This window comes from Pantherophis guttatus, chromosome 5, assembly GCF_059756535.1.
Source record: "Pantherophis guttatus breed Tessera chromosome 5, ASM5975653v1, whole genome shotgun sequence".
Taxonomy (NCBI): domain Eukaryota; kingdom Metazoa; phylum Chordata; class Lepidosauria; order Squamata; family Colubridae; genus Pantherophis; species Pantherophis guttatus.
In genome coordinates this window covers 4,029,722-4,173,900 of record NC_142067.1, presented here as the reverse complement: position 1 = coordinate 4,173,900, position 144,179 = coordinate 4,029,722, and the positions used below count along the sequence as shown (strand labels likewise).

Below are 144,179 nucleotides of genomic sequence, written 5' to 3'. Positions count from 1 at the left end.
ACACTGAGTTGTTGTAGTCTTTTACTTTTAGAAATAAGTAAAGCAAAGTCCAAAAACAATCCAAGTCATACACAGATAAGACAAGAGTTAAAAGATCAATTCAGGGATATTTCAAGTACAAAGTCTTCTTACCAGTTGTAATCATACACAATAAAACAGTTCTTCTTGAGTTTCAAAACAGGAACAAGTTCAATATCAAAACATTCAATAAATAGTAGAAAGCAACATGTAGCTATGATCAAACAGTGATTATGCAGAGAGATCAGGTACAGAGTTACAGCAAGTAAGCAGATAAAATGGTGTAGTATCCACACAATCCATGATCCTGACTTCCCTTAAGTACATTGGCTACAGAGGTTAGCCAATCAGGATACATGATGATGCAATACAGTCTTAAAGCAATATAATACCTTTCTGACTGCAAACATACATTGTTGGTTTATATATTGCCTGACCAACTAGTTAGACAAATAACCATTTCCTAACACAAACTACAACCCAAAACCCACTTATTTATCGCAAAGTGCCAACACGGCAATTTAACCTGAATAATGAGGTTGTCAGCATTCTGATGCTGCCATAAAAAGGAGGAGACGAGGCTTGACTTTTCCCCTACTTATTTTCTCTGTAGATAATATCCCCTAGGAGATGGGATGGGAGGTGGGGCATTCCTGTGGGCTGAGATCAGAAGGTGGGGAGACTGACTTGGAAGATGGCCAATGAGAAGATGAGAATTGGGGAACGGAAAGGGAAGGGTTTGGGGTTCAGAGGGTTAGTATCGGCTACGACAAAGTCGGGGCCAGATCTGTCGTACTCAATAAATGGAATATTTCAGCAAAGATTAATTGTTCGGGAGTGCAATTTATTTGAGATGACATCGAAACCTGACAGGGGTTTTACTACCTAAAATAATGATAAACAAGGCAGAGTTCAGCTAATTGTTCTAAGAAAAACGTGTTAAATGCACTTTTATGCTTTTGTAATATCATTTCTCTCTTTCCCCACCTCTCTCTCTTTCCCTCCCTCTCTCTCTCTCTCCCCCCTGTGGGAGAAATGCGATGGGCTGGGGCAACGATGCCCTAAGATGCCCATAGAGAGGGCTCTTGAGTGCCACCTCTGCCACACGTGCCATAAGTTCGCCACCACTGGCCTAGGATCATGGGATCCCCTTCTGCAACCTTCTAACAAGGAAGGTCAATGCTTTGACAGTAGGGTACAGTATTACCTAGCTGTAAGGAAAGGACAGGAGACCACCAGGAAATCATGAAGTTCGACGTTTGAGATGTTTAACTTCGGGGCATGTTCAAAATCCCAAATAGAGTCTGAAAATCATGTATACAACTTCAATTTTCAACCTCTCGCAACCGGCACCTGTAGGCAAAAGAAGGATTGAACAGACAGTCTTTGGTTCATTCCTTAAATGAAGAGCCTTGGTAGTACAGTGGTCTAAGGCACCCTGTTATTAAGCTGGTTATTAAGACCAGCTGCCTGCAATTACTGCGAGTTCAATTCTCACCAGGCTCAAGGTTGACTCAGCCTTCCATCCTTTCTAAGGTAGGTAAATTGAGGACCCAGATTGTGGGGGCAATAAGCTGACTTTGTATAAATATACAAAAGGATGAAGGCTATTACTTAACGCATTGTAAGCCGCCCTGAGTCTCCGGAGAAGGGCGGCATATAAATCAAATTTTTTTAAAAAAATGCTTCCTGGCTAATTCATAGTTCTTTGCCCTGAGAATTGCTGTCATGGGTCAATTCATAAATTCTTTTTTTTTTTTAATATATTCTTCGTTAAGTATTTTATCTTTACAGACATAGTTGTTTTTTTTTAAAAGAAATCTTTATAGGTAGTCTCCGACCACGATTGAGCCTAAAATTCCATTGCTAAGCGAGTCAGTTACTAAGTGAGTCGTGCTCCATTTTACGACCTTTTGCCATGTGGTCATTAAGCCAATCCGGCTTTCCCCATTGACTTGCTTGTCAGAAATCGGCTGGGAAGGTCGCAAACGGTGAACATGTGGCCGCGGGCACGCAAGCAAGGGTCGTAAGTGTGATGAAACAGCCATGAGTCTTTTTTTCCCCAGTGCCGTCGTAATTTCAAATGGTCACTAAACGAATAGTTGGTCCATCTGTACTGTGAATCCTTTCTCTGCCCTATTTTACTTCTGATTGTGGCCACCAGAGGGCGCTCTGTCCCTAGAATAATATTTTGGCTTAATTTTTATTTTTTTTTACAAAGAAGATAATGGAATTCTTATCAACAAACAAGCCCAGCGGGAAAGTACTTTAATTTTAGTGGGAATTATTTCATGGAGTGTTTGCACTTTAGAGTTGTGAAACAGAGGAGAAGAGGAGGGGGAAGCAGGCGATCTCATATTTACTTAATGGACGGGGCATGTTTCTCTTATCTTCTCTTTTTCTCATCCGCTGCTTGCAGCCTCCCCAGGGTCCTACGATCCCCATTTGTGTCCTTTCCAAAAAAGCAAAAGAAGCCAGTTTCGCTTAACGACGGTCCGATTGGGGTCGGCAAAAATACAGGGAAAGGAAAACATGGAGATGTTTTCGTGAAAATGTCTATCTACTACGTTCCTCAATTCTTCTGCCGCGGCGAGAGAAGTTGAATCAAAGAGAGAAGGGAGCGGGAGGCTAAAACGTATGAAGAACGGTTGCAGGAATTGGGTATATGTCTAGTCCAGGGGTCTAGTGTACAGGGGACGCGGTGGCTCAGTGGCTAAGATGCTGAGTTTGTCGATCGAAAAGGTCGGCAGTTCGGCGGTTCGAATCCCTGGTGCCGCGTAATGGGGTGAGCTCCCATGACTTGTCCCAGCTTCTGCCAACCTAGCAGTTCGAAAGCAGGTAAAAAAACGCAAGTAGAAAAATAGGGACCACCTTTGGTGGGAAGGGAACAGCGTTCCGTGCGCCTTTGGCGTTGAATCATGCCAGCCACATGACCATGGAGAGGTCTTTGGACAGTGCTGACTCTTCGGCTTTGAAACGGAAATGAGCACCGCCCCCTAGAGTCGGGAACGAGTAGCACCTATGTGCGAGGGGAACCTTTACCTTTTCCTTAGTCCAGGGGTGTCAAACTGGATTTCTTCAAGGGCAGTGTAGATGTCCTCCACGGGCTACCCGCGGAGGGGAGACAGACGCCTCCTGCAGCACTCTGTCGGCCAAAATGGGGCACGGGGGGCCGCGTGTCCCCATTTTCAGCCTGGATGGCCTCTTGCAATACCCTGCTGGCCAAAATGGGGTGCATATGCCCTCCCCATGCCAACTCCTGCCCCATTTTGGCCAGTAGGGTGATGCAGGAGGTCATCCAGGCTGAAAATGGGGCACAGGGGAGCCTCGTGCAGCCCCCGCATGCCCCATTTTTACTAGCAGAGGCACTTGGGGGGGCAGTCCTTTGCTATTTCCGGGTTGGCCCTGGCGGCCAGATCTAAGCATCCCATGGGCCTAATACAGCCTTGAGTTTGACACGCCTGGTGTAGTCAACAAAGAGGATTAGGAGCCTGGAGGCTAAAACATATGAAGAACGGTTGCAGGAACTGGGTATGTCTAATGAAAAGAAGGACTAGGGGGGACATGATAGCAGTCTTCCAAAATTTGAGCGGTTGCCACAAAGAAGAGAGGCTCAACTTATTTTCCAAACGGCAGGAGAAGAAGCAAAGGATGGAAACTAAGTAAGGAGAGAAGCAACCTAGGAAAGAGCCTGTAGTACAGTGGACTAAAGCACTGTTATTAACATCTGCTGCCTGCAATTACTGTAAGTTCGAATCTCACCAGGCTCAAGGTTGACTCAGCCTTCCATCCTTTCTAAGGTGGGTAAATTGAGGACCCAGTTTGTGGGGGCAATAAGCTGACTTTGTATAAAATATACAAAAGTATGAAGGCTATTGCTTAGCGCATTGTAAGCCGCCCTGAGTCTCCGGAGAAGGGCGGCATATAAATTAAAGCAAAATAATAATAATAATAATAATAATAATAATAATAATAATAATAATAATAATAACAACAACAACAACAATAATAATAATAATAATAATAATAATAATAATTTATAATAATAACTCGAGCTGCTGAGCTATTAACCAGCCTCAAAGGCTGTGAATCTCACTAAAGATTAACCAATAAATAATAATAATAATAATAATAATAATAATAATAATAATAATAATAATAGTAGTAGTAGTAGTAGTAGTAGAGGAAATTCCTGCTAATGAGAACAATTAATCTAAAACTAAATTAAAACTATTTCCCTCCAGAAGTTTTGGGTGCTCCAATACTGGAGGCTTTTAAGAAGAAATTGGACGAGCGTTTGTCCGGAATGGTATGAGAATTCCTGCTTAAGCAGGGGGTTGGACTAGAAGACCTCCAAGCTCCCTTCCGACTCTTGTTATTCTGTTAATTAATCACTGATGATGTTAATCAGCACTGCAGATGTTACCTATTTTAGGTCATCTGCAAGGAAACTGGCACGAGCCTGGTGGCGCAGCAGACTAATAGCCTGTTTTTAACAATCAGCTGCCTGCAATTTACTGCTGGTTCGAATCTCTCCAAGGCTCAAGGTTGACTCAGCCTTCCATCCTTTCTAAGGTGGGTAAAATGAGGACCCAGATTGTGGAGGCAATAAGCTGACTTTGTATAAAATATGCAAAAAGTATGAAGGCTATTGCTTAACGCATTGTAAGCCACCCTGAGTCTCCGGAGAAGGGCGGCATATAAATCAAATTTTTTTTTAAAAAAAAAAGGAAGGAAGGAAGGAAGTAGGGAGGGAGGGAAGGAGGGAAGGAAGGAAGGGAAAGAGACTACAAGGAAGGAAGGAAGACACATTGTAAGGGCGGCTTAAAGCATTGTAAGCCGCCCTGAGGCTCCGGAGAAGGGCGGCATATAAATCAAATTTTAAAAAAAAGAAACAACAAGCAAGTTCAGAGAGCAGCAAGCAGTCCTCATGTCAACCCTGAGCTACAAATATTCTCTTTTATTAGTTCATTAACCAGTGGAACAGCTTGCCACCAGAAGTTGTGGGTGCTCCATCACTGGAAGCTTTTAAAAAGAGACTGGATAATCATTTGTTAGGTTTGGTATAGGGCAGTGATGGCTAACCTTTTTGCCGTCGCGTGCCAAAAGGGGGGGGAAGCATGGGGGGGGTCGAGCGCGCACGTGTCCACACCCATAATTCAATGCGCCCTGCCCTGTACGACCCCGCTTTTGGCACACGATGGCACGGTGGGTCCGGTAGGCCCATTTCTTTGCCCTCCCCAGGCTCCAGAGGCTTTCTAGGAGCCTGGGGAGGGCAAAAACAGCCTTCCCCACTCCCCTGGAGGCCAGAAACGGCCCGTTTCCAGACTTCCAGTGGGCCCAAAAGGCCCAAAAATCAGCTGGCCAGCGCACACCTGCGGGCTGGAGCTGAGCTAGGGCAATGCTCGCGTGCCCCCAGATATGGCTCCGTGTGCCATCTGCGGCACGCGTGCCATAGGTTCGCGGTCACAGGTATAGGGTGTCCTGCTTAAACAGGGGGTTGGACTAGATGACCTCCAAGTTCCCTTTCCAACTTTTGTGATTCCGTTAAGGGGAGGTTACAGACTTGGAAGGCAGAAGACGTAACTTCTTTCGGGGGGGGGGAAGGCACATTCACAAATATTTGGGTTTTTTTTTCCCCCAGGAAGAACATTCCAGATTTCCCTCCCTGACTTCAAAGAGAATTCCAGCCTTAAATAGCCAAGCTGATTCCTCTGTTGACATCCTGGGTGCCTTTTTACAAGCCTCTTTGATGGATGGATGGTGACCTTTGTCGACCTTTTGAGATCTTCCCAAAGCCTGGTTCCCATTGACCAGCTGATAACCCTGGTCAAGAGTCAAGACAGCTAAAAGAAGAACCCTTCAAACCCAACTGCTAAATTATAGTCCAGCGGCTGCAACGTTGGCTATTTATTTCCCTTCCGTCACGTTCCTTGTTCGAAGACAAGGCAACTGGGTTTTATCAGGATTCCTTAGGCCGTTCTTCCCACCATAAATGCCAAGAAATGAAATTATTCTACGCCATCAAAGCAGGGAGTTTGACGTCCGTGTGCAAATATGGGTAAAAAGACAAGTCGCCTAGAAAAAAAAAACAGGATATTTTTCATGCCCGCCATCCAGGGGTGAAATCCAGCAGGTTCTGACAGGTTTCTGGAGAACCGGTAAGCGGAAATTTTGAGTAGTTCGGAGAAGCGGCAAATTGCCACCTCTGGCTGTTCCCAGAGTGGGGTGGGAATGGGGATTTTGCAAGATCCTTCCCCCAGGAGTGAGGTGGGAATGGAGATTTTGCAATATCCTTCCCCCAGGAGTGGGGAGGGAATGGGGATTTTGCAGTATCCTTCCCCTGGAGTGGGGTGGGAATGGAGATTTTGCAGTAACCTTACCCTGCCACGCCCACCAAGCCACACCCACAGAACCAGTAGTAAAAAAAAATTGGATTTCTCCACTGCCAGTGAGGTGGGTTGCATTGAGAGAGACTGCCTGGTCACACCCAGTTTTCATGCCTAGGCTAGACTAGAACTCACCATCACCTGGTGATTGGACCAAACTCACTCTGTCAGCTTTCATATCTAAGGCAGGACTAGAACTCACCATCACCTGATGATTGGCCCAAACTCACCCTGTCAGCTTTCATGCCTAAGGCAGGACTAGAACTCACTGTCACCTGGTGATTGGCCCAAACCCACCCTGTCAGCTTTCATGTCTAAGGCGGGACTAGGACTCACTGTCACCTGGTGATTGGCCCAAACCCACCCTGTCAGCTTTCATGCTTAAGGCAGGACTAGAACTCACTGTCACCTGGTGATTGGACCAAACCCATCCAGCCAGCTTTCATGCCTAAGGCGGGACTAGAACTCACTGTCACCTGGTGATTGGCCCAAACCCACCCTGTCAGCTTTCATGCCTAAGGCAGGACTAGAACTCACTGTCACCTGGTGATTGGACCAAACCCACCCAGCCAGCTTTCATGTCTAAGGCGGGACTAGAACTCACCGTCACCTGATGATTGGCCCAAACTCACCCTGTCAGCTTTCATGCCTAAGGCAGGACTAGAACTCACTGTCACCTGGTGATTGGCCCAAACTCACCCACCCAAGCTTTCATAACTAAAGTAGGACTAGAACTCTCCATCTCCTGGTTTCTAACGGTGCTTTAGCCACTATATGTCTTTGCTGGACATTTTTTGACAATTTTTCAACTCTTGGCAAAGAAGGAAAGAGTGCAAGTCCAGCTTTTGTCTTCTCTTTTGGCTCAGAATCCATTTTTGCTTCTCACTTAACAGCCGCTCTATCCTGCCCATCCCTTTTTCTTGGGTTGCAAAACAAACAAACAAAGAAAGAATCTGTGGCTTATCCAAGCCAGCATCTCACGGGTTTCCTTTACTGCCAAACTAAATGAATCCTCTTAAAGCAGGGGTCTCCAACCTTGGCAACTTTAAGCCTGGAGGACTTCAACTCCCAGAATTCCCCAGCCAGCCATGAATGATAGAGTTCGAAGAAACCAGAAGGGTCATCTGAGTCAGGGGTCTCCAACCTCGGCAACTTTAAGCCTGGCGGACTTCAACTCCCAGAATTCCCCAGCCAGCCATGAATGATAGAGTTGGAAGAGACCAGAAGGGTCATCTAAGTCAGAGGTCTCCAACCTTGGCAACTTTAAGCCTGGAGAACTTCAACTCCCAGAATTCCCCAGCCAGCCATGAATGATAGAGTTCGAAGAAACCAGAAGGGTCATCTAAGTCAGGGGTCTCCAACCTTGGCAACTTTAAGCCTGGCGGACTTCAACTCCCAGAATTCCCCAGCCAGCCATGAATGATAGAGTTGGAAGAGACCAGAAGGGTCATCTAAGTCAGAGGTCTCCAACCTTGGCAACTTTAAGCCTGGAGGACTTCAACTCCCAGAATTCCCCGGCCAGCCATGAATGATAGAGTTGGAAGAGACCAGAAGGGTCATTTAAGTCAGGGGTCTCCAACCTTGGCAACTTTAAGCCTGGCGGACTTCAACTCCCAGAATTCCCCAGCCAGCCATGAATAATAGAGTTGGAAGAGACCAGAAGGGTCATCTAAGTCAGGGGTCTCCAACCTTGGCAACTTTAAGCCTGGAGGACTTCAACTCCCAGAATTCCCCAGCCAGCCATGAATAATAGAGTTGGAAGAGACCAGAAGGGTCATCTAAGTCAGAGGTCTCCAACCTTGGCAACTTTAAGCCTGGAGGACTTCAACTCCCAGAATTCCCCAGCCAGCCATGAATAATAGAGTTGGAAGAGACCAGAAGGGTCATCTAAGTCAGAGGTCTCCAACCTTGGCAACTTTAAGCCTGGAGGACTTCAACTCCCAGAATTCCCCAGCCAGCCATGAATAATAGAGTTGGAAGAGACCAGAAGGGTCATCTAAGTCAGGGGTCTCCAACCTTGGCAACTTTAAGACCTGTGGTATGATAAGACTCTATCATTCATGGCTGGCTGGGGAATTCTGGGAGTTGAAGTCCACGGGTCTTAAAGTTGCCAAGGTTGGAGACCCCTGTCTTAAAGGACCCCCAGGGATTACAGGCTGAACCCCCCACTAAGCAGAATAGGAGGAAATCCAGGAGGGAAACTTTAGCCTCTCGACTGCAGTTAAGTTTCCATCATGCTAGTTTTCCTTTCTTTTCACACATGGCAGAGAGAAAGTGGGAGGGTGCTGAGTTAGTCCATCGTTTTGATAACCTGAAAGACAGAATGCAGAGAAGCAGTAAATAATGTCCCTTTGAGCAGGATTTGTGCAAACTGTGCCATGTGTGTATCTGACTCTAACTTTTGTGAGACCTCCCGCAACATGGAGAGAGAGAGAAAGAGAGAGGAGAGGGGAAGGAGAGGGGAGGGAGGGAGGAAGGAGGGAGGAAGGGAGAAGAAAGGAAATAAATTAAGGGAGGGAGGAAGGAAGGAGGGAGGGAGAAGAAAGGAAATAAATTAAGGGAGGGAGGAAGGGAGGAAGGAAGGAAGGAAGGAAGGAAGGAAGGAAGGAAGGAAGGAAGGAAGGAAGGAAGGAAGGAAGGAAGGAAGGAAGGAAGGAAAGGTGTTAGGGAAAGAAAAAGAAGGTAAGAGAGAGAGAGCAAGGAAAAGACAGAGATAGAGAAAAAGAGAAATAAAAAGAAGAGAGAGAGAATGGAAGGAAGGACAGATGGAAAGAAGAAAGGAAAGAAAAACAAAGAAAGAAAAAGGAAGAAAGGAAGAAAAGAAAAGAAGGAAAAGAAGAAAGAAGAAAAAAGTTAGGGAAAGAGAGAAACAAAATCAGAGAGAGAAAGAGCAAGGGAAAGAGACAGAGCTAGAGAAAAAGAGAAAGGAAAAGAAAAAGAAGAGAGAGGGAACGGAAGGATGGAAAGAAGAAAGGGAAGAAAAACAGAGAAAAAAGAGAGAGAAAGAGAAAGAAAGGAAAGGAAGGAAGGAAAGAAAGAAAAGAAAGAAAAAAGTTTTAGGGAAAGAGTGAAAGAAAGTAAGGAAGGGAAAGAGACAGAGAAAGAGACAGAGAAAAAGAAGAGAGAGAGAATGGAAGGATGGAAAGAAGAAAGGGAAGAAAAACAGAGAGAAAAAAGAGAGAGAAAGAGAAAGAAAGGAAAGAAAGGAAGGAAAGAAAGAAAAGAAAGAAAAAAGTGTTAGGGAAAGAAACAAAGTCAGAGAGAAAGAGCAAGGGAAAGAGACAGAACTAGAGAAAAAGAGAAAGAGAAAAAGAAAAAGAAGAGAGAGGGAACAGAAGGATGGAAAGAAGAAAGGAAAGAAAGACAGAAAGAAAAAGAGAGAGAAAGAGAAAGAAAGAAAGAAAAGAAAGAAAGAAAAGAAAGAAAAGAAAGAAAGAAAAGAAAGAAAAAAGTTTTAGGGAAAGAGTGAAAGAAAGTAAGGGAGGGAAAGAGCAAGGGAAAGAGACAGACAGAGAAAAAGAAGAGAGAGAGAGAATGGAAGGATAGAAAGAAGAAAGGAAAGAAAAACAGAGAGAAAAGAGAGAAAAAGAGAAAGAAAGGAAAGAAAGGAAGGAAAGAAAGAAAAGAAAGAAAAAAGTGTTAGGGAAAGAGTGAAAGAAAGTAAGGGAGAGAAAGAGCAAGGGAAAGAGACAGAGAAAAAGAAGAGAGAAAGGAAGGAAGGACGGAAGGAAGGAAGAAAAGAAGGAAAAGAAAAACAGAAGGAAGAAAAGAAAAAAAGAAAAGAAAGAGAAAAACCAACCCACAGAGATTTATTCAAAATACAGGAATTTCAGGCGTGCCACTTGGAGGAGCTCTCTAGCCCAGCTGCACCCCAGGCCAAAAATGGCTGGAGGTTCAGGAACTTTTCCAGAAAGGCTCAGGGTGGCTGGCTATGGCCAGTCTGCACACACACACACACACATCTTTTGGGGGGTTTTAAGGCGGTTTCCGCATTACCAAACCCCCTCGTGAGTCAAGGGGCCGGTTCCTGGAAACTCCAGCTGCAAACCTCTTCAAAACAGGCCCCGTGGGACGGAGGGAGAGAGAGAGAGAAAGAAAGAGAGCGGAGAGAGAAGGAAAAGGAGCCAGGGTTTAAGGGTAACGTTACTCCATCCATCCCCACCCGTCTTATGTAACTCCTGTCTTTGTGGTGGTGGCAGCAGCAGCAGCAGAGATCCAGTTGCAGCTGGAAAGACTTAACAACATGCCGGAAGGGAAGGATTGTCTCAACTGCAACTAAGCTGACCAGCTTTAGGAGAATAACTTTCCGCTCGCCACTTTTATTCCCCGTCCCTTCCACCTCCTTTGAAAAGCCCTCCTTGTTACTTGAGCTGATAATCCAAGACTTTATTTTTGCAAATAAAGAAAAAAGGAAATATACGTGTCCCAGGATAGAATAGAATAGAATAGAATAGAATAGAATAGAATAGAATAGAATAGAATAGAATAGAAGGAGGAGGAGAAGAAAGAAGAAGGAATAGAATAGAATAGAATAGAATAGAATAGAATAGAATAGAATAGAATAGAATAGAAGGAGGAGGAGAAGAAAGAAGAAGGAATAGAATAGAATAGAATAGAATAGAATAGAATAGAATAGAATAGAATAGAAGGAGGAGGAGAAGAAAGAAGAAGGAATAGAATAGAATAGAATAGAATAGAATAGAATAGAATAGAATAGAATAGAATAGAATAGAAGGAGGAGGAGAAGAAAGAAGAAGGAATAGAATAGAATAGAATAGAATAGAATAGAATAGAATAGAATAGAATAGAATAGAATAGAATAGAAGGAGGAGGAGAAGAAAGAAGAAGGAATAGAATAGAATAGAATAGAGTAGAGTAGAATAGAATAGAAGAATGGAAGGGAAGGGAAGAGAAGAGAATACAGGAAGAGAATACAGAATGAATAGAGTAGAGTAGAGTAGAATAGAATAGAATAGAATAGAATAGAATAGAATAGAATAGAATAGAATAGAATAGAATAGAATAACAAGAGTTGGAAGGGACCTTGGAGGTCTTCTAGTCCAACCCTCTGCCCAGGCAGGAAACCCTACACCACTTCAGACAAAAGGTTATCCAAAACTTCCAATGTTGGAGCATTCACAACTTCTGGTGGCAAGTTGTTCCACTGATGAATTGTTCTCACTGTCTGGAAATTTCTCCTCAGTTTTAGGTTGCTTCTCTCCTTGTTGAGTTTCCATCCGTTGCTTCTTCTCCTGCCCTCAGGTGCTTTGGAGAAGAGCTTGACTCCCTCTTCTTTGGGGCAGCCCCTGAGATATTGGAACAGTGCTATCCTGTCTCCCCTGGTCCTTCTTTTCATTAAACTAGACATACCCAGTTCCTGCAACCGTTCTTCATATGTTTTAGCCTCCAGTCCCCTCATCCTTTTTGTTGCTCTTCTCTGCACTCTTTCCAGAGTCTCCACATCTTTTTTACATCGTGGCAACCAAAACTGAATGCAGGATAATGTTGCAGGATCCAATCTGAGCTGGTCCCTGAGACCAAAGCTTTTATTCTTCCGAGCTTTCAGGCTTGTGTTGGAACTCATCTTCAGAAAACATCACTCCCTCCAGAATGTGTGAACTGGGTTGTTCTACTACGTGTTGCATTTATATGGTGCCTGGTTGTGTGTAGCTTTTAACTGATATGATAACAGTCTTCCAATATTTGAGGGGTGGCTACAAAAAAGAAGGGGTCAAGCTCTTCTCCAAAGCCCCTGAAGGCAGTCAAGAAATAATAAATAATAAATAAATAATAAATAAATAAATAAATAAGAAGCAATGGGTGGAAACTAATCAAGGAGAGAAGCAACTTAGAACTAAGGAGAAATTTTTGATTTTTATGTTAAAAGATGTAAGGGAGTTAGAATTAAGCTAGATAGAATTTTGATTGATAATTGGATATAAAAAATGAGTAGAGTTTATTTGGAAATTAAGGTTTTGGTGATACAATAGACTGGTTTAGAATAAGATGTTAGAATTTGTGTTAAAAATTTGAGTTTTGATTTTTAATTTTAAAAGATGTAACGGGGAAATTGGGAATAGAGCTTGTTAAAGGAACGTAAGCGATTGTACCTACTGGATCTATGACCGGATCAAGACTTCGTTCTTAAAAGATTTATTTTATGTTTATGTTTGGAAAAAACAATAAAAAATATTTTTCAAAAAAAAAAAAAAGAACTAAGGAGAAATTTCCTGATAGTGAGAACAATTAATCTTTGGAACTGCTTGCCACCAGAAGTCGTGGGTGCTCCAACACTGGAAGTTTTTAAGAAGAGATTGGACAACCATTTGTCTGAAATTGTACAGGTAGTCCTCGACTTACAACAATTCATTTAGTGACCATTTGAAGTAACCAGAGCACTGAAACACGTGACTTACGACCCTTTTTCATACTTACGACTGACCGTTGCAGCATGCCCATGGTCACATGATCCAAATTCAAACTCTTGACAACTGACACATATTTACGACAGGTTGCAATGTCCTAGGGTCATGCGATTCCCTTTTGCGACCTTCTCACAAGCAAAGTCAACAGCGAAGAAGCCAGATTCACTTAACAAACCGTGTTACTAATTTAAGAACGGCAGCGATTCGCTTAACAAAGGTGGCGAGAAAAGTCGGAAAATGGGGCAAAAGAAATGTCTCACTTAACAACATAAATTGTGGGGCTCCGTTGCGGTCATAGGTTGAGGACTACCTATATAGGGTCTCCTGCTTGAACAGGGGGTTGGACTAGAAGACCTCCAAGGTCCCTTCCAATTCTGTTATTCTGTGAATTAGTGGACATACTTACTTAGTGACAGACAAAGTGCCTAGTGCACGTACTCTGGAGAGAGAGAGAGAAAAGTTCCTTGAAGATGGGCTCCAGCAATGGTGAAATCCAAATTTTTTTACTACCGGTTCTGTGGGCGTGGCTTGGTGGGCATGGCGTGGCTTGGTGGGCGTGGCAGGAGAAGGATACTGCAAATCCCCATTCCCTCCCCACTCCTGGGGGAAGGATATTGCAAAATCTCCATTCTCACCCCACTCTAGGGCCAGCCAGAGGTGGTATTTGCCAGTTCTCCGAACTGCTCAAAATTTCCGCTACCAGTTCGCCAGAACCTGCTGGATTTCACTCCTGGGCTCCAGCCCCAAAACCTGAAAGAATAAACCTTTGGTCCCAGTGAGCAAGCCAGATTGGATCCTGCAAGATTTGTTTTTTCTCTGGCTTTCTTTTTTTTTTTTAAATGATTTTTTTAAAAAATAAATAAATAAAAATGAATGTTTATTATTTCTTGCCATGATGTTATCTGTTTTGGAGGCCCAAGGAATTGGGCTGTTCAGCATCATGAAAACATGTGAACAGAATGTCCTACTGCCACTCCTTATTCCAGATGTTGTCTAGCCTTCTTCTGCTTTCTCTCCAAATCCTTCACCCCTGCATGTCTCATCTTCTGTATGGAGATACTCCATCATCCAGGTCACGGTGGACTCCAGGGTGCACTGAAGAAGCTTCTTGGATGAGATACGAAACATTTTCAAAATAGCAAATAGCATTTAGACTTATATACTGCTTCGCCGTGCTTTCCAGCCCTCTCTCAGCGGTTTACAGAGTCAGCCTGTTGCCCCCAACAATCTGGGTCCTCATTTTGCCGAACTTGGAAAGATGGAAGGTTTGAGCTGGTCAGGATCGAACTCCTGGCTGTGGGAAGAGTTTGTCTGCAATTCTGTATTCTAACCACTATGCCACCACGGCTCCCTCCCTCCCTCCGTCCCTCCCTGCCTTCCTTCTCAATAGCACTTATATACCGCTTCAATAGCTCAATATACCGCTTCACAATGTTTTACAGCCTTCTCTAAGAAGTTTACAGAGTAAGCTTCTTGCCCCCAACAATATGGGTCCTCATTTTACTGATTCTAACCACTGTGCCACCAAAGCTCCTTCCTTCCTTCCTTCCTTCCTTCCTTCCTTCCTTCCTTCCTTCCTTCCTTCCTTCCTTCCTTCCTTTCTTCCTTTCTTTCTTTCTTTTGTAAGGAAATAGTTATACTGAAATAATAGAATTAGTAGAAACTTGTTAATTGTTTCCTGCAACATATATGTATTACTCTTTCTTTCTTTCTTTCTTTCTTTCTTTCTTTCTTTCTTTCTTTCTTTCTTTTGTAAGGAAATAGATATACTGAAATACTAGAATTAGTAGAAACTTGTTAATTGTTTCCTGCAACGTATATGTATTTTTCTTTCTTTCTTTCTTTCTTTCTTTCTTTCTTTCTTTCTTTCTTTCTTTCTTTTGTAAGGAAATAGATATACTGAAATAATAGAATTAGTAGAAACTTGTTAATTGTTTCCTGCAACGTATATGTATTTTTCTTTCTTTCTTTCTTTCTTTCTTTCTTTCTTTCTTTCTTTCTTTCTTTCTTTCTTTTGTAAGGAAATAGATATACTGAAATACTAGAATTAGTAGAAACTTGTTAATTGTTTCCTGCAACATATATGTATTACTCTTTCTTTCTTTCTTTCTTTTTTTCTTTCTTTCTTTCTTTTGTAAGGAAATAGATATACTGAAATACTAGAATTAGTAGAAACTTGTTAATTGTTTCCTGCAACAAAGATGTATTACACTTTCTTTCTTTCTTTCTTTCTTTCTTTCTTTCTTTCTTTCTTTCTTTCTTTCTTTCTTTCTTTCCTCCCTCCCTCCCTCCCTCCCTCCCTCCCTCCCTCCCTCCCTGTTTACAATATCAGCCTATTTCCCCCAATAATCTGGGTCCTCGTTTTACCGACCTCGGAAGGATGGAAGGCTGTGTCAACCTTGAGCCAGGTCAGGATCGAACTGCTGGCATTGGGCAGAGTTTGCTTGCAATACTGCACTCTAACCACTGCACCACCAGTGGTCCTCAGATATCCTGAACCCATACCACAAAGGGCTTTAAAAGTAATAGCCAACACCTTGAATTGGACCCCAAATCAAACTGGCAACCCATGCAGACGGCATACAAAACCGCTTTTCACGTGCCACCGAAAGGGGCCTCCAGAACTCTCTTCAAGGGCAGCCCCACGCAGAGCGCATTGCAGTAATCTCAGTCAATGATTTTGGAGGGTTTACCATTCAAAAAAAATATACATTACAGTTAAAACACTGAAAGCATTCTAAAATAATAAAAACATCCGAAATAAATATACATAACAGCTGAGATCATTGGACATTGGAGGGGGTGGGGTACTAAACTTGTTGTTTATCTCACGCAGGCCCCGCTGGGAGAGTGAAGGGAGAGGGGCCGGATGTCAGCGCTGCAACGCTGGCATAGAGAGCAGAGGAGAGAGAGAGATAAGCTCTGAACTTTTGCCTGCTAAATCCCTTTGAAGTCGGGTTGTCGTGGAAATGAGGAGGGAGGGGGACATTCCTGGGAAATGACGAGAAAAAGAAGTCTGAAGAATGACTTGGAAGATAGCCAATGAGAAGCAGAGATTTGGGGATCGGAAAGGGAGGGATTGGGGGGCAAGAGGTCAGTCTTGTCCACATCGAGTCATGATCCGGTGGCTGTGCTCAATTAAAGAAAAGATTTCCTTAAAGATCGGCAGTTTGGAAATTCATTTATTTTTGAGATAGCATCGAAGTCTGACAGAGCCATTGGCCAGTTACCCGACTTACAACCGTTCATTTAGTGACCATTCAAATGGCACTGAAAAAAGGGACTTATGACTAACTTATCAATGGCAATGATTGACTTAACAACTATGGGAAGAAAGTTCGTAAAGAAGAACAAGACCCACTTAATGCCGGTCTTGCTTAACAGCGTAAATTTTGGGCCTCAACTGTGGTCGTAAGTGGAGGACTACCTCTATTTACTAATGAAAGTTACCCATGGGCTCTATTTGGATGGGCGATGGCAGAGATCCTGAATGAGGAAGATCAAATAGCAGCGATCGACTGTAATCAAACGGGAAGAAGAATCGACGTCCCTTTTGCTGTGGGAATTTGCTCAGCGTGACTCAGCGCGCAAGAGCTTAAAGCCGAAGAAAAATGTGGCACATGCCAGGAACGTGTATCGTTGCGTGATTATGCAAGGTGGAAAAACACCTTGGCTTTTTCAGTTTTGGAAATTCAACCTGGGGTTCCTTTTACTGCCTGCTTAATTTGCTCAGCTAAGAGAAGGAAGTATCCGCTGAGGAAAAGGTGAGAACGGGGCACTCAAATTTCCAGGGCAAAAAAAAAAAAAAAACATTTCAGTAGGACATTGTGTGGTATTGAGTTACTTTCCTCTTTCATGGGTTTTGGATGGTCAAAGATGGTAAGGAAGGGATTGGAGTTGGATATTCTTTGGTTTCGGTCTGACAGGCAGAAATTCAACAGATGCAGCTAGGCACTGTCAGGTTGCTGTTCTGCCCAGATGGACTCTGCCAGAGAGCAAAGGTGCAGTATATTATCATATATCATATCATATCCATAACATAGAATGGAATGGAATGGAATGGAATGGAATGGAGTAGAATAGGAATAAGAATAAGAATACGAATTAGAATAGAATAGAATAGAATAGAATAGAATAGAATAGAATAGGAATTAGATTAGAATAGAATAGAATAAAATGGAATGGAATAGGAATAAGAATTAGAATAGAATAGAATAAAATAGGAATAAGAATTAGAATGGAATGGAATGGAATGGAATGGAATAGAATAGAATAGAATAGAATAGAATAGAATAGAATAGAATAGAATAGAATAGAATAGAATAGAATAGAATAGAATAGCAGAATGGAAGGGAAGGGAAGGGAAGGGAAGGGAAGGGAAGGGAAGGGAAGAGAATACAGGAAGAGAATACAGAATGAATAGAGTAGAGTGGAGTGGAGTGGAGTGGAGTGGAATGGAATGGAATGGAATGGAATGGAATGGAATGGAATGGAATAGGAATTAGATTAGAATAGAATAGAATACAATGGAATGGAATAGGAATAAGAATTAGAATGGAATGGAATGGAATAGAATAGGAATAAGAATAAGAATGAGAATAGAATAAAATAGGAATAAGAATTAGAATAGAATAGAATAGAATAGAATAGAATAGAATAGGAATTAGATTAGAATAGAATAGAATACAATGGAATGGAATAGGAATAAGAATTAGAATGGAATGGAATGGAATGGAATAGAATAGGAATAAGAATTAGAATAGAATAAAATAGGAATAAGAATTAGAATAGAATAGAATAGAATAGAATAGAATAGGAATTAGAATAGAATAGAATAGAATACAATGGAATGGAATAGGAATAAGAATAAGAATTAGAATGGAATGGAATGGAATAGAATAGGAATAAGAATGAGAATAGAATAAAATAGGAATAAGAATTAGAATAGAATAGAATAGAATAGAATAGAATAGAATAGAATAGAATAGAATAGGAATTAGATTACAATAGAATAGAATACAATGGAATGGAATAGGAATAAGAATTAGAATGGAATGGAATGGAATAGAATAGGAATAAGAATTAGAATAGAATAGAATAGAATAGAATAGAATAGAATAGAATAGAATAGAATAGAATAGGAATTAGATTAGAATAGAATAGAATACAATGGAATGGAATAGGAATAGGAATAAGAATTAGAATGGAATGGAATGGAATGGAATGGAATGGAATGGAAAAGAATAGAATAGGAATAAGAATTAGAATAGAATGGAATGGAATGGAATAGAATAGGAATAGGAATAAGAATTAGAATAGAATAGAATAGAATAGGAATTAGATTAGAATAGAATAGGAATTAGATTAGAATAGAATAGAATACAATGGAATGGAATAGGAATAAGAATTAGAATAGAATGGAATGGAATGGAATAGAATAGAATAGGAACACAACACAACACAACACAACATCAAAATAAAGTAATGTAATGTAATATGTTATATTATTAGATTACATCACATTAGATTAGATTACATTATATTAGATCAGTGGTAGGTTGCTACCAGTTTGCACCCGATCAGGCAAACCAGTAGCAGCAGTGGTGGGGGGCTCCGCCCACCCGCTCGGACGCTTCTGCGCACGTGAGCGAACCTGTAGCGACGAGATTTGAAACCAGCCCCTGGATTAGATATATCATAAAATAATTAAAATAAAGTAATGTAATGTAGTATTATATATAATATAGTAATATTACGATTTATATTGTTTTATCTAGTTGCCTAGTACGATTTATGTTGATGCTGTCACTAAGTGTTGTATCTTATGATTTATGATGAATGTATTTTTATGATGACTATGATCATGATTTATCACTTATATCTTTTATGTACACTGAGAGCTTATGCACTGAAGACAAATTCCTTGTGTGTCCAGTCACACTTGGCCAATAAAGAATTCTATTCTATTCTATTCTATTCTATTCTATTCTATTCTATTCTATTCTATTCTATTCTATTCTAGTCTAGTCTAGTCTAGTCTAGTCTAGTCTATTCCTATTTCTATCCTATCCTATCCTATTCCTATTCCTATTCCTATTCCTATTCCTATTCTATCCTATCCTATCCTATCCTATCCAATCCTATCCTATCCTATTTCTATTTCTATCTTATCCAATTTATTCTATTCTATTCTATTCTATTCTATTCTATTCTATTCTATTCTATTCTATTCTATTCTATTCTATTCTATTCTATTCTTTGCCCTGAGTCTCCGGAGAGGGGCGGCATATAAATTTAATAAATAATAGTCTATTTTATCCTATCCCATCCCATCCCATCCCATCCCATCTCATTCCAGTCTACAGTATATTCTACAATTAGATTACATTACATTACATTACATTATTGTGACTATTCTATTTTATTATTCTGTTTTATTTTACTTATTGTATGTTATTTTACATTTCTATTTTATTTTACTATTTTATTGTATTTTTCCTATTTCTTTTTTTGTTGTAGGCTCCCAGACTCATTTGCTCTGCTTTAAAGTTTCTTCCTTGCTCCCATAAAGAGAGAAAAGAAGAGCAATGAGATAAGTGAGGAGGGGTTTGGAGAGGGCATCTGAACCAACCCTGGCTTTCATTGGAGTAGGCATGGGGGAGTGAATCGGTTCCCATTTCAGCAATTTGGTTTGGAACCAATTAAATTAAATTTGATTTGAAATGATTGTATTTGATTGGAACTGATTCAGTCTGGGAATGCAAATCACATGCTCCCATGTCTAATTTGATTAGGAGCATGGATGGCTCTGTGTGTTTACAGACCATCTGACAGATAAGTGTTCTTCAAATTTCTTTTCTTTCTTTCTTTTCTTTCTTTCTCTTTTTTCATCTCTATCATCTATCATCTATCTATCTATCTCTTATCTATGTTGCTAGCTAGCTATATCATCTATCTATGTCTATCATCTTTATCCTCTATCATCTCTCTTTCTCCCTCCCTCCCTCTCTCTCTCTCTCGCTTGCTATCTAGTTATCTATCATCTATCTATCTATCTATCTATCTATCTATCTATCTATCTATCTATCTGCAACCCAACAAGACAGACACAGACTTCAGAGGATCATTAGAACTGCAGAAAAACCATGGCTACCAACCTGCCTTCCATTGAGGACCTGTATACTGCACGAGTCAAAAAGAGGGCTGAGAAAATATCTACAGACCCCTCGCATCCTGGACATGAACTGTTTCAACTCCTACCCTCAAAATGACGCTATAGAGCACTGCACCCCAGAACAACTAGGCACAAGGACAGTTTTTTCCCCAACGTCATCACTCTGCTAAACGAATAATTCCCTCAACACTGTCAAGCTATTTACTAAGTCTGCACTACTATTAATCTTCTCATCGTTCCCACCACCCATCTCCTCCCACTTATGACTGCATGACTGTAACTTTGTTGCTTGGATCCTTAGGATTTATATTGATACTGTTTCCGGATTGCTTATTTGTAACCTATGACTATCATTAAGTGTTGTACCTTATGATTCTTGACGAATGTATCTTTTCTTTTATGTACACTGAGAGCATATGCACCATTGACAAATTCCTTGTGTGTCCAATCACACTTGGCCAATAAAGAATTCTATTCTATTCTATTCTATTCTATTCTATTCTATTCTATTCTATTCTATTCTATTCTATTCTTTTCTATTCTATTCTACTCTACTCTACTCTACTCTACTCTACTCTACTCTACTCTACTCTACTCTACTCTACTCCATTCCATTCCATTCTATATTTTCTATTCTATTCTATTCTATTCTATTCTATTCTATTCTATTCTATTCTATTCTATTCTATTCTATTCCCCTCCCCTATTCCAATCCAATCCAATCCAATCCAATCCAATCCAATCCAATCCAATCCAATCCAATCCATCTTTATCTATCTATCTATCTATCTATCTATCTATCTATCTATCTATCTATCTTATCTATCTATCTATCTATCTATCTATCTTATCTTATCTATGTATCTACCTAGCTAGCCAGCTATATCACCTATGTCTCTTATCATCTTTATCCTCTATCATCTCTCTCTCTCTCTCTCTCTCTCTCATATTATCTAACTATCTAGCTATTTGATTTCTACAGCCACCCATCTCGGCCAACGACTCTGAGCAGTTTACAATTCAAAAAATACGTTGCAATTAAAACACTAAAAACATTTCCAAACAACAGTTCATATCTCTAACCCTTCGTCCCATGTTTTTTGTTTTTGTTTTTTTTAAAAATCTGGGCAGGCTCAGAATGTGAGTCGCCATTTTCCTCCCAAAGTATTCAGCTGACTGCCCAGCCTTATCCTTCTTCCCTTCGCAAATGTGACACCCTGGAATGTCCTGCCTCGGACAGCTGCAAAAATTTATCGATGTCCGGTTTCCCTCCCTTGTGAAAAAAGGCAGTTCAGGAACAACTCGCTGACTTGATTCGGTTCTCCAGTGGGTGCAGAGGGCACACAATGCTTGCTTATTCCCTGTAGTTTGTGGCTTTGTGGTTTTGTGTTTGCGTGTGTGTATGTGTGTGTGCGGGGTGGAGGGGGGGCTAATTCAACCTGGATGGTTAGCACGTGATTTCAGGTAAACTGCAGATCTGCAAAACAGGTAAATTTGGTAGCCAAGTTCATTCATTCGTTCGTTCATTCATTCATTCATTCATTCATTCATTCATTCATTCATTCATTCATTCATTCATTCATTTATTTATTTATTTATTTATTTATTTATTTATTTATTTATTTATTTATTTATTTATTTGATTTATATGCCGTTCTTCTCCGGAGACTCATTCATTGTATGAATGTGGCTTGAAATCATAGGCATGTCCTCAGGCAGAGTCAAGAGGGGGGCTGCCCTCTGCGATCGGAGCCCCTTCCCTAAGACGGCATGTTTAAAAGGGGGTGGGGCTTCAGCTGCCATCTTGACTTTTTTGACACATACCCACCCCCACACAAAAATATTCCCAGTAGTGGGATTCAATAATTTAGAGTTGCCAGGTGTCCACTATTTGAGCGGACAGTCTGCTTTTTTCACATTATGTTCACTATTTTTTTTCACAAAATAGTGGACATTTTTTTTTATTCAAAATTTTTATGATGAAATGGTACGTAAGCTGTACAGTCAAAGAGAATAAGGATAGGAGAATCGCGTTTTGTCTTTTTTTTCATAAGTTAGAATGAGACCAAGATTGAATATCCATTGAACTCGATTCTCCGAAAAAATTAATGAGGAGATTAAAATAAAAATATATTATAAAATGATGTACAGTTCACATTTTTAAAATGTATCGTAGCTTGTGTCGACTGACCTAAAATGGCGTCGAGTGATGAGAGTGACAGCGGCGAGATTTCGAATTCTTTAAAACGAAAGAGAGGAATGTGCAAATAGACCGAAGACTGGGAAGCTACTTTTGCATGGATTACCAACAACGAAACCGACAGAACAAATACGACGGCCTACTGTAAATTGTTTGTAAGAAAATATATAATTTAATTGTAATTTTTTTTTTTTACTACTTAACACACACACACACACACACACACACTTGTCCGCTATTTTTTGGAAGCAGACCTGGCAACCCTAAATAATTTAACAAACGGTTCTCTATCCTAATGACCGGCTGGGTGGGCATGGCCATGGTGAGCATGGCCAGGGGGTGTGATGGACAGCACTTGGCCTCCTGCACCCCCCTAGGAGCAAAAACAGGCCATTAGCAAGGACCGCCTCCCCCGTGCCCCATTTTGGGCCTAGTAGGCCTCCCGGCAGCCTTCTGGGAGCAAAAACGGGCCACAGTGGGATTCCTGGAAGGGGTGGGCGGGCCCAGCCAGCAATTTAATAACCGATTCACCCGAACCGGCTGAATCCCACCACTGGATGGTCCTAACGAAAGCATAATTCTGTGCTGACTCTTGTTGAGGGTTTCTCCGTCTCAGAACCTTTAAGATGTATAGACTTCAACTCCCAGAATTCCTCAGCCAACCATGGGGGATGGGGATCATGTGTGTGTGTGTGGGCTTTATTTAATTTTATTTATTTATATCCCGCCTTTATTGTTTTTCCAAATAACTCAAGGCAGTGAACATATCCAACACACACTTTCCTCCTCCTCTTTTAGTCTCCTGTGTCACCCAGCTGGCTTTCGTGGCTAAGGTGGGACTAGAACTCACAATCTCCTAGTGCTTGGCCCAAAGTCACCCAGCTGGATTTCATATCTAAGGTGGGACTAGAACTCACAGTCTCCTAATGATTGGCCCAAAGTCACCCAGCTGGCTTTCATATATAAGGTGGGACTAGAACTCACAGTCTCCTGGTGATTGGCCCAAAGTCACCCAGCTGGCTTTAACAGCTAAGGCGGGACTAGAACTCACAGTCTCCTAGTGATTGGCCCAAAGTCACCCAGCTGGCTTTCATGCCTAAGGTGGAACTAGAACTCACAGTCTCCTGGTGATTGGCCCAAAGTCACCCAGCTGGCTTTCACAGCTAAGGCGGGACTAGAACTCACAGTCTCCTAGTGATTGGCCCAAAGTCACCCAGCTGGCTTTCATGCCTAAGGTGGAACTAGAACTCACAGTCTCCTGGTGATTGGCCCAAAGTCACCCAGCTAGCTTTCATGCCTAAAGCAGGACTAGAACTCACCGTCTCCTGGTGATGGGCCCAAAGTCACCCAGTCAGCTTTCATGCCTAACATGGGACTAGAACTCACAGTCTCCTGGTGATTGGCCCAAAGTCACCCAGCTGGCTTTCAGACCTAAGGCGGGACTAGAACTCACAGTCTCCTGGTGATTGGCCCAAAGTCACCCAGCTGGCTTTCATGCCTAAGGCGGAACTAGAACTCACAGTCTCCTGGTGATTGGCCCAAAGTCACCCAGCTGGCTTTCATGGCTAAGGCGGGACTAGAACTCACAGTCTCCTAATGATTGGCCCAAAGTCACCCAGCTGGCTTTCATGCCTAAGGCGGGACTAGAACTCACCGTCTCCTGCTTTCTATCCAGGTGCCCTAACAACTAGGCGAGGCAAGGGTTGTTTGTTTTCATCTTGTCATATAACTGAATTAAATGAATAAGTGACGTGTGATGCGAAGCCAGACAACTGGCGTTTAGTTAAGCAATCGGAGGTCACGTTTCTCCTTGACAAAACACAAGGCACCCCAAGAGTGAACGGGTGTGTGATGTTGCAGCATGGATGGGGAGGTGGACACACAATTCGCACAACCACAGAGGTCTCTACCGGCCCCGCCGATGCCGGACGAGAGGCATCAAAGCCTAACGTCGCAGCCAGTTCCGCCAGTTTTCAGAAAGGGGTTTCCCGCAACGGAAGAATGGATGGTGAAATTGACAAGCCTTCGCAGCGATGGCAAAATGGACCGTTTTAATTAAAGAGAAGAATTTATCTAGCTTTGTTTCCATTTGGAAATCATTTCTGGACTTTGTTCTTATTACTGAACAAAAAAAACCCCCAAAACTTTGGTTTTAGGTTTCGGCAATTAGAATGATTAAAATGTGTTCTTGCAAACGTTTCATTACCCAATTAGGTAACATTATCAATGCTAGATGGGAGTGGAATTTTTTGCTCTGTTTATATACGAGTGGCTTGCTTGCAGAGAACAACACCCCATTCTTTTCTAAACACTGATGATGTTATCTAGTTGGGTAATTAAATGTCTGTAGGAAAACTACCAGGCCCGGACAATCATATTTAGAAACGTAAAAGCAAAAAGTTGAGGTGACAACTTTCTTGTATTCTACTGCACTGAAAACATCCGAAATCACTGTTTTTATTTCCTTTCCTCCTTATGCTTTCTTGCATCCTTCCTTCCTCCCTCGTTCCCCATCTCCCTTTCTTTCTGTTGTTATTCCTTCCTTCCTCTCCTTCTATATCCCTTCCTTCTCCCTTCTCCTTCCTTCCTCCCTCCCTCCCTCCCTCCCTCTCTCTCTCTCTCTCTCCTTCCTTCCTTCTTTTTTTCTTTCTTTCTTTCTTTCTTTCTTCTTTCTTTCTTTCTTTCTTTCTTTCTTTCTTTCTTTCTTTCTTTCTTCTTCCCTTTCCCTCTCTCCTTCCTCCTCCTCTCCTCTCTCCTTTACTTTCCTCTCCTCTCCTCCCCTTCCCTTGCCTGCAGAAATTGTGAATGCTCCAACACTGGAAAATTTTAAGAAGATGTTGGATAACCCTTTGTCTGAAGTGGTGCAGGGTTTCCTGCCTGGGCAGGGGGTTGGACTAGAAGACCTCCAAGGTCCCTTCCAACTCTGTTATTCTATTCTATTCTATTCTATTCTATTCTATTCTATTCTATTCTATTCTATTCTATTCTATTCTTTTCTTCTTCTATTCTATTCTTTTATTTTTTTCTTCTATTCTATTCTATTTTATTTTCCCATTCTATTCTATTCTATTCTATTCTATTCTATTCTATTCTATTCTATTCTATTCTATTCTATTCCCCTCCCCTCTTCTTTCTCCTTTCCTTTCTCCTTTCCTCTCCGCTCCCCTCCTCTCTTTCCTTCTCAATTTTCGTTTGTGTTTGTACTTTAACTTACCATAAATTTAATATAACCTTAAAACAAAGAGAAACAGCTGCCTTTGTGAAACCACCTTAAAGAGCAAAAGAACCATTTTCAGCTTTGGCCCTAGCCTTAAAATCAGACAACCTCGAACCCCAAAACTTCGAATGCAAGTTTCGGGGGGGGGGTGTCACACAAACCAGAGTCGTGTTTGGGATTAAGGCGCACTCATCTTCCCGCGGTTGTCCCAAATGTGCACAAGCGAGACGGCTTGGCAAACAAAGCCGAGCTTTGTCTGCAAGATCCCCATTCTGTCTGGAGTGAGGCTGACATGTTCTCCACCTCCGCCGGAGGTCACATTTTGTCTGCGCCCCGAGAACCGCCGGTCCTTATATGGGGGAGGAATCTTAACTTGGAACACATCCCGTTTGTTTTGGAAATACGTCCCTCTGTGGCATCTCCCGGCTGTGCGCTGCTTCCTGTGGGGAAGTCCTTTGACCGTGGAAGAGGTCACATCTGGAAAAACACGACTAGACAATGATGATGGGAAGGCAGGGGACAAATTTGCAGAGTAAAAAAAAAATGTCAGGAAGGAGCTAGCTCTGTTTGGCACAATCTCCTCTTTTATCCTAGCAGGAGAATTTGGGAATAACCAGAGGCCCGTTGACATTAAACAAAGGTGATTAGGGGACTGGAGGCTAAAACATACGAAGAACGGTTGCAGGAATTGGGTATGTCTAGTTTAATGAAATAGGGACGCATGTGGCTCAGTGGCTAAGACGCTGAGCTTGTCGATCGAAAGGTCGGCAGTTCGGTGGTTCGAATCCCTAGTGCTGCGTAACGGGGTGAGCTCCCGTTACCTGTCCCAGCTTCTGCCAACCTAGCAGTTCGAAAGCACGTAAAAAATGCAAGTAGAGAAATAGGGACCACCTTTGGTGGGAAGGGAACAGCGTTCCGTGCGCCTTTGGCGTTGAGTCATGCCGGCCATATGACCACGGAGATTTCTTCGGGCAGCGCTGGTTCTTCGGCTTTGAAACGGGGATGAGCACCGTCCCCTAGAGTCGGGAACGACTAGCACATAGGTGCGAGGGGAACCTTTATCTTTACGTAGTTTAATGAAAAGGAGGACTAGGGGTGACATGATAGCCATCTTTCAATATTTGAGGGGCTGCCACAAAGGAGAAAGAGTCAAGCTATTCTCCAAAGCCCCTGAAGGCAGGACAAGAAGCAACAGCTGGAAACTAATCAAGGAGAGAAGCAATCTAGAACTAAGGAGAAATTTCCTGACAGTGAGAACAATTAACCAGTGGAACTACTTGCCACCAGAAGTCGTGGGTGCTCCAACATTGGAGGTTTTTAAGAAGGGATTGGACAGCCATTCATCCAGAATGGTAGAGGGTTTCCTGCTTGAAAAGGGGTTGGACTAGAAGACCTCGATGGTCACTTCTAACTCTCTTATTCTGTTAGTTATTCTATTATTATTTTATTCTGTTAAGGTCAGATTTTGGGGCTGAAATGAAAACCCAGCCCAGCAGAGTTAGATGTAAGACTTTTCAAACATCAGGGATATCTGAATTTACTTTTTCTTCTTGCTGGAACCAAGCTATGGATCTAGGACCATCAAAAGTGTTAAGGATATTGTTGTTGTGTTACCAACCAGCAGAGTAAATGCCCAAGGAAACGTTGCTGAGAGCAATGAATAAGAGTTGTGCAAACTGGTTTATCAAAAGTTTACTTTATAGTGAAAAAACAGTCTCATAGTCTTTAAACAAATTCCAAATCTTTGCCATTTAAATCAGTCCGAAGTTACAGATATCTTCTTACCAAACAAACAGTGGTTGGTTAGAATAACAAACTCACTCTGGTTCACAAACCACGATGGTAGCAGATCCATCCAACGATGATTAGCAGAATGATAGCAACTCCTCACACAATGGTAGCATATCATCAAACTGAATACGTTACAGTACCTTACTTAAATACATTCACAACCTGTGATTATCTAATGACAGCATGACTCAGCATTACAATGAATCAGCAGAAAAACTTTAAAGTCACACAATACATATTCATATTAAAGTCACAGAACACATATATTGCCTGGACAACTTGTTAGGCTCAAACCATATCCGAACAAAAAGACTCGATCAGGCCCACAGAAAGTCTCAGTTACCTTGTGGGGTCCCCAAACAACCCCAACATCACCTGGATGGTGGAAGCAACTGGCTGCTATCAGTGTCTATGGAGATTCTCCATCATCCAGGACATGATTGTCTCAAAGCTGGACTTTTTCTGTTTTTTTCTTTGAAGACGTTTCACTTCTCATCCAAGAAGCTTCTTCAGCTCTGACTGGATGACAGGAATGGAAGGATATAAATCCAGTATCAATCCTTCCCTTCCCCACCATCCAGTCAGAGCTGAAGAAGCTTCTTGGATGAGAAGCGAAACGTCTTCAGAAGAAAAACCAGAAAATCCACTTGCCTCTCGAAGCTACAAAGATCCTAAGCTACAAACTATGATTTATAAACCAGGATAGCTTGGTAAAGACAGCAGACCAAGACATATGGCAAACCGAGAATATATGCAGTCTTCAACTTACCGACGGTGGTTTCATAACCATTGGAAATGACCAGCAAATTTTAAAAAGCTACTTAGAACCCCATCCTCGCAGTTATGACGGTCACAAACACACAGACGTACACCTATGCCCCACAAATCCCATGATCGCATTCTGAGCACTGGGCAAACAGCTCACATTTACGACAAGTGGCAGCGTTCCATGGGAACGTGACTTGGATTTGCAATTAAATCCCTCCGGTGGGATTCATTTACTTATTTGTTTGTCCTTCCTTTCTTCAGTATTAAAGTCTAATCCCATTAACTCGGGGAGATTGCTTAAGGCTTTGCTAGTTTTTACAGAACAACAGAATTGGGAGGGACCTTAGAGGTCTTCTAGTCCAACCCCCTGCTCAGGCAGGAAACCCTACACCACTTCAGACAGATGTTTGTCCAATCTCTTCTTAAAAACCTCCAGTGACGAAGCACCCTCAACTTCTGGTGGCAAGTTGTTCCACTGGTTAATTCTTCTCACTTGTCAGGAAATTTCTCCTTAATTCCAGGTTGCTTCTCTCCTTGATTAGTTTCCACCCTTTGCTTCTTGTCCTGCTCTCAGGTGCTTTGGAGAATAGCTTGACTCCCTCTTCTTTGGGGCAGCCCCTGAGATTGGAAGACTGCTATCATGTCTCCCCTAGTCTTTCTTTTCATTAAACTAGACATACCCAATTTCTTTAATCGTTCTTTATAGTTACCACCAAATTCCAAAATCTGTATTTGTTTCTTTCTCTCTGCATTTCTTTAACTATATTAGAAATACATGTGGTCTTCAACTTACAATCATTCCTTTAATGACCGTTCAAAGTTAGCACAGCACTGAAAAAAGTGACTTATGACCGTTTTTCACACTTATGACGGTTGCAGCATCCTGGGGGGGCATCCCGCGATCGCTTTTTGTAATCTTCCCAGCTAGTTTCCAACAAGCAAAATCAGAGGCAGGGGAATCGGATTCGCTTAATAAGGGTGGCAAAAAAAGGTTGTAAAACGGAGCAAAACTTACTTAACAACTGCCTTGGTGAGCAATGGAAATGTTGGGCTCAGTCAGGAGTGAAATCCAGCAGGTTCTGACAGATTCTGGAGAACCGGTAGTGGAAATTTTGAGCAGTTCGGAGAACCGGCAAATACCACCTCTGGCTGGCTGCTGAGTGGGGTGGGAATGGAGATTTTGCAATATCCTTCCCCCTGGAGTTGGGTGGGAATGGAGATTTTGCAATATCCTTCCCCCAGGAGTCGGGTGGGAATGGGGATTTTGCAATATCCTTCCCCCAGGAGTTGGGTGGGCATGGAGATTTTGCAGTATCCTTCCCCTGCCAGGATAGTAAAAAAATTTGGATTTCACCACTGGGCTCAGTCATAAGTCGAGGACTGCCCAAAGATGGGAGATGCAGAATGGCACAGTCTCTCTGTTAACATTAAACACGACGTCTAAGGAACCTATTAAAAACCATGTAAAATGATTCTTTTCATGGTGTCACACAATTGTGACTTAGCTCAAAGTCTGTAGAGATTCTCCGTCATCCAGGTAACGGTTGTCCCAAAAGATGCTTTTTTCAGAAGGCAACTGGGCTTTCTTTTGAAGACCTTTCGCTTCTCCTCCAAGAAGCTTCTTCAACTCTGACTACATTCCCCACCATCCTGCCAGAGTTGAAGAAGCTTCTAGGAGGAGAAGCGAAACGTCTTCAAAAGAAAAACAAGAAAGTCCAGAAAAAAAGCACCTCGGGGCAATTGTGACTTCTGAATCCTGTCTTCCTTAGTTCCTGAGGATACTTTACGCTCAAGAGATGGAAACCTGAGTTCAGGGGTGAGCTGTTGGGAGTTCGCAGGGGTTCGGGAGAACCTCTAGCTAAGATTCTGTGCAGTTCGTGGGAACCCCTAAATCCCACTCATGGTTGGCCCTGCCCACCCCACCCCTCCCAGGAGTCCCCACGCGGCCCGTTTTGGATGCAGGTAAGTGCAGAGTGCACATGGAGACTCGGGGAGGGCGTTTACTGGAAGTTTGGGAAACGAGCCTATTTCCAGCCTCTAGAGGGCCTCCGGAGCCTGGGGAGGCCGTTTTCACCCTCCCGGAGGCTTAGGAAAAACCTCCAGAGCCTGGGGAGGGCAAAAATGCCCCCCCCCATGGTGCAGGAGGCCGGCAAGGCCACACACACCCAGCAACCAGGCAGAGAAACCCTTGATAAAATTTTTGAAGCCCATCCCTGCCTGAGTTCCCTTGAACTCCTGCTCCAGTGGTGGGTTTCAAAATTTTTTACTACTGGTTCTGTGGGCGTGGCTTGGTGGGCGTGGCATGGGAAGGATACTGTAAAATCTCCATTCCCTCCCAACTCCAGGGGAAGGATACTGCAAAATCCCCATTCTCTCCCCACTCCTGGGGGAAGGATACTGCAAAATCCCCATTCCCTCCCCACTCCAGGGGAAGGATATTGCAAAATCCCCATTCCCTCCCCACTCCAGGGGAAAGATACTGCAAAATCCCCATTCCCTCCTCACTCCAGGGGAAGGATACTGCAAAATCCCCATTCCCTCCCCACTCCAGGGGAAGGATACTGTAAAATCTCCATTCCCTCCCCAATCCAGGGGAAGGATACTGTAAAATCTCCATTCCCACCCCACTCCAGGGGAAGGATACTGCAAAATCCCCATTTCCTCCCGATCAGCTGGGACTTGAGAGGCAGAGAATAGATGGGGGCGGGGCCAGTCAGAATTTTTACTACCGGTTCTCCGAACTACTCAAAATTTCCGCTACCGGTTCTCCAGAACTGGTCAGAACCTGCTGAAACCCACCTCTGCCCTGCTCCCCAAAACCCCCCTCCAGCTTTAATAAAAAAAATAGAAGGATACCCTAGATCAGAGGCCTTCAAACATGGCAGCTTTAAGACTTGTGGACTTCAACTCCCAGAATTCTCCAGAGAATTCTGGGAGTTGAAGTCCACAAGTCTTAAAGCTGCCAAGTTTGAAGACCTCTGCCCTAGATTAAAATGTGTGGATGGGTTAATATATGTTGACTGAGTTCTAATCCCCAACATTTTTAGCCCTGCCTCTCGAACTCTCTACCCTGAGTCAGCCTGTTCCAGCTTTCTCCCGTCTAAAAGTCAAAAAGTTAATGGACTGTGTGAGTTAAAAATATACTTGAGGGGGGGGAGGGAAACAGTGACCTGTAATATATTGCCAAGAGCTCTGCTGAATTTTTGGCACTCAGTGCCAGCCGTGAGTGAAGTGCCAAGTAAGGTCCTGGGTGAGCATAAATACCGGTCAAATAAATATTTTCCTCCCATCCATCCATCCATCCATCTCTATCTTCCATCATCTATCTATCTATCTATCATCCATCCATCCATCCATCCATCCATCCATCCATCCATCCATCCATCTATCTATCTATCTATCTATCCAATCATCCATCTCTATCTTCCATCATCTACCTATCTATCTGTCTGTCTATCTATCTATCTATCTATCTATCTATCTATCTATCTATCATCTATCTATCTATCATCTATCCAATCATCCATCTCTATCTTCCATCATCTATCTATCTATCTGTCTATCTATCTATTTATCTATCTATCATCTATCTATCTATCTATCTATCTATCTATCTATCTATCCAATCATCCATCTCTATCTTCCATCATCTACCTATCTGTCTATCTGTCTGTCTGTCTGTCTATCTATCTATCTATCTATCTATCTATCTATCCATCCATCCATCCATCCATCCATCCATCCATCCATCCATCTATCCATCTCTTCTATCTATCTATCTATCTATCTATCTATCTATCTATCTATCTATCTATCCATCCATCCATCCATCCATCCATCCATCCATCCATCCATCCATCTCTATCTTCCATCATCTATCTATCTATCAGTTGGCAGTTCGATTCTCAATGGCTCAAGGTTGACTCAGCCTTCCATCCTTCCAAGGTCGGTAAAATGAGGACCCAGAGTGTTGGTGGCAATAGGCCGACTCTATAAACCGCTTAGAGAGGGCACTGTGAAGCAATATATACCATAAGTCTAAGGGCTATTGCTGTTGCTACAAGAGTGCTACTACCCCTATTTTCACTATTGTCTACATCAGTGGTGGGTTGCTCCCGGTTCGGTCCGGTTCTTGCAAACCGGTAGTAAAAGCGGCAGGAGGCTCCGCCCACCTGCGCGGACATCATCATGGGCGATCTGTGCTTGCGCAGAAGGGTGTGCTCCCGTTGCAAACTGATAGTAAAGGTAAGTAGAACCTACTCTTGGTCTACATCCCATTCGGTTCCTCCTCCAGGTCATGTCCTGGTCCTTCTCCAGTTCAGATGCTGAGTTCGGATTAGAAGACGGGATCATGAACCAAAATATTTCCAACCGAAGCCAAAATACCGTTGACCTAACCTTGATAATGAACTCCAGGGAACTTTGAAAATGCAGTTTATTGAAGCAGAAGAAAAAGAGAATTTTCACAGGGTTTGAAAACACGGGCTTCTCAAATGAGGTTGCCCTTCCATAAACCTTTAGTCATTTATTCACTAGGCAAGGTTATGGAGTTTAATTTTTTTTAATTTTTTTTTAATCTAGCAAAGTTCCCAGAGAAAAATCAGATACAGGTAGTCCTCGTGTTACGACCACAATCGAGCCCATGTTGCAGAGGTGGGCTTCAGAAGGTTCTGACCAGTTCTGGAGAACCGGTAGCGGAAATTTTGAGTAGTTTGGCGAACCGGTAGTAAAAATTCTGACTGGCCCCACCCCCATCTATTCTCTACCTCCCAAATCCCAGCTGATCGGGAGGAAATGGGGATTTTGCAGTAGCCTTCCCCCGGTGTGGGGTGGGAATGGAGATTTTACAGTATCCTTCCCCTGGAGTGGGGTGGGAATGGAGATTTTACAGTATCTTTCCCCTGCCACACCCACCAAGCCACGCCCATAGAACCGGTAGTAAAAAAATTGGAAACCCACCACTGCCATGTTGCTAAAGTGAAACATTTGTTAAACGAGTTTGCCCCTTTTTAACTAAGCTTTTCTTGCCGGAGTTAGGTAAATTGTAAGTGTTCATACTATAGTACAGTGATGGCTAAGCTTTTTGCCGTCGCGTGCCAAAAGTGGGGGGAGCGCGGGGAGGGTGTCATATGCGCGTGTGCCCATACCCATAATTCAATGTACACACACCCCCGCGCATGTGCACACGACACCCCCCTCTCCGCGCTGCCCCCACTTTTGGCAGGCGATGACACTATAGGCCTGTTTTTTGCCCTCCCCAGGCTCCAAGAAAGCCTCTGGAGGCTGAAAACGGCCCGTTTGCCAACTTCCGGTGAGACCGGAAGTCTCGTTTTTCGCCCTCCCTGGGCTCCAGAAACTTTCTAGGAGCCTGGGGAGGGTAAAAACAGGCCTTCTCCCCCCCCACCAGAGGCCCTTCAAAGGCCGGAAACGGCCCGTTTGCTGACTTCCGGTGGGCCCGGAAGGCCCGAAAATCAGATGTGCGTGCCGGAGCTGAGCTAGAGTAATGCTCGTGTGCCCATCGATATGGATCCGCGTGCCACCTGTGTCACGCGTGCCATAGGTTCGCCATCACGGCTATAGTATGTGAACCAGCCCAGTCACTGCATTCACACAACATGATTAACCTGGTTATTCGAATCCTACATTTTCTGGGTTCGTGTAACACACTGAAATGTCATCTAATGAAATGGGTTGGGTTCTCACAATGTGGTAAAGTTAAACGATTAAAAAAAAACCCCAAAGCTAACCAAGTTTAGCATGTGTGAATGCATCCACAAAGATATATATTAACTTTAACTGAGTTAAAATTAACATGCGGTGGGAAGAGTGGGGACATAATTTTAGGGAAACTCGGAGGCTGTCTCCAAATGAAGCCTGCTCTTTGCTTGCAGCCAGTTCAGGTTTCATATTTTGCTTTTTGACTGTTTTTTTTTCTTCTTCTCCTCATAATGACCTGATTTAAATTGCATTTCTTTGCTGTGTAACCTCATCGGATCTCTGTTAGTACAACAGAGTTTGCAACTCCTTTTCCCTCAAGCCTGCAAGGAATTGTCTCCTTTGGCCAAAAGACAATATTCCATGGAATGATAAAAGGTTGCAGCTGGAACAAAGAAGCTGACTCAGAGAATACACACAACACACACAACCGAAACATGGGTAGCTCTGTTTCTCACTGCAATATGCTCCTAATTATAACCACGCTGAAGCATAGGTCTCCTGAAAAAATTAGATTTAATTTTGTAACTGCGCTTACATTTGCTGCAAAAGAAAAAAAAAGCTTTTTCTTTCTTTCTTTCTTTCTTTCTTTCTTTCTTTCTTTCTTTCTTTCTTTCTTTCTCTTTCCTGCCTTCTTTCCTTCTTTCTTTCTTTTCTTTTTCTTTTTCATTATTTCCTCCCTCCCTCCCTTCTTTTCTTTCTTTCTTTTTTCTTCTTTTTCTTTCCTCACACCCACTCTCCTTTCCCCGTCCCTTCCTTTCTTTCTCTTTTCTTTCTATATTTTCTTTCTCTCTCTCTTCCTTCTTTCTGTTTCTTTCTTTCTTCTTTCCTCCCACCATCCCTTCCCCTTCCTTCCCTCCTTCCTTCCTTTCTTTCTTTCCTTCTCTTTCTTTCTGTTTTTCTCTTTCTCTTTTTTTTTCTCTTTCTTTCTTTTCTCCCACCCACACTCCCTCCCCCTTCCTTTCTTCCTCTTTCCTTTCTTTCTTTCCCTTTCTTTCTTTCTTCTTTCTTTTTCTTTCCTTCCACCCTCCCTTCCCCTTCCTTCCTTCCTTTTTCTTTCTTTCTTCTTTCCTCCCACCCTCCCTTCCCCTTCCTTCCTTCCCTCCTTCCTTTCTTTCTTTCTGTTTCTTTCTTTCTTTTTCTCTTTCTTTCTTTTTCCTCCCACTCACACTCCCTCCCCCTTCCTTCCTTCCTTCTTTCCTCTTTCCTTTCTTTCTTTGTTTTTCTTTTTCTTTCCTCCCACTCTCCCTTCCCCTTCCTTCCTTCCTTTTTCTTTCTTTCTCTTTCTCTTTCTTTCTTTCTTTTTCTTCACTTTTGTCTTTTGTTCTTTGCTCTCTTCTGTTTATTCTATTCATTTTTTGTTAGTTTTTATATTCATTGTAAAGCTTTTCATAAAAGTTTATTTTTATATTTCAAAAGTTGAGGACTACCTGTACACACAAAGACAACCATTGCAACATCCCTACGGTCAAAATTCAAGTGCTTGGCAACTGATCGGCATTTATAACTTTCCCAACCAGATCCCGACAACCAAAATCAATGAAGCTGGGTTTGCTAAACGACCGCGTGATTCATTTGGGATTCATTCATTTAGCATCTGCAGTTATTTGCTTAACTAGCACAACAAAAAAGGTTGCAAAATCAGGCATGACTCACTTAATCACCACTTTGCTTAAACAATGGCGATTCTGGCCCCAATTCTGATCGTAAGTCGAGGACTCTCTGTATCTGTGCCGAATTTTCCCTGAAAAATGTGAATTGGGGCTGCTATTGGATTTAATCCAGTCAGTCTTAAATCTCTAAAACTTTATTGTTCATGCACACAAAAATATACAGCTGGTCCTCGACTTATGACCATAACTGAGCCCAAAATGTATGTTTTTCCCTGAATTTTCCCTGAAAAATGTGAATTGGGGCTGTTATTGGATTTAATCCAGTCAGTCTTAAGTCTGTAAAACTTTATTGTTCATGCACACAAAAATATACAGCTGGTCCTCGACTTATGACCATAACTGAGCCCAAAATGTATGTTTTTCCCTGAATTTTCCCTGAAAAATGTGAATTGGGGCTGTTATTGGATTTAATCCAGTCAGTCTTAAGTCTCTAAAACTTTGTTGTTGATGCACACAAAAATATACAGCTGGTCCTCGACTTATGACCATAACTGAGCCCAAAATGTATGTTTTTCCCTGAATTTTCGCTGAAAAATGTGAATTGGGGCTGTTATTGGATTTAATCCAGCCAGTCTTAAGTCTCTAAAACTTTATTGTTCATGCACACAAAAATAGACAGCTGATCCTTGACTTACGACCACAACTGAGCCCAAAATCTATGTTGTTAAGTGAAACATTTGTTTTTCAGAAGGTCACAGGACTCCTGAACACAGCAACCATCGTAAGTGTGAGTTTGTTGTCGAGCATCCCAATGTAAATCATGTGATAAATGTGAAAAATTATCATAAGTCACTATTTTCAATGCCATTGTCATTCGAACGGTCACTAAATGAATTGTGGTGTGTCAAGGACTACCTATATATGCACATAAATATGCAGCCTTTACCCAGGACAAATGACTGACTTATTCACCAGGCACATGGAAAAATGCTCAGTTAATTAAGCATATAATTAAATGCGGTCATTGTTAAGGTTAGAGTTATCCAGTAGCCTCTAGGCTTTGATGCACAATAGTGGCGTCAATTTTTCCAAAGCCGGAAAAAAAATCAATGTTGTAACATGTGACATAATGGATCTGAAATCTCAGCTTTGAACTCTTTTATCATTCCAGCATTTTTAAAAAAAACTCCAAAACAACGTTATCGGTTTATAGCAAAGTCAAACAAAGGGAATAGAGATAATAATCCTCAATTTACAAGTTCAAAGTTACAGCTTTAGAAGGGAATTTTCGGTGGAAATGACATAATTCCTTTCTTCCCATATTCATTTGAAATAGCAAATCCGTTAACCAATTGACTATTTTTCCAACTTCCGCAAAAAGTTTATATAGGTCATAAGTCCTCCATTTATGACCACAACGGAGCCCAAAATTTTCCGCTTTAAGGAGGTTCTGTCCCATTTTATGACCTTTTTTGACATCCTTTGTTAAGTAAATCACTGTACTTGTTAAGTTAGTAGCACTGTTATTAAGTGAATCCGGCTTCCTCATTGACTTCGCTTCGTCCGAAGGTCGCAAAAAGGGATCATATGACCCCCAGGACAATAAAACCATCATAAATATGAGTCAGTTGCCAAGTGTCTGAATTTTGATCACGGATGCTGCAACCGTCATGTAAAAAAAAACGGTACCAAGTCACTATTTTCAGTGCTGTTTTAACTTCGGTCACTAAATGAACTGTCGTAAGTTGAGGACTGCCTGTAAGGGATTTGTCTGGCTTTTATGAAAGTATTTATGGCTCGATCCCTGATCAAAGAGCTCAGTTGTGCCATCGTTGGGAGTTGTGCCACCTTCACAATCCGCTCTTCCGTTGGGGGTATTTTTCCATCTATTTTGGGAGGGGGTGGTGTGTGGTTTTGTGAGTTGCCTCAGTGTGTCACCAGGGAGACAGACTATAAACTTTGGGTGGGGCGCGCCTCCGATTGTGCAAGGGGTGAGGTCAAAAGGCTGGGTTTGATTGTGATAATCGGTGCTGCTGACTAATGCAGCGTGGTGGAAATTTCGTTTTCTGGTGTCAGCTTATCAACGGTGGCTCGGCTGGCCGATCCGGCAGAGGCGTCTTCACAGTTATGGCGTTGCTATATTCGCTGCAGTCATGCTACACAACAAAACATCACGTCCCGCACTAGGAGAACGAAGCTGCTTTCAACTCTGTGCAACCCTTGGACTCTGCTCCCATTATGTTATATTATTTTATTTATTTTATTATTGTATTGTATTGGCTTGGCTTGGCTTGGCTTGGCTTGGCTTGGCTTGGCTTGCATGTGTTGTGTTGTGTTGTGTTGTGTTGTGTTGTGTTGTATTGTATTGTATTGTATTGTATTGTATTGTATTGTATTGTATTGTATTGTATTGTATTGTATTGTATTGTATTGTATTGTATTGTATTGTATTGTATTGTATTGTATGGCTTGGCTTGGCTTGGCTTGGCTTGGCTTGGCTTGGCTTGGCTTGGCTTGGCTTGGCTTGGCTTGGCTTGGCCTGGCCTGGCCTGGCCTGGCCTGGCCTGGCCTGGCCTGGCCTGGCCTGGCTTGGCTTCCATTTTTTGTATTGTATTGTATTGTATTGTATTGTATTGTATTGTATTGTATTGGCTTGGCTTGGCTTGGCTTGGCTTGGCTTGGCTTGGCTTGGCTTGGCTTGGCTTGGCTTGGCTTGGCTTGGCTTCCATTTTTTGTATTGTATTGTATTGTATTGTATTGTATTGGCTTGGCTTGGCTTGGCTTGGCTTGGCTTGGCTTGGCTTGGCTTGGCTTGGCTTGGCTTGGCTTGGCTTGGCTTGGCTTGGCTTGGCTTGGCTTGGCTTGGCTTGCATTTTTTGTGTTGTGTTGTGTTGTGTTGTGTTGTGTTTTATTGTATTGTATTGTATTGTATGGCTTGGCTTGGCCTGGCCTGGCTTCCATTTTTTGTATTGTATTGTATTGTATTGGCTTGGCTTGGCTTGGCTTCCATTTTTTGTATTGTATTGTATTATATTGTATTGTATTGTATTGTACTGTACTCTATTCTATTCTATTCTATTCTATTCTATTGACTTGCTTGGTTTGGTTTGGTTTGGCTTGCATTTTTTTTATTGCATTGCATTGCATTGGTATTTGTATTGTACTGTATTGTATTGTATTGTATCAGTATTGTATTAGTATTATATCCATATTTGTATTGCGTCGAAGAATTGCGTAGCAGCTGTCCAAATAAAGTCAGAGAGACTGACACAAAACTTGCAGTTTTATGAAAATGAATATATTTAACATTTACATTTACAGCAGACAAGCTAGTCAGAAGCATAGGAACATCATGAGGTAAATCAAAAAACATACAAAGAAGAAAAAGGCGGGAAAAAAGGAAACGCCCCCTTTACACCCACAGCAACCAATCATAGCGAAGATTGCCTCATGCAGGAGCCGCCACTCTCCAATCAATCAACTGCAACTATGTATTCTGGTCCATTGTTATACTTTACTCTCCCAGCTACTAAATTAAATATCTTTAACACATTGTTTGGTATTGTATCAATATCCCGCCTTTTTTTATATAAATAACCCAAAGCGCCAAACATACTTAATACTCCTTCCTCCTCCTATTTTCCCCACAACAACAATCCTGCGAGGTAGATTGGGCTGAGAAAGAGGTACTGATCCCAGGTCACCCAGCCGGCTTTCCTGTGGAACTAGAACTCACCGTCTCCCGGTGATTGGTTCAGATGGCTTTCATGCCAAAGGCAGGACTGGCACTAGACCTCACCGTCTCCCGGCGATTGGTTCAGGCGGCTTTCATGCCAAAGGCAGGACTGGCACTAGAACTCACCGTCTCCCAATCGATTGGTTCAGGCGGCTTTCATGCCAAAGGCAGGACTGGCACTAGAACTCACCATCTCCCAATCGATTGGTTCAGGCGGCTTTCATGCCAAAGGCAGGACTGGCACTGGAACTCACTGTCTCCCGGCGATTGGTTCAGGCGGCTTTCATGCCAAAGGCAGGACTGGCACTGGAACTCACTGTCTCCCGGCGATTGGTTCAGGCGGCTTTCTTTTTTTTTTTTTTATAAATAATTTTTATTGAATATAAATATTAAAAAAGACATAACATATACACAACGAACATTTATACAACATATACACAAAAAGAATATAATTTCTTCTTAAGCATTTTTTCAGAGTGACGTTCTACAATTCTACTTATAATATATTCCTTCACCTTTCTGTAATCTAATAATATTTTTATTACATATATATGTATCAATCGGTAATATATCCCCTATATTTTTTGTGTATTTCTAATTTTTAACCAATTATACCAACTATTCCATATTTTATAATAGTCTGATTCTTCAGGACTGGCACTAGAACTCACCGTCTCCCAATCGATTGGTTCAGGTGGCTTTCATGCCAAAGACAGGACTGGCACTGGAACTCACTGTCTCCCGGCGATTGGTTCAGGCGGCTTTCATGCCAAAGGCAGGACTGGCACTAGAACTCACCATCTCCCAATCGATTGGTTCAGGCGGCTTTCATGCCAAAGGCAGGACTGGCACTGGAACTCACCGTCTCCCGGCGATTGGTTCAGGCGGCTTTCATGCCAAAGGCAGGACTGGGACTAGAACTCACCGTCTCCCGGCGATTGGTTCAGGCGGCTTTCATGCCAAAGGCAGGACTGGCACTAGAACTCACCGTTTCCCAATCGATTGGTTCAGGTGGCTTTCATGCCAAAGGCAGGACTGGCACTAGAACTCACCGTCTCCCGGCGATTGGTTCAGGCGGCTTTCATGCCAAAGGCAGGACTGGCACTAGAACTCACCGTCTCCCAATCGATTGGTTCAGGTGGCTTTCATGCCAAAGGCAGGACTGGCACTAGAACTCACCGTCTCCCGGCGATTGGTTCAGATGCTTTCATGCCAAAGGCAGGATTAGTACTAGAACTCACCGTCTCCCAATCGATTGGTTCAGGTGGCTTTCATGCCAAAGGCAGGACTGGCACTAGAACTCACCGTCTCCCAATCGATTGGTTCAGGCGGCTTTCATGCCAAAAGCAGGACTGGCACTAGAACTCACCATCTCCTGGTGATTGGCCCAAAGTCACCCAGCTATACAAAGGCTTGACATGTTTTTTTTATTTTTAATGGTAATTCTTTTTTTTTTTTATCAAATTTCATTGCTAAGTTAAAAATATAGAAAATAATTTAAAAAACAAAATAAGAAAGAGAGAGAGAGAGAAAGAGAAAGAGAAAGAGAGAGAGAAAAGCATTAAGAACAATGGCTTTTGATTATCTTCGGGGTGGTAGATTCCTAAAACAAACAACAATCTTTTGCCTTGGTGTTTTCTATCATTACGAAATCATTCTAATCCTCAGAGCTTAAAAATCAAAGTTTCATTTTCCCCCCCTAGCTTCTTGCAAAAAGTCCTGAAGCAGTTTCCAAGTAGAAGGAAAAAAAGGAGATTATTTTATTTCCCTGTAATGAAATTAGTCGATTTCGCCATCCCCTTTGCAAGCCACTCTTCCATTGTGGGAATCAACCTATCTTTCCATCCTCGTACACTTAAGTTCCTCGCTGCCGTTCAACATTTATAATAACAAAAAAGTTCCAATTTTGTGTTTTCCATGTTGCAGGAACCCAACTTGAAACCAAAGCAACGGAACCGCACATTTTGGAAACGTGACTCACCACTGCATTCAAACCTGGTTAGACTCTTCCCACGTTTGAGATTCCGCAATCTCCAATTTAAATTAATCCTCCATCTCAAGCTGGCTAATCCCCAAACCTAAATTATGTAAACGCAATTGCTACGCTCAGATAATAGATATGCTCAGATAATCCAAACCTTTTAACAGGGAAGGTGGATTATCTGGTTCACACCACATGCGATGACTTCTCCGCTTACCCAAGGCAATAGGATTGCTTGCTAGCTAATCTCCCTTTTCGTCTAGTTATGTTGTGTGAAATCAAAACTTTTGGGGAGGTGGGGTTGGAGTTGGAGACAGCTGAGTAAACATTTCCTTCTTAGGTAATGCTCCAGAGTTACAGGTATGACAGACCCACAGAGTTGTAAGGGATCTTGGAGGTCTTCTAGTCCAACCCTTGGTGGCGCAGCAGACTAAGTTAAGTAACACCAGCTGCCTGCAATTACTGCAAGTTCGAATCTCACCAGGCTCAAGGTTGACTCAGCCTTCCATCCTTCCGAGGTAGGTAAAATGAGGACCCGGATTGTGGGGGCAATAAGCTGACTTTGTATAAAAAAGAACACCACTTGGGGGGGGGGCGAAAGCCCTACTAATACCTGTATACCCTACTACAGGTATACAGATATACAGGTATAATACCTGTATACCCTACTACAGGTATATACAAAAGTATGAAGGCTATTGCTTAACGCATTGTAAGTCGCCCTGAGTCTCCGGAGAAGGGCGGCATATAAATCGAACCAATAAATACAATAAATGAACCTCCCGCTCAGGCAGGAAACCCGATACCACTTCCGACCGGCAACTGAGCCCAAAATGTATGTTGCTGAGCAAGACGGTTGTTAAGTGGGTTTTGTTGCCCCGTGTTACGGCCTTCTCTTGCCGCAGTTCTTAAGTGAATCACCGCAGTCATTAAGGCGGTTGTTAAGGGAATCCGGCTTTCCCCATTGACTTTGCTTGTCAGAAAGGGGACCGTCATAAATAGGAATCAGTTGCCAAGCGTCTGAATTTGGATCACGTGACTGTGGGGAATGGTGCAACGGTTGTTAAGTGTGAAAAAAGTCACTTTTTTTCAATGCTGGGGTCACTTCGAATGGTCGTTAAATGAATTGTTGTAAGTCGAGGACTGCCTGTAAGTGTTCCTTTACCTCAGAAACTTTTAAGGTATTGGATTTAAATTCCCAGAATTCCCTAGCCAGACATGTTGTTCTGAGGGATTCTGGGAGTTGAAGTCCACAAATCGAACAGTGACTCACTGCTCTAGAAAGCTGAAACAAAGATTCTGGATCAGAGAACTCAGTTTAAATCAGATTTCGCCTCCTGTTCCTGTTGCTAAAGGAAGCAGCTAATTTTAGGATTCATCTGTCTCCACTCCAATCCCCCCCCCACTATTCCCCAAAAGTCAGATCTGGGACCGAGGAGTAGTGCGCACTCTGCACATGCTCTGAGTTGAGGCCATCCTGCCCTGTTCTACAGCCTGTGAAGCCAGGGAGCAGAGTGCACTCTGCACATGCTCTGGGCTGAACCCCTCCTTCCCCGTTGTGGAGCCTGCCAAGCCAGGGAGCAGAATGCACTCTGCACATGCTCTGGGCTGAACCCTTTTCCCCGTTCTGGAGCCTGCCAAGCCAGGGAGCAGAGTGCACTCTGCACATGCTCTGGGCTGAACCCCTCCTTCCCCGTTCTGAAGTCTGCCAAGCCAGGGAGCAGAATGCACTCTGCACATGCTCTGGGCTGAACCCTTTTCCCCATTCTGAAGTCTGCCAAGCCAGGGAGCAGAATGCACTCTGCACATGCTCTGGGCTGAACCCTTTTCCCCGTTCTGAAGTCTGCCAAGCCAGGGAGCAGAATGCACTCTGCACATGCTCTGGGCTGAACCCCTCCTTCCCCATTCTGAAGTCTGCCAAGCCAGGGAGCAGAATGCACTCTGCACATGCTCTGGGCTGAACCCCTCCTTCCCCATTCTGAAGTCTGCCAAGCCAGGGAGCAGAATGCACTCTGCACATGCTCTGGGCTGAACCCCTCCTTCCCCATTCTGAAGTCTGCCAAGCCAGGGAGCAGAATGCACTCTGCACATGCTCTGGGCTGAACCCTTTTCCCCATTCTGAAGTCTGCCAAGCCAGGGAGCAGAATGCACTCTGCACATGCTCTGGGCTGAACCCCTCCTTCCCCGTTCTGGAGCCTGCCAAGCCAGGGAGCAGAGTGCACTCTGCACATGCTCTGGGCTGAACCCCTCCTTCCCCATTCTGAAGTCTGCCAAGCCAGGGAGCAGAATGCACTCTGCACATGCTCTGGGCTGAACCCTTTTCCCCATTCTGAAGTCTGCCAAGCCAGGGAGCAGAATGCACTCTGCACATGCTCTGGGCTGAACCCCTCCTTCCCCGTTCTGGAGCCTGCCAAGCCAGGGAGCAGAGTGCACTCTGCACATGCTTGGATCTGAGCCCACCAGTGCACTCTGCACATGCTCACTGCATCCTGCAGTGCTGGAGTCTACCATACCAGCTGTGGTTCAGGGGTAGCAGGACTGAATAACCCTTCAGCTATGGGGCTTCAAATAAACCCAGAATCATTGTTTTCCCCTCTCCTCCCCCCCCATCCTCCATCCCCCACCTCCCCCCAAAAAACTTCCCAAACTTTCTTCCAAGCTGGAGGAAGAGCCCAGCGGTGCCTCCCTCCCTCCCTCCCCGCCTTCCCCTTCCAGATGTTCCTCCCTTCCCTTCCCCCGGGCTGGAAAAAAAAAGTTGCATTCTCTCCCCCTCCCCTCCCTGCCAAGACCCCTCCCCTCTCCCCTCCCCAGAAGCAGGAGGAGGAGGAGGGGGCGGCCCCTCTCGTGCACGCGCCCAGCGGAGCCGCGCCCTCCCTCCTTCCTTCCTTCCTTCCTTCCCACGCCGGGGGTGGCAGTGGACAGCCTGGGAAAAAGGGAGGAGGAGGAGGAGGGGGCGTCTCAGGAGGGGCGGGGCAGGGAGCGCGCCCCCGACGCGCGTGCCCGACGAGCCGGAGTTTGCGCGCTGGCGGGCGGAGCGCTTTAAAAGCCCAGCGCGCCTCCGATGATCGTCCAGCTGCTTCTTCTTCTCCTCCTCCGCTGGGCGAGAGAGGCTCGCTCCCGCCGCCTCTCCGAGCGAGGGCAGCCGGCTGGCGAGGTGAGTTCCAGCGATGCCCGGCGGGGAAGCCCTTTTTGGAAGCAAGCCGGGGAGGGAAGGGTAGACGGGACGGGCTCTGCTCTCCTCGTCTCCCCGGTGGGTGGGTGGGTGGGTGGGCGAGGGCGGCTGGCTGGCCCCTCTCTCTGCAGCTCGGCCTCCCCCCCCCTTCCCGGGACTTGCTTTCGGCTGGAGAGAGAGAGAAAAGGGGTGGGGGGGGAGAAAGGGGTGGGGGGGCGCTTTGGGTTGAATTTTGCACGGGGCATCGGGGGTGGTGGTGGGGGGTTTGCGCTGAGTTTTGCACGGGGCATCCAGAGGGGTTGTGAGGCTGACTTTTGCACGGGGCATCGATGGGGGGGGGTTGCGCTGACTTGCATGGGGCATCCTGGGGTGGGGTTGCGCTGATTTTTTGCACATTGAGGAGGGAAGTTTCGCTGACTTTTGCACGGGGCATCCAGAGGGGGTTGTGAGGCTGACTTTTGTACGAGGCATCGATTGGGGGGGGGGTTGCGCTGACTTTTGCACGGAGCATGGGAGTGGGGGGTGGAGGTTGCGCTGACTTGCATGGGGCATCCTGCGGTGGGGTTGCGCTGATTTTTGCACGGGGCATCCAGAGGGGGTTGTGAGGCTGACTTTTGTACGAGGCATCGATTGGGGGGGGTTGCGCTGACTTTTGCACGGAGCATGGGAGTGGGGGTGGAGGTTGCGCTGACTTGCATGGGGCATCCTGGGGTGGGGTTGCGCTGAGTTTTGCACGGGGCATCCAGAGGGGTTGTGAGGCTGACTTTTGCACGGGGCATCGATGGGGCGGGGGTTGCGCTGACTTTTGCATGGAACATGGGGGGGGGTGGAGGTTGCGCTGACTTGCATGGGGCATCCTGGGGTAGGGTTGCGCTGATTTTTTGCACGGTGTTGAATTGGGGGGCGTTGCGCTGACTTCTGCACATTGAGGAGGGAAGTTCCGCTGACTTTTGCACGGGGCATCCAGAGGGGGTTGTTAGGCTGACTTTTGCACGAAGCATCGATGGCGGGTTTGCGCTGACTTTTGCACCTCGAGGGGGGAGGTTGCGCTGACTTTTGCACGGACCATCGGGGGGCGGGGGTGTTGCGCTGAGTTTTGCACGGGGCATTCAGAGGGGTTGTTAGGCTGACTTTTGCACGGGGCATTGGGGGGGGGGTTGCGCTGACTTTTGCACTTCGAGGGGGGAGGTTGCGCTGACTTTTGCACGGGGCATCCAGAAGGGGTGTTCCGCTGACTTTTGCACGGGGCATCCCGAGGTGTGGTTGCGCTGATTCTTTGCACGGTGTTGCATCGACTGGGGAGGGGCGGCGGGTTGCCCTGAGTTTTTTGCACATCGAGGAGGGGGGAGGTTGCGCTGAGTTTTGCACTGGGTATCCAGGACAGATGTTCTGAGTTTTGCGCGTGGCATAGAGGGGGCTCCCCCAACCAATCTCCTTGTATGTGTGTGCACTGACAATCAAGATTTGAAATTGGGGTGGTTTGGGGCCGCCAGGGGTGCATCCCCCTCTTTTCTGCCATGGGGGTGGGGGGAAGGACTCCAGCACAGACTTTCTGCAACTTTGGAGCCCCCCGCCCCCCCGCATCGGACCTCCGTGGCTGAATGGGACCTATGGAAGGAGTTTCCATGCGAGTCTAGAGAAAAGAAAGATTTGGGGTGGGGGCATGATAGCATCTTCCAGTATTTGAGGGGCTTCCCCAAAGAAGAAGGGGTCAAAATATTCTCCAAAGCCCCTGAAGGCAGGACAAGAAGCAACGGATGGAAACTAATCAAGGAGAGAAACAACCTAGAACTAAGGAGAAACTTCCTAACACTTAGAACCAGTGGAACTCCTTGCCACCAGAAGTTGTGGGTGTTCCATCACTGGAGGATTTTTAAGAAGAGATTAGACAACCATTTGTCTGACGTGGTAGAGGGTTTCCTGCTTGAGCACGGGGGTTGGACTAGAAAACCTCCAAGGTCCCTTCCAGGTCTATTTTGATTGATTGGTTGATTGAATCACTTTGCTGCACTTTGCTCAGCCTCGTTGGAAGAGTTAACCATGTTGGCTTGTATGGAAAAGGGGTTGGGGGGTTGCAACCTTAATAAAAGAGGGCAAAGGAGCTGTGGGGCAGGTCGGAAGACTTCCGGATGAAGAGGCCTGTTGCCTTCTGAACCGAAACAAAACACGGGTGATTTTAGAATAGAATGAATAAGCGGAAAGGGACCTTGGAGGTCTTCTAGTCCAGCCCCCTGCTCCCAAGCAGGAGAACCTGTACTATTTCAAATAAGTGACTGTCTGGTCTCTTCTTTTAAGGAGACTCTCCTGCAAAGTGGGGGGGTCCCGTGCCTGGGTTGGACTACAATACCCATCAGGCTCGGCACCTGCGAACGAAACTTTGCAGAGATCTGGAGTACGGTATTTACAAGCAACTAAAGAGTTGTTTGGGTGAGGTGCAGAGTGATGGAAGGATTTTGTTTATTAAATTAATACGTTGCCCATCTTGCTAGCTGGATTTCTTGGCCCAGAGTACGGCCAGTCCTCGACTTACAACGTCTCGTTTAGTGACCGTTCAAAGCGGCAACGGTACTGAAAAAAGTGTGTTAAGGCCCGTTTTCACACGTGTGATGTTGCGGTATCCCCATGGCCATGGGATCAAAATTTGGACGCTTGGCTCATACTTAACGACGGTCACAGCGTCCCGGGGGTCACGTGATCCTTAGGCTTTAAAGTAATGGAATTCTTTAAAATTTGAAGTACAGGTGAGTCCTCGGCTTACGACCGTTTATTTTTGTGACCGAAGCTAGAACGGCCCTGAAAAAAAAAGGGACTTACGACCGTTTTTCACACTTAACGCCCATTGCAGGATTCCGATGTGATCAAAATTCAGATGCTCGGCAACCCCAACTCATATTTACGACGGTCGCAGTGCCCTGATCCGCTTTTGCGACCTTCTGACAAGCCAAGTCAAGGGGGGGGGAAGCCAGATTCACTTAACAACCGTGTCACTAACTTAAGAACCGCGGCGATTCGCTTAACAACCGTGGCCCGAATGGTCGTAAAATGAGGCAAACGTCAAAAACAACTGCCTTAGCAACAGAAATTTGGGGCTCGATTGTGGTCGCATGTGGAGGACCTCCTGTAACTCAAACGCTAATAGGAAGGGATGTCTGGCTGCTGTATTTTTTTTCGTTTGCTAATGCTAAGATACTTAATTTTAAATTTGTTTTAAAACAATAGGGGTGTTTTAATTTGTTTGGACCAAATTATTTAATGTGTTTTTTACATTGTTTTTTAAATTTTGTATTTTGTGTGTTTTATCTTTTGGCTGTTCACCGCCCTGAGTCCTTCGGGAGTAGGGCGGTATATAAATCCAAAATAAAGTAAAAAGTAAAAAGATGCAGAATTTGAGGGAGTAAATTGTGACTCGGAACTGGAACCAATCAGTTCGCTTGGTTGGCTGGATCCAATTTGTTCCTCTTGGCTGGATCTCCCTTGCAAAGTTGTCGTTTCGGCAGCCGAGTTGCTGGAGGTAGTGTGGTATCTACCTTGCCCTGATTTCTCGAAGAAGAGGTGGAATGTAATTCCTAAATATGTACTTACGCAGGGGTGCTGCTTGCATGCGTCGCGGTTACATCCGGGGTGAGGTTGGGGCAAGACTTTGGGCAGTGGGCTCTGCGAGAAATAAACTTCGGCGTTGTCTCAGATGTCCTCGGCACAGGGTGGATAAAAATCAATGAATTTTTTTAAAAAATCAAAAAAATCAGATTTTTTTTATTTAAATCGGATTTTTTTGATTTTTATCGAATTTATTTTAATAAAAAACTTTGGGGGTAAAAATCTATCGTAAGATAGTTTTCTATTTACGATACATAAATAATTTAGTTTATTCAGCATGAAACGGAGCTTAGTTATGTAGCAGGAGGCTGTATATTCTGCAACACTGGGACTATCGGTGAGTCAACGGTGGGTCGAAGGAGGAGCAGAGATGAAAGTTGCTCTTGAAAAATAATGGTTTGAATCGAGTTGATTTAAATCAAGCCTTTTTACTAGTGATTTAAATCATGATTTAAATCGTGATTTAAATCAACTCGATTTAAATCAAATCCACCCTGCCTCGGCAGTCAGATAAGAGTTCCCGGTGTTCAGTCATTCAATCCCGAAGTGATCTCGTGACTGGACTACTGTCGTGAGCTCTTCCTGGGGCTACCCTTGAAGACATTCGGAAGCTATAGCTGGCGCAGAGAGAGTGTGGCAGTGCGAGGAGTTTTGCGGGCTCCAAAAATGGCCCCTGTGATGACACCAATGCTCCGTGAGGTGCATTGGTTATCAGTTTGCTTCTGTTTGCAATTCAAGGTATTGGTGCTTTAAAGCAGGGGTCTCCAACATCGGCCACTTTAAGACTTGTGGACTTCAACTCCCAGAATTCCTCAGCCAGCAAAGTCTTAAAGTGGCCAAGGTTGGCGACTTTGCCGGCTGAGGAATTCTGGGAGTTGAAGTCCACAAGTCTTAAAGCGGCCGACGTTGGAGACCCCTGCTTTAAAGAGCCCTTCCTGGCATGGTCCAGGTTACTTGAAGGACCATCTCACCCCACTGGGATTGCCCCTACCACCTGTGCCGGCCGAGGAGGCGTGCTATGGGTCCCATCAGGCCGATTATTCCTGCTGGCGGGGTCCAGGAGCAGGGCCTTCTCTGCGGTGGCTCCTGCCCTCTGGAACGTCCCAACCCCGTGATGTGAAGTTGGCCCCAAACCCTCCTACCTTTTCATAAGGGACTAAAAACCTGGCTCTGTCAATTGGCTTTGGGGCTCCAGTTGGAGGAAAAGAGCCATGGAGGTGATTGATTGCGTAACAACAGATCCCCCCCCTTCCCCACCACCATCACTCCACCCCAGCCGCGCCCCCCCCTTCCCCCATGTGTCTCTGGTTTTAATGTTTGATTTTTTAACTTTTGGTGTTTTTAACTGTAAGCCGCCCAGAGTTACCCTATGGTAAAATGAGCAGGCAATAAATTGTAGAAAGAGAGAGAGAGAGTGAGAGAGAGAGAGAGAGAGAGAGGAAGAAAGGAAGGAAGGAAGGGGAGAAGAAGAAAGAGAAAGAAAGAAAGAGACAGGAAGGAAGGAAGGAAGGGGAGAAAAAGAAGAAAGAAAGAGAAAGGATCGAAGGGGAGAAGGAGAGAGAGAAAGAAAGATAGGAAGGAGAGAAGAAGAAGAAAGAGAAAAAAGAAAGAAAGAAAGAAATGTAGGGGAGAAGAAGAAAGAAAGAAAGAATGACAGGAAGGAAGGAGAGAAGAAGAAAGAAAGAAAAGAAGAAAAGGAAGGAAGGAAGGAAGAGGAGAAGAAGAAGAAAGGAAGGAAGGGGAGAAGAAGAAAGAATGAGAGAAGGAAAGAAAGAAAGAAGAAAAAAGGAAGGGAGGAAGAAAAAGGAAGGAAGAGAAAAAGAATGAAAGAAAGGAAGAGGGAAGGAGAGACAGAGAAAGAAAGGGAAAGCAAGACAGAAAGAAAGAAAAAAGAAAGAGAAACCGAGACAAAGAGAAAGAAAAAGAAAGCAAGACAGAGAAAGAAAGAGAGAGAGAGAGAGAAAGAAAGAAAAAGAGGAAGAAAGAAAAGAAAGAAACAGAAAGCGAGACAGAGAAAGAAAGAGAGAGAAAGAGAAAAAAGAAAAGAGGAAAGAAGGAAGATATGGATGGTGTCAGAAGAATTCAGATTCGGTTCACCACTGTTCCTTGCAAGTAATAATTTAGCACAGCAAGAGATGAGAGAAGTTACATCTTGAGCAGCTGAATTTCTGCATGCAGGGTTTTGTTCCTCAGAGGTAGAAATTCCCTGCCTTAAAATCGTCCCGTCCTTCCTTTCTCTCTCATTAGAAGCATTTGGCTAGATCAGTCAAACCGCGTTGGGAAGACTTCCTTAAAATTTTTAAAATTAAAGTGAATCTGGTGTTGCTTGTCAGAAGGTCGCAAAAGGAAATCATGCAACCGTCATAAATATGAGTCAGTGGCCAAGCGTCCGAATTTTGATCATGGCGACGATTGGGGATCCTGCAACGGTCGTAAGTGTGAAAAATGGCCATGGGGATGCTGCACTGGTCATAAGTGTGCACAACGGTCATAAGTCACTTTTTTTCCAGTGCCGTTGTTAACTCCGAATGGTCACTAAATGAAGTGCTGTAAGTCGAGTTACTTGCCAGGGCTGTAAATAAATCCAGTCGGAAGCTTTACTTTACTTTTCACTTTACTTTTATTTGATTTATATACCGCCCTACTCCCGAAGGACTCAGGGCGGTGAACAGCCAACAATAAAATACATACATACAAAATTTAAAAAGCAGAATTAAAATCGAATTAAATAGTTTGGCCCAGACAGATTAAAACCCCAATCAATTTAAAACAAATTTAAACTTTTGAGTATTAAAAAGATTAAAAAATATTAAAATTATTAAAATTGTTTAAAAAGAGAGAGAGAAAGTTAGGCCGGGCCCGCCTGGTGAAATAAGAACGTCTTGAGAGCATGGCGGAAGGTACGCAGATCCGGGATCCTCCGTATCTCCGGGGGGAGCTCGTTCCAGATCGTAGGTGCCCCCACAGAGAAGGCTCTCCCCCTGGGGGCCGCCAGTCGACATTGTTTGGCCGACGGCACCCGGAGGAGCCCCTCTCTATAGGAGCGTACCGGCCGGTGGGAGGCTATTGGTGGTAGTAGACGGTCCCGCAAGTACCCAGGTCCTAAGCCATGGAGCGCTCTAAAGGTGGTAACCAAAACCTTGAAGCGCACCCGGAAGACCACCGGGAGCCAGTGCAGCTCGCGCAGGAGAGGTGTTACATGGGAACGCCATGTCGCTCCCATAACCACCCGCGCGGCCGCACTCTGCGCCAGTTGGAGCCTCCGGGTGTACCTCAAGGGGAGCCCCATGTAGGGAGCGTTACAATAGTCCAGGCGGGAAGTGACGAGGACATGAGTGACTGCATATTCTCTCTTTATATAATCCCTTTGTAATCCCTTGGCTGGCTTCGCAGTTTCCTTCTTCCTCCTCTTCCTAATCCTCTCCCTTCCCCAAAGGTGTAAGGTGTGTGTAACTTTTGAGGAGGAGTCTTCTGGAAATGGTCATACTTTCCCCATAATGAGTGATGATGAAGTTCAAAATAATCCAGTAAACGAAGCTGGGGAAACTCCCCAGTTCCCAGGAAAATATTGGCAAGAGGGTTAAAATGTGAATTTTCTCTTAAGGCCTCGGCCGGGAGCCGGATTTCCTTGTCTTGTAGAAATCTGGAGTCAAGGGTTGTTGGCCTGTGAAAATGTGAGGTTTGTTGAAACTGGTTTTATGTGACATTAAAAAAACCCCAAACATGGTTTTTTTATTATTATTATTATTATTATTATTATTATTATTATTATTATTATTATTATTATTATTATTAGTTTGATTTATACGCCTCCCTTCTCCGGAGACTCAGGGTGGCTTACAATGCTTTTAAGCAATAGCCTTCATACTTTTGTATATATCTGCTTAGTAGGGCTTTTTGGGCCCCCCTAAGCGGTGTTCTTTTTTATACAAAATCAGTTTATTGCCCCCACAATCCGGGTCCTCATTTTACCTACCTCGGAAGGATGGAAGGCTGAGTCAACCTTGAGCCTGGTGAGATTTGAACTCGCAGTAATTGCAGGCAGCTGGCAGCTAAGTGCTACTTTAACAGTAGTTTAGTCCACTGCACCACCAAGGCTCCTTAGAAGTCAATATTTGTAGCTCAGGGTTGAATTGTGGGGCCCTCGGTGCTCTCTGAGCTTGGTCGTTTTCTTGCAAACGTTTCATTGCCTAACTAGCTAACATCATCAGTGTTGGAAGAGAGTGGGGTTTGTGAGGAAGAGGAGGAGGAGAATTGTAGGGTCGTTGATGCTCTCTGAGCTTGGTTGTTTTCTTGCAAACGTTTCATGACCCATCTAGGTAACAACATCAGTGTTAGAAGGGAGTGGGGTTTGTGAGGAGGGGGAGGAGAACTGGGGGTCCTTGGTGCTCTCTGAGTTGGTGGTTTTCTTGCACATTTCATGACCCATCTAGGTAACGCCATCAGTGCTAGAAGGAGGTTGGGTTTGTAGAGGAGGAGGAGGAGGAAAAAGACTACGGGGTTTGGTTGTTTTCTTGCAAACATTTTATTACCTAACTAGGTAACATCATCAGTGCTAGAAGGGAGTTGAGGTGGAGGGTAGAGGAAGAGGTCTGGGAGTCCTTGGTGCTCTCAGAGCTTGGTTTTTTCATTGCAGTCGTTTCATGACCCAACTAGGTAACGTCATCAATGCACAAGATGGTTTGTTGAATTTTGCCCTTAAATGTTGGGGCATTTGAAGTTGGGAATCCTGGTTTGATAGCTTGAGAAGGGCTTCCTGGGGTCCTCTCAAAAGGTTTTCGACTTGCACTCTCTATATACCAGTGGTGGCTAACCTCTTTGCCGTCGCGTGCCAAAAGCGGGGGAGTGCAGGGAGGATGCCCACGTCCTCCAGGCTCCAGAGCCTTTCTTGGAGCCTGGGGAGGGCAAAAACAGCCTTCCCCACCCCACCCGGAGGCCGGAAACCGCCCATTTCCCGACTTCCAGTGGGCCCGGAAGTCCCGAAAATCAGCTGGCCGGTGCGCACATGCACGCTGGAGCTTTAGCTAGGGCAACGCTCGCGTGCCCACAGATATGGCGCCACGTGCCACCTGTGGCACGCGTGCCATAGGTTTGCCATCGTGGCTCTATCCAAAGGCTCCTCAACTCATAACCACTCATTTAGCGACGGGAGCCCGGCGTTGGGTGCACAAAGTGATTCAATCAATCGAAGCAGGCTGGAAGGGACCTTGGAGGTCTTCTAGTCCAACCCCCTGCCGAAGCAGGAGACCCTATACCCGTGATGGTGAACCTAAGACACGCGTGACACAGGTGGCACGCGGAGCCATATCTGTGGGCACGCAAGCGTTGCCCTAGCTCAGCTCCAGAGTGCATGTGCATGCCGGCCAGCTGATTTTCAGTCCTTCCAGGCCCACCAGAGGTTGGGAAATGGGCCATTTCTGGTCTCTGGAGGGCCTCTGGGGGTGGTGGTGGTGGGGAAGGCTGTTTTCGCCCTCCCCAGACGCCAAGAAAGCCTCTGGAGCCTGGGGAGGGCGAAAAACGGACCTATCGGGCTCACCGTGCCATTGTGTGTCAAAAGCAGGGGTCGCATGGGGGGGTTCGTGCGTGCATGCATGGGGGGTGGGGCGCATTGATTTATGAGTATGGACACATGTGCGCGCAACCCCCCTGCGCGCTTCCCCTGCTTTTGGCACATGATGGCAAAAAGGTTAGCCATCACTGCCCTATACTATCCCAGACAAATAGTTGTCCAATCCCTTCTTAAAAAACCCCAGTGATGGAGCATTCACCTCTTCTGGAGGCAAGGAGTTCCACTGGCTAATTGTTCTCTCTGTTAGGATAAATCGGGGGGGGGGGAGCATTGACGAAAGCAGTGTTGGGCTTGGAGCTCGGTCCCTTTTGTGTGTAAATTGCCACATTGCACATACAGGTAAGTTCCCAACTTGCAACCGTTCGTTTAGTGTACCTTCGAAATTACAACGGCACCGGAAAAAGTGACTTATGCCCGCTTTTTTCACACTTAACGACCATTGCAGCATCCCTGTGGTCATGTGATTAAAATCCGAAAGCTTGGCAACTGACATGTACTTAATGACTGTTGCAGTGTCCTGGGGGGGTCACACGATCCCCCGTTTGCGACCCTCTGACCAGCGAAGTCAACGTCAGGAAGCCCGACTCGCTTAACAACTGTGTGACTAACTGGAACGGCTGCCGTGATTCAGTTAAGAACTGCGACAAGAAAGGTCGCAAAACGGGACAAAAAGGTCGCTTAGCGGTGGAAATTTGGGGCTCAATTGTCGTAAGCCGAGGACTGCCTCTACCTAACAACGGGGGTGAGGCGCTGGCAAGAGTGACGCAGTTTTTTGTCATCGCGACGGAAGGATAAAGGTAAACCGTGGAGTTTTATTTAGCAAGCATGTGTAAATCTTGCAGAGAAGGGTGTGTACCGACTCGGCAAGTAAGTGTTGTGGGTTCTTGTTCCTTTCAGCCGGGGTTGTGTTACAGGGGAGTTTTCCACAAGCCAGACTAATAGCCGTCCCGTGAGTTTTGTTATTATTTGTTATTATTTTTATTTTTTGTACTGCTTGGCAACTGGAGTTCTCCACGAGGGTTACACAGTGATGTTTCTGGATGACGTGTAAAATTGCGATAGAAACACAAAGCCAGCCCCACCTTAATTTTGTTTACTAGTAGACAACCTTTGCCCGGTTTGGGGGTGAGGGGGTGGGTGGGTTCATCATTCCCGAGAGATTTCCTTATCTAAACAGAGAAATGGAATGATCGAGGGCGGCCAAAATGCAGTGGGAGCTGGACCTTCGACTTCCTGCTGGCTTCCCCAATGGGTTTCCTTTCGGGAATCTGGCAGAGAACCTTGTAAATCTCTCCTCCTTTTCCTTTTCCTCCTTCTCCTTCCCTTCCTCTTCTCCTCGAGGAGAAGAGGAAGGGAAGGAGAAGGAGGAAAAGGAGAAGGAGGAGAGATTTACAAGGTTCTCTGCCAGATTCCTCTTCTCCTTTCCCCTTTCCCTTCTCTTCTCTTCTTCTCCATCTCCATCTCTTTTCTTCTCCTCCTCTCTCCTTCTCCTTTCCCCTTCCCTTTCTCCTTCTGCTTTTCTTCCTCCTCTGCTTCCCCTTCCCCTCCTCCTCTCTCCTTCTCCTCCTCTTTACCTCTCCTCTTTCTCCTTCCTTTCCTTTCCCCTTCTCCTTCTCCTTCCCTTCTCTTTCTCCTTTTCTTCCTCCTCCTCCTCTTCCCCTTCCCTTCTCCATCTCCTTCTCTCTACTTCTTTTCTTTACCTTCATTCCCCTTCCCCTCCCTTTCTCCTCTTCTCTTTCTCCTTCTCCTTTTCTTCCTCCTCCCCTTCCCCTTCCCATCCTCCTTCTCCTTATTTCTCCTTCTCTCCTTCTTCCCTTCCTTTTCCCTTCTCCTTCCTTTTCTTCCTCTTCCTCTCCTCCTCCTTCCCCTTCCCTTTTCCGTCTCCTTCTCTCGCCTCCTTCTCCGTCCTCCTTCTCCTTCCCTTCCCTTCCTTTCCCCTTCCCTTCTCCTTCTCTTTCCCTTCTCTTTTGCCTTGTCCTTCTCCCTCCCGTTCTCTTTCCCCTTTGATAAGGTATGTAAGAGATTGCTGCCGGGTGGGAGAGGAAGTGAGGGATTGCAAGATAGACTGGGAAACTGTCACAGAATGTTGAAACTAAAGATCAATACCTCTGCAATACAGGTAGTCGTCAACCTACAACCACAAGTGAGCCCAAAAATTCACTTGCTCAGCGAGACAGTTGTTAAGTGAGTGCACAGGGATTGGCTTAACCGTTGTGGCAACAAAAGGTCCTGAAAGTGGAGGTGACTCACTTAACAACCACCTTGCTTAACAGCAAAAATTCTGATATGAACTGTAGTCGTAAGTCGAGGACTACTTGTAAGCAGAACCTTAACTTTGAAAGGGACTGATCCGACAAAGCACAGTTGTGAAATCTGAACGAATATAGGTAGTCCTCGAGTTACGATCATAACTGAGCCCAAAATTTATGTCATTGAGCGAAACATTTGTCAGGCGAGTTTCTTTCATTTTACGACTTTTCTTGCCACCGTTGTTAAGCGAAACATTGCATTTGTGTAAATTAGTCACACCATTGTTAAGTGAATCTGGATTCCCTGTTGACTTTGCTCATCCGAAGGTCGCAAAGGGGGATCATCACGTAACCGTCGGGGGAGGTGATGCTGCAATGGTCGTATGTGTGAAAAACGGCCGTAACTCACTTTTTTCAGTGTTGTTTTAACTTTGAGCAGTCACTAAGCGAACCGTTGTAAGTCAAGGACGATCTGAATTGCACTGAAATGCAGAAGCATGCAAACCAGACATGGGGGGCCTTCCCAAAACTTGAATTGGAGATGTCAAGCAAAAGTACAAAGTGTAAAAAACTTATTTTTCAGGCTTAAAATCTTCCCTTAATAAAGTCACAATCAGTGTACCATGTTTTTCAGACGATAAGATGCTCCTAAATTTAGAAGAGGAAAACAACAACAAAAAAAGTTTTTGTCCTCCCTTTTTTCGGGCCCTTTTTCAGCCCTTTTCCTGTCTTTTTTTGGCCCATTTTTGAGGCTTTTGGGGGGCTTTTTTCGGCCCGTTTTCAAGGCTTTTGGGGGGGCTGTTTTCAAGGCTTTTTTTGGCCTGTTTTCAAGGCTTTTTTTGGCCCGTTTTCAAGGCTTTTGGGGGGGCTGTTTTCGAGGCTTTTTTCGGCCTGTTTTCAAGGCTTTTTTGGCCCATTTTCGAGGCTTTTTTTGGCCCGTTTTCAAGGCTTTTGGGGGGCTGTTTTCAAGGCTTTTTTTTGGTCCATTTTCGAGGCTTTTTTCGGCCCGTTTTCGAGGCATTTTGGGAGCTGTTTTCAAGGCTTTTTTCGGCCCGTTTTCAAGGCTTTTTCAGCCCATTTTTGAGGTTTTTCGGCCCGATTTTTTTCGGCTAATTTCAGCCCGATTTTTTTAGAAAAAACAGGCTGAAAAAAGCCTCGAAAATGGGGCATGCAGAGCCCAAAAAATGGCCAGTGGGTAGGCGGGGCTTTGGCAGTATTCGATCTATAAGACGCACAGACATTTTCACCCCCTTTTGGGAGACAAAAAAGTGTCTTACAAAAAAATACTGCAATTAAAAAAACCCACAAAACTGCTTGAAAAGTGGAATCCGTAACATAGAACACTGATTAGTCACGTCCTGATAAACACGGGTTCCAGACTCTGGAAGTGAGTAATGCTTTCAGCCGACATGCGTCTCCTAGACCAAAATAGCAGGAACCCTCTCGGACTAAATTAAGCGCTCTATTGGAGCAGGCAGGGGGGGGGGGAAAGCAGATTTGCAGATGCTACGCAGGTAGTCCTCGACTTACAACAGTTTGCTTAGTGACCGTTTGAAATTACGACATCACTGAAAAAAATGAACTTTTGATCGTTTCTTACATTTATGGCCTTTGCAGCATTCCACTAAAATTCAGACGCTTGGCAACTGATTCATATTTTATTTTATTTTATTTTATTTTATTTTACTTTATTTTACTTTATTATTCTATTATTTTATTTTATTTTATTATTTTATTTTATTATTTTTTATTTTATTTTTTATTTTATTATTTTATTTTATATTTATATTATTTATTTTACTATTTTATTTTATTTTTTATTTATTTTATTTTTTATTTTTTATTTTATTTTATTATTTTTTATTTTATTATTTTATATTTATATTATTTTTTATTTTATTTATTTATTTTTTATTTTATTTATTTTGTTTTTATTTATTTATTTTAATTTGATTTAATTTATATTTTATTATTTTATTTTATTTTATATTTATTTTATTTTATTTTATTTATTATTTTATCACTAAACAAATAGTTGTAAGTTGAGGACTACTACTTATGTAGGTGTTCTTTTGGTCAGCTAGTTACCAGTATGGTGTCAAGGCAGCCTAAAGTATTTGTACCCCTAAACTGATGTTTTTCAAATTTGGAAACTTTTAAGATGCGTGGACGTCAACTCCCAGAATTCCCTTGATGTCAGGCCTCTAAGAACCAAGAAAGACACATGGAATAACCTCTGAGCAGAAATTGTGCCGAACTAAACAACTGCTTACATCACTATAGATATATTCTGAAAATATATCTGCTGGAAAAAAAAACTCCGCACTGGTGACAGGAAGGGCATCTGGCCAGGAAACACTCAACTCCATTCAGTTACCCAGACTCCACCTCCGCAAGGGATTATGGGGTCATTAAAAGAAGATGATTATTTTATCGTGGTTATGCTGCAGCTAAGAGTGCCCAACAGGGCTTACCTGGGCTTAATCTAACCAGGTTTAACTCAACTGAGGTAATTTCCTGGGTTCCTGTGACATCCTGGCCCATAAACACACCAGGTGAGCCAAGCGGCCCGGATTACAGGTAGTTCTTGACTCACAACCACAATTGAGCCAAACACTTCTGTTGCTAAGCGAGACAGTCGTTAAGGGAGTCTTGCCCCGTTTTACGACCTCTCTCGCCGCAGTGGTTTAAACGAATCACTGCAGTTGTTAAGGTGGTAATGCAGTTGTGATGGGAACCTGGCGTCCCCATGGACTTCGCTTGTCGCGAAAGGGGATCGCTGCAACCGTCATAAATACGAGTCAATGGCCGAGCATCTGAATTTTGAATCATGTGACCATGGGGACACTGCAATGGCCGTAAAGTATGAAAAAGAGCCCGAAGTCATGCTTTGCAGTGACGTAACTGCGAATGGCCACTGAACAAATAGTTGCAAATCGTGCAATTGCAACTTGTAAACTTTTCAAGTCGACACCACCACAATAAATGTAAGGAGGTCGAGTTTTGCTGGAAATGCCTCGTACGTTTCCCGAAACCAAGATTGGCTTAACGGTGACATCGAAACCGCTTGCTAAGCCCGAAACAACGCTGTGCAAACCCACCATGGCTTAAAACAACACCAGTTATCCTTTAATGATAGGTTAGCACCCAGTACGACTGTATTTAGGGTATCGGTCAAACGAGGATACGGTATCCTTCCCCCCCAAAAATACAGATGGTCAAATCTTCCCCGGTGATTTTCCAAAGGCTTGTGAGTAGTGACTAAGGACATTGTAGGGGAAAAAATTGTGGCGAAGTTCTCCACATGTTTTTGGCTTACAAACGCTGGCAGTTGGTGCTAAATTTTCAATCGATTAATTCATTCATCCCGTCTTTATTACTTCAACGCAAGGCAGCAAGCATATCTAATACTCCCTTTTTCCTCCTATTTTCCCCACAACAGTCCTGTGAGGTGGGTTGGACTGAGAGAGAATGGCCCAAAGTCATTCAGGCAACTTTCATACTAAAGGCGGAACTAGAATTCTCCGTCTCCTGGTGATTGACCCAAAGTCACCCATCCAGCTTTCATGCCTAAAGCAAGACTAGAACTCATCTTCTCTCGGTAATTGGCCCAAAGTCATTCAGGCAGCTTTCTTACTTAAAGCGGAACTAGAATTCCCCGTCTCCTGGTGGCTGGCCCAGAATCACCCAGCTGGTTTTTATTTCTATAATGGGACTAGAACTCCCTGTCTCCTGGTAATTGGCCCAAAGTTACCCAGCTGAGCTGGCTTTCATACCTAAGGTGGGACTAGAACTCACCGTCTCCTGGTGATTGGCCCAAAGTCATTTAGGCAGCTTTCATACTAAAGGCGGAACTAGAATTCTCCGTCTCCTGGTGATTGACCCAAAGTCACCCATCCGGCTTTCATGCCTAAAGCAAGACTAGAACTCATCTTCTCCCGGTAATTGGCCCAAAGTCATTCAGGCAGCTTTCTTACTTAAAGCGGAACTAGAATTCCCCGTCTCCTGGTGGTTGGCCCAGAATCACCCAGCTGGTTTTTATTTCTATGCTGGGACTAGAACTCCCTGTCTCCTGGTAATTGGCCCAAAGACACCCAGCTGAGCTGGCTTTCATACCTAAAGTGGGACTAGAACTCACCGTCTCCTGGTGATTGGCTCAAAGCCATTCAGGCAGCTTTCATACTAAAGGCGGAACTAGAATTCTCCGTCTCCTGGTGATTGACCCAAAGTCACCCATCCAGCTTTCATGCCTAAAGCAAGACTAGAACTCATCTTCTCCCAGTAATTGGCCCAAAGTCATTCAGGCAACTTTCAAACTTAAGGCAGGATTAGAATTCCCCGTCTCCTGGTGATTGACCCAAAGTCACCCAGCTGGTTTTTATTTCTATGGTGGGACTAGAACTCCCTGTCCCCTAGTGATTAGGCATGTATTTGAGGGGGATCAAAAGACAGCAAAGCTTAGTTTGGTCAGAAGATGTAGAGCTAAGAGGCTCATCCTTAGCAATTCTCAGTGTGCCCCGAGAGAGACCATATAGCCGCGGTAAAATAAATGCAATAAAATAACTTCGGTTTGCAAATTTGGCAAATGGCAAAATTCCATTTCTGAAGTGCTCAGCAACCAAGTGGCTAGTTTAAAAAGGCTTGCAGGCAGCTCCACCTCGGTTCTTTGACGAATTATTTTTTTCCCCTTTCTCCTTCGGATGATCCGTTGGGGTTTTCCCCCCCCCCTCCTCTTCCTTAAGCGTGTTGCAAAGCCAGCGGGGAGGAGGGAATTCAGGAGAGCTTTTAAGACAAATATGCCTTGTTTCTTTGGCTTTCAGCCTCTCCCAGCTCTGGGCAAGGGAGGAAGAGGGGAGCATCTGGCAGGCAGCCCCTTGCCAAGTTTTTGATAAAAGTGAAATAATCTGGGACTTTCTCAACTTGAAAAAGAGAGAAAAAGAGAGAGAAAGGGCTGTGTACGCCAGACCTCAATGGATGATTTGAGCAATTTTTTTTTTAAAAAATTCAATATCTCAGTTCTAACTGTGCTTACTTCTCAAGCCAGACCGGGATCTGGGAATTGAGGAAGTCTGCAGGCAATTACAATTGGAATAATAATAATAATAAAATAATAATAATAATAATAATAATAATAATAATAATTGTTAATGGTTGATATCTAGGACGCTGGCAGCGACTTGTACCCGTCGATGGTATTTGTGATGCATTTTTTAATGTTCAGTTGATTGAGTTTCATGTTTAATGAATAAAGTATATAATAACAACAACAACAACAACAACAAATGGTTAAGATCAGGAGTACTGAAAAAAGAAACTGAAAGCTTTATTTTGGCAGCTCAAGAACAAGCCCTAGCCACAAACTGCATGAAGGCAAAAATTCAACATGTTACCACCAACAGCAAATGCCGCCTCTGCAATGAGAAAGATGAGACAGTCGACCCCCTGATCAGTGGGTGCAGCAAAATTTCACAAACTGACTACCTACAACGCCATGACCGCGTTGCTAAGATCATTCACTGGAAATTGTGCCAGAAGTTTGGATTTGAGTACAGCAAAAACCACTGGGAACATCAGGTTGAGAAAGTTTTAGAGAATGAGAAACTCAAGATCTTAATTAGATTAAGATCTAATTAATCTAATCTAATCTAATCATGTTGATTAAAATAGACAAGCATGTGACTTCTAGGAAAAGTCCTGTTTTTCTCCTGTGGATAAACCTAAAGTAGCCAGCTTTGTAAACTCACTTTACTTAAAGAATGGTTATGTACAGGCAACACCCCTAATCATGCCAGATTAAGAAAATGTGTTTCCTTAACATTAACTTGGGAGTAAGTGTGCAGGGGGGCAAGGGGGTTTAAGATAGTCTTTGACTTACCACCACAATTGGGCCCAAAATTTCTGTTCTTAAGCGAGACATTTGTTCAATGAGTTTTGCCCCATTTTACGACATTTCTTGCCACGGTTGTTAAGTGAATCACTGCAATTGTTAAGCGAGTAACCCGGTTGTTAAGTGAATCCGGCTTCCCCCTTGACTTTGCTTGTGAGAAGGTCACAAAAGGGGATCACGACGTGACCCTTGGGGCACAGCAACGGTCATAAGTACGAACCGTTTTGCCAAGCATCTGAATTTTGATCCCATGACCATTGGGGATGCTGCAAAGGTCATAAGTGTGAATAACGGCGGTAAATCACAGTTTTCACTGTCGTCGTAACTTTGAACCAGGGTTGAAATCCAGCAGGTTCTGACAGGTTCTGGCGAACTGGTAGCAGAAATTTTGAGCAGTTCAGAGAACCGGCAAATACCACCTCTGGCTGGCCCCAGAGTAGGGTGGGAATGGAGATTTGCAGTGTCCTTCCTCTGCCACGCCCACCAAGCCACACCATGCCCACCAAGTCACGCCCACAGAACCAGTAGTAAAAAAAATTTGGATTTCACCACTGCTTTGAACGGTCATTAAATTTACTGTAGTAAATTAAGGATTACCTGTATCAAGTGGACTGTTTCTCAGCCTGGGCAATTTTAAGCTGTGTGGAGTTCAACTCCCAGAATTCCCCAGCCAGCATAGGTGGGGAATTCTGGGAGTTGAAGTCCACACAGCTTAAAGCCGTCCAAGCCGAGAAATAACGGGGGTAAAGTGCTAAGCATAGACTTTAAAAAAAAATTAACTATTTTCTTCGTTCTGAATCTTCAGTGTGGGCCATGAACCAAACTTGAAAAAAATAACTGATTTTAATCTCTGGGACGGTTCACACATTCCACGCTGGAAGAGATCCACTTGGTGGGAAAGGAAAGAGGAATGTTTAAATCTTTTTTGTTTCCGGTATTTTTGTGTCTGCCTCCACAGCGGGGGTGTGGCTGCGTCTCCTACTCCAAGCCTGTCTTGAATCTAACTTTGGCAGAAAGTTTTGAAGGGATTACAAAACGCTTCCTGCCAGCAACTTCCCAAAGGGAGAAACAAAACAGTCGGTTTAAGTCTGATGACACAACAACCGGATTGGTTGGTTGCCCGTTAGACAGGTGATAAATCCCTCAAGAAACAATTTCCTAATTCTGCTCAATGCCGGAAGCCTTCTCTGCCAGTCTCCAGTGCTATATAAAAAAAAAAAAAACTCCAAATAACATATAAAGGTAATCCTTAACTTACAACAGTTCATTTAATGACCTTCAAAGTTACAACGGCACTGAAAAAAAGTGACTTATGACTAGTTTTCACACTTATAACCATAGAAGAATCCCCATGATGACATAACTTCAGATGTTTGGCAACTGTTTCATATTTATGACGGTTGCAATATCCCCGCAGTACGTTGGTCGCTTTCTGCAACCTTCCGGCGAGCGAAGTCAAGGGGGAAGCCAGATCCCCTTAACAACCGCAGGCGATTCACTTAACCGCGGCCAGAAAGTTCGTCAAATGGGGCAAAACTCCACCTAACAACTGTCTCGCTTAGCAACAGCCATCTTGGATCTCAACGGCGGTTGTAATCCGAGGAGTCCCCGTTTTCCCGCTTTAGACACAGAAGCCATCTGGGTGACTCTCTAGGACAGCCAGTTTTTCTTAAACCCAACCCACCTTACAGGGTTGTTGTTGCAGAGACAATAGAAGGAGGTGTGCATTTTGCTGTGTATTTCTCCATTTTTGAATTATGTGTGAAAACAACAAATGCAGGATAGAAATAAACAAAGAAATAAATGTGAGATATGTGCGCCCCTGTGAATCCCTCTGTTGCGGATTTCTGATGAAAGACAAACAGTTGTGTTGCAAAAAAAAAATGAAGAAAAGAAGAGACGGTTGTCAGATAAGCAACCGTCTCTTGCGTTGTGTAAGCCGAGTCTTTCCAGCCGCACAAAAGCCACACCTGGGCCCCACCTTGGCCGTTGCACACAAACCCCCCCCCCCACTGATCCTTTAAGCCAGCCAATTGCAAACCGCCGGATCCAGCCGGATTTCCCACCAGACAGCCCGTGCCAGGAAGGTAACCAACCCTTAATTCCAAAGGGGCCGTCCGTTGTGTCGAATTTTTTGTTTTGTTTTGTTTTACCTTTTGGTTCTGCAATTTAAGAGAAAGAAAAATTGGACTGGGAGATCAAATCCCCATTTAGCCTCAAGGCAGGTTCAAATAGGAGGGAGGGCTGCCGACTTGGGGTTGAGTTTTTCACTCCCTGCGATAAATCACATTTATTTTCTTCCTCTAAAACCGTGATGGCGAACCTATGGCACGCGTGGCACGTGGAGCCATATCTGTGGGCACACAAGTGTTGCCCTAGCTCAGCTCCAGAGCATATGTGCCGCCGCCCAGCTGATTTTCGGGCCTTCCGGGCCACCAGAAGTCGGGAAACGGGCTGTTTCCGGTCTCTGGAGGGCCTCCGGGAGGTGGGAAAGGCCGTTTTTGGCCTCCCCAGGCTCCTAGAAAGGCTCTGGAGCCTGAGGAGGCCGAAAAACGGCCTACCTGGCTTTCACATGCTAAAAGCAGGGAGAGCACGGGGGGGTCATACGCGCATGTGCGGGGGCAGGGGTGCATTAAATTATGGGTGTGGGCACACGCACATGCGACCCCCTCCCCACTCCCCCAGCTTTTGGCACGTAGTGGCAAAAAGGTTAGCCATCACTGCTCTAAGACAACCGGATCCGGCTCACTGGTACAGTTTAGATGCTCGAACTTACAACCGTTCATTCAAAGTTACGCCGACGCTGGAAAAAGTGACTTAACGATGGCTTATCACACTTACGACCGACAGTTGCAGCAGCGTTGTGCGGCTGGAAAGACTCGGTTTACACAACGCAAGAGACCCGTTGCTTATCTGACAACCGTCTCTTCTTTTCTTCATTTATTTTTGTGTTTTGCAACACAACTGTTGGTCTTTCATCAGAAATCCACAACAGAGGAATTCACAGGGGCAGGGCACATAGAATTATGGGTGTGGGCACACGCGTGTGTGACCCTCCCCCCTGCTCCTGGCACGCGATGGCAAAAAGGTTAGCCATCACTGAACTAGACGTAGCTAATTGCTGCAACGTCATTGTGCAGTTTAGCCTCCGGGTCCCCCTAATCCTCTTCGTTGCTCTTCTCTGCACGCTTTCTAAAGCCTCAACACGCCTCTAGTGTCGTGGTCAGAGGTGGTATGCAGCCGGTTCGTAACGGTTGATGCAAACCGGTTGCTACGGTATGTGACTCGCCACCTCCGATCGTGGTGACTAAAACTGGACTCCATAGAAATATGTTAGTGACGTATTTATTTATTTTATTTTATCAAATTTGTATACCGCCCTAATCCCGAAGGACTCAGGGCGGTGAAGAGCCACAGAATAAAACACATAAATACAAAAAATTAAAATAGAATAAAAATGAATTAAACAATTTGGCTGAACAAATTTAAAACACCCCATAATTTAAAAACAAATTAAAATTTACATTTAAAAAGGGGGAGAAGATTTAGGCCAGGCCAGCTTGATGAAATAAAAAAGTCTTAAGCGCGTGACGGATTAATGTATTATTATGAAAAGAAATAATAATTTGTGCCTTGGTTAGCAAGTTCCTGGAAAATCCATGCCAGTTTTTCTTTACATTTTGCCCAAGCCACAATTTTTTTTTTCCTCGAGCCCTTGCAAGTCAAAACTTGCAGTCTGCTGGTTTGGTTTGGTTTTTGCTTCTCAATTTGGAGGAGGGAGAGAGAGAGAGAGAAGGAAAGAGGAGAGAAAGAATGAGAGCGAGAATGAGAAGAAGAGAGAGAGAAAGAGAAGAAGAAAGAGAAGAAGAGAGAAAGAGAGGGAAAGAGAAGAAGAAAGAGCGAAAGAAGAGAGAGAGGTAAAGGGAAGAGAGAGAAGAGAAAGAGGAAAGAAATAGAGAAAGAAGAAGAGAGAGAAAGAAGAAGAAAGGAGAGAGGGAAAGGGAAGAGAAGAAGAGAAAGGGAAAGAGGAAAGAAATAGAGAAGAAGAGAGAGAAAGAAGAAGAGAGGGAAAGAGGAGAGGAAGAAGAGAGGGAAAGAAGAGAGAAAAGGGAAAGAGAAAGGGAGAGGAGAAAGAAAGAAAGAAGAGAAAGAGACAGGAGAGGGAAAGAGAAAGAAAGAGGGAAAGGAGAGAAAAAATGAAAGAAAAGGAGAGAAAGGGAAAGAGGTGAGAAGGAAATATGAAAGAGAAAAGGAAAAAAAGAAAGAAGAGAGAAAGGGAAAGGAGAGAGGAGAGGGGGCAATGAAGAGAGGAGAGAGAAGGAAAGAAAAAGAAGGGAGAGAAGAGAAAGGGAGAGGAAAGTGAAAGAGACAGAAAGGTAGTCCGTATTCTGTTCATTCAGTGACCGTTCATACTTACGACAGCACTGGAAAAAGTGACTTTTTCACCTTTTTTCCACATCCCCCAGGATCACGTGATTTGACATTCAGATGCTTGACCCACTGACTCACCTTTATGACGGTCGCAGACTCCCGGAGTCATGCGATCCCCTTTTGCGACCTTCCAACAGGCAAATTCAGGGGGGGGGAAAACCAGATTCGCTTAACGACCGCTCGACTCATTTAAGAACGGCAGCGCTTCTCTTAAGGCGGGAAAAGTCGTAAAACGGGGCAAAACAACGAATTTCTCACTGAATTAACCTAAATTTAGGGCTCGGTGGCGGACGTAAGTCGAGGACCGCCTGTATTTCAGAGAACGGGTGGGGGGGGAAGTTTTTAAGGGTTTTAAAGAGAAATGTTATAAAAGCAACACCATTCGGAGGTTTTGATTTATCCTGCCCTGCTCGGTCTTCACCCTTGTCTCTTTTCTGTTTAAAAATAGAAGCTGTTAATCATCTTTTGTCTCTTCCCCAGGCTACTGTATATAATTTATTCCTACTGTCACCTCCCTTCTCTTCAGTTCAGTTGGTGCTCTGGTCTCACTTCGCTTTTCTTTCTTTCTTTTTCTGGTTTTGGAAGGACCTGTTTCCTTTATAAAATTCACCCTTGGAGTTCAATCCTTTTTTTCAGTTTTGAAACGGGCTGGCCAGTTTTAAAGTGATGAGCTTGCCTGGTAGAGCCTAAAAAAAAAATTACATTTGTTTCCGGGAAAATATTAGTAGTTTACTTTTGGAAAATGGATCTTTTCCAAATGATCACAAACCAGGGGTGAAACGTTCCCGGTAAATTTATTTATTTTATTTTATTTTATTTTATTTATTTTATTTTATTAAATTTGTATACCGCCCTACTCCCGAAGAACTCAGGGCAGTGAACAGCCATGAAATAAAACATATAGATACAAAATTTAAAATGGAGATAAAACAAATTAAATAAATTTGGCTGAACCATTTTAAAACCCCAATAATTTGAAACCAAATTTAAAATTTCCATTTAAAAGAGGAAAATTTAGGTCAGGCCAGCTTGATGAAATAAAAAAGTCTTAAGCGCGCGACGGAAGGTGCGCAGATCCGGGATCCTCCGTATCTCCAGGGGGAGGTCGTTCCAGATCGTAGGTGCCCCCACAGAGAAGGCTCTCCCCGTGGGGGCCGCCAGTCGACATTATTTGGCCGACGGCACCCGGAGGAGCCCCTCTCTATGGGAGCGTACTGGTCGGTGGGAGGCTATTGGTGGTAGCAGGCGGTCCCGTAGATAACCAGGTCCTAAGCCATGGAGCGCTTTGAAGGTGATAACCAAAACTTTGAAGCGCACCCGGAAGACCACCGGGAGCTAGTGCAGCTCGCGCAGGAAATGCAGGTGTGTGATGTTGTTCGGGAAGGTCCCTGAGCATCCCAGCTTCTGTGTAGAATTTTCGGGAACTGTCTTCTCCACCTGTGTCACGTCCACTTCTTCCATTCTTGTTTTCGTTCTGCAGGTGTCCCGAGATGTCGTCCTTGGTTTGGTTACATGTGCTGCTAGTTTTGCCCTGTTTCGGCACCTCAAGGACTTGCTTCCCGAGATGCCACTGCGAAGTGGAGACCTTTGGCCTCTTCGACAGCTTCAGCCTCACCAAAGTGGACTGTAGTGGGATCGGATCCCACCTCGTGCCTGTTCCCATCCCCTTGGACACCACCTACTTGGATTTATCTTCTAACCACTTGGAAGCCATCAACCAGTCCATGTTAACCGGGCCTGGTTACACCACTCTCGTAGGCCTTGACTTGAGCTACAATAAAATCTCCAAGGTGGTCCCTACCACCTTCTCAAGACTCCGGTATCTTGAGTCTTTGGATCTGAGCCATAACTCTTTGGTGACCATCCCCGAGGACTGTTTCTCTCAGTCCCCTCTGGGAGAAGTGGACCTTAGCAACAACCTTCTCTTGGAGGTCCCCTTGAACGTCTTTGCCTTCAGAGGTCAAGGAAAACCCATCAACGTTGATCTTTCCAACAACTTAATAAGCCAGGTGTCAAGATACTCGGATAAACCCGTTCCTAACATTCAAAGCTTAAATTTCTCGGGGAACCGATTAACCAGCATTCCAGATCTCCAAGGGATCCCCCTTCGTTACTTAAACCTGGATGGAAACCCAATGTCCGTCATTCAGAAGGACGCCTTCTTGGGCCTGATAGGGTTAACCCACTTGTCCTTGAGTGGGATTGACCATCTCTTGGACATTTCGCCTTTTGGCTTCAAGGACCTCTCCGCTCTCCAAGTGCTGGACTTATCCAACAATCCCAACATGAAATCCTTGAACCCCAAAGTGTTCTACAGCTTGAGTTCGTTGCAAGAGCTCAACCTGTCAGGGACGAGGCTGGCCGCCACTTTCTCCAAACCGATGTTGAGATACTTGCCTTCCATCAAGAGCGTGGCCTTGGCCAAGAACATCCGGTGTCTTAAGACCGTTCGGGAAGGACACTACCACCGAGAAGCTGGACCGAGCAAGAAAGAGGTCCTACGATGTCACGGCGGCCACGGATCCGTGGCGCCATACGTGTTGTGATCGAGGACCGAACCTCCGCACGATGAGACTTCTTTTAAACAAAAAACAAAAAAAAAACACAGCCACGAATGTGCCTTCTGTACAAACATTTAATTTATACTTTTTTTTTTTTTTGTATATCTCAACTCCGCGTTACAATAATGGATGGGACAAAACGCTCACAAGTCTGGTTTATCTCAGGGGTACCCCTGCCCCCCAAATTTCCAGCTCTGGACCGCCGGTGATTGGGGGGGGGAAGCGGGGAAGGGGATGGTTTCACGTGCGTGCCTGCCACTTGTGCAAATAGTTTCGTGTGCTTGCACGCTCGCTCGCTGTTTGCATGGCCCGGGTTCCAACGAGCCATGGACTGCTACCGGTCCACAGAATAAGGGTTAGAGTCCCCTGGTTTATTTGATTTTCCTAACCCTCAGTTGTTCTCCTGGAAACCCTGAGACCACAGCTGTGGCTTCTACAGCAGGGGTGTCAACTCATGGCCCGTGGGCTGCATCCGGCTGGCAATGTGGTCCAATCCGGCCCACGGAGCCATCCTGGAAAATTGCTTCGGCCCAGTCTACCCAATGCAAAGAAGAAACATGCCAGCAGTTTTGGGAGTGGCTTCAGGCTCGTCACGCTCACTGTTCTGCCCCAGCTACGGACCCCAAAGAACGCAGCACACACAAAGTCTGTACAGACCTTAGTTTACTAAATTAAATCAGTTTTTTTTTTCCAAACAGAGGCTTGTTAATTAACTTTCTTAACAGCCAACAATAATCGTAATCTTACTATGATTGGCAGAAAGCCCAGAAGCAATTTGCAGAGAACTAAGATCAAGACGCGAAGGAGAGTGAACGAAGTTGTTCCCTGCAAATTGCTTCAGTCGGCATTCCTCCTTAAATAGGCTAAGGGAGTGGCCAATTAGCCCCAAGCCTTACTCTCGGGGAGACCTCCTCCTGAAGAGCCACTCCTGCCTTTTGGCAGCTCTGCGCGCCCGTGCATTGAGAAGAGGCTCCTCCTCTTCGTCCTCTTCACCCATGGAAGTTTCTGGAGGTTCTGAAGGCCCTGGCTGAATCCCCGCCTCTGGCACCACATCTTCTCCAGCCTCCTCACTGTCTGACTCGAGTGCCAGCTGCACAGGCTGCTGGCGCAGCCCCACATCAGCCGCCTCGCTGTCCGAATCAGCCGCACAGGCCGCGTATGGGCCACAACACTCACCCAGTTGGCCACGCCCAGTGAGTGGCATCAAGATAGCCACACCTACCCAGTCGGCCATGCCTACACAGCCCCCCAAGTTCAACCACAGTCCTGATGCAGCCCTCAATGAAAGCGAGTTTGACACCCCTGATGTCCTTCAGATACAGGTAATCCTTGCCTTACAACCATTCGTTTAGTGACTGAAGTTGCAATGGCCCTGAACAAAGTGATTCATGCCTGGTTTGCACACTTAGCGACCGTTGTAGAATCTCCATAGTCGCGTGATCCAAATCCGGAGGCTTGGCCACTGGCGTGTATTTACGACGGTTGCAGTGTCCTGCCGTTGCGCGATCCCCTTTTGCGACTTTTCCAGCTGGCTAACAAAGTCAACAGAGGAAGCCAAATTCACATAAGAAACGGCGTGATTCGCACCACAATTGCCCTGATTCGCTTAACGACTGTAGCAAGAAAGGTCGTAAAATGGGGCAAAACTCATTATAGCAGCCATCTTGCTTAGCAAGAGCAATGTTGGGCTCAAATATGGTTGTAAATCGAGGACTACCTTCGATTCACTTCGAAGATCTTCCGAAGAGGACGGTTCAGCCCCAGAAATTGTGGATTTGAGAAAATGTCTAGGGCAATGTTTCTCAATCATTGGTATAGAGGTATAGAGGTGTTGGACTTCAACCCCCAGAATTCCCCAGCCAGCATGGGAATTCTGGGAGTTAAAGTCCACACCTCTGAAAGTTGCTAAGGAGAAACACGATTGTAACACACATCCACAACCCATTCAATTCCATTTGAGCCGATAACTGGCCAGAAGGTGTATATACCTTCTTTGGCCACAAGAGGGAAGCAGTTTACCACAACCTTTTGATGGAATTGTCCTTGTTTCTCTTGGAAAGTTCTTCGGTTTTTCCTCCAGCTCTTGGGATTTCTTGGTGGTCTTCCATCCTCACGCTAACCAAGCCTGTTCCTACATTACTCAGGAAACTCACGGACTGTCTGTAGGCTGGATTTTTGTTGCTCAACCAAAGGTTTTGCATGAAAGCCTGACGTAAGAGGCAGAGTTCCCACAGCCCTTTAAACGTGCAAATTAAGTTATACATGTAAAATTAAAAGCTTCCTTTGCATTGAGCTTGATCCTTGGAGATATCCAAGGAAGGCTTTTTGTAAAGGATATGGAGGCAGTCCCACTTTTTTTTTCTGGATTTTTTTTTTTATTTCCTGGTGGTCTCCTTTCCAGTAATACCAACTGATCTTCTTAGCTTCTGAACCGAGAGACCCATCAGCCAAGTGCTGTCACCGGATACTAATACAAATGCTGGATCTCAAGAAAAGAAGGCCTTTGAATGTTACGTTTGCAAGTAGTCCTCGGCTTACGACCACAACTGAGCTCAACATTGGCGTTGCTAAACAAGACAGTTATGAAGTTTTGCCCCACTTTTTTCTTGCCACAGTCGTTAAGCGAATCCTGCAGTTGTTAGCAACACAACTGTTAAATGGATCTGGCTTCCCCATTCATTTTGCTTGTCAGCACGGTCGTAAAAGGGGACACTGCAACCGTCATAAATATGAAGCAGTTGCAAAGTATGTGAATTTTGATCATGGGGATGTTGCAATGGTCATAAGTGTGAAAAACGGTCGTAAGTCCCTTTTTTTTCAACATTGTAACTTTGAATGGTCACTAAACGAACAGTTGTAAATCAAGGACTACCCGTATTTCCTTAAATACCTCTGACTTTTTAAAGTTTTTAATCTCATCCAACCCTATTCCTTCCAATTGTGCAAGCAAAGCTTTTCACTCACACACAAACATACAATTTTGGCAACAACCTTCGCGATTACAGCGAGTCCTCGACTTAAGAACAGTTCATTTAGCGACGGTCTGAAGTTACGACGGCATTGAAAAACGTGACTTACGACCTATTTTTCACAGTTACGATGTTTGCTGCATTCCCCATAATTGTGTGATCAAAATTAGGAGGCTCGGCAACTGGCATGTACTTATGACTGTTCCAGGGGTCATGTGATCCCGTTCTCACAAGCAAAGCCCAGGGGGAAGCCCGATTCACTTAACAACCGGGTTACTAATTTTTTATCAACTGCAGCGATTCACTTAGCAACGCTGGCAAGAACGGTCGTAAAATCAGGAGTGGTATTCACTTACTTTCCTTACCGGTTCGCAAATGTGAGTGTGTGCGCACTTTGCTGGCACTCACGCCTTCCGTACATGCACCCGGCCACAAAAACGCGACTAAATAGGATGGCAGAGTCGGGGAAGGTGGGTGGAGCCCCCCGTGATTTCCGCAAGCAGTTCTGCCGAACCGGTCTGAGCCAGCTGCATACCACCTCTGCCCCAAGACTCACTGAACAGATGTTTTCACTTTTAACCACAAACATTCTGGGCTCCGTTGTGGTCGTAAGTCGAGGTCTACCTGTATTGTATTTTACCACCCTGGGAAAGGAAGCCCACCTTCTCAAAAACTTAACTTTAACCTTTCTTCTCTCGTCTGGCTTTGGTCGCGTCACGGTTAACGCCGAGTTAAGATTAAGGCAAACATTACGCAGTTTTGCCCGCGATGCTTTTCCGAAGGCTTCACAAAGGCCTCTTCATTTTTCCACCCAGCTGACATTTTGGCTGAAACAATTTCATTTTTTTTTTTTTTCCTCTTGGCAAGAATGGCCCGTCTCTTGATCACGGAAGGCAGATTTCAACTGTGGTTCTCCGGATCCAGCCGGATAGGATGGGAAAACTTCCCTGCCAGCTTGGATGTCAAAATTTGCAATCCGCGTAAGAGAGGAAAAAAAAAATCCCAAAAAGAACAGATTTGAAAAAACGATAAATTTAGCATTATTATTTTTTTTTTAGAGTCTGCCTAAGAAGGCAGCGTTCCAATTTCTTGGGGTTTGATCCACATTTTTTTAAAAAAGAAAAAGATTTGGAAAAACCGAGCTCGTGAGTATTTCTCTTGCATATGTGCAGAACTTTAGTAGGTATTTTTTTTAAAAAAAAAACGTGCCTCTCGATAGTCCTCGGCTTACGACCACAATCGAGCCAAGAATTTCTGCTGCGAAGCAAAATGGCCGTTAAATGTATTCCCCCCCATTTTACGACCTTTCTTGCCACGTTTGTTAAGTGAATCAGTGCAATGGATAAATTAGTAAGCCGGTTGTTAAGTGAATCACTGCAATTGATAAATTAGTAACCCGGTTGTTAAGTGAATCTGGCTTCCCCATTGACTCTGCTTATTGGAAGATCGCAAAAGGGGATCATGTGACCCCGGGACACTGCAACGGTCGTAAGTGTGAAAAATGGTCATAAGTCGCTTTTTTCAGTACCGTTGTAACTTCGAACCATCACTAAATGAACTGTTCTTAAGTCAAGGACCAGCTGTATTTATTTTCTCTTGGCTGATTGCATTTTAACACAGGAACTATTTCCAAGGAATTAAGTTTTAAAATCTGAGCCACCTCAATATATTTTCTTTAAAAAAAAAATCAGAAACTCATAAATAACAGGGAGGGACGCAGTGGCTCAGTGGCTAAGACACTGAGCTTGTCGATCGAAAGGTCGGCGGTCCAGCGGTTCGAATCCCGAGTGCCGCGTAACGGGGTGAGCTCCCGTTTAGTTGTCCCAGCCTCTGCCAACCTAGCAGTTCGAAAGCAGGTAAAAAATGCAAGTAGAAAAAGAGGGACCACCTTTGGTGGGAAGGGAACAGCGTTTTCCGTGCGCCTTTGGCGTTGAGTCATGCCGGCCACATGACCACGGAGATTTCTTCGGACAGCGCTGGCTCTTCGGCTTTGAAACGGAGATGAGCATCGGCCCCTAGAGTCGGGAACGACTAGCACGTATGTGCGAGGGGAACCTTTACCTTTACCTTAGGGCCATGATGGCGCACCTATGGCACGCGTGCCACAGGTGGCACACGTACCCATATCAGTGGGCACGCCAGCTCAGCTCTGGCACGCATGTGTGCGCCGGCCAGCTGATTTTCAGGCCTTCTGGGTCCACCAGAAGTAGGGAAACAGGCCGTTTCCTGCCTCCGGAGGGTCTGGGGTGTGAGTTTGTGGGGAAGGCTGTTTTTGCCCTCCCCAGATGCATAGAGAGGATCTGGAGCCAGGTGAGAAAGAAAAATGGGCCATTGCATGCCAGGAGCGGGGAGGGGGGGTTTGCGCACGCATGCACAGGGCGGGGCACATAGAATTATGGGTGTGGGCACGCATGTGTGCAAACCTCCCCTGGGCCCCCCCCCCCGCTTCCTGGCATGCGATGGCAAAAAGGTTAGCCATCACTGCCTTAGGGTGTGTATTTAAATATTGATCAGGAAAAGGTGATGGCAGGAGCCTCTATATAGGGTGTATCGATACTCCTTGACTTGTGACCACAATTGAGCCCAAAATTTCAGTTTAGTTTAGTTTAGTTTAGTTCATTGCACATGGTACAACGAAATTAAACGCCGTCTTCAGTGTACATTATAACTAAAAATAAAAACACAAACATAACATCCTTTACATTGTATAGAATTGCAATTGAAAACAATTGAAAAATTGTTCTTAAGGAAGACGCTGTGCTAAGTGAATTCAGTTAACCGTCGTTAACTGAATTGCTGTTGTTAAGCTAACAACCTGGTTGTAAAGTGAATCGGCCTTCCCCATGGACTTTGCTGGTCAGAAGGTCGCAACAGGTGATCGCGTATCCTGGGACACTGCAATGGTCATAAGTAAGAGTCAATTGCCGGTTGTCACGCGACCATGGGAATGCTGCGACGGTCGTAAGTGTGAAAACAGTCGTAAGTCACTTTTTTCCGTGCGGTTGTAACTTCAAACGGTCACTAAATGAAGTGTTGTAAGTCGAGGACGATCTACTACAGCACATATTGCATGGGGCTGCTCTTGAAGACTACCCAGAAGCTTTAACCGGTCCAGCATGCAACTCTTCGTGCCACCTCACAACTTGACTACTGCAACCCTCTCTACATGGGGCTGCCCTTGAAGTCTATCCTGAACTGGTCCAGAACGCCATGGCGTAGCTAATGATGGGCAATGCCTTACTATGCCCATATAACATTTCTGGGTTTACGGCCTGGTTACTCGAAGGACTGCCCAATTCCAGTGGAGGTAGTCCTCGACTTACGACAGTTCGTTTAGTGACCGTTCCAAGTTACAACGGCACTGAAAAAAGTGATTTAGGACCGGGTTTTTTTTTTTCCACACTTACGGTTTACATTTGGATGCTCGATAATTAACTCATCTTTATGACGGTCTCAGCATCCCGGGGTCACGTGATCCCCTTTTGCGACCTTCTGACAAGATTCACTTAACCAACGTGACAAGAAAAGTCCTAAAAACGGGAGCAAAGCTCTCCACGAATGTCTCAATTAGTGGCGTAAATATGGGGTTCGGTTGTGGTCGTAAATCGAGGACTGCCTGTTTCTGCCTGATTCGATTGGATCCTGCAGGGTGGATTCGCTCTAGCTTCCTTCGATTAAACCCCCGGGATTGCTTTTGTGACCTTCCTCACGAAAAGACCCCCCCCCTTTTTGGGGGGACCAATGACGTCTCTGCGTCCTACACAATCTCCTCATTCTTTCCCCCCCCTTCCTCGAATGAGGAACAAAGAAAACGCAATTAAAGCTAAAAAAAAGGAAGAATTCTTCTGTAGAAGAAAAATCCCCTTCTGGGGAAATTCGAGGCTGTGTGACCTTCTCGACCTAGTTTGACTTTTGAGCTCGACAAAAAATGCAATCGAAGACCTCGACAAAAATGCAAAAATGCAGCCTCCTCCGACAGAGCTAAATCACACACACACACACACACAGAGACACACGTACCCCAAAAAAGAAACGAGGATTTAAACTTAAACTCTGCATGATATTTCAATATTGCCCCTGCTTTTTCTCCCAACCACGTTGTACGAATTCAATGCGTCTGGGAAGGTCTCTGAATTTCTCTATGCAATTCTCCAAAAATTATTTATTTAATCCTTCACGTTTTCCCTTTAAAGAAAAGAAAAAAATGTCGGCTAAAAATGTTTAAGCCCACTCTCGAGGAGAAGTGAGAAGTGCCAAAGATTGCCTAACCCTGGACAGGAAATAGGAAGAATTTGGACAATCTGGCTTCGTTCCCAGGTGTTTTGTTTCGGCAACATCCTGGTTTACTTAGGGGATGGGATTGAATCCATAATGAAGTTCCATAATGAAAAGGACATGATAGCATGATAGCATGAATGAGGATTTTGCAATATCTTTTCCCCAGGAGTGGGCTGGGAATGGAGATTTTGCAATATCCTTCCCCCAGGAGTGAGGTGGGAAGGGGGCTTTTGCAGTATCCTTCCCCTGCCACGCCCACCAAGCCACGCCCACAGAACCGGTCGTAAAAAAAAAAAAATTGGATTTCCCCACTGGCTCAACCTATTATCCAAAGGACCAGAAGGCAGGACAAGAATCAATGGATGGAAACTCATCAGTGACATCATCAGAAGGAGAGGTAATAAAGAAGATTTGAGAATGTGCAGAAATGAATAGGTTGGCATTGAGAATAAAAGATAAAGAGGAATCGGGTGTATTTCAAGACATGGGGACGATTTTATGCATGGTTAGAAAAGAAATATGAATAAAAGATTATAGAGAAATAAATTAGATAAGATATGAGTAAATGAGAAAGAAGAAAGAAGAAAAAGGAAATGCAGAAGACACCTGTGTAAATGGAAAAGGGGGGGGAAGAAAATATATAAATGTACATTTATGAAGATATGTGTGAATTTAGTAAAATGAAAAAGTAATTGAAAAGAAGGTTAAAATCGGGATTGCTCGAATACCACTTTGGAAAATATTAAATTGAAAATGAATACAACAATTAGAGAGAGAATGGAGAGGGATAGAGGAGAGAAGAGAGGAAGGAGAGAGAGGAAAAGAAAAGGAAAAGGAGAGGAAGAAAGGGGAAACGAGTAGGAGAAAAGGTTAGAAGGGAGGAAGAAGGGAGGGGGGAAGGAGAGAAGGAGAAGGAGAGGAGGAAAGAAGAAAATAGATGGAGAGGGATAAAGGAGAGGAGAGGAAGGAGAGAGGGAAAGAAGAAAGGGAAAAGGAGAGGAAGAAAGGAAATGAGTAGGAGAGAAGGTTAGAAGGGAGGTATGGGGGAAAGGAAGAGGAAGGAGAGAAGGAGAAGGAGAGGAGGAAAGAAAGTAGAAGAGTAGATGGAAGAAGGGAGGGAAAGGAAAGAGAGGAGAGGGAGAAGAAGGATTGTTGTATAAAACAAGGGAGATGAAAAGGTAGAAGAGCAACCCAGAATATAATTGTTTAGGATGACGATTGTATTAGTATGAAAGTTAAAAGGAAAATATGTATGTTAGATAAGAAACTACATTTAAGATACGTTTATGAGGAAAAAAAATAAAAAACTTTTAAAAAATAAACTCATGAGAATGCTACAATGGTTGTAAGTATGAAAAACTGTCATAAATCACTTTTTAAAGGGCTGTTGTAACTTTAAACGGTCACTAAAAGCTATGCTTTGATGGCCATCTGCTGATGTTCCAAAACTTTATGAGAGAAAAATATTCTGAATTTCTCAGGGTTTTGTTTTTTTTTCTCTCGGGGCTTTTGCAAAACATTTGAGTTCAATAATTGTTCGGGAGTTCCATTTATCTGCTCTCTGTATAAAATGATGCTATTTTTTTTTCTCCGGGTTGGATCTTGGCAGCTGGTAGGGTTCCCTCACTGAGAGACAAATGGGATTTCCTGATCCCAAAATCAGTGGAGATCCACTGCCCCCTTCTGGATTGGCCTTGATCGCTCAGCCTTGCATTTTCCACGAATGAACAATGGTGGATAATTAATCAAACACCATGATTTAATTAAGCGGTATTTCTCAACCTAGACCACTTTTAAGACGTGTGGACTTCAACTCCCAGAATTCCCTGGGCCCAACATGGCTGACTGTGGAATTCTGGGAGTTGAAGTCCACATACCAGAAAAATTACTGAAGATGAGAAACGCTACTCTGGAGCGTTTCTAGGTAGTCCTCGACTTACAAGAGTTCATTTAGTGACCGTTGGAAGTTACAACGGCACTGAAGAAGTGACATACGACTGTTTTTCACACTTAACGACTGTTGCAGGATCTCCAGGGTCACGTGATTCAAAATTCAGATGCTTGGCAACTGACTCGTATTTATGATGGTTGCAATGTTCCCGGGGTCACGTGATTCCCCCTTTTGTGACCTCCTGACCAGCAAAGTCAATAGTGAAGGCAGATTCACTTAACAACCGGGTTACTAATTTAACAAGTGCAGGATTCACTTAACGACAGTGGCAAAAAAGGCCGTAATATGGGGCAAAACTCACTTAACCAATGTCTCATTTAGCAACAGAAATTTTGGACTCCGTTGAACCAATTCCCATGGGTCCAAATTTTGATTATATGGCCACAAGGGTGCAGCAGTCAAAAACCAGAAATGGTCATAAGTCACTTTTTTCAATGCCATTGTAACTTCGAATAGTCACTAAACAAACAGTTGTAAATTGAGGACTACATGCACGCATTTGTTTTAAGGCTTAATTAGAATTATTTCCTCTGTCCTTCTGCAACTTTTCTATTCATAGCCAATGTCAGGTCCTGCTTTGCTTGTTACATTTTTATGTACTTCCCATGTAATAACATATATTTTAGCTTTGTCCAAATAAACCAACTTTATATCCCTTCCTTTTGCTTTGAACAATTTTTGTCTATCGAGTTTAAACAAGTTTGTTCACTAATCCCATTAAATAGTGTCTCAGAACTTGACGTAATGTCATTTTCTCTCTTCTCTTCCTCCCTTTTATAAATCCAAAAGGAGACCATTATCCAAGTCGCTATTCTGGTTTCTCGTTTGCACATCCCTTTTAATTATGAAGACATTACTTGGTGTCCTTTGCGTATCCATCTTTTTTCTCTCTATGTCATTAACCATTTTTAAACCCACTTCAGTTTCAGCCTTCTCCAGTAAAACTAGTTCCTCTTCCATAACACCATTTAAATTCAGTTTTATGGCAGCAGATCATCTTAAAAGTAGCTTCTTGGTGCATTGTTCCCAAATATTCTTGAATTCTATCGTATTTTGCTCCATTCTGTATTTGTTGGGTCTCATCTTTAAGTCAAATCTTTAATTCTTTCTGGTTCCTTCTAGCGTGCAAACCTTCAAAATCTCATCATGTTTTCCCCCCCCCAATCAACAGCATTTTGTCACAGAAAGCTTTCTAGCAATATATTAGAATACAGGTAGTCCTCGTCTTACGGCCACAGAGTTTTGCTTCATTTTACGACCTTTCTTGCCACAGCTGCTAAGAGAATCACTGCAGCTGATAAATTAGCAGCACGGTTGTTAAGTGAATCTGGCTTCCCCGTTTTGATTCTGTTCGTCGGATGGTTGCAAAAGGGGATTATCACATGACCCCAGGACACTGCAACCGTCATAAATGTGAGCCAAGCATCTGAATTTGGATCACATGACCGCGGGGGGGATGCTGCAAAGGTGGTGAGAGTGAAAAATGGTCATAAGTCACTTTTTTCAGTACCGTTGTAAATTCGGAAAAAAAATCACTAAAGCAATGTTGTAAATCGAGGACTACCTATATATTCATTTACGGCTACTTCAGCTGTGAGGCTTATCCTTCCATATTTCCCCACCTGCTCCTGAATCATTTAGATATATCACCAATTTTTTTTCTCCAGAAAAAAAAATAATCCTAAAATTAAGTTTTATTCACTTGTGCATCTCATTGGTACCTTAGATTACTGTTTCTCAACCTTGCCAACTTTAAGCCAGTTTGACTTCTAGAGAGAATCCCCCCCAGCTAACATTCGGGAGCCTTTCCCTGACCTCCATGAGGGCTACCACCTTGCGATGCCTGTGAGGCCAATCCTGCTGCATGGAAACCGGCCCCCTCAGGGACCCAGTGAGGATGGAACGCTCAGAGGTCGCTATAGCAACGGCCAGACCCGGCTCTCGGAACCTCGCGAGCGGTTTTCCCCCCCTTTTCCCTCCGTCGCCGTGGCAACGTAGAACCCCCGGCCGGGCAAGCCTCGAAGGCGATTCGTCGCCGGTCGCCGTGGTAACTAGACCACCCCCCCCAACCCCGGCCCGGCAAGCCTTGCGGGCGGTTCATCCCCGGTCGCTATGGCAACGTAGAGCCCCCCCGGCCCGGCATGCTTTGCGAGCCGTTCGCCTTGGTCGCCATGGCGACGTAGAGGCCCTGCCCGCCAGGCCTACCAGGCCGGCCTCCCGCCGCCGCCCCTGCCCCGCCTCAAGCCGGCGGGAAGGCGGGGTCAGCTGGCCCGAGGGCCCCGAAAAAGAGCGGATGCGGCGGCGGGCGCTTCCTTTCCTCCAAGTTCGGCCCTCCGACCGGCCATGGCTCCCGCCGGCGACCGCACCGGCTATTGGGGCCCGCCGACGTCCACCCTCGACTGGTGCGAGGAGAACTACGTCGTGTCCTCCTACATCGCCGAGTTCTGTGAGTTATGGCGGCGGCTGGGTGTGTGTGTGTGTTTGGGGGTCAGGTGTGCCTTCCTTCTTGAAACCCCCCCTCCCCCAGATTGTGGGGCAATGAAGGGGGGGTCGTTAAATTATTGAGGGGGGGCAGTCCCCCTCAGCCTTGAAACGTTGCATGTTTGCAAAGGGGGGCTTGGGGAGAAGCCACCCCTCTCCCAGAGTTTATTTTTTGTGGGGGGGGTGTAGGTTGCCTATAGGAATTGCTTAAGGGGGTCTTTCCCCCCCCATTCTAGATCCTTCCTTCCTCCCCCTCCCCCCATTGTGGAGCTGTGTGTGGGGTGAGGGGGGGAATCTTTGGAAAATAATAATGAGAAGGAGCATAACAAAAGAATTGGAAGGGTCTTTGGAGGTCATCTAGACCAGGGGTCTCCAACCTTGGCCCCTTTAAGACTGGGGGACTTCAACTCCCAGAATTCCTCAGCCAGCTTTGCTGGCTGAGGAATTCTGGGAATTGAAGTCCACCAGTCCACCAGCTTTGCTGAAGTCCACCAGCTTTGCTGGCTGAGGAATTCTGGGAGTTGAAGTCCCCCAGTCTTAAAGGGGCCAAGGTTGGAGACCCCTTGATCTAGGCCAGCGGTCGGTCGCCAACTGGTAGTCCGAAGAAAAATTATGTGCACTTTTTTATATCGCACTAAATATGTGGGAGTCGAAGGGGAGTTGAAGTGACTTGAAATGGGAGGGTGAACTTCAATGGGAGTTGAAAGTCCACCAGTCTTTTTTTTTTTTTTTTTGTAAATTTTTATTGAAAATTATTAAAAAAATACAGGGAAAAAAAAGTATAACAATATGGCTAGAATTGCAGAGAGTAATATAATACATATAGAGAGTTTTAAAGTATCAATTTTCACCTAGAGAAAGTACAAACCTCCATTAAACCAACCCATCCAAAGAAAGAAAAGTTTATCCGGAAGAAAAAAATTCTCAACTGTCATGCAATGCTCCTATAAATATTTACCCGCGTTCGCATTAAGGTTAATATTTTCAGTCTTCTTAAGAATGAAATATGGGGGAGTCGAAGGGGAGTTGAAGTGAGTTGAAATGGGAGGGGGAACTTCATGGGAGTTGAAGTCCCAGTGAACTGGTGGTCCACAGAAAAATTATTTGCAATTTATATATACATATATACATATATACATATATACATATATACATATATACATATATATATATATATATATATATATATATATATATATATATATGTATATATATATATATATATATATATATATATATATATATATATGTATATATATATATGTATGTATGTATGTATATGTATATATAAATTTGATTTATATGCCGCCCTTCTCCGAAGACTCAGGGCGGCTTACAATGCGTTAAGCAGTAGCCTTCATCCTTTTGTATATTTATATTATTGCCCCCACAAACCGGGTCCTCATTGCCCCCACAAACCGGGTCCTCATTTCACCTACCTTAGAAAGGATGGAAGGCTGAGTCAACCTTGAGCCTGGTGAGATTCGAACCTGCAGTAATTGCAGGCAGCTGGTCTTAATAACAGGGTGCTTTAGACCACTGTACTACCAAGGCTCTTGGTATATTGCACTAAATATCTTTTTAAAAATCCACATTAGTGGTCCCTGAGGATTTAAAATTATGAATTCCCTGAGGTCCGAAAGGTTGGTTGACCCCCTGATCTAGACCAACCCGCTGCTCAGGCAGGAGACCCTATAAGTACCATTTCGGACGAGTGGCTGTCCAGTCTTTCCTTAAAAACCCTTCAGCAACGGAGCAACCAAGACTTCTGGTGGAGGCATAGCTGTTCAGAGTAGCAATAACAGAGGTGGAAGGGTCCTTAGAGGTCTTCTAGTCCAACCCCCTCCTGCTCAAGTAGGAGACACCGTATCATTTGAGACAAATGATTGTCTGACCTCTTTTTTGAAAGCCTCCATTGATGGAGCGCCCACAGTTGGAGGCAAGCTATTCAGAATCACAGAGTTGGAAGGGACCTTGGAGGTCATCTAGTCCAACCCCCTGCTCAGGCGGGAGACCCTATACCATTTCAGACAACTGGTTATCCAATCTCTTCTTGAAAACCTCCAGGGACGGAGCACCCACAACTTCTGGTGGCAAGCTGTTCCACTGGTTAATTGTTCTCACTTCCGGGAAATTTCTTCTTAGTTCTAGGGTGTTTCTCTCCTTGATTCCATCTGTTGCTTATTGTCCTGCCTTCTGGTGCTTTGGAGAATAGATTGAGCCCCTTTTGGTAGGGGATTATCTGGGGGGGGGTACCTGCCCCCCCCCAATAGTCATAGAAAGGATTGCAGAAAGGAAGGGTTTGTCTATGTTTCCATTTATTTATTTACTTATTTATTTGGCTCCTTAACACCTTCCAGTGCTTCGAAAAATGAATTTAAAAATTTGAAAAATTTGAACCCTTTCACTCTACGTGCTGGAAAGGTGGAAACTTGTAGTTCTGGATTTCATACAGTACAGCTTAAAAAAAAAAAGAAAATAATAGTGATGCCATTATTACATGTCTTTCCTACAATCGGACCATTAAATTATACAGAGAGTTAATTTTCCCCTTAAAATTTATAAATGGGGCAGACGATTCCAGCAGTCAAAAATTCAAGTTTCCTATCCAACAATGCATGCAGACTCTCAGAGCGACTTCTGGAATTATAGAATATTTTTTTCTATAGGTCAGACAGGAGTGGAAAAGGCCTTCTAATTTCTAATGCAATTTGGGAGCTGAGATTTTTGCAAAAGAATATTGGATTAAACAAAGCTTGAGCAAACGCTGCCATTAAAACTTAAGCTCGGCATGATATTTAAATGTTGCCCCTGCTTTTTCACAAGCAGGTTGTCTACAGTTGTGCATTAAGAAATTCCGCTGATGTGTCTTTACTTTTAAACCTTGCTGATCTGTCTCAGAGGTTTTGAAAAACAAATTAGCCAGCATATCAAAAGCAACACACCCTTATAAATCTCAGAAGGAGTCTTGTAGCATCTTTTCTGACGGGTGCACATTTTACTAACCGGAGTAAGGTTTCGTGAGGGCATACTTCACAGAAACATGGCTTTTAATAAAATATAAGTAGTCCTTGACTTAAGACCACAATTGAACCCAACATTTCTGTTCTAAGTGAAACAGTTGTTAAGTGAGATTTGCCCCATTTTACGACCTTTCTTGCCACAGGTGTTAAATGAATTTAAATTAGTCACACGGTTGTTAAGTGAATCTGGCTTCCCTATTAACTTTGCTTGTCAGAAGGTCACAGAAGGGAATCGCATGCCCCCGGGATACTGCAACCGTCATAAATATGAGGTTTTTTTAATTTATTTATATGCCGCCCTTCTCCGGAGACTCAGGGCGTCTTACAGTGCGTTAAGCAATAGCCTTCATACTTTTGTATATTTATACAAAGTCAGCTTATTGCCCCCACAAACTGGGTCCTCAATTTACCTACCTTAGAAAGGATGGAAGGCTGAGTCAACCTTGAGCCTGGTGAGATTTGAACTCGCAGTAATTGCAGACAGCTGGTGTTAATCACAATGCTATCAGTCTGCTGAGCCACCAGGCCCTTAACACAGTTGGCAAGCGTCTGAATTTTGTTCACGTGCCCATGAGGATACGTTCATAAGTGTGAAAAATGGTCATAAGTCACTGTTTTCAGTACTATTGTAACTTCAAATGGTCGTAAGTTAAGGGCTACCTGTATGTTCATTGGAAAAGATGCTGCCAGAATCCTCCTCTTTATTATTACCATTCCAGGCCATACATCTTTCTACTTCTGCGTTGGCTGCCCTTATCATGTGAGATGTTTGTCACAATCATTCTTTTATGAATGTCACAATCATTCTCACCCCCCCACCCCCCTTAAGAAGAAGATGATGATGATGGACAAGGAGAAAATGAAGCAAAATACTCCTAAAAATTATTTCATTTAGCCATTCCAAAAATTACATCTTGACAAAGGATCAAACATTTATACAGATTCCAATGTCATTATGAAGGTACCCAAAGTAAGTTAGGAAACTGTCTTGTGGGATAACACAAGCTGTGAATCTTAAACTTGCTGAAGATGTTTGATATGAGCAAATCACATTCCAGATAGCCATATTTTATTATTTACCAAAAAATATGTTATTACAATATATCTGTTTCTATTACTGTCCTCGTCCTATTGCTGCCCTTGATATAATAAGGAAATTTCTGGGGTAGGATCCAGCGCAGGAGTCAGCAACCTGTGGCTCTGGAGCCGCATGTGGCTCTTTCACCCCTCTACTGTGCCTCCCTGTCACTCAAAATATGCGTCACAGCCGCCAACATGTGATACCCGCCGGCACGTGATTATTTAGCTTTTCAACCCCCGGTAGGCCAACCATGGATAAATCCAAGAAAAGAAAAGTTTCAGAAGAAAACAGAACATTTAATGCAACGACAGATGCTAGTTTTGTGGCTGCTTAAGAAATAGTCAGGCACGGGAAGGGTTTTGTGGCTCCCGGTGTTTTCTTTTCTGTGGGAAACGGGTCCAAATGGCTCTTTGAGTGTTTTAAGGTTGCAGACCCCTGATCCAGCGAGTTTGGAGAATGCCACCTTTTATGGACATTAAGAGAGGGAAATTTCATATACTTTATGGCTACATATACCAAGCTCCATTTTCACATCCAAGGTACTTGTTCTCTGTTCTTCCAATGGATGAACACGTTACGTGTTATGTACTTGGCACAGATGCCACAGAAGCGAGATGTCAAATTATTTTTCATGGACGGGTCCTTCAGACTCGTGCAGTCCTTAGTTTTCTTCCTCCCATTTCTGCTTTGCGCAGATGACAAGTTTGTTGTTGTACTCAGGTGAGGGCAGCGTTGGTGGAGCACCAACTTTAGGTATTCCCCTCGAGGCACAGAGGTGAAATGTGGGATGGCTGAGACGATTAATCTAGCGATCTAGCGATCAAAGCGGTGCAACGAAAAAGAACAAATTCTACCAAGCGGTCTTTTTCTGTAATCTCGATGTAGATCTCAGGTACTTATTGGGCAACCAGCATTGTACATGTGGAAGCTTGTGATGTCCTAATATGCGGTCATTGAATCAATAAGCACACGGTCGAGGCAAGGAACAATCTCTGAGAATCCAGACTTGGCAAGGAGAACCACCCAACCTTCCTATTTTAATAAAGATGCATAATTGCCAGTACTATTTTTAATACCGGGCGGGGGAGCCAGTTTGGTTAAAGTGCTGAATTACATTAAACCTGGGAGATTTCATCCTGCTTTAGGCATGTGGGAAGCCAGCTGGGTGACTTTCTAGGCTGATCCGTTTCTCTTAACCCTAGGAAGAAGGCAAACGGCAAGCTCCATCTGGAAAAAAAAAATGTTGCCAAGAAAACCGCATGGGCTTGTCGGTGCTGCCTGACTTGAAAACGCACCTGTACAAAAAGTCGCTTCAGGCTGCGCTTAAACGTGGTGCGATTTTTGGACTGCCTTGCAGAATTAAGAAATTAGATGAACAGCAAATACACGGAGAGGGAGATCTAATTGATAGCGGAGGACGTTTGGTACGCAGTGCCTCATCCGCTTTCTCCCAGCGCTTACTGCTTGTGGTTGTTACTATTTTTAAGCCCAAGTCAAGCGGGAGTGGGCTGTTGCAACCTGGGCAGGCGCCCTCAAAAATGCGGCGCGTGCCAGCCAAGTACGTAATACCACCTGGAATTTGATTATCTCACTTGTCCCTTTATTGCTAGGGTTAGGCTCTTGGCAGAGCGAGTCTCACCCTGGAATTGCAGGCAGGGGCAAGGGGTTATGTGCCAGTCTTCCTCATTGAGCCTTGATAGTACAGTGGTTTAATGCACCCTGTTATTAACACAGCTGCCTGCAATTTCTGCTGGTTCGAATCTCTCCAAGGCTCAAGGTTGACTCAGCCTTCCATCCTTTCTAAGGTAGGTGAAATGAGGACCCAGTTTGTGGGGGCAATAAGCTGACTTTGTATAAAATATACAAAAGAATGAAGGTTATTGCTTAACGCATTGTAAGCCGCCCTAAGTCTCTGGAGAAGGGCGGCATATAAATCAAATTTTAAAAAAAATTGTGGAGACAGAAAAGGACTTGTTTTTGCCACAGAGGGAGCTGAGGTCAAATGCCCTAAAGGTACATCAAAGAGAGAGCCAGTTTTGCTTAGCGGTTAAACTGCTGGCCTAGAAACCAGGAGACCGTGAGTTCTAGTCCCACCATGAACTGAAAAAACTGCCTGGGTGACTTTGACCCAACTACCAGGAGGCGGTGAGTTCTAGTGCCACCTTAGGTATAAAAGCAGCTGGGTGACTTTGGCCCAACCACCAGGAGACGGTGAGTTCTAGTCCTGCCTTCAGCATGAAATCCAGCTGGGTGACTTTGGGCCAATCACCAGGAGACTGTGAGCTTTTATTTATTTATATATATATATGCTGCCCTTCTCCAGAGACTCAGGGCGGCTTACAACGCATTAAGTAATAGCCTTCATACTTTTGTATATACCTGCTTAGTAGGGCTTTCGGGCCCCCCCTAAGCGGTGTTCTTTTTTATACAAAGTCAGCTTATTGCCCCCACAATCCGGGTCCTCAATTTACCTACCTCGGAAGGATGGAAGGCTGAGTCAACCTTGAGCCTGGTGAGATTCGAACTTGCAGTAATTGCAGGCAGCTGGTGCTACTTAACAGCACTTTAGTCTGCTGCGCCACCAAGGCATTGACTGTTTCCCTATGATTATCATTAAGTGTTGTACCTTAATGATTCTTGACAAATGTATCTTTTCTTTTATGTACACCAAGAGTGTATGCACCAAGACAAATTTCTTGTGTGTCCAATCACACTTGGCCAATAAAAAAATTTGTTCTGTTCTGTTCTATTCTATTCTATTCTATTCTATTCTGTTCTGTTCTGTTCTGTTCTGTTCTGTTCTGTTCTGTTCTATTCTGTTCTATTCTGTTCTATTCTGTTCTATATATTAGAGTAGCGGTCCACAACATTTGCGGCTTAATGGCCCAGCTGTCGGGGATGGGGAACTGAGCCTCCTCTCTCGGCCCGGTTCCAAATAGGCCGGGGTGTGGTAGTGGGCTGCAGCCTGGGATTTGGGGACCCCCGTATTAGCAGGATTTCGTTGACAAAATTATTAAAACAACTCAAAGTCTTGATACAGCTGTTCATATAACCATTTTAATACACTGCATTTTTCGGAGTATAAGTATATAAAACCTTAGTTTTGGGGGAGGAAAATAAGAAAAAAGCTGATTGGCAGGAGGATCGGCCTCCCGGAATACCCCCAATCAGCTGTTCCCAGAGGTGAATTTTAGCAACAGGTTCCTTGGTTGTGAGCTCTGTGCCTTGATTTTTTTTCCCCTGCCTCTGAAACTTCTGAAACTCTGTTTCAGAAAAAACTTTTTTTCCTGCCTCTGAAAGCCTCCGAAACAGAGCTTCAGAAAAAAGCCCCTGAACCTCTGTTTGGAGGCTTCTTTTCTGATGCTTTTTTCAATCTCTGAAACCTCCGTTTGAGAGGCTGGGCGGGACTACATTCAGAGTAAAAGACACACCCAGATTTTCACCCTCTTTTTGGGGGGAAAAAGGTGTGTCTTATATTCCGAAAAATGCAGTATCTAACATAAATATTCTTCGCTGGCTTCCTTTGTCTGTGATCATCGTTCCTTGCTTGATAATGGATTATTTTGAAGTGGGAGATATACATACATACATACATACATACATACATACACACACACACACACACACACACACACACACACACATATATATATATATATATATATATATACACTCTCTCCCTCCCTCCCTCTGTCTCTTCCCCCTTTTTTAATACTCTTTTTGGTCCACGCCCACCTGCCTGAGAATTACATCACTGGTCTTAATTCCCAATCTGACATTAAATTCCAGATTGACTTCCATTATGTCTTTCTGGAAGTAAATCTTTCCTGTGATTTTACTACCCACCCCATAATATAGGAGATTGTGTGTTATAATCCCACTTTAGGCATGAAAGCGTCTGGGTGATTTTAGGCCAATCACCAGGAGACTGTGAGTTCTAGTCCTGCCTTATGTGTTGTGGCTCCATTACCTGAGCCTGTGTCATCGGCAGGAGAGGACTCTGAGAGTGAAGGAGAGGAGTTGGCAAGGCCTCCCTCTCCAGGACCCTCCTCTTTGGCAATGCCTTCAGTGTCCACTGAAGGGCAAGAGATAGGGCTGGGGCCAAGCACGTCCACGCAGCCACAGGTGGACAGTGATGAGAGTAATGAGTCTTGGCTGGATCCACACCAGCGTCGCAGTGATAAGCGCGCGCAACAGAAGAAAAGGCATGCCCGAGATTAGGCTGAGTCACTGGATCACACCCCACAGGATAGAAAAGGGAGCGTGGTGGCCAGTCAAACCTTGTGACGAACAAAGCTGAAAGCTTCCACGCCATTCTGCATTGCCGGACTTTTGCTATAGACTTTGCTGGATTATCTCTGGACTTGATTGAGACTATAATTATTGAGCATTTTACTTTGATGTACCAGAAGCGGAGAGAAGTTATCTCTTCCCTTCGTGAGTAATAAACTCTTGGCAGGCAGCCACTAGGTTGCTGCCAAGTTCCGTTATCATAAGGAAAAGGATTTTGTCGGCTGGTTTGGTTTTTAACTCTTGGACGTCTGTTGGTGTGTGTGCGTGTGGGACGGGGACAGAACATTATGCACGAAAGCTGGCTGGGTGACTTTGGGCCAATCACCAGGAGACAGTGAGTTCTAGTCCCACCTTATACACAAAAGATGGCTGGATTTTGGGCTAGTCGCTTTTTCTCAGTCCAAGTCACCATACAGGGTAGTTGTTGTATATTTCTCCATGGAGGAAGGAGTATTACCTACGTTCACTGCCCGTGGTTACTTATAAAGGAATAAAGGCAGGAGATAAATACAATATAAAGAAATAAATAGCATTAATACTTGTGGTTCAGCTACACTAGATTGGACTTTTAGTGAGTAGCCACAACAGCAGTTCAACAGCTGGGCATGTCCTGATGTGACCTTTTCTACACTTGTGTTGAAAAAGCAGAAGGATACCAGCAATGTTGATGCTTCTACTTTTTTAAAAATTCTTTATTTTTGGTCCACGCCCACCTGCCTGAGAATTACATCACTGGCCTTAACAAGACGTCCTATGTATCTTCTGCTCCACAGCTGCTCCACAACCTTTAGAAAGGGAAGTTCTCATATAGCTTTGGTGGTTCATGAACCATAAGATTTTTGCATCTCTGGAAGTAAGACGTGAAGTTTTCACGTACTCTTAATCTGCATACGAACAGCTGGCACAGTTCATGCATAGGAAATCCAGCGCTAGCGGAGTTTTGAGAGATGGAATTAGCAAACAGCTTTTGAGACGTTTTTCGCCTTTTATTTTTTTTTCCCCAGAGAAATGGCTTGGTCTGCAGTTTTGCTTCTCTCATAGTTCAACTCCTTTTTACGTGTGAAGTGTACCAAATATAGACTGAGCATTCTGAGAAAGGATTGCAGCCTTGAGTTTTCACTGTTTGGTAATCCCACCTTCAGTTTTCATTTCGTCACCTTTAATTCATTTAAAATAATTAGGGTGTTAAAATGAGCGCAATACACTTGAATGCTAAATCTAAAGGTGCATTAGCAAGATGGATAAGATAACATTTATTGACATTTTTTTTTACTGTGAGCACACTGGCCCACATTAGAAATGAAATCCTGTTGCCTGCTCTTAAAAGAAAGTTTATCTACCCATACATAACACATACACATACTACATACATACATACATACATACATACATACATACATACATATATACATACATACATACAGAACTGAAGAAGCTTCTTGGATGAGAAATGAACATTTTCTGGGGAAAAAAAGTCCAGTTGCCTTTTGAAAAAGCACCTTTGGGACAACCATGACGTGGAACAATTGAGAATCTCAAAAGACATTTATTGGGGAATTATATTACACTACGGCGGTGCAAAAATGCTTAATTCCCCATCTTGTTAAGTCTATCTGCAAACTGCTGTTCCTAACATTCCTCTGTATCACAGATCAGGCTGGATGGGTGTGGATGCTTTTTTCTTGACTGTTGCAAATATGATTAGCAGCGGATTCCATCCTTGTGTCAAACTTCCTAGGGCTGAGAGAAAGCAACTGGCCCAAGGCCATCCAGTTGGCTTCACGCCCAAGGTGGGGCTAGAACTCCCAGGCACCTGGTTTCTAGTCTGATAACCTTCACAACTACATCAAATTGGTTCTCAAGTTATCCTTACCTATTTTAATTTTGTGTCTCTCTGTGCGTGCATGCCTTCGAGTCAAGTGTTGATTCCTGATGACTGTCTGGAGCAGAAGTCTCCAACCTTGGCAACTTTAAGCCTGGAGGACTTCAACTCCCAGAATTCCCCAGCCAGGCTGGGGAATTCTGAGAGTTGAAGTCCGCCAGGCTTAAAGCTGCCAAGGTTGAAGACTCCTGGTCAGGAGTAGTCCTTGCAGTTTTCTTGGCCAGGGTTTTCCGAAGTGGTTTGCCATTGCCATCTTCCTAGGGCGGAGAGACAGAGACTGGCCCAAGGTCATCCAGCCTAAGGCAGGACTAGAACTCCCAATCTCCCGGTTTCTAGACAATGCCTTAACATGACACCATACTGACACTCTCATTCTTACCTGTCCTGCTGTTGAAATAGGAGTTCGTCCCCCTGTCTCAATCCAGGTTTTGCCATAGATACTCACTCACCTGACTTCTTCGGGCAAATATCGATTGTCCTAATGGCTACATAAGGCTTTATCCATTTTGAAGCTCTCTTTACTAGTGCCAAAATAAGGATGGAATAACTACTTTTAAGCCCAGCACAGCGAAGGACTAGAAACCTAGCTTATTCGTGGTCTGAAGATGAGTTGAAGGCAGTCTTGCTGTGACAAGGGCAGAATTTTTTTTTTTTTTTTGCCATGGTATGTTTCAAATACAACTAGGGAAGGCTTCTAAGACCAGGAAGGAAATCCAAAATGAGAATTGCTGATTGTGGGAAACAGAGTCAGACTTCATTTCTTCTCGGAGATCAGCAAACACTTGCGTGGACCCTTCAGATGCCACATGGGGAAATTCCCTGCCAGCATATTTGAAGAGGCTGATCTGTATCTCTGGAATTGAGTCCTTCCCTCACCTCTCTTCATTCCTACCATTCATTGCTCTGGTTAAGTGGCGTAATTTACCAATATATGGGGTGATCCATATGGGGAGTAACAGGCTTCAACTCAACCCTTCCAAGACCGAGTGGCTGTGGCTTCCGGCGTCCCGATATAGCCAGCTGGTGCCATCGCATATTTCTTTTTAAAATTTTAAATTTTGTATTGGTATGTGTTTTAGTTCCGGCTGTGCACTGCCCTGAGTCCACTAGGAGAAGGGCGGGATATAAATTGAATAAAATAAATAAATAAATAAATAAAGGAGCAAAAGTACAACAACCACAAGAAATCTTTAAATCTTGGATTAATTGGCATTTCTGTGTGAACAATGGTAACCACCCCATTCTGACGAGTTCTTATTGCATAAATATCGTTCTGGGAGTTTAATAGAACATTGTGCATATGAGGGCAGAAAAACCAAAGATAGATAATTGTTTCAGTGCTTCCTCCATTTATTTCTCCCTGACTTCTTTGAAACCCTTCTCCCTTTCATCCCAAATATATTTATTTGGTGCTTTGTGTGGGTTGTGTATGGATACAGGTTGTCCTTGCTTAATGACCGATTGCTTAGCAATAGCACTTAGACTTATGTACGGTTTCATTGTGCTTTACTGCCCTCTCTAAGCTGAATAACAGAGTTCGAAGGGACCTTTTAGTCAGGAAACCTGCTGTCCCACTGCTCAGAAAACCCTATCCCATTTCAGGCAAATGGCTGTCCAATCTCTTCTTAAAAACTTCCAGTGTTGGAGCACCCACAATTTCTGGAGGCAAGCTGTTCCACTGGTTAATTTTTCTCACTATGAGAAAATTCTTCCTTAGCTCTAAGTTGCTTCTCTCCTTGATTAGTTTCCATCCGTTGCTTCTTGTCCTGCCTTCGGGTGCTTTGGAGAATAGCTTGACTCCCCTCTTGTTTTGTTTTCGTTTTTATTGGATTTATATACCGCCCTACTCCCGAAAGACTCAGGGCGGTGAACAGCCACAGAATAAAACACATAAATACAAAAATTTAAAATAGAATAAAAACGAATTAAATAATTTGGCTGAGACAAATTTAAAATACCCAATAATTTAAAAACAAATTAAAATTTACATTTAAAAGGGGAAAAGAATTAGGCCAGGCTTCTTTGGGGCAACCCCACAGAGATATTGGAAGATGCTATCATGTCCCCACTAGTCCTTCTTTTCCTTTAACTAGACATACCCAGTTCCAGCAACTGTTCTTCATATGTTTTAGCCTCCAGTGCCTTAATCATTTTTGTTGCTCTTCTCTGTACTCTGGAAAGAGTCTCAACGGTTTTACAGAATCAGCCTATTGCCCCCAACAATCTGGCTCTTCATTTTACCGACCTTGGAAGGACAGAAGGCTGAGTCAACCTTGAGCCGGTCAGGATCGAACTGCTGGCAATGAGCAGTTAGCCTCCAATGCTGCATTCTAACCACTGCGCCACCACGGCTTAGCAATCATTTAAACTTACAAAAAAAACCCAAAAGCTTCTTAACAACCTGATTCCGGAGTTCCGATCTCTACACATAACCCCAGTGTCACATGACCACATTTCGGACACTTGACAATTTACTCACTTTTACAGCCAATTGCAGGATTCTGCAGTCAGAGGGCTGTGATGTACAACATTATTTGCCGATTTCTGGTCTTTGGGGAAACTTGTCCAGAGAACGTATCACACAACCATTTTTTGAAATTCGAAATTGATGGCTTTTACGCGTAGTCCTCGACTTACAACCATAATTGAGCCTAAAATTGCTGTTACTAAGCAAGGCAGTTGTTAGCTGAGTCTTGCCCCATTTTACGACCTTTCTTGCCACCGTTGCTAAGTGAATCTGGCTTCCCCGTTGACTTGGCTTGCCAGAAGATCACAAAAAACCCTACCGAGCTCCGGACGGCTCCTGATCTCCGCTCCTTCCGTCAGGACTTGAAGACTTGGCTTTTCAAACAAATAAGCTGAGACTGATTCCGGGCTTTATTATTTACTACTAATTAATTATTTGGATTAAATTATGATTTTATTGTACTTGTTTCTTAACTTGTGTTTGCTGCCCTGAGTCCTTCGGGAGAATGGCGGCATATAAATACATGTAATAAATAAATTAAATAAATAAAAGTGGGATCGCGTGACCCCGGGAGACTGCAAGCATCACAAATAGGAGTCAGTTGTCGTAAGTCGAAGACTACAGTTTTGGCAAAGAGATCAAAAGCAGTCCCGAGTCCTTTTAAAGGTCTTCCGCTTAGCGCCCATTGGGGCACCCTCCCAGTTGCTCAAACAAGGCACCACGTTTAATGTGCAGTATGCATCTACTCCTTCGTCTAAGCCAGTGTTGCTCAACCTTGGAAGCTTGAAGATGGGTGGACTTCAACTCCCAGAATCCCCCAGCCAGCAACGCTGGCTGGGGGATTCTGGGAGTTGAAGTCCACCCATCTTCAAGCTTCCAAGGTTGAGCAACACTGGTCTAAGCAGTCCTAAATTGCATTAACGGAAGGATACAATCAAGATCAAGGGAGGTACTAATACCACTCTATAAAGCCTTAGTAAGACCACACCTAGAATCCTGCATCCAGTTTTCATCACCACACTATAAATAAGATGTTGAGACTCTAGAAAAAGTGCAGAGAAGAGCAAGAAAGATGATTAGGGAGACTGGAGGCTAAAACATACGATGAACGGTTGCAGGAACTGGGCCTGGCTAATCTAGTGAAGAGAAGGACCAGGGGAGACCGCGTAAAGAAGAAAAGTGAAACTCGTAGTAAAAATGAGATATACAAAAATGATCCCCATGTCAGTTAATCCTTAGTTGGGTAACCTTTAGGATGAATTACGGCCTTACAACGTCTTCCCACGGAGTGAACCAAGTCTTTGAGTTCTGCAGCTGTTCCAATGTGAAACCAAGATGGAATGATGGCTTCTATTAACTGGGTTTTATTGCTGGGTTGCTTGTAACTAACAAGTTTCTTTAGTCGGCTCCATAGATTTTCCATTGGGTGAAGGTCTGGGCTATTCCCAGGCCATTCCAGCAGTGGAATAGGATTATTTTGAAACTCCCAAAAATATCAAGATCAAGGGAGGTACTAATACCACTATATAAAGCTTTAGTAAGACCACACTTAGAATACTGCATCCAGTTTTCATCACCACACTATAAAAAAGCTGTTGAGACTCTTTCTAGAGTGTAAAGAAGAGCAACCAGGATGATGAGGGGACTGGAGGCTAAAACATACAATGAACGGTTGCAGGAACTGGGCCTGGCTAGTCTAGTGAAGAGAAGGACCAGGGGAGACAGGAGAGCATCTTCCAATATTCGAGTGGCTGCCACAGAGAGGAGGAAGGGGGTCAAGCTATTTTCCAAGGTCCCCGAACGCCAGACAAGGAATAACGGATGGAAACTGACCAAGGAGAGATTCAACCTGGAAATAAGGAGGAATTTTCTGACAGTGAGAACAATCAACCCATGGAACAGAAGTTGCCTTCAGAAGTTGTGGGAGCTTCATCCCTGGAGGCTTTCAAGAAGAGACTGGACTGCCCTTGGTCAGAAATGGTGTAGGGTCTCCTCCTTGGGGGGGTGGGGGGTTGGACTAGATGACCCACAAGGTCCCTTCCAGCTCTGTTCATCTGTTAATCTCCTCTAAGAGTACAGCGGACCCCATACTTGACAAGAGTGGCAGTGTGGCATGGATGGAAAGTGTGTGGGCCGTGTCTCGGAGCGACAAGGAACGTTTGTTTTTAGACAGCCGTGTCAGCGTTTTTTCTTCACGCCCTTTATCTCTGCAATACCAGCGGGCACCTCTTCCCGTCCAACCGTTTCTTACAAGTCCACAAATAGAATAGAATATTCTTTATTGGCCAAGTGTGATTGGGCACACAAGGAATTTGTCTCCGGTGTATAAGCTCTCAGTGTACATAACAAGCAACCAGTGATAAATCATGACCGCAGTCATAAAATACTATCATCATCAATCGTAAGATCCACCACTCAGTGATAGTCATAGGATACTAAATAAGCAGTCGACATAAATCATGGGTTTCCCCATTGACTTTCTTTGTCAGAAGGTCGCAAAAGGGGATCACATGACCCTGGGATACAGCATCCGTCATAAATGTGAGTCAGTTGCCAAGCCTCCGAATGTAAATCACGTAACCATGAGGATGCTGCAACGGGCATAAGTGTGAAAAATGGTCATAAGTCATTTTTTTCAATAATAATGTCACTTCCAACAGTCACTTTAGTATCTTAAGGCCACGCTTGGAATCCTGCATCCAGTTTTGGTCGCCACGATGTAAAAGAGATGTGGAGACTCTAGAAAGAGTTGCAGAGAAGAGCAACAAAGAGGATTAGGGGACTGGAGGCTAAAATATACGAAGAACGGTTGCAGGAACTGGGTATGTTTAATGAAAAGAAGGATTAGGGGTGACGTGATAGAAGTCTTCTTATATTTGAGGAGCTGCCCCAAAGAAGAGGGAGTCAAGCTATTCTCCAAAGCAGGACAAGAAGCAATGGATGGAAACTAATGAAGGAGAGAAGCAACCTGGAACTAAGGAAAAATTTCCTGACAGTGAGAACAATTAATCAGTGGAACTACTTGCCACCAGAAGTTGTGAATTCTCCAACACTGGAAGTTTTTAAGAAGATGTTAGATTACCATTCGTCTGAAGTGGTGTAGGGATTCCTGCCTAAGCAGGGCGTTGGACTAGAAGACCTCCAAGGTCCCTTCCAACTCGGTTATTCTATTCTAAAAAATACCAAGTGTAAGTCGAAGAATACCTGTACTAGATAACTTCACTTACAAGAAGCCGGCCTTTCTTCTTTCTCGGTTTTAGAATATTTATGGCTTTTGAGATAAGGCTCAAAAACTGGATTTAACCTTGCAATATAGTTGAAAGCCAGTGTATTTTGAAATAAATGCAGTATTTTATAGCCGGACTGATTATTACTATATTTTGCTCCAAGCTGTAAGATGCGAATTCATGAGCGATTCCATCCAGAACACCCGGTGATGATGCTATTTATACATGAATGTGAATTTTTTGTTTCGTTCTGATGCTAGAATATTTTGTAGTGGCACGCTATATTTGTTTAATTTTATATGGGGATCGTTAGTTGGTTGATCGTTTTGTTTTTGGCTGCCGGCTGCCCAGAGTCACATTGCATGAACTGGGCAGCCTTATAAGCCTTAAACAAACAAACAAAAAAAAGTTTCTAAATTTAAATTTAAACTGCTTCAAACGATGAGTAACCGGTTCTGTCAGCCAAACATCTACGTATTAGCCTCCTAAAGCATCATTGTTCAATCCTTATCTCTCGATGGGCTGGACAGCTCACCGTGGTGTAAGGAGCTGATGATCTTGTGCCCTTGTTCGATTGCTGTTGTGGCTTTGTTGTGTTGTTGCGGTTGAGCTCTCTGAGCCTGAGTTGTTTTCCTGCACGATTGCATTCCCAGTCTAGGCGACAAGTATAATTCAGCTTTTTTTCTCTCTCTTATCGCCCCGTGACACCTTTTCTATTTTGACAAGCTAGCGTAGAAGTGGGTGCCGAGCTGGGTAACGAAACGTTTGTTGGCAGAGGAACCCAGTATAGGTAGTCCTCGTCTTACGACCACCATTGAGGCCAGCAATTTCTGATGCTAAGCGAGACAGTTGTTAAGTGAGCTTGGCCCCATTTTTACAACTTTTCTTGCCGCAGCTGTTCAGTGAATCACCACAGTTAAGTTAGTAGCAACAGGAATAGCAGTTAGATTTATATACCGATTCACAGTGCTTTCACAGCCCTATTATAAGAGATGTACAGAGTCAGCCTCTTGCCCCCAACAATCTGGGTCCTTGTTTTACTGACCTCAAAAGGACGGAAGGCTGAGACAACCTTGAGCCTGGTGAGAATTGAACTGTCCGCAGTCGGCAGAATTAGCCTGCAATACTGCATTCTAACCACTGTACCTCCATAGCTCAAGTAACACGGTTGTTAAGTGAACTTGGCTTCCTCATAGACTTTGCTCCTCCGAAGGTCGCAAAAGCGGATCCCATGACCTCACTGCAACCCTCATAACCTCAGTAGTGGCCAAAAGAGCCTTGGTAGTACAGTGGTCTAAGGCACCCTGTTATTAAGCTGGTTATTAAGAACAGCTGCCTGCAATTACTGCAGGTTCGAATCTCGCCAAGGCTCAAGGTTGACTCAGCCTTCCATCCTTTCTAAGGTAGGTAAATTGAGGACCCAGTTTGTGGGGGCAATAAGCTGACTTTGTATAAATATACAAAAGGATGAAGGCTATTGCTGAGCACATTGTAAGCCGCCCTGAGTCTCCGGAGAACGGCGGCATATAAATCAAATTAAAAAAAAAAAATTGTGGAAATCTTTTGGGAAAAGTATATTTTTTAAAACTAGCTAATGACACCACTTTTATTTGGGAGTAGTACCCTAAAATTATATATCAATAGAAAGATAATGTAATCAAGAATGTAATGCAATAACTTTGATGAAGTATTTGCTATTAGAATAGCAGTTACAGTATAAAGAAGAAAAGGAAAACTCATAGAAAAAAATGAGATCTACAAAAATTATCACCATTTGCGCAAAGATGGAAAACAGAGAAAAATCCCTATGGAGGAAGAAATAATTAAGAAAATATTGGATTGTGCAGAAATGAATAGATTGACCTTGATACTTAAAGAAAGAGAGGAATCGAATATTTTCAGATATGGGGGCAATTTTATTATTGGTTGGAGAAGAGAGATGTATAGAGTAATACTGTAAAGAAAAGAGGGGAGAAATGTTATAACAAATGAAATGAGAAATATTAAGAAATGAGAAATAATTGAGTAGGGCGAAGACACAAAAGATGCATTCAGATGATGCACTGATGGTTTGATTATGTATTGTATGTTTGTCTATAAAAATAAAAAACTTTTTTGCCAAAAAAAATGATCCCCATGTCAGTTAATACTTAGTTGGGTAACCTTTAGCATGAATTACGGCCTTACAACGTCTTCCCATGGAGTGAACCAAGTCTTTGAGTTCTGCAGCTGTTCTAATGTGAAACCAAGGTGCAATGATGGCTTCTATTAACTGGGTTTGATTGCTGGGTCGCTTCTGACTAACAAGTTTCTTTAGTCGGCTCCATAGATTTTCAATTAGGTGAAGGTCTGGGCTATTCCCAGGCCTTTCCAGCACTGGAATATCATTATCTTGAAACTCCCACCTAAAAAAGTGGTGTTATTAGCCATCAAGCCTCAAAAATATACTTTTTTCCAAAAAATTTCCACAATTTTGGCCACTACTGTATGAATCAGTCGCCAGGCATTTTACACAGTGGGATGTTGCAACGATTGTAAGTGTGAAAAACAGTGATGTAAACTTTTTTTAGTGCCGTGTCTGAACGGTCATTAAATGAACTGTCGTAAGAAGGACGACCTGCCAATCGTTCAGTCAGTCCTGAGCTTCAACCATTCTCTACAGTTGCCTGTTTAGGTAGGTAGGTAGGTAGGTAGGTAGGTAGGTAGGTAGGTAGGTAGGAAGGAAGGAAGGAAGGAAGGAAGGAAGGAAGGAAGGAAGGAAGGAAGGAAGGAAGGAAGGAAACTTGCATCAATGCAAGTTTGAAAGACAATGGCATTTCTTGCTCAATCCAGTAAATAACTTGTTCCTGCGGCATTTTCCTCCCAGGGTTTTTATCCGCTTAGAGCTTGTTGAATGTCAGGTCAATGGCTAATTGACTTTGGAGTTAATTATACCATCCTAGATAGCTGGATGCTAGCTTTCTCCATCCACCGCCCACAAGCATGAATTCACAAGGAGTTGTGAGTGCACTGAGTTGCTTAGTGTAGCTATTTGAAAAGTGTTTGTCATCAGAATTCAACAAGGGGTGGAAGCACAGAGGTGTACATTAGATGTGCATAATCTCTTGATTCCCAGGATTGGACAACGTTGTGGTTTTATTATTTTTATTCGATTTTTTAAAAAAAATCCCTGCTGTTCTATACAGGTAGACCTCAACAACCACAATTGAGCCCAATCTTCCTGTGGTTAAGTGGTTAAGCGAACCTTGCTCCATTTTACGACCTTTCTGGCCAGGTTTGTTAAGGGAATCACTGCAGTTGCTAAGCGAGTAACACCATTGTTTAAGGTGGCTTTGCTCGTCAAAAGGTCGCAAAAGAGGACCCCTTGACCACAGGACACAGCGACAGTCATAAATATGGCTCAGTTGCCAAGCGTTTTGTTTTGTTTTTTGGCTTTAATTTATATGCTGCCCTTCTCCGGAGACTCAGGGCGGCTTACAATGCTTTTAAGCAATAGCCTTCACACTTTTGTATATTTATACAAAGTCATCTTATTGCCCCCATAAACTGGGTCCTCAATTTACCTACCTTAGAAAGGATGGAAGGCTGAGTCAACCTTGAGCCTGGCGAGATTCGAACTTGCAGTAATTGCAAGCAGCTGATGTTAATAATGATGTTAATAACAGTGCTTTAGTCCACTGTACTACAGGCTCTTATAGTTTGAATTTTGGTCACATCATGAGGATGCTGCAAAGGTCCTAACTGTGAAAAACCGTCATAAGTCACATTTTTCAGTGGCCATTGTAACTTTGAATGGTCGCTAAATGAACTATTGTTAGGCGAGGACTACTTGCAGTTTGGTCAACTCAAGGTGGCAAAAATACCTTGTTTTTCACAGTTACAACCTTCGAAGGATGCCCATGATCATGCGATGAAAATTCAGGTGTTTGACAAGTGACTCATATTTATGACGGTTGCTGTGTCCCAGGCTCACGTGATCCCCTTTTGGGACCTTCTGACAAGGAAAGTCAAGGGGGCAGCCAGATTCACTTAACAACCAGTTACTCACTTATTGACTGCAGTCATTCACTTAAACAACTATGGCAAGAAAGTCGTCAAATGGGGCAAAACTCACTTAACAAATGTCTCAATAAAAAAAATTGGACTCAATTGTGGTCATAAGTCGAGGATTACCTGTATATATCTTGCCCCCCAACAGTTGGGTCCTTGATTTACAACCATTCTTTTAGTGACCATTCAAAGTTACGATGGCACTGAAAAACTGACTTATGACCATTTTTCACCCTTACAACTGTTGCAGCATCCCCATGGTCACATATTCAAAATTCGGGCTCTTGGCAACTGGCATGTACTTACGATGGTTGCAATGTCCCCCAGGGGTCACGTGATCCCCTTTTGCGACCTTCCCATTCGGCTTCCGAGAACAAGGTCAATGGGGGAAGCCAGATTCACTTAATGACTGTTAATAACTCTAGTGATTCGCTTAACAACTGTGATTTAAAAAAAAAAAAAAGTGGTACAATGGGAAAGAAAGTCATTTAACAACCCATCTTGCTTAGCAGTGGAAATGTGGGGCTCGATTGCAGTCGTAAGTCGAGGACTACCTCTATTAGCTGCCCGGAATAGGCAGCAATTTTTTAAAGAAATATTTATAATATAAGTAAGAGCCTTGGTAGTACAGTGGTTTAAAGCACCCTGTTATTAACACAGCTGCCTGCAATTACTGCAGGTTCGAATCTTACCAGGCTCAAGGTTGACTCAGCCTTCCATCCTTTCTAAGGTAGGTTAAATGAGGACCCGGTTTGTGGGGGCAATAAGCTGACTTTGTATAAATATACAAAAGGATGAAGGCTATTGCTTAGCGCATTGTAAGCCGCCCTGAGTCTCCAGAGAAGGGCGGCATATAAATCAAATTTTAAAAAAATAATAATAATAAAAAAGATAGGTAGGTAGGTAGGTAGATACCATGTTTCCCCAAAAATAAGACCCTGTCTTATATTTTTTTGGACCCCGAAATAAGCGCTTGACCTTATTTTTGGGAAGGTCTTATTATTTTGGGGCGCATGGAGCAAGATGGGGCTCCTCTTGCCATCTTACCTGATTTCCAGCTCTGCCTCCCTAACCCTAACCAGAGGAAATGGCAGGGACCGGCTGCACATGCTTAACCGCATGCTTAATATTTTTTATTTTGGGGGGAGGTCTTATATCTTGGGAGGTGTTATTTTCAGGGAAACACGGGAGAAAGAGAGAGAGAGAGAGAGAGAGAGAGAGAGTCAACTTGCAAAGCTTTCAAGTTGCCATGAGCAGGAGGGAGGGAAAACTGACAGAGCTGATTGATTTCCCTAACTGAAGTGCATTCCATACATTCTTCCTGACCGCAATCAGTAGGAGGGTGTTGGATTTCACAGCCAGCAAAGTGGTTAATTGGAGAATGTGATTTATGACATGGCCAGGGAGGAGGGGAGAGACAGGGAACATAAATCTACATGGGATTAGTTCTAACTACATCCGAATATTGCTGGAATGGTGCTCCTAATAAATGACTATTTCTTTTGAAGTTTGGCTCATGGCACATGAATTAATTAGGGGATCTTTCGGAAACTTCACTGATAGGACATAGGATAGATACAAAAGAACTCACTTTTGTTGCCAACAATCTAGACATTAATGGCTGTGCGTTATTTTGAGGGGACAGCACATTTACACTGTGATACAAGCTGTATACTCACTACTTCACATGGTAGCCAAGTGTCATATCTTCAGTGTTGTCACATGAAAAGATATACTTAAATATTTACAAAATGTGAGGGGATGTACTCACTTCTGTGACATACTCTGTGTGTGTGTGTGTATGTATGTATATATACATGTGTGTGTGTGTATGTACACATAGATATACACACACTGCTTAGAGGAATGTAATTCTTTGAAACTGCACCAGTTTCTTTTAATACTGGGGAATGGGGAAGAAGAACCATTCATTTCCCTTATTGTAAAGGAAACTGTTTTGTTGTCAAAGATAACTGAAAAATATAGTTTTCTGCTCAGAAATGTCCCTTTTCTTCCTTCCTTCTTCAAATCATCCGAAATGTTGCTCATGCCTTGTTGCTTTGGTTTCGTTTCTGCAGGGAACACCGTTAGCAACTTGATTTTCATTTTCCCTCCCATCTATGGTGCAATTCAGAGTTACAAAGATGGCCTTGAGAAACGCTACATAATGGCTTACTTGTGTGTCACAGGTACGTGAGCTTCTCTTCCATTCTATGACGCGGTCCGACCGAATGCTTTTTCTCCGACTCCAGGGGTCTCTCTAGTTTGAAAGCCCAGCGTGTGTGCCCACACGAAATATAGCTGGAATAGTGTGGCGTTGTTAAACTTTCAGCCCTGAGAAATAATGTGAGCTGTTCTAAGAAAATTTTTCATCCAACAGCTTTTTTTTCCAAATCTGTTTAGAATTTCATGACATTTTTGTCTGTCTATATCTATCTATCTATCTATCTATCTATCTATCTATCTATCTATCTATCTATCTATCTATCTATCTATCTATCTATCTATCTATCTATCCTGTCTCTGTGTGTGCCTCTTTGTATATCTATCTGCCTATCTATCTATCTATCTGTCTGTCTGTCTATCTGTCTATCATCTATCTATCTGTCTTTCATCATCTCTCTCTTTCTCTCTCTCTCTCTCTATCTATCTACCCTATTTCCCCCAGAATAAGACATCCCCTGATAATAAGCCCAATCGGGCTTTTGAGTGCATGGCAATAAGGCCAAGCGCTTATTTCAGGGTTCAAAAAAATATAAGACAGGGTCTTATTTTCGGGGAAACACGGTATTTATCTTCCATCTGTCTGTGTGTGTCTCTGCCTATCTCTCCGTCCATCCGTCCGTCCGTCCATCCATCCATCCATCTCATCAGCCTTCCTGTTTTGTACATATCTCTGTCTGTCTGTCCGTCTCTCCCTCCGTCCCTCCATCTTTAAACATTTTTACTTGAACCATAAAACAGTACAGGTAGTCCTTGACTTACAACAATTTGTTTAATGACCATTCTACATGCTTCTAGGACTTGTTTAGAAATTTTATGCGACCTCCTGTGCCGTTACAACAGCATTGGGGGGAAAAAAGCAACTTAAGACCGTTTTTCGCAATTACGACTGTTGCGGTATCTCCATGGACACGCGATCAAAATTCGGACGCTTGGCAACTGACTCGTATTTACGACGGTTGCAGCGTCCCAGGGTCACGTGATCTCCTTTTTGCGAGCAAAGTCAGTGGGGAAGCCAGATTCACTTAACAACCCTGTTACTAGCTTAACTGCAGGGATTCACTTAACAAACATGGCCAGAAAAGCCGTAAAATGGGGGGCAAAACTCACTTAAACCAATGTTCTCGCTTAGCAACATAAATTTGGGGCTCAGTTGTGGCCGTGTGTCGAGGACTACCTGTACACAGTTAACCAGCCCATCACCACCTGTTCAAAGAAGAGAGACCAAGTGAGTTTCGTTCAGCATCCAGGGTGTGATGAGCCCAAAATTGCAGAGACTTGCCAGGTTGCCACATAGAAACTCTTCCGGCTGTGTTGAGGCATCATGCAGATTTGACAGCCCATCAAATGTCTCCTGAACGGGGAGGCATCCGAGGCATTGAAACCAGACAGAGGCCTAAGGCAACCCCATCATTGCCAGCTCCTCAAATTTTTAAGTAGCTCAGACCATCCTGAGGCTTGGCGCCTGTCCAGATACTTGAAAAAAGGGCAGCCCAAATACCTCTGAACAGATGCACAGACTGTTGACTTACAACAGTCCGTTTAGTGACCGTTCAAAGTTATAACGGCATGGAAAAAAGTGGCTTAGTCCCATTGTTCCACACTTACGACCGTTGCAGCATCCCCATGGTTGCTCATGGGATTTACATTCAGATGCTTGACAACTGGTTCTTATTTATGACGGGTGCAGAGTTCCCCGGGGTGTGTGTGTCACGTGATCCCATTTAGTGGCATTCTGACACGCAGAGTCAATGGGGGGGCAGATTCACTTAACAACTGTTTGACTAACTTAACAACCGCAGCGATTCCCTTAGCAACGGTGGCAAGAAAGGTCCTAAAGTGGGACCAAACTCCCTCAACACATGTCTCGCTTAACAACGGAAACTTTGGGCTCAGTTGTGGTCGTAAGTCGAGGACCACCTGTACACTCCAGGACTCCAGGCCCCATAAATCAGCCTACAGTTCTTCTTCTTCTACTTATGAGGTCATAAGCGTGAAAACCGGTTATAACTCACTTTTTTCTGCGCTGTTGTTAACTTTGAACGGTTTAAATTGAGGATTACCTATCCCGTTTCCCCAAAAATAAGACCCAACTGGAAAATAAGCCCTAGCATGATTTTTCAGGATGCTCGTAATATAAGCCCTACCCCCAAAATAAGCCCCAGTTAAGATTGTCAGCCAGACGGATGCATTTAGTACCATATTTCCCCCAAAATAAGACCTAACCAGAAAATAAATCCTAGCACGATACTCGTAATATAAGCCCTACCCCCAAAATAAGCCCCAGTTAAGATTGTCAGCCAGATGGATGCATTTAGTACCATATTTTCCCCAAAATAAGACCTAACCAGAAAATAAATCCTAGCATGATACTCGTAATATAAGCCCTACCCCCAAAATAAGCCCCAGTTAAGATTGTCAGCCAGATGGATGCATTTAGTACCATATTTTCCCCAAAATAAGACCTAACCAGAAAATAAGCCCTAATGCGTCTTTTGGAGCAAAAATTAATATAAGACCCAGTCTTATTTTCGGGGAAACATGATACATACATCTGTTTACTGCTTGTAAGCCCCCCAGAGAAGCCTTATCGTTGAACAGGGGTGGCATGTAAATTTTATAATAAATAAATCAGAAAAAAGATAGGTGTCGATGTATCAAAAGTAGGACTGGTAGAAAGAAGCAATTCTGTCTCTACTTGGAATTCTTCTCACAATCCTTTCTCCTTTGGATTTCAGCTGTGGGCCTGGGCTCCTGGTGCTTCCACATGACTCTGAAGTATGAAATGCAGGTTAGTAGCCCTTGGGAAAAGTGTGCACGTTTTGTGTCCCTTGCAAAGTGACACGCCTGGATCCGTTGTGCTTTCCTGGTTGATCGGTGCTGAGAGTGTATTTATAGTGTGTGGATTAGGTGCTCTCATTTTCAGCTCCTAGTGACCAAATACACCAGTAACAACCATGCTGGGGATAGTAAAAATTCTTTATCCAGTTAGCCAGTGGAACAACTTGTCTCCAGAAGTTGTGGGTGCTTCATCCCTGGAGGTTTTCAAGGAGAGATTGGACAGCCAACTGTCTGAAATGGTATAGGTTCTCCTGCTTGAGCACAGGGTTGGACTAGAAGACCTCCAAGGTCCCTTCCGACTCTCTTATTCTGTTGTTCTGTTATAATTGTGCAAAACAGCAGGTTTGTTTTTTTTGAAAGCTAGGATTAGCCACAAATAGGCCTCACTTCAAGAACCCCAAGGAAATGAGCTGTGAGAAAATTTCCAGTTTGATTCCCTGCTTTGCCAAAAACCCATGAGGTCACTGTTTCAACCTCTGCAGTTATTAAGTGAATCACATGGTCGTTAAATAAATCCTCCTTACCCCATTCAGTCTGCTGTCAGAAGCCGGCTAGGAAGGTCACAGATGGCAATCCCATGACCCCCGGCATGCCACAACCTTCATAACTACATGCCAAGGGCTTGAATTTTGATCACATGGCCACGGAGATGGGTGCAACAGCCATAAATGTGAGGAACGGTCATTAGTCACTTTTTCCAGCGCCGTGGTTAACTTCGGTTAATAAACGTACGGTTGTAAGTTGAAGCTGCAGTAGAGAATGGCAAGAACGTATAGACAAATGGTTGTGGTGTTGTTGCCCCCACAGTGGTTACACCATTGTCCCAACACTGCATGCAATCCGAACTGCTTACACACACACACACACACACACACACACACACAAACATACAGCCAAGTGCCGAATCTTAGTGACACCATTGCCAAAAGTCAGTGGCAGAGCTGCTCACAATTCTAAGGGAGAGCACACAACGGTTGTGGTGAAATAGCTTAACTGAATTAAAAAATAATTCCCTTACACAACCCCCCCCCCCCCCAATTGAAAGGATGGAAAACTTTGGGTCCGTTTCCTTTGCATTTTCTTCTCCGTTGCAGTTCTTAGCTCCCCTCCACCACAAAAAAAGAGAAAAAATATTAATGCTGACCCCTTTTCATTCAAAGTTGCCCTGCTCTGACTTTGTGCATTTTGACTTGGGGCCGCCATCTTTCTTTGAGTCTTTTCTGTAAGCATCAATAATCTTTTTTTCCCCTGCTTTTTGCAGCTATTAGACGAGCTGCCCATGATCTACAGTTGTTGCGTTTTTGTCTACTGCTTGTAAGTATCTGTCATCAGTTTCTCTTTCATAACTGATTAACAGTTAAAGAGTTCCTCGCAGGCTTAACATTTATCTCACTCACGTAGACGTGGGCGCTGAAATAGCTATTGGAGATACAGTAGTGAATATGCAGGGAAGGACTAGAACTCTCCATCTCCTGGTACTTGGCCCAGTCACCCAACCAGCTTTCATGGCTAAGGCAGAACTAGAACTCACCATCTCACCATCTCCTGGTGGTTGGCTCAAAGTCACCCAGCCAGCTCTCATAACTATGTTAGCTCTAGAAATCATCACTTTCTGGTGATTGACTCAATCAATCAAGTTTTATTGCTTAAAGCAGCACTAGAACTCACTGTCTCCTGGTGATTGGCCCAAAGGCACCCAGCTGGCTTTCATGCCTAAGGCGGGACTAGAACTCACCGTCTCCTGGTGATTGGCCCAAAGTCACCCAGCTGCCTTTCATGACTAAGGCGGGACTAGAACTCACTGTCTCCTGGTGATTGGCCCAAAGGCACCCAGCTGCCTTTCATGACTAAGGCGGGACTAGAACTCACTGTCTCCTGGTGATTGGCCCAAAGTCACCCAGCTGCCTTTCATGCCTAAGGCGGGACTAGAACTCACCGTCTCCTGGTGATTGGCCCAAAGGCACCCAGCTGGCTTTCATGGCTAAGGCAGGACTAGAACTCACAGTCTCCTGGTGATTGGCCCAAAGGCATCCAGCTGCCTTTCATGACTAAGGCGGGACTAGAACTCACCGTCTCCTGGTGATTGGCCCAAAGGCACCCAGCTGGCTTTCATGGCTAAGGCAGGACTAGAACTCACAGTCTCCTGGTGATTGGCCCAAAGGCATCCAGCTGCCTTTCATGCCTAAGGCGGGACTAGAACTCACCGTCTCCTGGTGATTGGCCCAAAGGCACCCAGCTGGCTTTCATGGCTAAGGCAGGACTAGAACTCACAGTCTCCTGGTGATTGGCCCAAAGGCATCCAGCTGCCTTTCATGCCTAAGGCGGGACTAGAACTCACCGTCTCCTGGTGATTGGCCCAAAGGCACCCAGCTGGCTTTCATGGCTAAGGCAGGACTAGAACTCACAGTCTCCTGGTGATTGGCCCAAAGGCATCCAGCTGCCTTTCATGACTAAGGCGGGACTAGAACTCACCGTCTCCTGGTGATTGGCCCAAAGTCACCCAGCTGGCTTTCATGGCAGGATTTTCACGGAACTACAACTCACCATCACCTAGTGATTGACTCAAATTCACCCAGCCGGCTTTCATAGCTATGGTAGGACTATCTCCTGGCGATTGACTCAAAGACATCCAGCTGGTTTTCATGCCTAAGTTGGCACTAGAACATGCCAACTCCTGGGCATTGGCCCAAAGTCACCCAGCCGGCTTTCATGCCTAAGGTGGGACTAGAATTTACCCTCTCCTGGTTTTTAGCCTGGTGCCTAGTTTTCGGCACCGTGGTGGGGATTCTTGGAAACTACTATTGTCTGTAACTTGTATGTCAGTAAAGAAATCAGATTCTGCGCACAAAACGTATTTTTCGCTTGGTTATTTTTTTTTTTTTATAATTTTTAGCCTTGACATTTTTAAAGATTGAATTTCCCTGCAAAGAGAAGTGGCTATAGCGGATTGAATGCTGATATTAGATGGTAGAAAATGAGATGGGATGAGAGAAAAATAAGCATCCATGTTCAACATCATATATTTTTTTCCCAGTCACTCTCAAACAAACGCAATCTTTTTTCCTTAAACCTGTCGAATCAACTCCCCTCCCCCAAATAAGCTGATTATGAGTTTCTTGGGTACTAAAATTATCAAAACGTTATTAAAATTGGTGCTCTTGTGACAATTCGATGGAGCTGCGAAGCCCATAATGTGCTTTGAACGTTTGATTTTTCCCGTTTTTCTTTCTCTAATCTTAACTGTATTAAAATGAACGTATCTTTTCTTTTTATGTTCACTGAGAACATATGCACCAAGACAAATTCCTTGTGTGTCCAATCACACTTGGCCAATAAAGAATTCTGTCTGTCTGTCTATCAGTCTTTCTGTCTGCCTGCCTATCTATCTATCTATCTATCTATTATCTATCTATCTATCTATCTATCTATCTATCTATCTATGACTATCATTAAATGTTGTACCTTATGATTTTTGACGAATGTATCTTTTCTTTTATGTACACTGAGAGCATATGCACCAAGACAAATTCCTTGTGTGTCCAATCAAACTTGGCCAATAAAAAATTCTATTCTATTCTATGTACAAGAACCGCCATGGTCTCCTTTTATAATACTGATTAACACGCAGGAGGGAATATTTCCTCATAAGGTACCGCTTTTGCTAATGTGAAACAACTTTCTTCTTGGTATATCCCACGCCTCTTGCTTTATTATACATGGATCTAATTTTAGAGAAGGGGGAAAAAGAAACACAAAAAAATTCTTTTCTTATGAGTAGAAAGAGTATTCTTTGAAGAATGACTAAAACAGGGTATGCCTCTGATCGAAACAAGTTTGACAGGTTTGCCAAAGCTGAAAACAAAACGGAAACACGGGAATAAATTCAGATTTCCCTTCATTTGGAGAAAGATATAACCTGGTGTTTTTTTTCCCCCCGCTCCCATGTTACCGTGGCTTTGAAAATGATCCGCTTTTCTGCAGAATCATAAAACGAAGCGGGATCTCAGCCACTTCCCACAAGCTTGACTCTGCCTTTTAGTCTTTCGTAATTTTAATCGGTTTTTATATGCCTACGTTTTATGATAATGTAAGCCTCCCAGAGCCACTTCAAACCACCAGATGGGCGGCCTATAAATTTAATGAGGAAAAATAATAATAATAATAATAATTCAGCATCGGCAGAAACTTACAAATGAGATCCTTTTACCATTCAGATCCTACACTCCATGGAGAATTTAAAACTGCACAAACGAGTTTTGTTTGCTCCAGGTTTCCCAAAAGAACAGGACAAATTGCATGCTAAGGATTTATTTTGCCTTCCTTTTGCATCCTTAATCTCTCTCCTTCATGTTTGTTTTAGGTACGAGTGCTTCAAGTACAAGAAAACAATCAACTACCCTCTTCTCTTTCTACTACTAGCCTACAGCATTGGCGTCAGCATAGTAAGCGAGATTTGTCTTACCCGAAACTGTTTTTATAAGGAGGTGGGGTACTTGCAAACCGTGAACTCATCCACTGCGTTCCTTTCCCTTCTGCATTTATTTATTTATTTTATTTATTTATTTAAATTTGTATACCGCCCTTCTCCCGAAGGACTCAGGGTGGTGAACAGCCGAAATTAAGATACATATTATAATATAAAAGTTAAAAATAACTAAAATAAATTAAATCGATCGGCCTCCCAATTTAAAACCCCACATCTATACAGTTTAAAATACTAACCCATAAGACCTTTTAGGCTAGGCCGGCTTTCAGGTAGTCCTCGGCTTAACGACCACAATTGGGCCCAAAATATCCATTGCTAAGTTAGTCAAGTTGTTAAGTGAGTTAGGCCCCATTTCGCGAGCTTTCTTCCCGCAATTCTTAAGCGAATCGCAATGGCCGTTAAGTTAGGAACACGGTTGTTGTATAAATATTTTTTACTGTTTTATATCACAAGTTCCCATTTCTATATTGAACAGTGTTTTCTAGGTGTCCAAAGTGTTAAAATATAAGTATCGTAATCATTATTTTTATTCCACCAGGCGGGCCTGGCCTAACTTTCTCCCTCTTTTTAAATAATTTTTAATATTTTTTAATATTTTTAATATTTAAAGTTTAATTTGTTTTAAATTGATTGGGGTTTTTTAATCTGTCTGGGCCAAACTATTTAATCCGATTTTATTTCTGCTTTTTAAATTTTGTATGTATGTATTTTATTGTTGGCTGTTCACCGCCCTGAGTCCTTCGGGAGTAGGGCGGTATAGAAATATAATAAAATAAATAAATAAATAAATTATAATCATGTACATATAAACATATATGCGATAATACCAATCGTTATTGAAAAATATACTTATCTTCCATTATGGTATCAATTATATAACCATCAAAATCTTCACTCATCAGTTTTTCTTTCTCATGTAGTTTATATTTCACATAAATCCACTCATTTAACCTCTCTAACCATTTGTAGAATACTTCCCATGTTATAAAATATTCCGAATCTTCTTTTGCTTTGATTTTTAGCGTTAACCTATCCATTTCTGCACATTCCAGATTTTTTTTTGATTATATTATCATCTGTAGGGGTTTCTACATTTTTCCAGTATTGTGCGTATGCAATCCTGGCTGCTGGGGAACACGGTTGTTTAAGGGAATTTGGCTCCCCTGCCAACTTTACTTGTCAGAAAGTCACAAAAAGCGAGATCACATGACCCAGGGAACACTGCAGCGGTCGTAAATGCGAAGCATCTGCCAAGCGTCCGAATTTTGATCAGGTGTCCATGGGGATGCTGCAGTGGCCATGTGAAAAATGGCCATAAGTCCCTTTTCTTCAGTGCCGTCGTAACTTCAAACGGTCACTAAATGAATGGTGGTTCCACCCCGCCGTACTGTGGTATGGAAAAGCATTTTATTTTATTTTTTTGTTTGATTGCAGCAACGGTGAATTCTCCCAAACGAGAAACATCTGTAGCTTTGTTTCTCAACCTTTTCCACTTTAAACTGGGTGGACTTCAACTCCCAGAATTCCCTAGCCAGCCATGTCAGGCTGGAGAATTCTGGGAGTTGAAGTCCACCCAGTTAAAAAGTTGCAGAGGTTGAAGAAAAACTATTTGTGGTCTGTAGGAGGGGGAAGCCTAACCTCACAAAAGCTGGGTTTGCTGGTCGCTTCCATCCCACCCTTCTCAGACATTTTCCTGATCAACTGGTTTTTGCTTTCAGCACATTTAACTAACATTAAAGATTTAGCAGCTGCCTTCACAGAGCTTGTCTAATTTGAACCGTGATTAATTTGCGGTGTGTGTGTGTATGTGTGTGGCTTAATGGGTCAGGCTAACTCAGCGCGTTTAGTTAATGACTAATTTGTTCAACTTTCGGGTAAGACCAGAAAATGAATGACTCAGTAAAATAGCATAGCATCAACCTGGCCAGTGAATGTCTAGGTATCATCCTAGCAAATAAAATGTGGCCCAAGTAATGCAGTTGAACCTCTCTGTAGCTCGGTGCCCTCCAAAGCAATATTTCTCAACCTTGAAGGTATATGGACTTCAACTCCCAGAATTCCCCTGCCAGCCTGGAGTTCATTGGTCTAAGCCAGGGGGTGTCAAACTGGCGGCCTGTGGGCCGGCTGCGTCACACGCAGGCCACACCCACCCCAGCTCCACAAAGGGGGAAAAAAAATGCCGTGAAATGTCATGGAATGGCAACGGGACACCGCGAGTTTGACCCCCGGGGTCTAAGCACTGTTCTCAACCGTAGTAATTTGAAGACATATGGACTTCAGCTCCCAGAATTCCCCAGCCAGCATGGAGCTTATTGGTCTTAAGGCGGTAGCAGCGTGAAGATATATGGACTTCAATTCCCAGAATTCCCCAAGGTTGAGAAACATTGTCCTAAGGCCGTGATGGCGAACATATGGTGCGTGTGTCACAGGCCTCTCTGTGGGCATGTGAGTTGTCATGCCACTTCAGCTTTGCCACGCATGTGCGCGCGCTTCCCGCTGGCCAGGTAGTCGTCAGGTCTCTGCCACGTATGCTCAGGGGAGGCACGCATACTTGGGGGTTGGGACACGGGGGGTCGCAGGGGCAGGGCGTGGGGGGGTTGCGCGCCAGGGGCGTGCGGTCACGCGGGATGCTGCAAAGGTAACTGGGAAAAATGGTCACAAGTCCCTGTTTTCAGTGCCATTGTAACTTTGAACGGTCACTAAATAAACTGTTTTAAGTCGAGGACTACCTGTCCTCACTGCTGCTACTTGCTACTGTAATCAAATCTATTCATCTCGCTTCTGGTCATCCTCTTCTTTTTCCTTCCAACTTTCCCAGCATTACAGACTTCTCCAGAGAATTAGATCTTCACACAATTTGTCCAAAATATGATAATCTGAGCTTGAGTGGTGCTTTGTACTAGGATCGGTTACTTTATTATTCACTGTATGCAGTTGCTCATTTACAAAAGGCACTCCAAAGTTCAAAAGCACCAACACTCCTCCTCCTTCGGAGCCCAACTTTGAAAACTCTAGCTTGCAGAATTCTTTAAAAAAAAAAAAAAAAACATATAATTTTATTGAAAATTTTAAACAGGGGGATAAGACTAACGCTAAACGAAATAGAATGACAAAGGAAAAAAGGAAAGAAAGAAAAGAAAAAAAACTAAAAGTGACAAAAAGAAAAAGATTAGCGGAAAAATAGAAAAGGAAAAAAGTTACGAAGAAGTGACTTCTGATCTTCACAGCAGCAATAAATACAATTATTATCTCTCTGTCTAAAGTTACATCATGATTTTCTTCTTTCCGTATTCCACCTTATCCAATTATCAAAAGCATTAAAAGTTGTTTTTTTTTAACTAGGCAAAGAGACCATAAAAGGTTTCCAGTCACCAGAAACACAGGCGTTGTCTTCTCTCTAATCACACAAATCAATTTGAACTTTTCAGCAAATTCTGCCCCTTCACCAACCATTCCTTTGTTGGGGGTATTGCCATATACCCGTGATGGTGAACATATGACACGCGTGCCATAGGTGGCACGTGTAGCCATATCGGTGATTGGCCAGCTGATTTTTGGGCCTTCTGGGCCCACCAGAAGTATCTCTGAATCCAGAGGACCTCAGGGGTGGTGGCAGGGAAGGCCCATTTTTCTTTCTCCCCAGCCTCCAGAGCCTTTCTAGGAGTCGGGAGGGTGAAAACAGTCTCCCCCCCACCCTGGAGGCCCTCCAGAGGCCAGAAACGGCCCGTTTGCCAACTTCCGAAGTTTCCTGCCTCCGGGGTGGGGGGTGGGGAAGGCCGTTTTTTCCCTCCCCAGACTCCTAGAAAGGCTGTGGAGGTTGGGGACAGCAAAAAAGGGGACTTCCGGTCCCACCGGAAGTTGGCAAACATGTCGTTTTCAGCCTCCGGGGGGGGGGTAGGCCATTTCCGTCCTCCCCAGACTCCTAGGAAGGCTCTAGAGGCTGGTGAGAGCAAAAAACGGGCCTCGTGTGCCAGGAACGTGGGGAGGGAGGGGTCACGTGCGCATGCACGGGTGCAGGGCACATAGAATTATGGGTGTGGGCACGCGTGCCCGCCACACACACACACACACACACCGCTCCTGGCACGTGATGGCAAAAAGGTTAGCCATCCCTGGCATATACCTATCCATCTTTGTGCGTCAAATAATATTGCTGCCGTTTGTCCTATATGAAAACAACCATGACTTTCCCCCAATTGTTTATCCATCAGTCCCAAGCAGTTGATAATGTCTTGTGTTTGCTTTTTTTCCAGGTGTACCTAAACTGGAAACAGCCCGTGTTCCATCAGGTAATTGCTTCTTTCTTTCTGTTTCAACTCAGGAAATGTTATTGACTTGTCCATTTCTTTAAAAAAAAAAAAATCCCCTCGCCTGTTGAACGTGGATATGTCAGACCCGAAAGCCAAGATCCACCCATGAAGATCCAGTTAAAACTGATTTATTGCTAAAAAGTCTATGCGTAGGAATCTTATCAACTACCAGTCAGAGCACCTGCTAAGACTTAAATAAGGGTCAACTGAATTCGAAGGAAGTCGGACTTTGTTCTCTTGTGACTCCCTCCCCCCCCCCAATAAAGCTATTTACGACCCGGTCCCAGAATTATGGCCCTGCGGTTGTTCACCCTGGTGACTGATCGCAGGGAAGCCGCAGTACCTCCCCAGCTATCTTCTCCCCATTCCCTTTCCCTGCAGGGGCAAGGGCCTTCTTCCTATCCCACCAGCAGGGCTGGGATTCAGCCGGTTCGGGCGAATCGGTAGTTCCGACAATCAGCAGGCCCCACCCACCCGCACCCGCCCTATCCTGTCCTATATGTCCTCCTTTCTGGCTCAGCTGATTGGCACAACACAGCTGATTCTACTTACCGGGGCTGCCTTAGAAGGTAAGCAGCTGAGCTTCAAATTGCTGTATTCTAAACGCTGCACGCAAGGGTGTTAAGCACACGCTCACGGAACTGTTAAACCGGTTGCAGCCCACCAGGTCCCAGTCTGCTTTCCTAATGCAGGAAATTCCTTGGTCAATATGGCTATATGTCAATTCCTTGGAGGTCTTCTAGTCCAACCCTTTGCTCAAACAGGAGACCCTATCCCATCCCAGACAAGTAACTGTCAAAGTCTCTCTTTAAAAACTCAAGTGATGGAGCACCCACAACTTCTGGTGGCAAGTTGTTCCACTGGTTAATTGTTCTCCCTGTCAGGAAGTTTCTCCTTAATTCCAGGTTGCTTCTCTCCTTGATTAGTTTCCATCCGTTGCTTCTTATCCTGCTGTCAGCACTTCAAGCTGCATTTACTCTAGTGCTGACATAAGAAGGAGGAGCGGAGGCGTCTGAAAAGGGACGTTTGACTTTTCACCTACTTATTTTCCCTGGAGATAATATCCCCTAGGAGGTGGGATGGGAGGGGGGAAATTCCTTTGAGCTGGAGCAGTAGATTAGGGGTAGAGTGACTTGGAAGATGGCCAATGAGTGCAGGGGAGTGGGGAACGGAAAGGGAGGGTTTGGGGTCTGGAAGTCAGTGTTGGCTACGATGAGTCGGGCTTTGAATGTCGTGCTTAATAAATGGGAGTTTTTCTTCAAAGACTTTGTTTGAAATGCAATTTATTTGAGACGACCTCGAAACTTGACACCTGCCTTCAGGTGCTTTGGAGAATAGCTTGACTCCCTCTTCTTTGGGGCAGCCCCTCAGATATTGGAAGACTGATGTCACGTCACCCCTAGTCCTTCTTTTCACTAGATTAGCCGTGCCCGATTCCTGCAAACGTTCTTCATATGTTTTAGCCTCCAGTACCCCAAGTAATAGGAGAAAAAATAATAATAATAGGAGAAAAATACGTAGTGGCCATTTTTATTTATTTTTTTTTGGCCTTGAGATGGAAAAATATGAAACCCGAATAGCCAGCTCCTTTTTCCAACAGCAGGCATGACGATACTATCATTTTAAACGCAGTAAACTTTATGCTTGCTTTTGAAGTCCTTGCAGCATCCTTCAGTTGCATTGAATTTCATGTCCAAGGGAACGTGGATTGTGCCTTGGGGGCCGTGTGGGAGAAAGAAGATTTCCATATATAATATTTTTTTTGCCTTGGATTTCTTAAACCCCAAGACAACCGAGTGGCTAGAATTCCCCCGTTCCCCTGTTTTGTTTTCTTTCCCCACCTATTTGCCTGTCACTCAACCGCCTTACTTTTCTCTTATTTCTGAATAAATCGCTTTGCATGGGCGGGTAAGGGACGGGCAAACTTGTCTTTCGGCGGAATTAAAATCGGATGGGAGTTCCAGGGTGCCACGCCCATATGAGCAAGTCCCCGGCAGTCTGGAATCCACTTCGCCAAACAAAACATGGCACTGTAGAGATAATTTGCATGATTTAAGAGCAATTAAACTTTGCCCTCCCAGCGTTAGTTATTCTAGATATTGTCTTTGGAGTAAGCACAATATAAATAACCCCCAGGAAGTCGGGGGCCAAAATAACCCTCTTTAATTATCAGCAACCTCTTTTGCAACGGTTGCATTCTGACGTGGCTGTACTCTGTCATTATGTTACTGAGCCTTTTTGCCTTTGTTGGCTCACGATGGGAGTTGTAATCCAGCAGGTTTAAGGAGGGCACTTTGCCACGTAAACAGAGGGAAGGCTGTATGTCTCTTCTAAAGCCCTATGGGGTACTCCTTACACTTACAGGACTTTATACGGCCACAATTGAGCCCCGAATTGTACGTTGTTAAGTGAGTTGGGCCCCATTTTACGGCTTTCCTTGCCACCGTTGTTAAGCAAACCGCTGCCGTTGTTAAGTTAGGAACACGGTTGTTAAACGAATCTGGCTTCCCCATTGACTTTGCTTGTCAGAAGATCACGTGACTGCGGGGACACTGCGACCGTCGTAAATACGAGCCACTTGCCAAGCGTCCGGATTTTTTTTTGATCACGTGACCATGGGGGATGCTGCGACAGTAAGTGTGAAAAACGGTCGTAAGTCACTTCTTTCAAATACAGATTTTTCCCCCTTTTTTCCCCTCCTCCTCCCTAACCCCCCCTCACCCTCCCCACCCCCCATGGCTTCTCCAAAAATAAAATCCAGATTGATATCAAATTATATAATACTTTACCATCCTTTTACACCCCCCCCCACATGCTAACCATTTCTTTCTAACATTGTTATTATATCCCCCCTATACTATACATTTCAAAGCAACCTTCAGCTATAAATATTTATTTATATAATAAATCCTAATTTGACATTTACTCAACTCATAATCTACCCATTTCCTCCCCCATACATATATCTCCTAATTCAAATCTTTTACGTATTTTTATATCTAAACATAACATCCCTTTTCCTAAACTAAACAATCAGTAACCTAACCCATCTCCACCCATTTTCCTACAGGTCTACCATACATATTTTTAATATCTTTGTTCTTTTGCCCACACCACACAACTAAAAAATATTTCCATATATGAATAAAATCCTCAAATGACTTTAAATTTATAATCCAAAAAACCTCGGGTGGTTTTTTATATACGAAAATACTTACTATTGATGGGAGCAGATGGTAATGGAAGATATTGAATATGCTGTTGGAAGCTGAACCTGATGTTACCCTAACATGGGCGATGGAATTAATAATCTAGTTGAAAGACGTTACAGAAGACACTATATGGATTATAAATTTAAAGTCATTTGAGGATTTTATTCATGTAAGTCACTTCTTTCAATGCTGTTCTAACTTCGAAGAGTCACTAAACGAACGGTTGTAAGTGGAGAACTCCCTGCACTAGATTTTCATTTATGCCCTTTTGGCCACAAGAAGCTGCCGAAGGATTCAGGCTGCCAGAATAGAGCCATAGAGATAGTCCTCGACTTACGTACATAAATAAATAAATAAATAAATAAATAAATAAATAAATAAATAAATAAATAAATAAATAAATAAATAAATAAATAATTTTATTTCTATACCGCCCTTCTCCCGAAGGACTCAGGGCGGTGTACAGCCAATTTAAAAACACAACACACAACAATAATTAAAAATTAAAATAATTACATAGATTTGGCCGATTTAAAACCCCAAACATTTAAAATACCCCAATTAAAATTATTAAGTTGATAGCCCTGCCTGGCGGAACAACAGGGTCTTCAGTGCGCAACGAAACACTCGGAGGTCGGAGATCTTGCGTATTTCCGGGGGCAGTTCATTCCACAGGGCTGGGGCTCCCACAGAAAAGGCCCTCCCCCTGGGTGTCGCCAGCCGACATAACTTGGCTGATGGCACCCTGAGGAGACCCTCTCTGTGGGAGCGGACTGGTCGGTGGGAGGCTATTGGTGGCAGAAGACGGTCTCGAAGGTACCCGGGTCCTATGCCATGGAGCGCTTTAAAGGTGGTAACCAACACCTTGAATCGCACCCGGAAGACATTCACTTAGTAACCGTTTAAAGTTACAACAGCACTGGAAAAAATGACTTAACGACCGTTTCTTCCCCCCTGATGACCATTGCAGCGTCCCCGTGGTCACGTGTCCAAAATTCGGACACTTAGCCACTGGCTCCTGTTTATGTCGTGTCCTGGACTCACGTGATTCCCCTTTTGCAACCTTCTGACAATCCAAAAACATGTTCCACGCCACTCGGTTTATCTCGATTTCATTTTATTTTTAGGCTTTGCATTTCTAATCTAAACCCATCGGGATCGTTTCTGTTTCAGCCTCATTCAGGAATTCCGTTCAACATTTGAAAATGGAATGAAATTTTCATTCAAAAATGCGGATGAGAAGTATGGATAAAAAAAATAACCCAGGAAGTGTTAATCTTGCCTGATTTTGCTGGAAAAACAAGCACTGCGTTCAGATATTGTACTAATGCATTCACAAAAACTCTCTTGTCTCTCTTTCTTCTCCACCCCCCCCCTCCCCAGGTTATGTATGGGACATTGGTGGCTATCCTAGTCTTACGCTCCGTGTATATAGTATTATGGTAAGTAAGGACTTAACTACAAGAGATGGTTGCAGCTTAAGCAAGAATCGCAGAGGGAGAAATTTGAAATGCTGATTTTCTGATAACGCTCAGCCTTCTGTTGCTCCACTGCCTGGGAATTGGCTCTGTGGGTTGGGTAACCAGGAAAAAAAATATAGCCTAGAGCTCCACTATTTGTCGGATCCCAGCTGCAGAATTAAAATGGGAGCGGAGTTTTGCTAAACGAGCGAGTGGCAAAGTGCCAGGGAGCTTCTCCGTCCGGATGTTGCTGCTTTGATGCTGTATACAGATAGAGTTCATTTAGTGACTGTTCAAGTTACAACGGCACTGAAAAAAGGAACTTTTATTATTTATTTATTATTCATATTTCTATGCCGCCCACTCTCCGAGGACTCTGGGGCGGCTTACACCAAAGACAGTATATACTAAATAGCATATTGCCCCCAATAATCTGGGTCCTCATTTTACCCACCTCGGAAGGATCGAAGGCTGAGTCAACCTTGAGCTGGTGAGATTTGATCCGCTGATCTGCTGAACTAGCAGTCAGCTGAAGAAGCTGCAGTACTTACGACCACAATGGGGACCGAAATTTCCACCATACAGAATACAGGGCGTCCTTGACTTAAAACCATTCGTTTAGTTGACCATTCGAAGTTTCAAGCACCACTGACGAAAATGATTTAGGACCGTTTTTCACAACTTACGACCGCTGCAGCCACCCCCACGGTCACATGATCAAAATTTCAGGCGCTTGGCAACTGACTCGTACTTATGACGGTTGCAGTGGCCCGGGGTCTCGTGATCCCCTCTTGCGACCTCCTTACAAGCGAAGTCAATGGGGAAGTTGGATTCACTTAACAATCGTGTTACTAATTTAACGATGGCAGCGATTCACTTAACAAAAGTGGCAGGAAAAGTCGTAAAACAGGGGCGAAGCTCACTTAACAAATCTTTCACTTAACATAAAGTTTGGACTCAATTGTGGTCGTAAGTCGCAGAATACAAGTAAATCTTCCCATTTTATCAGTGGTTAGAAAATAGAGGTAGAAATTAGAAGATAAAAAGATTATTACCATGTATAAGAAAACGATGAAATATCATTATATATAAGTAAACAATATATTATCACTATTGATTATCATTAACATCATCATTAATATCATCTTGTTTAAGCAAATTGACTCAGACAATACACTGTTTATTAAGCACTTATGTTGATTAAAGAAATGTACAAATAAATTTTTTAAAAAAATATTCCCAAGGAAGACCTGCCCCAAAATAGCAGAATAACATAAAGTCCAAAGTTGCTTTGAGAAATTTAATCTGATCCTTCCTTCCTCCCTTCCTTCCTTCCTTCCAGGGTTTATCCTTGGCTCCGAGGATTGGGATATACATCCCTGACTGTTTTTTTGTTGGGCTTCCTCCTTTGGAACGTAGACAACATTTTCTGCGAGAAATTGCGGTAGGTGAATTTTGGGGGTGGGATGCTTTTCCGTCCTCTTCTGGCTGATAGAGTTCAGCCCGTTTCCTTCCATCCGTCTGAGTCCGGCATGAAAAAATCGGGACCGTCCCGCCAAGTTCCAGTTAAGCTGATTTGTAGCCCCTGCCTATCCACCAGAATCTAGTTCAGGGGTGTCAAACTCGATTTCATTGAGGGCCGCGTCAGGGTTGTGGTTGACCTCGGGGTGGGTGTGTGGCCACTGTGGGCGTGGCCCGCTTGACGTCACTCGTGTCAGTGGTGCCCTGTGGCGGCCCGAGCGCTCTGCCAACAAAAACGAGCTCCATTTTTGGCTGCGATGGCCTCCTGCAACATTCTGCCAGCGAAAACGGAGCTCAGGGAGCTGCATGTGGCCCTTCCAAGCTCCGTTTTCGGCTGCCTCCTGCAACCCTCTGCCAGCGAAAACGGAGCTCAGGGAGCTGCATGTGGCCCTTCCAAGCTCCGTTTTCGGCTGCCTCCTGCAACCCTCTGCCAGCGAAAACGGAGCTCAGGGAGCTGCATGTGGCCTTTCCAAGCTCCGTTTTCGGCTGCCTCCTGCAACCGTCTGCCAGCGAAAACGGAACTCAAGTGGGATCGTACGCGGCCCTCCCGATCTCCACTTTCACTGGCATGCGCACCGCGGACTGGTCTTCGCTGTTTCCAGGGCAGCCCCGTGAGTCAGATCTAAGCACCCCCCGGGCCTCGAGTTTGACACCCCTGATCTAATCAAACCACCAGTCAGCCCTAAATTGACGCTAGATCAAGAGTTCAGACGGAATTCGAACTCGATCGCTTGTGGGGGACGTAAGGATTCCAGGCTAATTCCTCTCTCGACTCCGCCTCCAAGCTCCGCCTCTACATCTTGGGGTTTTCTGGGAAGGAAAACGCACAAAAGAATTGCTCTCGTAGCCAGGTGTGGCTAGATTTGGGGAAATGGCGGCAATTCTCACACCGGGGCTTCGGCTCTCCTCTTGGAGAGCTGGTTATCTGTAGGCTTCTGGGTGCTAATGATCACTGATCAGGATAACGAAAACCCAGGATTTATCGGGCACCATCGCGACAGAATGGATTTCTGCCCATCGAGTAAGGACATCCAGTAAAAAGGCTGTTGAGAGTCCCCTTCCTCGGGAGGTTCCTGGGGCCTGGCCTAGGAGACTGGTCTTGATGGAAGCCTTCACCTTTGCACCCCCTCTTCTCACAGAGGTCAGCGTGACCCCGACTCTTCCGTCTCAGCTCAGAGGTTACAAGAGGAACGCCCATCTGTATCTTGTGCGGCAGTATTTTGGAAATGTTTATTCCCAATTTCATGCTTAGATAATCTCTTCCTTCCCATCCTTATTCCCCTCCTCTCCTCTCCTCCCCTCCCCTTCCCTCCCCTCCTCCCTTCCTCTCATCCTCTAATCCTATCCCCCTTCCCCTCTCCCCTCCCTTCCCCTCCCCTCTCCTTCTCTATTCCTTCCCCTCCTCTCCTCTCCTCCTCCCCCCTTCCCTCCCCTCCTCCCTTTCTCTCATCCTATTCCCCTCTCCCCTCCCCTTCCCTCCTCCTCCTTCTCCTCCCCTCTCCTTCTCTATTCCTTCCCCTCCTCTCCTCTCCTTCCCTCCTCTCCTCCCTTCCTCTCATCCTATCCCCCTTCCCCTCTCCCCTCCCCTTCCCTCCTCCTCCTTCGCCTCCCCTCTCCTCCTCTATTCCTTCCCCTCCTCTCCTCCTCTCCCCTCCCCTCCTCCCTTCCTCTCATCCTATCCCCCTTCCCCTCTCCCCCCTCCCCTCCCCTTCCCTCCGCCTCCTTCTCCCCTCTCCTTCTCTATTCCTTTCCCTCTCTCCTCTCCCCTCCACTTTCCTCCTCTCCCCCTTCCTCTCATCCTATCCCCCTTCCCCTCTCGCCTCCCCTTCCTTCCTCCCCTCCCTTCCCTTCCCCTCTCCTCTCCTTCTATATCCCTTCCCCCTCTCCTCTCCTTTCCTCCTCTCCTCCCCTCCTCTCCTCCCCTCCTCTTATCCTCTCCCCCCTCCCCTTCCCTCCTCCTCCTTCGCCTCCCCTCTCCTTCTCTATTCCTTCTCCTCCTTCCCTCCCCTCCTCCCTTCCTCTGATCCTATCCCCCTTCCCCTCTCCCCCCTTCCCTCCGCCTCCTTCTCCCCTCTCCTTCTCTATTCCTTCCCGTCTCTCCTTCCCTCCTCTCCTCCTTCCCCCTTTCCTCCCCCCTCCCCTCCTCTCCTTTTATATCCCTTCTCTTCCCATCTCCCCTCCTCTCCTCCTTCCCCTCTCTCCACCCCTCTCCTCTCCTCTCCCTTTCCCCCCTCCCCTTTCCTCCATAGAGCAGGGGCCAGTGCAAAAAAGCCCGGTCTTCCAGTCCCCTGTTAGGCTCACAGGATCTGCAGCATGTCCATTCTGCTGTATCTGGTTGGATGGGGAGATCGCTCTTGGAAAAGGTGATCCCTCGGGTATGGGAATGAGGAGTCTCCTACTGTGTTTCCCCGAAAATAAGACCTCCCCTGATAATAAGCCCAATCGGGCTTTTGAGTGCCTGCGCTAAAATAAGCCTCCCCTCGAAAATAAGCCCTCCCTGAAAATATTTAAACTCAGAGCTGGAAATCAGGTAAGACGGCAAGAGGAGCCCCATCTTGCTCCACGTGCCCCAAAATAATAAGACCTCCCCGAAAATAAGGCTGAGCACTTATTTCGGGGTTCAAAAAAATATAAGACAGGGTCTTATTTTCGGGAAAACACGGTAGATTCCCTGGAAGCCTCTTGTCCTCAGAGAGGAAGGACCCTTGGACAGCTTTACCCGGTTCTCATCTTGAAGCCCTCTTTATTTTCTCCGTAACCAGAGGATGCGACTTCTGAAAGGCTGTTTTTACAGATTCTCAAAGAAGCCTGGATCCATTTGCTTGGACGTCCCTTGGTCTTTACGGGAGGCTGGGGTCTAGAAGGGGGCTGGGGAAGCCAATGGGTGACCTTGGCGATGGTGTCTCTCCACAGGGGCGTACGTGAGAGGCTGCCTCCGCTCGTGGGCGTTGTCACGCAGTTTCATGCTTGGTGGCACATCTTCACGGGACTCGGTTCCTACCTTCACATCCTGTTCAGGTATCTTCCCTTCCCTTTCCCAGGGGTTTCGGGGGGAAAACGTCCTGCTCAAAAGTAGAGCCGATCAGTCTCAGCTGTTAAACAGGAACAACCAGGAACAAAGACGTTAGCGCAGTAGCATCGTCGTATCTTTGGGAAGACGAGGGATTTACACAACTGGATGGATGGATAGATGGATGGACGGACATTGGAGAAGGGAGGGAGGGAGGGAGGGAAAGAAGGAAGGAAGGAAAGATGGACATTGGAAAGGGAAGGAAATGGATGGATGGATGGATGGGTGGATGGATGGATGGACATTGGAGAAGGAAAGGAAGGAAGGAAGGATGGATGGATGGATGGATGGATGGATGGACGGACATTGGAGAAGGAAAGGAAGGAAGGATAGATGGATGGATGGATGGATGGATGGATGGATGGATGGATGGACGGACATTGGAAAGGGAGGGAAGGAAGGGAGAGAAGGAAGGAAAGATGGATGGACATTGGAAAGGAAGGAAGATGGATGTCTGGATGGACATTGGAGAAGGAAGGATGGATGGATGGATGGATGGATGAACATTGAAGAAGGAAGAATGGATAGATGGATGGACATTGGAGAGGGAAGGAAAGGAAAGGAAGGAAGATGGATGGATATTAGAGAGGGAAGGAAGGAAGATGGATGGATGGATGGACATTGGAGAGGGAAGGAAAGGAAGGAAGGAAAGAAGATGGATGGATGGACATTGGAGGGGAAGGAAGGAAGGAAGAATAGAAGAATGGGAAAGAAGGAAGGAAGGTGGATGGACAGCTGGATGGACGGACATTAGCGAGGAAGGGAGGAAAGGAAGAAAGGTGGAAGGATGGATGGACAGACATTAGGGAAGGGAGGGAGGGAAGGAGAGAGCGAGGGAGGGAGGGAGGGAGGGAGGGAGGAAGGAAGGAAGGAAGGATCACAGCCTCCTAGCTGGCCCCAGAGGTGGAGCTGAGTTCCAAAGAGATCCAGGCAGTGATGTTGACTCAAACTGATTTATCCCAAATGTTTCTTTTAATCTTCTTTTCTCCCCTTTCTCTTCTGATTCTAGTTTATATTCCCGGACACTTTACCTGAAATACAGGCCAAAGGTCAAGGTAAGTTGCTAATGACTCTCTCCTGCGGGCTTCTCTTCCCGCCCCCCCCCGGCCCCCTCCCCGAAATAGCTAAAGGCTTCTTAGGGCAAACCTAAAGTAGTGGCTAAGTGATTTTTTATTTTTTTATTTTTTTTGTTTATTGTAGAGAAAAACAAAAGTTACGGCCTACATAAAATCTGCAGAGTCAATATAACATTGAGAAGAAGATATCAGGGCTTCCTGCATCCAGAAACCTATTTATTTTTTCTTTGATTGCATTGAAAGATTTGTCGCATTTCATGCTTGCGTTTGCTATGCCAACATTTGCAGAATAAACAGTGTCTGTTTTCCCCCTGAGAATTTGTCGAGTTGTAATTTCACCACAAAGCCCCTCAAAGACGTGTGAGAAAGAGGAGAAGGCGATAGGTAGATCCCAGCTATGCGATTTTGATTGATCACTATAGCCAGTCCTCGGCTTACGACCACCAGCGAGCCCAAAATTTCTGCAGCTAAACGAAACATTTGCTAAGGGAATTTTGCCCCATTTTACGACTTTTCTTGCCCCGGTTGTTAAGCGAATCACTGCAGTTGTTACACGAGTCAAACACGGTTGTTAAGTGAATCCGGCCTCCCGACTGACTGTGGTCGCAAAAGGGGATCGGGTGACCCCCCTGGACACTGCAACCGTCATAAATATGAGTCAGTGACTGAATTTTGATCACGTTACTATGGGGATGCTGCAATGGTTGTAAGTGTGAAAAACGGTCGTAAATCGCTTTTTTCAGTGCCGTTGTAATTTCCAGTGGTCACTAAATGAACAGTTGTAAGTCAAGGACTACCTGTAACTCCAAATCAGACTCTAGTTTGGTTAAGGCAGCCTACGAAAATGCCTTTAACATCCTGAGGCTTTAAAGTAATGGAATTCTTTAAAATTTGAAGTACAGGTGAGTCCTCGGCTTACGACCGTTCCTTTTTGTGACCGAAGCTAGAACGGCCCTGGAAAAAAAAGGAACTTAGGACCATTTTTCACACTTAACGCCCATTGCAGCATTCCGATGTGATCAAAATTCAGACGCTTGGCAACCCCGACTCATATTTATGATGGTCGCAGTGCCCTGATCCACTTTTGCGACTTTCTCGACCAGCAATGGGAGGGAAGCCAGATTCACTTAACAACCGTGTGACGACTTCGGCGATAGACTTAACACGGGTGGCAAAAAGAGGTCGTAAAATGGGGCAAAGAGCCTTGGTGGCACAGCAGACTAAAGTGCTGTTAAGTAGCACCAGCTGCCTGCAATTACTGCGAGTTCAAATCTCACCAGGCTCAAGGTTGACTCAGCCTTCCATCCTTCCAAGGTAGGTAAAATGAGGACCCGGATTGTGGGGGCAATAAGCTGACTTTGTATAAAAAAGAACACCGCTTAGGGGTGGGGGGAAAGCCCTACTAATACCTGTATACCCTACTACAGGTATACAGGTATACAGGTATAATATCTGTATACCCTACTACAGGTATATACAAAAGTATGAAGGCTATTGCTTAACGCATTGTAAGCCTCCCTGAGTCTCCAGAAAAGGGCGGCATATAAATCGAACCAATAAATAAATAAATAAATAAATAAATAAATAAATAAACAAATAAACAAATAAACAAATAAATAAATAAATAAATAAATAAATTTAACCACAGTCTCCCTTAGCAGCAGGAATTTGGGGCTCAATTGTGGTCGCAAGTCGAGGACTACCTCTATTTTCCCCACTGGTAAACATACTTACGTTTTATCTAAGAAATGTCAGGCTTTATCTTCACCAGGGATCTTAAATTTGATCTGCATCGGTGCGTTTTATATCAGGGGTTCTCCAACCTTGGCAATTTGAAGCCTGGCGGACTTCAAATTCCCAGAATTCCCCAGCCAGCTTTGCAAAGCTGGCTGGGGAATTCTGGGAATTTGAAGTCCGCCAGGCTTCAAATTTGCAAAGCTGGCTGGGGAATTCTGGGAATTTGAAGTCCGCCGGGCTTCAGATTGCCAAGGTTGGAGACCCCTGCTATCTATGACGGAAACATCACTGTCTCGTCCATATATTTGATGAGCGAATGACAGGTCTCCTTGAGACATGGAAGCCATCCAAACATCTGCTGTGCAGATTTCTCTTTGTCTCGTTTGATTGATTGATATTTCCTGGCCTCTTTTGAATCAGGTATTATCCAGGGAAGCTCTTCCTTAGTATGTCAGACACAGACTTCACGTCCTTCGCTGGAAGCAAAGCAAGGCTTTATTATTTCAAAAACAGGCCGAGAATTTTTTAAAAAAATCAGCCCGTTAAAGATAAATCCCTACAGCCGACGTTTTATTCACTAGCCTTTCTTTCAGGAGCAAAAAGGGAGCATACAGATTAGCCCTCAACTTAACAGCTGTCCGTTTAGGGACGGCTCAAAAACTAGAACTGGAAAAAAGCACTGGAAAAAAAAACTAGAATCGATCGGGATAAAAGCCGGGAAGGGACTCTCAGAGGTCTTCTAGTCCAGCCTCCAAGCAGGAGATCCTATACTGTTTCAGACAAGTGGCTGCCCAGTCTTAAACTTGTCAAGAGTGGACATCCCCCTCCTGACCGAGAGCATTGATACAAACAGAAATACAAGATACAACTTTTCTGGTTTTCCCAAAGCTGTCAGGGTTTCCCTGAAATTAAATTTTTATTTTAGGTATTATTTTATTATTTTATTGTTTAGTTTTGTTTTATTACTTTACTTTACTTTACTTTACTTTACCTTACCTTACCTTACCTTACCTTACCTTACCTTACCTTACCTTACCTTACCTTACCTTACCTTACCATGAATGAACGAATGAATGAGCGAGGTGGAAGGGACCTTGGAGGTCTTCTAGTCCAGCCCCCTGCTCGAGCAGGAGAACCTATACTATTTCAGACAAGTGACTGTCCAATCTCTTCTTAAAAACATCCAGTGATGGAGCGCCCACGATTTCTGGTGGTAAGCTGTTCCACTGGTTAATCGTCCTCACTGTGAGGAAGTTTCTCCTTCATTCCAGATTGCTTCTTTCGTTGATTAGCTTCCAACCATTGTACAAACCACCTCACCTCACCTTACCTTACCTTACTATGAATGAATGAATGAATGTGTCAGGTTTCGAGGTCGTCTCAAATAAATTGCATTTCAAACGAAGTCTTTGAAGAAAAACTCCTATTTATTAAGCACGACATTCTAACTCCGACTCCATCGCAGCCAACACTGACTTCCAGACCCAAAACCCTCCCTTTCCGTTCCCCACTCCCCTGCATTCATTAGCCATCTTCCAAGTCACTCTACTCCTGTCTACTGCTCCAGCTCAAAGGAATTTCCCCCCTCCCATCCCATCTCCTAGGGGATATTATCTCCAGGGAAAATAAGTAGGTGAAAAGTCAAACGTCCCTTTCCAGACGCCTCTGCTTCTCCTTCTTATGTCAGCACTAGAGTAAATGCAGCTTGAAGTGCTGACAGAACGAATGAATGAATGAATGAATGAATGAATGAATGAATGAATGAATGAATGAGCGAGGTGGAAGGGACCTTGGAGGTCGTCTAGTCCAGCCCCCTGCTGGAGACCCTAGACCAGTGGGTCTCAACCTTCCTAATGCCACGACCCTTTAATACAGTTCCTCATGTTGCGGTGACCCCCAGCCATAAAATTATTCCTAATACCATTGAAAATATGTGTTTTCCGATGGTCTTAGGCGACCCCTGTGAAAGGGTCGTTCGACCCCCGCAAAGGGGTCCCGACCCACAGCTTGAGAACCACTGCCCTAGACCATTTCAGACATAGCGGCCGTGCAATCTCTTCTTAAAAACCTCCAGTGAGGGAGCGCCCACGATTTCTGGTGGCAAGCTGTTCCACTGGTTAATCGTCCTCCCTGTGAGGAAGTTTCTCCTTCATTCCAGATTGCTTCTTTCGTTGATGAGCTTCCAGCCATTGTACCAACCATCTCGCCTTACCTTACCTTACTATGAATGAATGAATGAATGAATGAATGAATGTGTCAAGTTTCGAGGTCGCCTCAAATAAATTGCATTTCAAACAAAGTCTTTGAAGAAAAACTCCCATTTATTAAGCACGACATTCAAAGCCCGAGTCATCGTAGCCAACACTGACTTCCAGACCCAAAACCCTCCCTTTCCGTTCCCCACTCCCCTGCACTCATTGGCCATCTTCCAAGTCACTCTACCCCTAATCTACTGCTCCAGCTCAAAGGAATTTCCCCCCTCCCATCCCATCTCCTAGGGGATATTATCTCCAGGGAAAATAAGTAGGTGAAAAGTCAAACGTCCCTTTCCAGACGCCTCCGCTTCTCCTTCTTATGTCAGCACTAGAGTAAATGCAGCTTGAAGTGCTGACAGAATGAATGAATGAATGAAAATGAATGAATGAATGAGCGAGGTGGAAGGGAAGGGACCTTGGAGGTCGTCTAGTCCAGCCCCCTGCTCATGTAGGAGACCCTAGACCAGTGGGTTTCAACCTTCCTAATGCCACGACCCTTTAATACAGTTCCTCATGTTGTGGTGACCCCCAGCCATAAAATTATTCCTAATACCATTGAAAATATGTGTTTTCCGATGGTCTTAGGCGACCCCTGTGAAAGGGTCGTTCGACCCCCCGCAAAGGGGTCCCGACCCACAGGTTGAGAACCACTGCCCTAGACCATTTCAGACATAGCGGCCATGCAATCTCTTCTTAAAAACCTCCAGTGAGGGAGCGCCCACGATTTCTGGTGGCAAGCTGTTCCACTGGTTAATCGTCCTCCCTGTGAGGAAGTTTCTCCTTCATTCCAGATTGTTTCTTTCATTGATGAGCTTCCAGCCATTGTACCAACCATCTCGCCTTACCTTACCTTACCATACGATTTATTTGCTGCCCATCTCATTTTGGAGCAACTCTGCACGGCTCATAGCATTAAAAGCATTAAACCCGTAAAAAGATAAATGTTTCTAAAATAATAAAACAGAAATTACAATCAAGAGTAAAATTATAATTTAAAAAATGGGGAGTGGGAGGGAGCAGAGTGTGAAGTGGGGGGGGGGTTAGGATGGCCTCTTAATTCGTCAACCATCTCCAGCGTGGTATTTCATCATGGGGGCCCCCACAAGCTTTCTGGCAGAGGCAGGACTTCAGGTCCTTAGAGAAGGTCAAAGGGCAGGAGCCCAGGCACTTCCTCCTGGACACCCCCCAGCCAAAAAGTCTTTGACTGACAGGGCCCGCAGCATCCCTCCTCAGATGGCGTGGGTGGGGCAGTCCAGCCCCGTTGGGATGAGGTGGAAATTGAAGTTGATAGGTTGTCTTTTTCTTACTGAAACATTTTGGCTTTCTTCGAAGAGAATTCGGCCCTTAAGAGAAGAATAGAAGGGACCTTGGAGGTCTTCTAGTCCAACCCCCTGCTCAAGCAGGAAAACATAGGCCGTTTCAGACATTTTCAATCTTTTCTTAAAAACCTCCAGTGATGGAGCACCCCACAATTTCTGGAGGCAAGTCCTTCCCACTGATGGATTGTTCAAACAGTCAGGAAATTCCTCCTTAATTCCAGGTTGCGAATAGAATAGAATAGAATAGAATAGAATAGAATAGAATAGAATAGAATAGAATAGAATAGAATAGAATAGAATAGAACAGAACAGAACAGAACAGAACAGAACAGAACAGAACAGAACAGAACAGATGGGAAAGAAAAGAAGAGAAGAAGAGAAGAATATAGAATATTCTACATTAGAATTAGAAATAGAATAGAATAGGATAAAATTAAGAATAGAATAGAGAATAGAATAGAATAGACTTAAAAATAGAATACAGTAGAATTAAAACTTGAATAGAATTTAGAATAGAGAATAGAATAGAATAGACTTAAAATAGAATACAGTAGAATTAAAACTTGAATAGAATTTAGAATAGAATAGAATAGAATAGAATAGAACAGAACAGAACAGAACAGAACAAATGGGAAAGAAAAGAAGAGAAGAGGAGAAGAATATAGAATATTCTACATTAGAATTAGAAATAGAATAGAATAGACTTAAAAATAGAATACAATAGAATTAAGACTAGAATAGACTACAGTAGAATTTAGAATAGAATAGAATAGAATAGAATAGAATAGAATAGAATAGAATAGAATAGAAGAAATAGGAAAGAAGAGAAGAGAATAGAGAGTTGGACGGGACCTTGGAGATCTTCTAGTCCAACCCTCTGCCCAGGCAGGAATCCCTACACCACTTCAGACAAAGGGTTATCTAACATCTTCTTAAAAACTCCCAGTGTTGGAGAATTCACAACTTCTGGTGGCAAGTCGTTCCACTGGTTAATTGTTCTCACTGTCAGGAAATTTCTCCTTAGTTCTAAGTTGCTTCTCTCCTTGGTTGATTTCCACCCATTGCTTCTTGTTCTACCCTCAGGTAGACTACTCAGGTAGTCCCTTCCCTTCAGGTGCTTTGGAGAATAGCTTGACTCCCTCTTCTTTGGGGCAGCCCCTGAGATATTGGAAGACTGCTATCATGTCTCCCCTAGTCCTTCTCTACATTAAACTAGACGTACCCAGTTCCTGCAACCGTTTTTCATATGTTTTAAGCCTCCAGTCCCCTAATCCTCTTTGTTGCTCTTCTCTGCACATCTTTCTTAGAGTCTCCACATCTGTTTTATAACTTGGCAACCGAAACAGGATGCAATATTCCAAGTGGGGCCTTACCAAGGCCTTATCTGTTAATGCTTGTCCCAAATGTGTTTTTTTCAAAAGGCAACTGGACTTTCTTGGGTTTTTTTTTCCTCGATAACATTTCGCTTCTCATCCAAGAAGCTTCTTCGGTTCTTCAGTCAGAAGTGAAGAAGCTCCTTGGAGGAGAAGCGAAACGTCTTCAAGGAAAAAAAACCCCAAGAAATTCCGGTTGCCTTTTGAAAAAAAAAAAACACCTTTGGGATAAATCAACACCTGGCTAAGTCTCATTTTGTTTTGGGAATGTTTACTGCATTCCACCTAACTGTATACAGCAGTCCTCGACTTAACAACGTTTTGGTTAGTGACCGTTCAAAGTTACAACGGCACTGAAAAATGTGACTTACGACCGTTTTTCACAGTTAACGGCCCCACGTGGTCACCTGATGCAAATTCAGGCACTTGGCAAATGGCTTATATTTATGACGGCTGCAGTGTCCCAGGGTCACGCCACCCCCTTTTGTGACCTCCTGACAAGCAAAGTCAGTGAGGAAGCCGGATTCACTTAACAACCGTGTGACTAATTTAAACACTTAACAACTGTGGCAAGAAAAGTTGTAAAATGGGGCAAACCTCACTTAACGTCTGTCTGGCTTTAGAAATGGACATTTTGGCCTTACTGAGTCCTGGTGGCGCAGTGGTTAGAATGCGGTACTGCAGGCTAACTCACTGTTCAATGCCAGGAGTTTGATTCTGACCGGCTCAAGGTTGACTCAGCCTTCCATCCTTCCGTGGTCGGTAAAATGAGGACCCAGATTGTTGGGGGCAAGAGGCTGACTCTGTAAACTGCTTAGAGAGGGCTAGGAAGCGCCAGTGGTGGGTTGCTCCTGGTTCGCACCGGTTCGCAAGAACCGGTAGTAAAACTTTGTAGTAGTCCGGAGAACCGGTAATAACATTGGCTGGCCACGCCCCCCAAACCGGTCCACGGCCCGGTCGTCGCTCGCTTACCCCGCCCATCTCATCAGAGGCTTTTTTTAAAAAAACTTTTAAAAGCATTTTTTCTACAACCTCTTCAGCCAAAAAAATGCTTTTAAAAGTTTTTTTAAAAAAGCCTCTGACGATCGCGCGGCTCAGCTGGGATCGTCAGAGGCTTCTGAAAGCATTTTCGGCCGAAGAGGTTGTAGGAAAAAAAAAATGCCTTTAAAAGCCTCTGGCGATCCCAGCTGACTTGCCTGATCGTCAGAGGCTTCTAAAAGCATTTTTTTCCTGCAACCTCTTAAGGTTGTAGAAAAAATGCTTTTAAAAGTTTAAAAAAAAAAAAGTTGGCCACGCCCACCCAGTCACATTACCCCCACCACCAAGCCACGCCCACAAAATAAGCCACGCCCACAGAACCGGTAGTAAAAAAAAATTTAGAACCCACCCCTGTGTGAAGCGGTATATAAATCGAAGTGCTATTGCTATTGTGGTCATAAGTCAACCTGTATTACTTTCTCCTCCCTCGGGTAAAAACCTAACCTGCATAAGGCATACAGAGATAAGCACAGGTAGTCCTCTACTTACGACCACAATTGAGTCCAACGTTTCTATTGCTAAGCGAGACAGTTGTTGAGTGAATTTTGCCCCATTTTACAACCTTTCTCGCCGCAGTTGTTAAGTTCGTAACCCGGTTGTTAAGCGAATCTGGCTTCCCCCATTGACTTTGCTTGACAGAAAGTCGCAAAAGAGGATCATTTCACCCCGGGACACTGCGACCGTCATAAATATGAACCAGTCCGAATTTTGATCATGTGACCAGGGGGATGATGCAACGGTCTTAAGTGTGAAAACCCAGTCATAAGTCACTTTTTTCAGTGCCATAGTAACTTTCAATGGTCACTAAATAAACTGTTGTAAGTCAAGGACTATCTGTAATTACTGCAGATCAATAATAACCAGATGAGCTTCTTCAGGGAGGTAAGTTAGTTTCCTTCCTTCCTTCCTTCCTTCCTTCCTTCCTTCCTTCCTTCCTTCCTTCCTTCCTTCCTTCCTGTTAGAATGTAGTATTGCAGGCTAACTCTGCCCACTGCCAACAGTTCGATCTTAACCAGCTCAGAGTTAATTGAGCCTTCCATCTTTCCAAGGCTGGTAAAATAGTCAGTTGACGCCATTGCTGACTATTGGGGGCGAATTGCTGGCCCCCACGGAGAGGGCGCGCAACTTGGGCGTCCTCCTGGATTCACGGCTGTCTTTAGAAGAGCACTTGACAGCCGTGACCGGGAGGATTTTTCATCAGGTTCGCCTGATTCGCCAGTTGCGTCCCTTTCTGGATCGGGACTCCCTGCACACAGTCACTCATGCCCTCGTCACCTCCCGCCTGGACTATTGTAACGCTCTCTACATGGGGCTCCCCTTGAGGAGCACCCGGAGGCTCCAACTGGCGCAGAGTGCGGCCGCGCGGATGGTTATGGGAGCAACATGGCGCTCCCATGTAACACCTCTCCTGCGCGAGCTGCACTGGCTCCCGGTGGTCTTCCGGGTGCGCTTCAAGGTTTTGGTTACCACCTTTAGAGCGCTCCATGGCTTAGGACCTGGTTATTTACGGGACTGCCTGCTACCACCAATAGCCTCCCACCGGCCGGTACGCTCCCATGGAGAGGGGCTCCTCCGGGTGCCGTCAGCCAAGCAGTGTCGACTGGCGGTCCCCAGGGGGAGGGCCTTCTCTGTGGGGGCACCCACTATCTGGAACAAGCTCCCCCCGGAGATACGGAAGATCCTGGATCTGCGCACTTTCCACCGTGCTCTTAAGATCCTCCTATTCCAGCAAGCCGGCCTGGCTTAATTTTCTCCCTTTTCTTTTTAAATTTTTAAATTGAAATTTTAATTTGTTTTAAATTATTGGGATTTTTAATTGTCTTGGGCTAAATTATTTAATTTGGTTTTAATTATGTTTCTAACTTTTGTATTTATGTATTTTATTTTGTGCCTGTTCACTGCCCTGAGTTCTTCGGGAGTAGGGCGGTATACAAATTTAATAAAACAAACAAACATAAAACAAAATGAGGAACCAGATTGTTGGGGGACTCTGTAAACCGCTTAGAGAGGGCTGGAAAGCACTGTGAAGCGGTATATAAGTCTTAAGTGCTATTGCCCTTCCTTCCTTCCTTCCTTCCTTCCTTCCTTCCTTCCTTCCTTCCTTCCTTCCTTCCTTCCTTCCTTCCTTCCTTCCTTCCTTCCTTTTCTTGACCCAACAGCCTAAGAATGTTTTTTTCCCTTTCTTTTCCATAGTTTATCTTCGGGATTTGGCCTGTTCTCTTAGTAGAATCAACGAAGAAGCCATAAGAAGCAACAGGTCGAAGAAGAAACAGCCAGCATCCTTTGGAGACCTTTGACTGCCCCATGGGAAGCTCTCGGCACTACAAAAAAAAAAAGAATTTTCTTCTTCCTTTTCTTTCACCGCTCCCGGAACGACGAAGAATCCCAACGGATCACGCGCCCTCACGCCTACCGACACCCTCGATGGGAGGTTTTCCACATATTTGCATTGTTAAAGCTGTGCCAAAATATTTGGGTTTTCTTCTGAAGGCCTGGTTTGGGGTGGCAATGCTTTCCCCCCCCCCCCCCCCCGGAGTCATTCCTGAAGTTTTCGTTGGACTGATCAAGATATCCGCTCCGTGGTTGGGACCAAATGGCTTCTGTCTGGATCATGAAACCGGTGGGAATCCCAAAAGAGGACCCATCGCTCCATTTAATGTCCTAAGGCAGGGGTCTCCCAACCTTAGCGACTTTTAAGACTTTTGGACTTCAACTCCCAGAAGACCTCATCATTCCTGAAGAATCCTGGGAGTTGAGGTCCACAAGTCTTAAAAGTTGCCAAGATGACCACCTTTGCTCTAAGGGACTCAGTATTTGTTTCCTCATTAGTGTTATCTTGTAATAAGTAGGGGGAACGTTGGGGTCCTTGGTTTTCTCTGGGCTCGTTTCATGACCCAACTAGGTAACCTCATCAGTGCTAGAAGAGAGAGGGGTTTGTGGAGAGATGGAGGAGGAGGAGTGGTGTAGGGTCCTTGGTGTTCTCTGAGCTCAGTTGTTTCCTTGCAGACGTTTCATGACCCAACTAGGTAACTTCATTAGTGTAGGGGGAGTAGGGGGAACTACCGTATTTTTCGGAGTATAAGATGCATCTTTTCCCCCCCCCAAAAAAGAGGGTGAAAATCTGGGTGCGTCTTACACTTTGAATGTAGCCCCACCCAGCCTCTCAAACAGAGGTTTCAGAGGCTGAAAAAAGCCTCTGAAACAAAGCTTCAGGAAAAAAAAGCCTCCGAAACAGCTTCAGAAAAAAAGCCTCTGAACAAAGTTTCAGAGGCTTTTTTTCTGAAGCTCTGTTTCGGAGGCTTTCAGAGGCAGAAAAAAAAAGCAAGGCACAGAGCTCACAACCAACGAACCTGTTGCTAAAATTCACCTCTGGGAACAGCTGATTGGGGGTATCCCGGGAGGCCGATCCACCCGCCAGTCAGCTTTTTTCTTCTTTCCCTCCCCAAAAACTAAGATGCGTCTTATACTCCCAAAAATACGGTGTATCCGTTGAACTCATGGCAAGCTGTTAGTCCACACTTCCAGGGAGCGTCAGGATGGAGAAAATTGCTTTTGACGAAGCCCCGTGGATTAATTTAGCCGCTTCAAAGTGAGGCTCTATGGGTGCTCTGGGCCTCCCCAAAAGCCCCTCTGGCTGGAAATTCCAGAAATTGGTGTCCCAACAGGAAAGTCCTCAGGTTGTGAAAGCTTAGATGTGCATAGAGGTAAGGTAAAAGTGCCTCTTCTTTTCACTCGGTGTGTATGTGTGACTGTGCCATTTCCAATCCACGATGTTACCCGCCAATTCCAGGCAGTCCTAGACTTACAAACATCCAAAGTTACAACAGCAACAGAAAAAAAACCACTTACCGTCTTAAAAGCAACCTTTAATTGGGTGGATTTCCGACTCTCAGGCTTACGACCGTTTTTTTCACGTTGATGTCCATTGCAGCATTAACCCAGAGTCACGTGATCGAAATTTGGACACTGGGCAACCAAGCCTGTATTTATGACTGTTGCACCGTTCTGGGGGTCCCATGGTCGCCGCTTGTGACCTTCCCATCCATCTTCCGACAAGCAAAGAGGGGAAAGTTGGATTCACTTAACGACCACCCGATTCATTTAACGGCCACAGCGATTTGCTTAATATCGGCGGCCAAAATGGTCGTGAAATGATGTGCCAACTCACAACCGTTGCCGTACTTTGGGGCTCAGTTGTGGTTGTAAGTCAAGGACTGCCTGCAAAGGCCTTGCTCAGTACATTTGCCTACTCATGCCAGGCTCCAAATCCTACCTCCAAATCTTCCTCCAACTCTTAATTTGCAAAGAAGTTGGCCCTTTCTCAGCCAGGTGCCATAGAGGACTTAAGCTGTTTCTCAACCTTGCAAGGTGTGTGGACTTCAACTCCCAGAATTCCCCAGCCAGCATGCATCAGCTTCGCAATTATTGTCGTCATTTGCCCCAAAGCTGCCTTTTTTTCCCCCAAGAGGCAACTGGACTTTCTGGTTTTTCTTTGAAGACGTTTCTCTTCTCATTCAAGAAGCTTCTTCAGTTTGCCTCTTGGGAAAAAAAAAAAGAAACCCTTTGGGACAGCCATGACCTGGATGACTTCAGAATCTCTGTAGATTATGGTTGTTAATTGTTTATTACATTACAGGCAGTCCTCAAATTACAACCGTTCGTTTAGTGACCATTCAAAGTTACAACGGCACTGAGGAAAAATGGCTTATGACCGTTTTTCACAGTTACGACCGTTGCGATCAATTTTGTGATCAAAATTCAGACACTTGGCAACGGTTTGATACTTAAGACTGTTGCATCATCCCCCCGGTCACATGATCAAAATTCGGACATTTGGCTTCAAAAAACTCCGTTCCGTTTCTCTCTTCCTCCAGCTCTGCACTTAGTCCGGTTGTCCCAGCTTCGTGGCAGCCGCCATGGCTGCCGCCCCCCGCGGCCAACTCACAGAGGGTTCCCTCGGACCTCCGAGAAACTTGCCTGTTCCTCTTGGTCGTCTGAGGCGCCCCTCTTTCTTCCCCATCCCTGCAGGATGGTTCCAGTCCGAAGACCCATCGGCAGCGGTTCAGCAGCCGGGGTTTTCGCAGCGCTCATTAGAGCCCGCTATTTCCCCGACTGTCTCGCCGCGACGCCAAACCGGAAGTCAAATGGACGTTTGGCAACTGGTTCATATTTATGACGGCCGCAGTGTCCCAGGGTCACGTGATCCCCTTTTACGACCGTCTGACAAACAAAAGCCGGGGGGGGGAGCCTGATTCACTTAACAACCAGGTGACTAACTGAATCAGCTGCAGAGGATTCACTTAACAATGGTGGCAGGACATGTCGTAAAACGGGGCAAAACTCTTTAACAGATTCTCACTTGACAACATACATTGTAGTCGTAAGTTGAAGACTACCTTCCCTTCCAGCTTTGCTGGCTGGAGAATTCTGGGAGTTGAAGTCCACCCACTTTCAAGTTGCCAAAGGTTGAGAATAAGTATTCTGATTGAAATGAATGAATCTCTGAGTGATGTTAGACAAGCCTAAAGACAGCTTGAAGGTAAGCAGAGGAAGTTAGGTTGGTTCTGTGCCCCTCGCTCCCAGCCAACCTGTCCTGCTCAGGTATTACCCCTTAGCCACCTGCCAATCAAGTTAGCCTCTCTTAAGATGGGACAGGACATTTCCCACTTTGTAGGGAAATCTGTGCATCTCTAGTTGACAGAATAACAGAGCCGGAAGGGACCTTGGAGGTCTTCTAGTCCAACCCCCTGTTCAAGCAAGAAACCCTACACCTGTAATGATGAACCTATGGCACGCATGCCAAAGCTGGCATGCAGAGCCCTCTCTGTCGGCATGCACACTGTCGCCAGCTGCTCTTTTTGTTTCCGGCGTGCCGGCCAACTGGTCTTTGCCGACGCCGGGGCACTGGAAAATGGCCAAAAAAACAGGACATTTTTCAGGCAGTTTTTCAAGCGGTTTTTGGCCCAAAAACGGCCGGAAAACAGCCCGAAAAACAACCTGAAAACAGCCCAAAAAACAACCTGAAAATGGCCCAAAAACAGGCAGGCATGTGCCGGCCGGCCGGTCTTCAGATTTCCGGTGCTTTGGCACGCACGAAAACCAGCTGGCCAATGTGCATGCCAGAAATCCAAAGATCAGCTGACCGTGCGCACTGGCCAGCTAGTGTTTGGGTTTCCGGTGCTCCAGTGCACGCACAGTGTTCCAGTTTGGGCACTCGGTGCCGAAAAGATTCGCCATCACTGCCCTACAGCATTCCGGACGAATGGCCGTCCCAGTCTCAAAAACCTCAAGTGATGGAGCATCCACAACTTCTCAAGGCCTGGCCTTTTTCCAAGAAATACGCTCCAAATTCCTCCCAAATAAGGCTTTCTTGAAGGCAGACAGTTCTCCAGGAAGAGGTGTGTTCTGTCCCCCTTCCCCACACAGGCAAACACACAACCAGGCATGCCTGCCAAGATTTTATTAAGCAATCAGACTAGAACTAGATAAGAGTTTTGGCAATAAACTGCGAAATGCCTGCCAAGTCAGTTTTCACTCACAGTCAGCGAGAGAGAGTTTATCCTCAGTCCGGTCCAGTAGCAAAAAGTAATCCACGAAGCAAGAGTTAGCCAAGGTCCAATCCAAATATATACAAGCCAGATTCCAGGTAACGTGATGTGACTCTCAGGTTTTTAACTTTGACTGTCACAAAGCCTGAAGAGCAATCCCACCCACTTTTATTCCTTGTGGGGTGTGGCTCCATGACTCAGCTCAATCTCTGGCCCTCCCACGCCTCTTTTCGTTGCTGCGCACGCTTCTCCCTCCGACGCTGCCTGGGATCAAGCCAGGATTCATCATCCTCGCTCCCTATCTGTTGTTGTTCCGATATGCTTTCCTCCTGGCATATCTCAGGCTCTTCCTCCTGGCCTTCGGATGGAACCTGAGGCATTGCCAGAGAGGAGGGTCCTGGAGAGGGAGGCCTTATCAGTTCCTCCCCATCACCTTCTGAGTCCTCTTCCTCTGTTAGGGCAGGCTCGGGAGTCGGGGGTCACAACAAGGTGCCTGATTTCAGGGTATAAATCAGGGGTGTCCAACCTTGGCAACTTGAAGACTTAGTCGACTTCAACTTGTGGACTTCAACACACATGTGCTTGCGGAGGAATTCTGGAAGTTGGAAGTCCACAAGTCTTAAAAGTTGCCAAGGTTGGACACCCCTCGTTATAAGGGATGCTTTGCAGATCTTTTAATCTCTAATCACTCCAGCTGCTAAATTCCAGCTTTTCCTCCTGGGAATTTTCCTAGCCGTGCTCCGTGGGCAAACAGGCCGCTTACTCATCCAATCTATTATTATTATTTTTTTTGCTAGTATTTTGCCAGGTCTGCCTTCCAGGAACAATTAGCTACGATTAGACGAACTTTTACAAGCTGCCTAATCCTTCGCTTTCTTGGCCAAAGAGCCATCCATCTTCTAGAGCTGCTCTTATTTATTTTTATTTTTATTTTTAAAAAAAGCGGTGGTTGCTGTACATTATTCAGCGGCCGGCTTCTCGGCAAGTCTTCCGTTTGGAATCGTGCAACGTTACACCTAGCATGAGAAGAGTTTCCTCCTGAAATCCCAGCCCCTTAATGTGGTGGGAAGAATATACATTGCACTGAATTTATGCTGAAACAGCACAAAGTATATATATATATATAATGTTAATCACATGCCTTAACAATACACCGGTGTTAATTTTTTTTTTTAAAGCAAAATGCACTACTTAACATGGAGGTATTAAATTCTTCTCTTTGGCCTCACTAAATTGCTATTTCTATTCCTGGGCTGAAAGAGTTGGATTTTGGAGGCTTGCTAATTTCTCCTTACGTCCCCTCCGTCCCCAAAAAACAGTTACTCTTAAGACAAGACGAAATATTGCATATCTTTTTATCATTTCGACCCCCTAATTTACTACTAAAATACCAGACGTTAAGCCCTGGAATCAATACTAGGAAGAATGCAGCTAGTCCTCGACTTACAACCATTAATTTAAAGCAGGGGTCACCAACCTTTCAGACCTCGGGGACCACTAAATTCATAATTTTAAATCCCATGGACCACTAATATGTCTTTTTAAAAAAAGATAAATGGTATTTAGTGCAATATTAAAAAATGCAAATAATTTTTCTGCAGACCACCAAAATTTTCCCAAAGGCCACCCGTGGTCCACGGGCCACTGGTTGGTGACACTGATTTAGAGACCGTCCGAAGTTATGACGGTCCTGAAAAAGGTGACTGATGACCGTTTTTCACACTTAATGACCGTTACAGCATCCTCGCGGTCCCGTGATCAAAATACAGACCAGGCTTGGCCACTGACTCGTATTTATGACGGTCCCGGGGTCACACGATCCCCTTTTACGACGTTCTGATGAGGAAAGTCAACGGGGGGGGGAGGGAGCCAGATTCACTTAACAACCGCGCGTGACTCGCTTAAACAGCCGCAGCGATTCGCTTAACAAACGCGGCAAGAAAAGTCGCGTAAAACAGGGCAAAAAACTCACTTAACAACCGTCTCGCTTTAGCAACCGAAATCGTGGGCTCAATTTTGGTTGTAAGTCGAGGACTACCTGTACGATGTTGTATGCCATAACAATGCATTAGTGTGCGTGTTTTTTTTTAATAAAAATAAAAATAAAATGCACTACTTAGCTGGGAAATATGAAATTCTTCTATCTGGCCTCACTGAATTCTTATTTGCATTCCTTGAGAGAAAGGGTTCAGTTTTTGAAGCTTGCCAATTTCTCCCTACAACTATTCTGCACCCCCCAAATTCTTAAAGACAAGAGGAAATATTGCTTATCTTCTATAATTTGGACACCCCTCTCTAATTTGCTCTCAAATATCAGACCCTGGGATGGCCTAGCTAGGAAGGGTACAGACTTAACGACCGTTCAAAGTTAAAGCGGCACTGAAAAAGTTATTTTTGACCGCTTTTCACACTTAACGGCCGTTTCAGCATTCCCCCATGGTCACGTGATCAAAACTGAAATGCTTGGCAACTGGCATGTACTTATGACGGTTGCGTTGTGTTCTGTTGATTCACCTTTTTGGGACTTTCTGACTTGGCAAAGTCAAATGGGGAAGACCGATTCATTTAACGACCGTGAACAAAACGTACCCCAAATTTGAAATTTGCTGGGTGAATCGAAAAGAAGGGCTCACGATTTCTGGGAATTCGTTTTGCAAAATTGGATCCCCCCCCCCACTTTTGAGTGTGATTCATTATTATTATTATTTTTTAATTAGCCGAATCCCAGCCCTTCCAGGTAGGCCAAGTCAGGAAAAAAACAAGTGATGTGGCTACAGTGACCTGATCTTAAAATATTTTCTTTCCTTCCTCGTATATACAAAGGAAAATCAAGGCCCTGCAATCTTGAGTTTCTTTCTAATGTCCTCTTTTTATCCTGGCCTTAAATCATGTTTTGCTAACTGGCTACAGTTCTTCTCCCAACATCAAAATTTGATCGGTTGGGTCCCTGCTAAGGTATAATCGTTTGAATGGATGATAGGGAAAATCCAATCAATTGTGGCTGATGCAATAAACCATGGTTAAACTAACCACGATCTAGCTTCCCTTCCTCCCCTGCCCTTGTTTAACACGGCTCCTTACTTCCAAAACTCTTTTGAGAATCTGTTCGGTACCTAGCATTACTCCACTGGATTCCTTTCAGTGGTGTTTCATTAAAATAATGTCAGCAGCAACAACCTCTGTGTAAATTATTTGAGAATCGGGGGAAAAAGTATCTTGCAGATGCTTTAAACCAAGATGGAACATCTCGGCTTACAAAGACCGCAGAGATTGGAGCCTGGCTCATTTGTTTGGCTGAATTGCTTACATTTTGCTCCGTGTTCCCTCCGTACTTAACTCCAAATGTTTAGGATTCTGCACCTAGGAGTACCAAGCTGCAGTTGGAAATCAAGAACATTTTGACTATTTTGTATCGTGGTTTTGGTGGAAACCTGACTCGGTTTCCTGGGTGGCCATCAGACCATAAAAACCGCCAAGGAGCTCCAAGACCTGTGATGGCGAACTTACGGCACGCGTGCCACAGGTGGCACGTGGAGCCATATCTGGGGACACGCGAGCGTTGCCCTAGTTCAGCTCCAGCACGCATGTGCGTGCCGGCCACCTGATTTTTGGCTGTTCCGGGCCCACTGGAAGTCGGGAAACAGGCCGTTTCCGGCCTCCAGAGGTCCTCTTGGGGATGGGGAAGGCAGTTTTCGCCCTCCCCAGCCTCCAAGAAAGTCTCTGGAGCCTGGGGAGGGCAAAAAACGGGCCTACCAGCCCCACTGTGCCATCATGTGCCAAAAGCGCGGGGGGGAGTGCATGCATGCACACACAGGGGCGGGGTGTATTATGGGTGTGGGCATGCACGCACGCAAACCCCCCATGTTCCCCCCATTTTTGGCCCACAACGGCCAAAAGCTTAGCCATCACTGTCTTAGACAGGCCTGAATTCAGTGTTTCTCAACCTCAGAACTTGAAGCTGGGTGGACTTCAACTCCCAGAATTCCCATTTTTGCCCACTAGAGGCGGATCTCCCGCCTCACCATCAGGAGGCCGTGAGTTCGATCCTAGGTAGAGGCGGATATTTCTCTCTCTCTCTCTGGGCCACACTGAGAATCTATCTGCTGAACAAAACTCCACTCTGGAGACAGGAAGGGCATCCGGCCAATAAAACACTCTACTAGCTCCAGTCAGTGGCCCAGACTCCCCCCCCCCACCGCAAGGGATTATGGGGTCGTTAAACGGAGATGATGATGACATGTGCAAGATGAAATAGAAAAAAATGTTCCTCGGTGCTCCACTTGGTTCTGCCAGATGTTCTCCGAGGCCCCAACCAGATGTTCAGAGAAAGACTTCACCTATGCAGCCTTGACCCTTGGCTCCTGCGACGAGGCAGACCCTCCAAACCCGGTTAAATATATCCTTGCCTGTTTCTGTTTAATTCGAATTTCATTTCTAAGCTTCTAAATTGTAACCTGTCTCGGACGACACTTAACTACCTTCTAACTAGCATTATTTTGGGGGGGGAAACTTTAATGCACTGATTCTGAAATGCTTTACTTTGAAATGTTGAGTGTGGACTCAGCCTGCCAAAAGGAATAAGTGATATCTTTTTATATTATTATTATTATTATTGTTATTATTATTATTATGGAAAGCAACCAAACCAAATGGTTTTGATTTAATCTAGGGTTGGGGATTTTTTTTTTGTTTTTCTTCTCCTATTTTACAGGTAAATTTACCGCGGCTGAATTATGGAAACAGCCGCTAACTGTATATAAAGACCAATGTAATAAATAACATCGAAGCATTTTGATATCTATTGAAATACGTCTAATGGGGTTCGTTTGTCTTACCCGTATCTCTAGATAACAAGATACATAAAGGCAATCTTATAATGGCTTATTGAAGAATAATGTATTTAATCCATTTATTCTTAAAGCACTAATTAATGAATTTATAGCTAATCCATACCATTAAAGGACTTTTGTTTTGTAATTAAAATTTCACCGTGGTCTCTCTCTCTCTTTTTTTTTTTTTTTCTTTTTCCCCTTCAAACTCTCTCGAAACTTCAGCAACTTTTAAGACTTCTGGACGTCAATTCCCAGAATTCATTCCATTCGGGCCGAGGAATTCTGGGAGCTGAAGTCCACAGGTCGTAAAAGCTGTCTAACAAACATACATTATCCTGTATTTTAATATAAGCTTCATTGCACTGACGGTACACTCCTTATACAACAAACTGAAGTTTTACTAGCCACCCAGAGTTCTGAAAATGAAATTGGTGGGCCGTAGAACTTTACAATACAGGTAGACCTCGACTTACGACGAGTCGTTTCACAACCATTCAAAGTTATGACAGACTTCCCCAAAGTTGCTTATGACCCAATGTCAAAGTTAGGAGAGCCTCACATGCACCCTATGTGTATATGTGTTGCACACATCCCTGCAATCATATTTTTGACCGTTGGCACCTGCTTCACTTTTATGGCCGTTTGCAACATCCGACGGTCATGTGACTGAGATATTCAAAAAT

The 144,179-nt window shown here is 44.4% G+C and overlaps 2 protein-coding genes across 4 annotated transcripts; both read left to right on the top strand.

The window, feature by feature from the left end:
* The first annotated feature begins 43,846 nt into the window (after positions 1–43,846).
* On the top strand, positions 43,847–68,633 carry TSKU (tsukushi, small leucine rich proteoglycan). 2 transcript variants are annotated; one of them, XM_087895750.1, is made up of 3 exons: positions 43,884–44,181; positions 53,879–54,162; positions 67,413–68,633. In XM_087895750.1, exon 3 carries the CDS (start codon positions 67,423–67,425, stop codon positions 68,476–68,478), a length of 1,056 nt encoding a protein of 351 aa, XP_087751876.1. In that variant the 5' UTR covers positions 43,884–44,181; positions 53,879–54,162; positions 67,413–67,422; the 3' UTR covers positions 68,479–68,633. The 2 variants fall into 2 exon arrangements, with proteins under 2 accessions (XP_060541537.2, XP_087751876.1); XM_060685554.2 differs by lacking the exon at positions 53,879–54,162 and having other exon boundaries at positions 43,847–44,181.
* Positions 68,634–79,609: 10,976 nt separating this feature from the next.
* Positions 79,610–134,605, top strand: ACER3 (alkaline ceramidase 3). 2 transcript variants are annotated; one of them, XM_060682753.2, is made up of 11 exons: positions 79,610–80,137; positions 102,274–102,384; positions 105,157–105,209; positions 106,521–106,573; positions 109,620–109,701; positions 113,999–114,034; positions 118,651–118,709; positions 120,070–120,171; positions 123,162–123,266; positions 124,328–124,373; positions 124,519–124,709. In XM_060682753.2, the coding sequence occupies exons 1-11, from the start codon at positions 80,035–80,037 to the stop codon at positions 124,564–124,566; spliced, it is 798 nt and encodes a 265-aa protein (XP_060538736.1). In that variant the 5' UTR covers positions 79,610–80,034; the 3' UTR covers positions 124,567–124,709. The 2 variants fall into 2 exon arrangements, with proteins under 2 accessions (XP_060538736.1, XP_060538735.1); XM_060682752.2 differs by lacking the exon at positions 124,519–124,709 and adding an exon at positions 134,310–134,605 and having other exon boundaries at positions 79,723–80,137.
* The last annotated feature ends 9,574 nt before the right edge of the window (positions 134,606–144,179 follow it).

Excerpts from the sequence above, each read along its gene's own strand:
- TSKU (XM_060685554.2), top strand. The coding sequence starts at position 67,423 with ATGTCGTCCTTGGTTTGGTTACATGTGCTGCTAGTTTTGCCCTGTTTC.
- ACER3 (XM_060682752.2), top strand. The coding sequence starts at position 80,035 with ATGGCTCCCGCCGGCGACCGCACCGGCTATTGGGGCCCGCCGACGTCC. Across the intron at positions 80,138-102,273 it reads CTCCTACATCGCCGAGTTCT|GGAACACCGTTAGCAACTTG; the intron begins GTGAGTTATGGC and ends TCGTTTCTGCAG. Across the intron at positions 120,172-123,161 it reads ATTTTCTGCGAGAAATTGCG|GGGCGTACGTGAGAGGCTGC; the intron begins GTAGGTGAATTT and ends GTCTCTCCACAG.